The sequence below is a fragment of the Microtus oregoni genome, unplaced genomic scaffold, assembly GCF_018167655.1.
Source record: "Microtus oregoni isolate MIOR12 unplaced genomic scaffold, Mior012 000012F_ref0000307, whole genome shotgun sequence".
Classification (NCBI taxonomy): domain Eukaryota; kingdom Metazoa; phylum Chordata; class Mammalia; order Rodentia; family Cricetidae; genus Microtus; species Microtus oregoni.
The window spans coordinates 52,441,333-52,578,741 of NW_024543071.1; the positions used below are offsets into that span (position 1 = coordinate 52,441,333).

A 137,409-nucleotide genomic window follows, 5' to 3' on the forward strand; every position below is an offset into this window, starting at 1 on the left:
AGGCATCCTCTTCCAACACTCCTTCTCCTCACATGGCTTCTCTTGCTACCACCCCTACCAAGAGGAATGGGGGTTTCCTTGACCACGAACTTTTCTCTTTGGTGTCAAAATTTATCTCTACCTCTGTGACTTTCTACAGCCAGGACTGTCCCTCTCCCTCAACTTTTTAAATTGGTCTTCTTTTTACTGGCCCTAAAAGTGTTTTTACATGTGCTTACTCTAAATGAGATTTCAGGCAAAAAGTTTCCATAGATCATTGCTTTCTCCTTCATGAGGCTGAGGGATAAGAAAGGGCGCCCATTCCCTGTGTAGAAAGCAGTTGTATACAGTGACTAGGAAGGACACCCTATGGAGATGAGCTGGACAAAGACAGATAATTTAATCAAAGGTGCAGTTTTCAGGAGCTTGGGAAGTCCTCAAAGCCAAGACAGACTGCCCAACATTCAATGGAGGAAGGGGGGGAAAAAGGAAACACACACACACAAACACAAGCACACATACATGCACACACACACATACACGTGCATGCACGCGCGCGCAGACACACACTCAGAGACAGAGAGAGAGAGAGAGAGAGAGAGAGAGAGAAGTGGAAAGACAGAATGAGGAGTCTTGGCGCTAAAAATGGAGCAAGAACCGGAGGGAGATGGGAAGGGGAGCTTGGCAGAAAATAAGGGTCTTGGGTAGATGCAGTAGTCACGGAAGGCCCAGCAGACCCTGGTTTCTTGGCTGCCTCCCCCTCTTCCCGGCTGAAGCGGTGGGGGGAGCTCTCCCGAGCAGTGCGGAGGCCGCTAGGCCCCGCCCGCCGCCGCCGCAGCCGCAGCCGCCGGAGGATTCCTGTCCTAATATGGAGCTGGGATTCCCCCAGCCCCGCCCCCGCCCCCAGCCCGCCGGAGAGACTGGGGCTTGCAAGAGGGCGGGGGAACAGCTCGCCTTGGGGGCTGGCAAGCTGGAGAGGGTGCGGGGAGGCCCAAATGCAGACCCAGATCCTCACCAGGCCCTGGGTCCTTGCCTCAGTTTCCCCCACAGATGGCTAAGGTTAACTGATAAAGGAATGAAGAATCACTGCAGATCACAGAGGTGATGTTTGTGTTCCTGTGCTGCCCGGGTTATGTGGTCAAGGCCGAATTCAGCTGGTCTCTTCCCCCCAGGACCACCATTCCACTCTATCCTAGAGATTTAGACCCTCAGGCCAGGGCTTGGTGGGGAGGAGGGGATTATTTATTTGAAAGTGCTAAGGGCTTTCAGATTGAATAGACCCTAGAAAAGACCCCCAGATGTGACCTAACCCCTTCCCCAAAGCCAAGGAAAGTTTCTCATGTGACTTTGACCTTTGCCTGGCAAATAGGGGCAAATTCGCAGAAGACCCTTCCCCTCCCTATCCTTTGCCTCCTTAGAAAACTCAGTGTTGGTATCAGCCCGTCCTTGGCCTTCTACAAACTCTCTTGCCAAGGTCTTCTGACCACCCTAACCCTTGCACTATCCCTCCTCCCAATAGAATACAATAGGAATTCTGGGTCCCTGCACTCCCTGCCTGGCTCTGCACAGATCTCGCCAGCCGGCCCCCTCCGCAGCCTTCTTCTCCCCCCTCTCCTCCGCCCCCTCCCTCTCCTGTTCGACGTCACAAGATGACGTAGGAAGCCAGGGAGGGAGGAGGAGCGCCCCCCCTCCCCAGCCAGTGGCTCCCGCTGCAGCTTGCTTTAGCCCAGCCTCCCGCCTCCCGCTCCCCCCCCCCGTCTCTAAAACGAGCCCCCCACGCCTGCCAGGAGCTATATAAGGCGGATCGAGGCAGGCGAGGGGGGCAGCGCTGCCGAGCGGAGCCCAGGAGCGGAGCCTGGAGCGAGCGAGAGCCTGAGCGAAAGACCGGGAAGCAAGAAAGAAGCCTCCGGTGCATCGGGACAGGATCGCAGGTGTTCGGGAGCCGGAGCCGGAGCTCCACAGCCGGCAGTCATGTACCGATCCACCAAGGGCGCCTCCAAGGCGCGCCGCGACCAGATCAACGCCGAGATCCGGAACCTCAAGGAACTGCTGCCGTTGGCTGAAGCGGACAAGGTCCGGCTGTCCTACCTGCACATTATGAGTCTTGCCTGCATCTACACTCGCAAGGGTGTCTTCTTTGCTGGAGGTGAGCAAGCTTGGGCTACCAGAGACTATAGCTAACAGGGACCAGGGATGTAGGAGCTGAGGGAACGCGCTGAAATTGCCGCTTGTCTAGAACAGCGTAGTGGAAGACTGTGGAGAGAAGGGACTTGAGGGGACTCCAGACTTCCTACTTTTTCTCCTGAGCTCTGTCTAAACTAGCCTGACCGATGATGGTTCTAGCCAGATTTGTGGAATATGGAGAGCTAAAATAGAATGGTCTAGGTTCCCATTGCCTCAGAGGCACTTCAGGAATCCGGAGAGTGGACGGAAGGAAGCCTGGCAAGCTGCAGGAAAAGCCTGCAAAGGTGAAGTCTGGGGAGAGCAGCTTGATCTAGGATATGCTTAGAGGGTCTTTCTCCGCTCTGGGGTGCTGTCCGAGGTTCTGAAACCAGCACGCCCACCCGCCGCTGTCCGCGGTACTTAAAACGGCAGTCTTTTTCTGGGGAGTGCTGTCCGCGGTGCTGAACTCCAATCCCTTCGGGGGAGCTCTGTCCACAGTGCTGATCGCTCAGTGCTGCGGAGGTTCCCGCGGGGCTCGGAAGTCTGAGGGCTCCCTGGCTAGATAGTTTGAGCAACAGGTTTCTTGGCCAAAATCCACAAGCATAGGGTCAACAGGTGTTTTCAGAGCTAGTTCTGCTGCGAGAATTTCCTGTCTTCTCTGCAACTCAGATGATGCCCTCCTCATTTCTGTTTTGTACCCGAGTCTTACCCTGACTCACCAGATCTTTTCACCCTACAGGCACTCCTCTGGCTGGCCCCACGGGGCTTCTCTCAGCTCAAGAGCTTGAAGACATCGTGGCAGCACTACCTGGATTTCTGCTTGTGTTCACAGCTGAGGGGAAATTGCTATACCTGTCTGAAAGTGTGAGCGAGCATCTGGGCCATTCTATGGTGAGTACTGAAAGTCTTTGCATCTCGGGTTGTGGCATATGTGGGATAAAATGAGCTTTCCCTTACCAAGAAACTGAGAGTTCCTGGAGGTGTGAGGGGGTATTCTGCCCTGAGAAAAGCTATTGGTCACAGATTGGCTCTTACTGCCTTCACTAACGATCACCTCTTTTTTCATTCTTCTAGGTGGACCTGGTTGCCCAGGGTGACAGTATCTACGACATCATTGACCCTGCTGACCATCTCACTGTTCGCCAGCAGCTCACCATGCCCTCTGCTCTGGATGCTGGTACGGGCTTCTTCTCCACTCTCCAGCCCACCCCTCTGTCCCCCTGTGCCAACCGTCTACTTTTCCTCTGGTGCCCATTCTCTTAGTCACTTTTTCTTTTTGCTCACCTAGATCGTCTTTTCCGTTGCCGATTCAACACCTCCAAGTCCCTCCGGCGCCAGAGTGCAGGCAACAAACTGGTGCTTATTCGAGGTCGATTCCACGCTCACCCACCTGGAGCCTACTGGGCAGGAAACCCCGTGTTCACAGCTTTCTGTGCCCCACTGGAGCCAAGACCCCGCCCTGGCCCTGGCCCTGGCCCTGGCCCTGGTCCTGCTTCACTCTTCCTGGCCATGTTCCAGAGCCGGCATACTAAGGACCTGGCCCTACTGGACATCTCTGAAAGGTAAGCCCAGAGGTTCAAACTCCAGTAAGAAGGGAGGGCAGAAAGAAGGGCACCTTAGACTCTTGACCTTAGATTCAGGACAGGGAGGATGGGGCTTAAGTGGGCAGAGAACCTGGGAGGGAGTGAAGTGCATGCATCAAGTAAGAAAAACAGAAAGCTGACCTCACCCTTTCCACCTTCCCAGTGTCCTAATCTACCTGGGCTTTGAGCGCAGCGAACTGCTCTGTAAGTCATGGTATGGACTGCTACACCCTGAGGACCTGGCCCACGCTTCTTCTCAACACTACCGCCTGTGTGAGTGTCCTGAGAGACTGTGGATAACACAGGAAGCTGGGAGAAGGCATGGGACATAGGCCAGGAAGGGCTGTGCTCCACACTGATGTTGAGGAGACACTGAGCCCTGCAATTTTGAAGACTAGAGAGTCAATTTTGGGGTGAGAAGTCAAAGTAACATAGGACACAGCTAAGAAGCGTCGCTAAGGTCAAGGTGGGCAGCCTAGAGGTGCAGGTCAGGGTAGTAAGAGAGAAAATTCACACTTCCCTCAATCCAGTGTAGAGGTGAGAGAGGTGGGTGTGTCAGTGATGCTACTTGATGGGCTTGCTAACCCTGTATCTCTCTTTCTCCTCAGTGGCTGAAAATGGAGATATCCAGGCAGAAATGGTAGTGAGACTTCAAGCCAAGCACGGAGGCTGGGCATGGATTTACTGCATGCTGTACTCAGAAGGTCCAGAAGGCCCTCTTACTGCCAATAACTACCCTATCAGGTAAGGTGTAAGACACAGGACAGTGGAGAGGGGAGGAGGAGCTGAGATCAGCACGGAGAGAACGCAACTAAGAAAACGACTCTGATGATGGACAGCAAAGCCTTACGAGCCTCTGCTTCTTTCCTCTCCAGTGACACGGAAGCCTGGAGCCTCCGCCAGCAGCTAAACTCTGAAGACACCCAGGCTGCATATGTCCTAGGAACCCCAGCCGTCCTACCCTCATTCCCTGAGAATGTCTTCTCCCAGGAGCAGTGTTCTAACCCACTCTTTATGCCAGCTCTGGGACGCTCCAGAAGCACTACCTTCCCCAGGGCGCCTGAGCTAGGTGTGATCTCAACAGCAGAAGAGCTTCCCCAACCCTCCAAAGAGCTGGACTTCAGTTACTTGCCATTCCCTCCGAGGCCTGAGCCTTCTCTCCAAGCAGAGCTAAGCAAAGATTTGGTGTGTACTCCACCTTACACGCCCCATCAGCCAGGGGGCTGTGCTTTCCTCTTCAGTCTCCACGAACCATTCCAGACTCACCTGCCCACTCCATCCAGCTCTCTTCAAGAACAGCTGACGCCAAGCACCGTGACTTTCTCTGACCAGTTGACACCCAGCAGTGCAACCTTCCCAGACCCACTGACCAGTTCACTACAAGGACAGTTGAGCGAAACCTCAGTCAGAAGCTATGAAGACCAATTGGCTCCATGCACTTCTACCTTCCCAGACCAGCTACTTCCCAGCACTGCCACGTTCCCAGAACCTCTGGGGAGTCCCACCCATGAGCAGCTGACTCCTCCCAGCACCGCGTTCCAAGCACACCTGAACAGTCCCAGCCAAACCTTCCCAGAGCAACTGAGCCCCAACCCTACCAAGACTTACTTCACCCAGGAGGGATGCAGTTTTCTCTATGAGAAGTTGCCCCCAAGTCCTAGCAGCCCTGGTAATGGGGACTGCACACTCCTGGCCCTAGCTCAGCTCCGGGGTCCCCTCTCTGTGGATGTTCCCCTTGTGCCTGAAGGCCTGCTCACACCTGAGGCCTCTCCAGTCAAGCAAAGTTTCTTTCAGTACTCTGAGAAAGAGCAAAATGAGATAGATCGTCTCATCCAGCAGATCAGCCAATTGGCTCAGGGCATGGACAGACCCTTTTCAGCTGAGGCTGGCACCGGGGGGCTGGAGTCACTCGGAGGGTTGGAGCCCCTGAACCCCAACTTGTCCCTGTCAGGGGCTGGACCCCCTGTGCTTAGCCTGGATCTGAAGCCCTGGAAATGCCAGGAGCTGGACTTCCTGGTTGACCCTGACAATTTATTCCTGGAAGAGACGCCAGTGGAAGACATCTTCATGGATCTCTCTACTCCAGACCCCAATGGGGAATGGGGCTCAGGGGATCCTGAGACAGAGGTCCCAGGAGGGGCCCTGTCACCTTGCAACAACCTGTCCCCAGAAGACCACAGCTTCCTGGAGGACTTGGCCACCTATGAAACCGCCTTTGAGACAAGTGTCTCAACATTCCCCTACGAAGGGTTTGCTGATGAGTTGCATCAACTCCAGAGCCAAGTTCAAGACAGCTTCCATGAAGGTGAGTCCAGTCTCATGTCCAAGAGCACCTGTCCCTGTCCTTCCAGTCAGATGTTGGGCAGATTAGGTGAATCAGTCCCCACTCTCTGTTCCTCGGTTTTATTAAGTGGACAATATCATGTACCACTGAGGTGGGCAGTGAGGGCAAAGACAATGCAAATCCCTGTAAGGAGGATTAGTAGACCTGGCGGGCCAGAGGAGGTGATATGGGATAAAGTGATGGACAATCCTTAGGTAAAGCCTGAAAGTTTGTGAGGGAACTAGACTGGTCACCACCCCTATTTTATAGACAAAAATAATCAAGGCCCTAGAGTTAAGGAGCCTTTGTTTAAGCTATAGAAAAATTGATGAGAGCTAATGCTTCCTCTAAAGGAGATGGAGAGCAACAGCTGATGAAGGCTGGGGAAAGAAAGGACCGTGCCAAGCCCATAGCTCCATCCCAGTGGCCCTGTGCTGTCTAAAGCTGCAGCCACAGCTCCCTTCCGTCTGTCCGTATTGCCCCGATCTGCCGACTCTGGAGATCATTCCCTCATTTGGCAGATTCCTTTGAAGCCCAGAATGTATATCAACATTGCACACAGCCCGAGTCCTTCAAGGACCCTTTTTCCTAATAGGCTTGACTAATCTCTCTCTCTCTCTCTCTCTCTCTCTCTCTCTCTCTCTCTCTCTCTCTCCAGATGGAAGTGGAGGGGAACCAACGTTTTGAATAAGTCTGTGACTTAACGTCGTCAAGTATGGCATATTGTCATCAAGACGTGGAGCCGCTCTCCACCCCCCCGGGACTGTTGGGGGGATTCTGGGGGCCAGAGGGGGATGTATCTGATTCTCCAGGCCCTGAAGGACTTAGGGGGGAGGGGGGAGGGCAAGGGAGGGAGCAACTTTTTAAAATCAAGGGACTTCGAGCAATCCCAGTTTCCATTTCAATCTGTATTCACTCGTAGTGAGCTTCCTTGAATGGATTTCAAGCGGAGAATGGGGGAGTCTCACTTCCCCACCGCGCTGTCCCATGGGTCTGGGCCAGTTCTCCACTCCTAGAGGCCAAGCCACCTCTGGGTTTTCGTGGGGGAAAGGCATGGCCCACCAGGGGCTAGCCTGTGCCCTGAGGGGCTCTTGACACCCACGTAGAATTCTCTACAAAGCAGTAACGGGATTTCAATTCCGACGGACTCTGCCGCCCTGGCGGCCCTTCCTGTGACTTTTGCGCCCCGCGCCTGGGGTGGGGGGCGCGAAGAGACGCTACATTCCTTTCCGATGGAGGAAGGCAGATCTGCCGCCACACGTGTGCTTGCACGAGTGCGTGTACCTGGTGCAGGACTCACCCGGCCGCCAGACTGCCTGGGCTTGCCCAGGTGGCCACCTCGTGGTGCTGCGGTGACTTTGTAGCCAACTTTATAATAAAGTCCAGTTTGCCTTTTTGGTACCTCTGGTGTCCTGCACTTCTGTGAAAAGGGAAGGGTGGGGAGGAAAGAGCACAAGGAGCCCAGATGGGAGTCCTAGGGAGGGACACACGGGCTGACTCTCCTCTCAGTCCTTGGATCTCTTCATGAACTTGTTCATTTCTCCATTGACTCTCCATGCCCACACTGGGCTAGAAGACTGAGCATTTGTCCGAAGCAGAAGCTACACTGAAGACACTGGAGTCTTCTCTCTGTCCTGGGTTTTCAGTGTCCACAGTGTGATGGGGAGCAAAGGGCCTGGGGATAGACAAGAGGGCCCAGCTTGGCGTCGGTCCTGGATATGGGTTTCTGGTCTTCCGTCCTGACCTGGTAGGATACTGATTTCCTTGTGGAACCTTAGATCTTTAAATCTGAAGCTGTAGCATGCTAACCTCGCATAGGGCTTCTCAGTGAGCAAATATCTAAATCATTACAATAGAACTCCATTTCACTGATAAACCAACTAGATGATAGGCGCCTCCTCCCCACCCCAACACACACAGTTAGTGAGAGGTCAGGTGAGCAACATCTTGGCTGTTCTCTCAGCCCCAAAAGCCAGTGAATCACCACCTTAGGTCATCTCATCACAGACTCCCCAAGAAGGGCAGTGTTGGTTGGAGCAGGAGCCCAATAATCCTCTCCTTTGAACCCCTCCAATTCTGCAAAGTAGAGCAGAGTTGTAATATGTCAGTGGAGGAGAAAATGTCATAATAGGGTGTTCGACTCCAAACTCAAAGGCAAAATAGCCACAGGTATGGTTAGTGGCTGGCAAAGGAAAATTAGGAGGTAGAAAGACCCAGATTCATATCGCACTCTGACCTAAAGCTACCACCTTCTCACAGATACAGTGAGGGCAACAACAAGGACAGCAACCTAAAGACCCTGTCAGGACCGAACAAAAGTCTCTTCCAGCTCAAGAAGCACAGCAAAGACTCAAGTTGTTTTGACCTACAAGGGTGACCTGGAAATTTAGAGAGCTTCTTCTTCAAGGAAAGGACAACTCCAGGCTCTGATCTTTCCACAGAAACACAAAAGTCAGCTGGGCGCACGCCTTTAATCCCAGCACTCGGGAGGCAGAGACAGGTGGATCTCTGTGAGTTCAAGGCCAGCCTGGTCTACAAGAGCTAGTTCCAGGACAGGCTCCAAAGCTACAGAGAAACCCTGTCTCGAAAACAAAAAACAAAAACAAAACAAACAAAGAAAGAAAGAAAGAAAGAAAGACAAAAGTCCTAACCCCTTCTCATTCCAAAGCCCAGCTGCAGAGGCAGGCCCTTCAGAAAGTCCTTCCCTCACAGAAATGAAGATATTCACAGGGACCTGACACCCTTTCCCTCCTTTAATGAGTATTTGGTGGAGTCAAAAGCTGTACTATCGCTGGGCAGTGATGGCGCACGCCTTTAATCCCAGCACTTGGGAGGCAGAGGCAGTCGGATCTCTGTGAATTCGAGGTCAGCCTCGTCTACAAGAGCTAGTTCCAGGACAGGCTCCAAAGCTACAGAGAAACCCTTTCTGGAAAAAAAAAAAAAGCTGTACTATCATCCCCAAGAGGACCCTGTCTTAGTTCCCTCCTCACCACAGGGACAGTGAGGTGGCAAGATGGATAAAGGTGTTTGTGCCAAACATGATGATCTGCATTTAATCCATGATGGAAGGAGACAACTGACCCCTATAAACTGTCTTGGATTTCTAATGCACTCCAGAACACATGCAAGGCTGCGCACGCGCACACACACACACGCGCACACACACATAAACTTACATGCACACTGTACACATACTACATACACATCACACAACACTGTACACACATGCACATTACAAACACTACATATACTATTACAACTAATAACTAAAAACTTAAGAAATTAGGGTGTATTTAGGAAATGGAACAACTGGCAGCCGGTGACAATAGTGTATATTTTGTTTGTTGTATATTTCTTGTTTGTTTTGCCTCTGAGTTTTTTATTTGTTGTAACAGTCCCTGGAACTTGCTATATAGACCGGACTGGCCTTGAACTCATAAAGTTCCACCTACCTTTGCTTCCTGAGTACTGATTTGTCTTGGTTTTATTGTTGTTATTTTAAAATAAAGTTATAGACGCTTACTGTATTTACATCAGGGCCCACTTCCCAGAACCCCTTGTCTTTTGTTTGCTTGTCTGTTTTTTGAGACAGGGTTTCTCTCTTTTTTTTTTTTTTTTTTTGAATTTTCGAGACAGGGGTTTCTCCCTAGCTTTTGGTTCCTGTCCTGGAACTAGCTCTTGTAGACCACGCTGGCCTCAAACTCACAGAGATCTGCCTGCCTCTACATCCCGAGTGCTGGGATTAAAGGCGTGTGCCACCACTGCCCAGCCAGGGTTTCTCTTTTTTTTTTTTTTTTTTTTTTTTGAGACAGCATTTCATTCTTCAGCCCAGGCTAACCTGGAGTTCACTACGCAGTAGACCAAGTTGGCCTTGGACTTTTTACAAATCCCCCTGCCTCAGCCTCCCAGGTGGTAGGATTACAGATTTTAGCCATCACTCTTCTTATAACCCACCCTGAGGTTCAGCCTGACCACCCGGTCCTGAGGTGAGGAAAATAAAATAGAAGAGGCAATGTTGCCACCTGCTGGAAGGAGAAGTAGCTGCTCCTTCCCTGGCTGGTGAGGCCCCTGTGGCTGAGCATCATTACCTTAGAACAGACACACTGAACCCTCCTGGGGCGAGGAACTTCTGAATCTGAGAGTAACTGATGTTATGGGGACACAGTGCATGAGAGAAGGTGTCTTAGTGACTCTTCTAATGATGTAAGGAGACATCATGACCAAGGAAACTTATAAAATTAAGTATTTAGTTGGGGACTAGCTCAGAGTTACAAGCCATGATTATCACCGCTCAAAGAGTGGCATCAGGCAGGCAGGCAGGCATGGCGCTGGAGAAGCAGCTGAGAGTTTACATCTGATCCACAAGACAGAGGCAGAGAGAAACCTCACAGTCAAGCCCATGCCCAGTGTTAGGGTTTCTACTGCTGTGAAGAGACACCATGACCACAGCAATTTTTTATAAAGGAAAACGTTTAATTGGGTGGCATAAGCTTCAGAGACTTGGTCCATTACCGTCATGGAGGGACCATGGTGGCATGCAGGCAGGCATGGTGCTGAAGACAACTGAGAGTCCTACATCTTGACTTGCAGGCAACAGGAAGTGATCTGAAACACTGAGCGTGGCTTGAGCATATATGAGACCTCAAATCCCGACTCCACAGTGACACACTTCCTCCAACAATGCCATACCTACTCCAACAAAGCCAAATCTCCTAATAATGCCACTCCCTGAGTTTATGGAGGTCTATTACATTCAAACTACCACATTCCACTCGCCAGCCCCCATAAGCTTGTAACAATATCATAATGCAAAAATGCATTTAGTTTAACTTCAAAAGTCCTTATAGTCTGTCACAGCCTCAACAATGTTTAAACGTCCGAAGTTCAAAGTCTCTTCTGAGATTCATGCAACCTCTTAATTGTAATCTCCTTTAAAATAAAAAGATCACATACTTCCTACATGTAATGGCATATAACATACATTACCAGTCCAAAACAGAGGGAAGGAAATACTGGACCAAAAACCAGCTGGGAAAACTCCAAACTCTGCATCTCCATGTTGGGTGTCAGAACAGTCTTCAGATCTCCAATTCCTTATAACTTTGCTGACTGCAACAAACCTCTCTCTTGGGCTGGTTCCACCCCTATTACCAGCTCTCCTCGGCAGGTACCCCATGGCTCTGGCAACTCCAGTATCTTGGGATCTCCAAGGCAATTCAGGCTTCACCTTCACAGCTTCACCCAATGGCCTTCATTCAGGGACACCCCTGAATCATGCCTGGTCTCAGAGTCTTCCCTTAGACTTGGAGGCAAGTTCTATAACCCGTTTCTTAATTCCACAGCTGTGTGGCCAAAGCTGCCAGGTTCTGCTGCTCACTGGGGCTGCGATATGGTCCTCCGTTCAGTTACATCTTCACCAACTTTCTGCTTTCGATGATTTCCTCACTGCCTAAGTTTGGCTGTCCTGAAACTGGATCTGTAGTCCAGGCTGACCTTGAATTCAGAGATCTTTCAATTATACTCACCAGCTTTCTGTTTCTCTCACTCCTTAAGCCTGGCTGTCCTGGAACTCACTCTGTAGACTAGGCTGGCCTCAAACTCAGAGATCTGCCTACCTCTGCCTCTGGAGTGCTGTGATTAAAAGCATGCACCACTATACCCAACTCTAAGCTTTCATTCCTTTTCACAAGTTGGAAATTTAGTTGAGGGGGATATCGCCCTGAGGTCACTACTTCCTATATTCCTTTTCTTAATCTGTTTATCTTCTTGAACATAGGACTTAGTTCCATTCTATTTCCTGGTGCCCCTTTTCTCCTCAAATTTTACATTTTGTAATGTACTCTGCTCAGTTTGCTCCTGTTCATTATAAATCTTCATTAGAGTTACCACTAAAAACCCCGTGATGGAGTCTATATGAGGCTGTTGTGAGATTTCCTCTGCCAGCATAATTAATCTAAAACTTTTCACTTTGGTCTCAGGCAGACTCAGACAAGGGCAAAAGGCAGCCAATTTCTTCACCAAAATATCACAAGAATGATCTCTAGGCCATATATTAATATTCTGCTCCTCTGAAACCTCTTGAGCTAGACCCTCATAGTTCAAATAGCTCTTAACAGCACTGTCTTCTATGCTCCTACTGGTCTGGCCCATTAAGTAGCTCTTAAAGCATTCCAGTGCTTTCCTAAGTCAAACTCCCAAGTCCACATTATTCCAAACAAAAACATGGTCCGACCTATCAAAACAAAACCCCAGTCCCTGGTACCAACTTCTGCCATGGACCGGCTGAGTGGAGCCACTTAGACCATGGGAGAAGCAGGGTCTTGGTACTCAGGAAAGCACGAGGTCAGTGATGACAGACAGACACAACACACCAGAGAGTGGTTGGAATCTGCTGCGGATTTACTGAATCCATGTTTTCATTATATAGTATTCAAACAAGGAACAAATCAGGAGGTCATGTGTCATCAGCTGGCACAGTGTGAAAGCTTCTTTTAGTTACATCAGCGATTTCTAAGAAAAGCATAGTATCAGGGACAGGTTTTAGACATAAAGCATCCTTTGAAGAGGAACTCTTGTCCTTGGGAATGTAAACATCAGACAAGTGGTTTCATCTTATCTAAGAATAGAAAGTTCTGTTTCCTTATCGCTTTCATGCCCCCCCAAGCTCCTTTTTCTAACCCTTTCTTTATCTCCTCTAGTGACAAAATATACCTGACAGCTCTCTGCACCTGCCGAGATATACTTTTTCGTACCTTCTTATGCGGCAGACACCATGGGGGTCGGGATCTAGCATGCCTATCCATAAAATTCAAAGTATAATATAACACTCTTTGTCTATCAACATTAACCCATCTATTCCCTATTAACTCATCATACACCCCATGTATGACAAGGGTTCTGCTGTAGTCTTATACATTCCCATACTGTGCTTCCCTATCCCAGAGCTGTTCCTGAAGAGATAATCCTTGTTTTGTAGATATATAGAATATCATTATTATAAAAGAGATTGTGCAAAGCCCATATCCCACATAGCCAGCTAATCAAGAAGCCCGTCTATGCCTCAATGGCAGCCAATACCGGCCCGTCTTCCATTGACCTCCAGGAAGCCTAGTCCCATAGGACACATAGCTCCCGTCCGGCATAATGACATATGTCATATCACACAGACGACACTGGAGTTGGTGTGGCAAACTTCTATCTTAGTTAGGGTTTCTATTGCTGTGAAGAGACACCAGGACCATGGCAACTCTTATAAAGAAAAACATTTAATTGGGGCGGCAGTTAACAGTTCAGAGGTTCAGTTCATTATTATCATGGCAGGAAGCAAGGCAGCATGCATGCCGACATGGTGCTGGAGAAGGAGCTAAGAGTTCTTACATCCTGACTCACAGGCAAGCGGAAGCGGTCTGAAACACTGGGTGTGGCTTGAGCATATATGAGGCCTCAAAACCCTCTCCCACAGTGACACACTCCATCAAACAAAGTCATGCCCCTCCCTATGATCTTATAGGGGCCAGTTGCACTCAAACTACCACATCCAGTGACACACCTCCTCTAACAAGGCCACACCTCCTAATCTTTCTTTTTTTTTTTTTTTTTTTTTTGGTTTTTCGAGACAGGGTTTCTCTGTGGTTTTGGAGCCTGTCCTGGAACTAGCTCTTGTAGACCAGGCTGGTCTCGAACTCACAGAGATCCGCCTGCCTCTGCCTCCCGAGTGCTGGGATTAAAGGCGTGCGCCACCACCGCCCGGCTCTCCTAATCTTTCTTAAAGAGTCCACCAACTGGGGACTAAGCATTCGAATACATGAACCCATGAGGGCCATTATCATCAAACCACCATGGAGAGCTTAAGCTTGGGGCCAGAAAGACTGAACTCAAGGGATAGAGGATGGCTCAGTGGGTAAAGGTGCTAGCTGCCAGGCCTGAAAACCTGAGCTTGATCCCTAGGTCCCATGTGGTGGAAAGAGAGTTGATTCCAGTAAGTTATCCTCTGACCTCTGTACACACACACACACACACACACACACACACACACACGATCGGAAAGAAAGGCTAAGTTAAGCATTAGCTCGACAGTTTACTTTTTTCCTATGATAGATATTTATGATACCTGCCCAAGGCAGGAGCTGACCTCAGTTCTAAGAAAACTGAACAAAGAAGATCCCTGGGGCCAGACAGCTGTACTCAAACTGGGAACACAGCAAAAGGTAAGATAAGGCCTAAACCATAAAGTATTGTGACAGAATAACTGGGCACTAATTTACACTACTATCTTCTGTAGGAGTGACACTGAGCTAACACCTCAAAGACGAGAACAAAAAAGCAGTCCAAGCCCAAAGGAAACGTGTGTAAGGACATCAGAATAAAAAAGTGTTTGACTTGCTTAAGAACTAAAAATGAGGTTCTGGGGCTTGAGGAAAGCAAGAGAAGAGTGACTGGGGAGAAGATTGCCCAGCACATCTAGACTGTGATGAGGAATTTGGGGTTTATTCTACTAAGTGTGGTAGTGCACACCTATTCTACTGAGTGTGGTAGTGCACACCTATTCTACTGAGTGTGGCAGTGCACACCTATTGTACTGAGTGTGGTAGTGCACACCTATTCTACTGAGTGTGGTAGTGCACACCTATTGTACTGAGTGTGGTAGTGTACACCTATTGTACTGAGTGTGGTAGTGCACACCTATTGTACTGAGTGTGGTAATGCACACCTATTGTACTGAGTGTAGCAGTGCACACCTATTCTACTGAGTGTGATAGTGCACACCTATTGTACTGAGTGTGGTAGTGCACACCTATTCTACTGAGTGTGGTAGTGCACACCTCCTATTCTTCTGAGTGTGGTAGTACTCAACAGGCTGCCAGTGAAGAATCCCAAGTTTCTGGACAGCCGGGGGCACATAACAAGACCCTGTCTCAAAAATCAAAACAAGGCCGGGCGGTGGTGGCGCACGCCTTTAATCCCAGCACTCGGGAGGCAGAGGCAGGCGGATCTCTGTGAGTTCGAGACCAGCCTGGTCTACAAGAGCTAGTTCCAGGACAGGCTCCAAAACTACAGAGAAACCCTGTCTCGAAAAACCAAAAAAAAAAAAAAATCAAAACAAACCAATCCAAAAACAAACAAAACAAACACAAATGACAAAATTCCCAAACAAAAAAATAAGGGCTGGTATCCTACTTGGGGTTTCTATTGCTATAATGAAACACCATGACCAAAAGCAAGTTGGAGAGGAAAGGGTTTATTTGTCTTACACTCCGACACCATAGTCTATCACTGAAGGAAGCCAACACAGAAATTCAAACAGGGCTGGAACCTGGAGGCGGGAACTGATGCAGAGGCAATAGAGGGGTGCTGCTTACTGACTTGCTCCTCCTGGCTTGTTCAGTTTGCTTTCTTATAGAACCCAGGATCCTTACAGTCCAATTTTTTTTGGTAGAGGGCCTGAATTTGGTTTTCAGCACTCACATTAGGTGGCTCACAACCACCTGTAACTCCAGCTCCAGGGCATCATAAGCCCTCTTCTGGCCTCCATAGCCAGCACTTAATAGTCACATACAGTACTCCCCTATATACACACAAGTAAAGGTAAAAAATATAACAAACAACATCCAAGGTTGTCCTCTGACCTTCATACAGACAGTCACAAATATACACAAATTATTAGAGAAAGGTTACTGAAAAAGTCTAAATAATTGCTAAGTTAAAAGCAGAAAAAGAAGGGCTGGAGAGATGGCTCAGTGGTTAAGAGCATTGCCTACTCTTCCAAAGGTCCTGAGTTCAATTCCCAGCAACCACATGGTGGCTCACAACCATCTGTAAAGAGGTCTGGCACCCTCTTCTGGCCTTCAGGCATACAGACAGAATATTGTAAACATAATAAATAAATAAATATTAAAAAAAAGGCAGAAAAAGAAGCCTCCACATCTTTAATCCCAGCTTTTTCTTTTCACCTTTTCCTTCCCCCCCCCTCTCGTGTATGCATACATATTTGTGTACGAGTGCATGTGTGTGCTAGTGTATGTGGAGACTAGAGCTCAACACTGGGTGTTTTTTTTCACTCTCTACCTTATTTTTAAATTTTTATTTACTTGCCAGAAGGTGGTGGCACACGACTTTAATCCCAGCACTCAGGAGGCAGAGGCAAGCAGATCTCTGTGAGTTCTAGGCCAGCCTGGTCTACAAAGCAAGTTCCAGGATAGTCAGAGCTGTTACACAGAGAAATCCTATCTCAAAGAACAAAACAAAGTTATTTACTTATGTATTATATGTGTATGTTTTGTCTGCATGCACATCTGCACACCAGAAGAGGGCATCGGGTCCCATGGGACTACAGTTATAAATTGTTGTAAGCTCCATCCACTTATCTTTTAAAATGTATGAATTTTAGGGCTGGAGAGATGGCTCAGAGGTTAAGAGCACTGACTGCTCTTCCAGAGGTCCTGAGTTCAATTCCCAGCAACCACATGGTGGCTCACAACCATCTGTAACGAGACCTGGTGCCCTCTTCTGGCCTGCAGGCAGAATATAGGCAGAGCACCGCATAATAAATAATAAATGTTTTTTATAATGTATGAATTTCAATTGTATGAGTATGCACATGTGTTTGGGTACACCAGACTGCACATATGAAGTCCAGATGAGGGTATCATGTTTTCCCCTCTATCATTCTTCACTCTTCTTTTGAGGCGGGTCTCTCCTAAACCTGGGTCTCATAAACCTTCTTGTCACAGCTGGAAGCCAGCAAGCCTCAACAATCCTGCTGTCTCTGTCCCCACCCTCAGTGCTAAGGTTACAGACTGCTATATTTCCCGTTTGATTCCTAAATCATGTGGGTGCTGGAATCAGAACTCTAGTCCTACCCAGCTAGGACACCTATGAACAACATCAACGACCAGCAAGGCCTAAGGATGCGATAGCGGTACACATATTGGTGGTAACCAATGGCTCTTTAACTGGACGTAAGACCCACTCAACAAATGGGAAACAATGCTGGGGAAACTTAGCCAACTACTCAGGGGTAGTGAAGTGTCATGGTGTAGGAATAGGACTTACAACCACTGCTTTGCTAAACCAGCATAATCCCTAACAATAATGTAAGCATCCGTCCTTATACCAACAGATAAGTATAGTCCTCACCCTGAACAAGGAAACTTCCCTTTGCAACAGAGAAAAACCAATACAGAAAACACAACCAACCAAAATGTAGGGTTTGGAGCCCAGTCCCAATGGACACATCTACAAAACACGCCCCAACCTAAGGCTCAGGGAGCATTTCAGAAGAGGGGTTGAAAATATTGTCAGAGACAATAAGATCAGACAGAGGATCAGAAAGTTTACAGTAAGATTATATCTTCTAGTCACCTCAGGAGCTGTGTCCACCAAGTCTTACCAACATGATTGCCTAAACATGAGCGGAACAAGAGCGACACAACAGAAATACTGGGGTGGATGAGGGAATGCTCACAATGCCTCAGCCTTCCACAAAGACAGCTAAGGAATGCTGAGTGGGAAAACAGCCTTCTCTAGAGAAGAGCACATCGGTGAGCCAATGTCAATGGTCATCCCTGAAAACATAATACGAGTAGCATTGTACAGACTGAACAGTCTATACTTAAGGATACATATGTAGTAGGCAAGGTCTATTTATTAATCTTGTGTGACAAATTTGCTGAACTAAACGTTCAGTATCCGGCAAACAAAATGCAGTGTCCAGCATGATCCATGGCAAACGCAAATTTCACCTCGCCTGCCAACTCTGCTTCTCTTCTGAATGAACCCTTGATGTTCTGGAGAATGGGAAAAACAGGAGGCCAAGGATTTCCCAAGAATTTCTCAGGCAGGTATCTGCTGGAATTTCATTTCCAATGGAAGTCTGAGGCTATGATTCATAGCCAGTTACCCCTGACACAGAACAGCTTCAGAAGTTCGTCAGAAACTTGGGTGGCACTCAGTGATCCAGTTCTTGCTTTGTATTTATGCCGAGGCATGCAGACCTTTGAGTTTGTGGCCAGCCTGGTGTGCATAGCCAGTTCCAGGCCAGCCAAGGAATCCAGTATCAAAAACAAAACACACCCACTTAGTAAGGAGACCTGAAGGTGTCCCTGTATCTAGATATAAGCTTCCCTGTGACCTAATCTCTCCCACAGGATCCCCTCTTTAAAGAGGAAATGCCCCAAAAGATAGACTCCTAAGGAAAGACAAGTAGTGTACCCAAGCCTTAGTATCTATTCTATGGACCTCCTTAACTCTGCCTTCTCGTTCCTGAGAGAAAGAACACACTAATCTCCTTGTTTTGTAGTTCGGAGAACGGAACTTGGGGCTTCAAATAAGCAACAGTCCTACCAGGAAACTACATCCTCAACCCTGAACACAGGATTTCTCCCTGGCCTCTATCCTATCTTTATCCTGAGACAGAGTGTCTCTGTAGTCCTGGCTGTCCTGGAACTCACTCTGGAGACCAGGTTGGCCTCGAACTCAGAGACCCACCTGCCTCTGCCTCCTGAGTGCTGGGATTAAAGGCGTGCGCCACCAGAGCCTGGCAAATCCCACACTTGTAGCAGCTCAGATCCTGAATTTTATAACAGGTTCCCCAGAGGTTCATGTGCTGGAGCCTTGGTTCCCAGTGTGGTAGGTGGTGGAATCCTTTAGAAGTGGGGCCTATGCCCAGCGTGGTGGCACATGCCTTTAAACCCAGCACTCAGAGGCAGAGGCAGGTAGATCTCTGAGTTTGAGAATAGCTAGAAGTGCATAGTGAGACCCTTTCTCAAAAACAAACAAAGAACAACAAACCACAAAAAATAGGGGACTGGAGAGATGGCCGAGCAGTTAAGAGCCCTTGTTTGGTTCAGCTGCAGCATCCACACCGTGGCTCACAAGTACCCATAAGTCCAGGTGCAGGGGACCAAATACACTTCTGAAAGACACAAAGTGTCATAGTTTGAACATAATTGGCCCTCATAATTTCGTAGGCGGTGGCACTATTATGAGGTATGGCTTTGAGTGAATATGTCCTTGTTGGAGGAAGTGTGTTACTGTGGGGGCGGGCTTTGAGGTTTCCTATGCCCAGGATACCACCCATTCTCAGTCGACTTCCTGTTGCCTGCAAGATGTAGGACTTTCAGCTATAGCTACAGCACCACGTCTGCCTGCCCACTGCCATGCTCACTGCCCTGATGATAATGGACTGAATCTCTGAAACTGTATGCAAGCCACACCAATTAGTTTCCTTTAGAACAGCTGCCGTGGTCATGGTGTCTCTTCACAGCAACAGAAACCCTAAGGCATGGGCATGCACATGATGCACATACATACATGTGGGAACACACGCACATTATCAAAGAAACTGGATAAGTCTATGTTTTTAAGTGGGGACTAGTGGAAGCTGCTGAGAAAACCAACCTTCAATAACGCTGGCTTTAAGGAAGGGAGGCTCCTTCTCATAGGTGACCTTACGCATGTAACTGTTCCCACTTTACCATACTGTGGCACAGCCCAGAGAGCGATTGCCAGACACCAGCACCATGATCAGGAGCCAGAGAGATACCTTTTCTTTACAAAGTACCAAGCTTTGGTTATTCTGATATAATAACACAAAACCAACTAAGGCACTAGGCATGGTAATTTGCTTGGCTGCACCTGTGCTCACACGAGGAGAAGTATTAAGATCCCTGCTCACTTGTGGGGCAGCTCACACCTGTGAGGGTTGATAACTGTCGGTGTTCCCATCTCCGGGGTCTCAAGAGAGAAGTTGAGAGTGGATGACAAAGGATGTTTATTTAAGCGTGATCCCTTGGCACAGCACATGTATAGAAATATATAAAGTCACGAAACTATAAATCATCTTGCCATGAAGTCCCTTCCTCTCCTTGGGCTCAGCTTTCTCAGTGGGCCCCCTTCTTTGCCTCTTCTTTCAAAATCCCAGAGTATAGAAGGTTGGGTTCACTTCTTGGCAGCTTCTGCTTGCGCTGCCAAATCTGCCTCTTTCTGAGCAGCCAAAACCACGGCTCGTTCCTTCTGGAAAGCTGCCAGTTCTTCTGCATTGAGGCTACAAGTGGAGAAAGATGGTTAGTGAGTGGGGTCCTGGCACAGACCCCAGCTGCCCTGCCCTTTTTCCTCCCTGGACTTTCCAGCTTCCAAACCTCTGCTCATCTGCTTCCTCTACCTGGAGCCAGACAGTGAGGTGTCTGAGAGAACCACACACTCTACCTTCCCCGACCTTGGTTCCCATCTTAACATCCTCCTTAACCCATGGTCTCTACTATGCTGTTGGGATTTACTAGTCACACTTCACACGAGGAAGTGGCAGGCTTGTATGTAGACATTCCCCTCAAGTAGGGAATCTGACCTATGTATCTCTGTGCCTCATAAAGTAAGGACCTGAAGAAACATCAAGGCCATCTGTGCTCTGCTCTGACTCGCTGTGAGGAACAGCCGATACCAGCCTTGCTGATAATATGACACCAGCAGCAAGAGGCCCATGATGACTGTCTCTGCTCCTGTGACTGATGTGGTCTGGGCCAAATGCTCTCTCACTTGACAAATGACTTCAAGGAAATGATTCCTGAGATCATCCAAAGCCAGTTGTTGGCTCCAAGATGGAGTCTGACCGTATCCCACCCCACCTCTAGACATGGCTCCCAGCCCACAATAAGTGTAGCTTCAGCCCTTTACCTCCCATTGTTCACTGCAATCCCCCACTTTTTGGAACATTTCTTTCCTTATCCTCCTTCTGGGCTGTTTTGATAGCACCTCCCTCAAAGAATCCTCACTGACACACCAGATAAAAGCAGGCACTCTCTTCTCTGCTCTGCTGACATCCATCAATTCTCAAACCACACTGACCACATGTCAGTCTAAGTCTCTATGCATGGATCTGCCTCCACCTTAGGACTATGTATTTCTCCAGAGTGGCCGAATACTACTCCCCATTCCTGGTTATATCCAGTGTCCAGAACCATGTCTAGAACATAACACATGCTTATGAAATATATTCCAAATAAACGAGGCCATATCCTTGTTAAAATCTCAGGTCCCATCGCTTCTCGGCCTTTTGGCTAAGATCAGGTATAATACCTGTTCTTATCAGTTTAATATCTGATGCATCCTCTATCGGAGGACAATATATTAAATGGATTTTTGGAAGTAGGGGTTGGAATAGGAGCTTGCTCCGTCCACTCCACACATTGACCTGGTATTGCAGTACTTCCGGGAAAGGTGCACCCCTCGGGGAACAAGGTTGGTTCAATGATAGACAATAAAATATCTGTGTGCTCCATATGAAAAGCTTTGTGTTATTGATTTCTGTTTTGTTATTTTGCTATTCTACAATCTACCTTTTTATTTCTCTATTACTGGATAGTGAGTACAATAAAGTAAGGGTTTTTTTTGGGGAAAAAAAAAAGAATCTCAGGTTCCTTGACTTAAAAACTCTACATGTAGCAGGGTAATGGTGGAGCACGCCTTTAACCCCAGCACTACTTAGAGGTAGAGGCAGGTAGATCTCTGAGCTGTGAGTTCAAAGCCAGCCTCCTCTACAGAGTGAGTTCTTGGACAGCCAGAGCCACACAAAGAAACTCTGTCTCAAAAAAATAAACAAACAAAAAGCAAAAACAAAACCTCTACATGCATGAACATGTCATAACAAAGTCCATTATGTTTATTATATGCTATAAAATGTCTTTGAAACCTGACTATTTCACTAACGCTCCTCCCAGATTAAGAGCTTCCTGGGTGCCCTCCCCACAACACCGCTCTCAGGATACTCACTCCTTCACCACACGAATGCCCAGGGAACGGGCGGAGCCAATGATGGACCGGACAACAGAAGACAGGGGCACGTCTTGCATGGCGAAAGCGTCATCCTTAGCTTTGACACAGGCAATCTCATATATGTGCTTCACACTCACCAGGCCTGCCACCTCTCTCCCTGGGAGGGGAACAAGCAATGCTTCAGGTCTCACTGCTTTCTTTCCGGACACATCGGAATCTCAGGTGCCCACTCTGCTCCTTACCTGTCTGCCGGGCCCCCTTCTCAATCCCAGCTGCTGCCTTCAAGAAGTAGGAAACAGTGGGTTGCCCAATCTTGAGCTCAAATGTCCTGTCAGGCTTAACAGAAAAAGATATATAACAATTCCTTGTTTTTCTATTCGAGTCCAGGGAATTTATAACGTCCCTTTTCTTCTCCCATCTATTTGCTTTCCCGTGGTGCCGATAACACCACAAAAGCCAGGAAAAGCAAATCCGTAGCAAACATCTTTGCTTTTTATTCCTAGGCCAGCTCTACTCTGGAAGCCCCAATGAGGTGAAAGTCAGGAACCAAAATACGGCAGGATTAAGCCAATTCAGAGAAATTATGATCTAGTTTCACTGTGTAAATGAGAAAAGCGGAGCGTGGCAACCTGCTTAGGTTGCAACCCCGGGTAACTACTTTCAAGCGTCAGGAAGAATATCGAACAAAGAGACTCTGCACCTTTACAAAAATCTTTGTAGGCAGGGGAATGCCGTCTTTGATGTCCTTTGTCTTCTCGTTGAATTCTTTGCAGAACTGGTTGATAGAGACACCTCGCTATGAGGAAGGCATTAAAAAATAAGTTAAGTGTGGTAATTAAAGGCTCTCTATCATCCAGGAGCCTCTACCCCGTACCCCTTCGTCTTCATGTCCCTGTATTCCTATTTCTTCTACCCAGATTCAACTACAGCTTCGTCCAGGCGCTTCGTCCTCAAGGTCCCACTTAAACAGCGACTTGCTAACTGGGGAACGTCAGAGAAGGTGAGGGCAAAAGAGGCTACGTAAGTAACAAGGACATTAAGGCCTGCGGGTGTGAACAGCGGAGACACGTTTCTAAGTGAGACTTCCCCAGCTCCAGCGCACTTTCCCGCCTGTCGGCTGCCACCCTCCCGTGTCCCCAGAGCCGGGTTCCAGACACTGCACCTGCCCCAAGATGGGACCTAGTGGGGGCCCAGGCATAGCCTGGCCCGCTCGCACGATAGTCCGGATCACGCCGCCGGCCTCGGGCTTCTTGAGGGCCCGAGTGACCCGGCTCAGCTTCGACATGATGCGGGACTTTCAGTATTAGTTCGCCTTAGAGCAGCAAGAACTACGCTCAGAACGCTGCCATCTTAGGTCAGAGGTCAAGGGTCCTCACATTAGGCTGTGATAAGTGAGGCCAACAAAGAGCAGCCTTGTTTCAGTCATACCGCTCTGCAACGGAAGACGCGTTAAAGAATTTTTAAAAATCTAAATTTTGCCCTCTGAAAACAGGAAGAGAGCCTGTATGGGTTCAGAACACACATTTCCCTCAGGAATGCGCACAGGCACTACCTTAGACAGACAAAAAGAAATGCGGGACCTTGATTCTCCGCACGGCATTGTGGGTATGTAGTTTCAGCTCCTTATCCTGAGCTTCTATTAGCTGTGCTCCAGGTTGCCATCTGCCGGACCTTAGCGTTGAAATGCAGCAAGTTAATCCAAGTGGGAGTCCCTGGGGTCTTCTGTTTCCTCACGTAGTTTCATGAAAGACAGTTAGATAGCAAGTATAAAGTGGAAACAACCCGGCCGACCGCTGCTCTTTCTGGCTACGAACTTGATCCATATGAGACAGAGGGCTGAGTTTAGGTCAGGATGACCTGATTCATCCTCTGTACAAGGGACATTATAGGCGCCTTTCAGAATTATTGTGACTGCCCAATAACACATTGCCCTAGAACAATACTTGAACCAAGAGAGCAGTTACTGCTTTTTGAACAAAGGAAACAACCTCCCCAGAGCTTTTGGGACCCTCGCCTCAATCAAACCTGATTTCCCTCCAGCTTATTAGTCATACTTTATTGCTCCTCTGTACTTCATATTTTTAATTGGAAGCAGCAGATTTTATGTTACATGTTACATCACTCTGCGTCCTGCCCCTACTCTCCAGAGCTCCTTGTAATTTCTTGCTTTTTCGTGAATGACATTTGGAGCCCTCGGGGTTTGAAGCCTTTGTCATCACTCCCTCGAGCAATGGCCTTGGCAGGACTCTGACCGGCTCTCCTTGACCACACTGGGTGGAAGTGTCACCCCAACCCCTGGCATCCATATATCCAGAGTCTGGAATGTTTGGGTGGAAGTTCCATCCCAAGCCCCCTAGCCTGGGAGTTGCCTCCATCCAGATTCCACCTCTGAGAAAGCCTGCCAAAGATGACCCCTCCCCAGAGATGCTCGAGGCCACTCAAGAACACAGGGTATTTAAATCGTGTTCCAGAGAACAAATATATGGTTTTCTAGTCTTCCTTCCCCACCTCCTCTCTGGGGGGCTGGAAGGCCATCCGGGAGCATTGGCATCCATGAAACCTGGGCTCTTTCTAATTTGGTTGGATTTGGTCTGATTCGGATTATTGAGTCAGCGGAGAAGCTTATCAGGGCCCAGAAACTTTGCATACACCTGGCTGTGAAGCTCCACTAATTGTAGGTTTGATTCTCCATTATTTTCCACAATAGTACAGATCGAAAAGTTCTTCACAAGTTGACCCCCCAGTCACCAGACTGAGACGACTTGGAAGCATCTGTCTACTAAGTCAAGGTTTGAGATTCTCCAGATTCCAGCAGAATTCTCCAGCTTCTTTTTACAGTTTTTCTCCAGTGAGAAGGCCGCCTATAATGTAGCATACATTTGCAGATTCTAAGGCCGCCTGTAATGTAGCATACACCTGCAGAGCCTAAGGCCACTATTATGTAGCATACACCTGCAGATTCTAAGGCCATTATTATGTAGCATACATCTCCAGAATCTATCAGCTCACTGTGCACTACCTTTCAGGATCCTTCACTTTTTTTTCTTTTCCCATTTCCTTGTGTGTGTAATGTACATGTTTTTACATGCGTGTGGGTGCATGTATACTTGCATATGTGTGCGCATGCGTGTGGAGGGCTGAGGTTGATGTTAAGACCCTCCTCCATTGCTCTTTTGCCCTCACATTGAGGAAGGGTCTCTTACTCAACGCCAGAGGTTGCCAGGATGGTTTGTTTGTTAACCAGCTTGCTCTGGGGTTTCTCTTGGGCTAGAATTGCAGGTAGATCACCATGCCCAGCTGACATTTACCTGGGTTTGGTGAAACCCAGACTCTGGCCCTCACTCTTGTGCAGGAAACACTTGGATTGCTGGCCGCCCTCCCACACGCAATGTTTTTGAAAGTTCTCTTAGACTTGAAATTCTACACCACAAGCTTCAAATAAAGTCAGGTCCTTTGTGTAGGGACTCAGAGGTCTTTCTTTTGTCACCATCTTCTGTGCCCAGTGAAATCCCTGAGTCAGGCAGTGGTGCTGGCAGGAACAATGGCAAGACTCCCTGACAGATACCCCACCACAGGGACTGAGTGCTTGGTAGAAAAGGAGCCCAGCAGCTCCAGGTCACCTCAACTTCCCTTATATCTCCCTTCCCCCCCACACCGGTATAACTCTGCAAGCTGGAGCAAGAACAACCGGTACTCTGGGATTCTCCATGGTGCTATTCCCAAGTGGAGTGTCCATCCCCAGTGAAGCCTTGGTGAGAAAAGGTAGAGCCCATGTTGAGTGGTTTTTCTTTGTCTATCTTTTGTTGTTGTTTGTTTAACTGGTTGATTTTCAAGACAGGGTTTCACTGTGTAGCCCTGGCAGTCCTGGAAACTGGCTTTGTAGACCAGGCTGGCCTCCGTCTCAGAGATCCACCTGTTTCTGCATCCCCAGTATTAGGATTAAAGGAGTGCACCACCACACCTGACAACTTTTCTAATGAGGCATAAAAGGCATAATAAGGCTTATACCGAAGGAACCAACACATCAAAGAAAGATTCTGTCAGGTCTAGTTTCAGAAGTAATGATTGATTGGAGTTACTTCTGGGTATGGGTGATTCATGAGCATTGTACCACTGAAAAGTCCCATCAGTCAGTTTCTCTACTCCACGTCCTCTGCGGTGTATGGTAAATGGACCTATTCATGTGGGTGTGTGCATTTATCTGTGTAGGTGCTCACGTACACTGTGCATGTTAGTGTGCACATGTGCATGTTAGTGTAGAGGCCACAAGTTGATGCTGGAGGTCTTCCTTTTTTTTTTCTTTTTCGAGACAGGGTTTCTCTGTGGTTTTTGAGCCTGTCCTGGAACTAGCTCTTGTACACCAGGCTAGTCTTGAACTCACAGAGATCCGCCTGCCTCTGCCTCCCAAGTGCTGGGATTAAAGGCATGCGCCACCACCGCCCGGCGCTGGAGGTCTTCCTTGATCATGCTCCACCTCACCTATTTTTTAGACAGGATCTCTCATGAGCCTGGAGCTCATCGGTTTAGTTAGTGTGACTGGCCATTAACTTCAGGGATCTGGTTGTCCCTGTTGGACCGCAAGTTCCGGGGTTAAAGATGTAAACTTCCATACCAAGTGATTTTACACTGGTCCCCAGTTTTTACATGTGTGCCCGTCCTTCCTCAGACTCTTTAAGTTTTGGCATGTGTATGTGTGTGGTGGTATGCAAGTATATCTGCATGTTCACATGTGTGTATGTGGAAGTCACAATTTATGTGGAAGTAGCTCTCCCCTGAACCCAAAGGCTGCCGATCCAGCTAGTGGAACTCGCTCACTGTTCCAGGGATTAAATGCTGTTCACTATGCCTGCCTAGTGAACCTGAATTCTGACCTTCATGTTCACTTTACCCAGTGAGCCACCTTCCTAGCACCCATTTCAAGCTTTCTTTCTTTTTTTTGTTTTTGTTTTTGAGGACAGGGTTTTTCCATGTAACAGTCCTGGCTGTCCTGGAACTCACTTTGTAGACCAGACTGGCCTTGAAATCATAGAGACCCATCTGCTCTGCCTCCCAAGTGCTGGGATTAAAGGCATGTGCCATCACGATCTGGCCCCTTTCAATCTTTCTTACAGTTAAAGCCTATACTGACCACTTTTCTTTTTTTTTTCTTTTTTTTTTGGTTTTTCGAGACAGGGTTTCTCTGTGGCTTTGGAGCCTGTCCTGGAACTAGCTCTGTAGACCAGGCTGGTCTCGAACTCACAGAGATCCGCCTGCCTCTGCCTCCCGAGTGCTGGGATTAAAGGCGTGTGCCACCAACGCCCGGCTTACTGACCACTTTTCTATGAGAGACTCTGAGCCAGAACTATTAATCCAAACTGTTCCGGAATTCCTAATCCTTGGAAACTCAGAAATTATAAGTTTGTTGTTTTCGGATGCATGGTTCAGGGTAAATGGTTAGTCCACAATAACCAGCTGCTGTGTGACTTTCCTGAGAAGATGTGAAATTAGCATCTGATCCCAGTCTAGAGGGCACCAGCAGCATGAAGGACCAAGCTCAAGTTCATATTGATGAGTGAAATGAATTTATTGGGGGCGATTTACAGAGCTGTAGATACGTAAAGTCAGCCACATTTCCCCAACTCACCACACTTCTATTTTATGACTGTAAAGTCTTTAACAGAATTAATACAAATTGGGACTGGAGAGATGGTAGTGGCTGCTCTTCCAGATGATTGAAGTTTGATTCCCAGCACCCAGACTGTGATTCACAATCATATGTAACTACAGTTCCAGGGGATCAGATCCTCTCTTCTGGCCTTTGCAGGCGCTGGGTACACACATGAACACAGACATCCACGCAGTCAACCACCTCATGCATACACATGAACATGCACACACAGAGATCTGGGTATGATAGCACGCACTTTTTGGTTTTGCTATGTTTTTGTGTGTTTGTTTGAGACAGGGTTACTCTGTGTAGCCCTGAATGTCCTGGAACTTCATCATGTAGACCAGGCTGGCCTCAAACTCAGAGATCTCAGTTTTTTTGACTCATAGACCTGCTGTTAGACCAGGATTGATGGAGGCATAAGAGAAGACCCAGACAGCCTCTGCAGAAGCAGATTTTTCTTTTATCAGAACAGTGAAAGCGGCTTTTAGATACTTAACCCTTCATCCCAATCAAGACAAGTGCTATGAACTTAGGGACACATTACATCACTTATATGTGATCATGTAGAGACTATCACTTTTCCTAAATCTCTGGTCAGAAGCAAGGCACAGCCCCCATATGTACTACAAAAGGGAGTGGGTACCAGAGTGCACATGCCATGGAGACTGCCTTAGAACACTGTCTGATAGAGCCTTAAAGACGCTGTCAGTAAAGAGTTGATAGCCTTTGGTAATAGTCAAGGTTAAAAGGAAGTGAAGAACAAGCCGCTGGGTCTCAGGGCAAGAAGGTCCTTGACACATAGTGGTGGGAAATGTAGCAACACTGCCCCCTGTGACAACGTACAGCACGAAGATGAGCCTGCCTACCGAGCCGTGCAGCACAGCATGGATCTCTAGGCGGAGTGCAGAGAGCACCACCTCATTCTGATCTTCGCTTAGACTGCAATGTGCGAGGTGAGGTGTAAACTGATAAGGGTACTCCCAAACCAAAAAGAAGTCGGACTGGATGGTTTTGAAAAATTCCAGGCTCTCCAGCCTGCAACAACTAAGAATGACTTTGGGGGGGAAAATCAGAAAAAAAAAAAAGGGACATTTTCAATTGTGGCAAAAAGTTGATATCAAGAGTATGGTTATAAGGACTAGTAACATGGTAACACCTAAAATCCGAACACTTGGAAGGCAGAAACAGGATGATCATAAGTTCAAAGTCATCCTTGTCTTTATACTGTAATAGGCCTGGCAGAGATGAAGATATTTTAAAGAGAAACCCCTATCTCTCAGTTTGACTATCAGTTTATTAAAACAGTGGACCCAAAGAAACAGAATTTTCCCCAGGGATTTCATGCTGGGAGAAGAAAAGGGCACTACCCAGAGGGGGGATTCATCTCCCAATAAAAAATTTCAACAAGTCCCAACTCTTGAGAGCCCAGATGATGACGATGAGATGACGACTTGACAGTGGGCGGGGCCACAGCTTGATTGGAACTGCTAGCATGCACATAGCCTTGGTCCTCTATTTCAACTTCAATCTCGTTTCAGGACTCAGAAAATAGACCTCTCTCTCTCTCTCTCTCTCTCTCTCTCTCTCTCTCTCTCTCTGTGTGTGTGTGTGTGTGTGTGTGTGTGTAGGGGAGGTCACTGGTTCTCTCTGTCTCTCTCCCCAGTGTGACCAACACACTGAATAAATCTCCTTTGTCTGCTTTCTACAATTTCTTGTTTTGTTCTGATTTTTTTTTTCAAGACAGGGTTTCTCTGTGTAGCCCTAGCTGTCCTGGAACTTGCTCTATAGACCATGCTGGCCTCAAACTCACAGAGATCCGCCTGCCTCTGCCTACCGAGCGCTGGGATTAAAGAGGTGCACCACCTCTGCCTGTCTAGCTTTCTACATTTAATTGGCTTATTGAGGATGGGTGATTGACTCGTGGCACAAGTGTGAGCCACAGGCTGTGATAACTGTCAGAAAGACAAAATGAGAGACAAAGGAAACGAAAAGTAAGATAGCAAATGTTTACGGTTTATTTATTTAATTTATGTAGTGGTACTGGGGGCTTGAATTTAGGCCTCACATAGCAGGGAACTGCTTCACCACTGGGCTAGACCCCACCATTCTTCTTCACTTTCTATCGTGAGACACCCTCTCACTACATTTCCCAGGCTGCCTTGGAACATCCTCGCTATCCCAGGCAGGCACGGAACTTGCCTTTCCCCTGCTTCAGCCTCTCAAGTGAGTAGCTGGGTTGGCAGGACTGTGGCACCAGGGATGGCATAAGTGTTTATTATTTCAGTTGTTAAATTTGTTTTAAGATAGGGTCTCACTGTGCCACCTAAGTTGGCCTCGAAGTTTCGGTGACCCACTGGGCAGTTTCTGCCTCCTAAGTGCTTAGATTAAAGGTGTGTACCAAACCATGTTCAGTTTTGTTAGTTTTTTTCCTTTCTTTCTTTCTTTCTTTCTTTCTTTCTTACTTTCTTTCTTTCTTTCTTTCTTTCTTTCTGTCTGTCTGTCTTTCTGTCTTTCTTTTTTTTTTTTAGATGGAGTAATATCCTGGAACTCACTATGTGACCACGATGGCCACCGATTCACAATCCTCCAGCCTCAGATTTCCAAGAGCTAGGCTTTTGGGACTGTACCGCTGCACTATAACCATCATGGCAGGAAGGAAGCCTGGTGCCAGCCGGAGGAGGAACTTGCCTCCCGTGAAGAGACTTCATGGAGTTCTGACAAATGATCAGGTCACCTTTCAGAGCAGATCTGACCCTGCCCATTGCATCAGTGTTGGATGAGCCGCACCTGGACCAGGACCACTTAGCTGTATCTCTTGTGATATTTTGTTTATGTTTGAACAAATGAAGCTTGCCTGAAGATCAGAGTGCAGAGCTAAGCCATAGAGGCCAGGAGGTGGTGGTTTACATCTTTAATACCAGGACTCAGGAGACAGAAGTAGTCAGATCTCTGTTAGTTCAAGGCCACCCTGGGCTACATGAAATTGATCCAGTCTATTAGAGAAACAGAGCTCACACAGAGGTGATCCCAGCACTTGGGATCCCACGCCTTTAATCCCAGCATGAGGGAGGTGGAGACAGGAATGATACGGCTGGGTAGAGAGAGGAATATAAGACGGGAGGAGACAGGAGAGTAGGGCAGTCTGAGGATGCAGTCTGGAGCAGTCAGTCAGAGGGCGCCATCTGAGGACAGGATCACCCTTTTGGTCTGAGGGAGGATTTGGCAGAGGTAAAAGGTCTCTCTAGTGGCTGCACTGCTTCTCTGATCTCTCAGCTTTCACCCCCTAATATCTGACTCGGGCTTTTATTAAGAACAACTAGAACTCGTGCTACAATCTCTTGCCCTCCATTTAAACATAAACCTTACGCCAGTCCCTGGAGGATGGACTTGAGAGTTGGTGTTTCTCTCCTCAATGTTCTTCCTTCTCTACTTTTTGCTTCTCTCTCTCTCTCTCTCTCTCTCTCTCGTTCTAGACTGGGTTCCTCTGTGTAGCTCTGACTGTCCTGAAACTCACATTCTGTAGTTCAAGGCTGGCCTTGAACTCAGAGATCCACCCACCTCTGCCTCCCAAATCCTGGGGTTAAAGGCGTGTGCCACCAACACCCCGCTCTTATTAGGCTCTTTAATTGACATGTTGAGGGTGGAAGACAGAGTTTAGCTTGTTGGGACTGCCAGAGCCTAAATCCCAAAACCTCGAGTAACAGCACCTGGCTGGTGGTTTGTTATAAAGAAATTAGTAACTAATACAGTCAGGCACTGAAGTGAGTTGTTCCCAGCAACATTTGTGTTTAATCCTTCCGGTGACTTTCTGTGGGGCATCTGACGTGTTATTTACAGAAACCATTAGTACTTTCAGTGTCAAAGGAGACATAAATTATAGCATTCGTCGTCTTTTGAGCACACAGGCCAGCAAAAACTTTAAGGGTCCAGCCACTAACAGTTTCAGACTTGAGAACTCTTCTGTATTTCACAACTGCCCAGTTTTGTTGGGGAGCTACAGCGGCAGCCACATACAACTGCTGGGAGTGTGGCTTTTGTTTACACTGCCTTTGTTTGACTCTGCAAAGCTGTGTTACTGTGCCTGTGTGAAACACAGGATGAATGGCCAATAGCAAGGCAGGAGAGAGGACCAGACAGGGCTGGCAGGCAGACAGGATAAATATGAGGTGAAATCTGGGAGAAAGGGATCCGGGAAGAAGAGGAAGGAGGAGAGCTTCAGGGGCCAGCTATACAACCACTCAACTAAACAGCGAGACACAGAGTAAGAAGGAAAGAAGAAGTACACAGTAATAGAGAAAGATAAAAGTCCGAGGCCACAGATAGAAGGGATAATTTAAGATAAGAAAAACTGAGCGTTGGTGGCGCGCACGCCTTTAATCCCAGCACTCGGGAGGCAGAGGCAGGCGGATCTCTGTGAGTTCGAGACCAGCCTGGTCTACAGAGCTAGTGCCAGGACAGGCTCCAAAGCCACAGAGAAACCCTGTCTCGAAAAACCAAAAAAAAAAAAAAAAAGAAAAGAAAAGAAAAACTGGCAAGAAACAGCCAAGCCTAAGGCTGGACATCATAACTAAGAATAAGTTTCCCTGTGTGATTTATTTGGGAGATGGGTGGTGACCCCCCCAAAAAGAGCTAAACGAGTAAAAAAAGTAAAAACAACCAGCAACATTTTGGCATTCCAATGTGGGGCTAGGGTAAAAGAAAATCCAGCAACATGCAACAAATAAAAGAGCATGAGTACATGCCAACAAAAGCATTTGGGGAAGGGGGAGATGGTTCAGGAGAAAAGAGAAAAAAGCACTTGCATTTATTTCTTCAGAGGATCAGAGTTCAGTTCCCAGCACCTACACCAGGAAGCTCATAACCATCTGTAACTCCAGCTCCAGGGGATTAAAATCCTCTGGCCTCTGAGGCACCCACACTCATGTGCATATATTCACACATGCAAACACATAATTAAAAATAATAAAATATTTTTTTAAAAAGTATTATGTACAAAAACAGAGCTGGATTTGCTTTGTGTGCTGTAGTTTGCACAGGCCTGGTCTGCGATGAACTATCCTCTCTCCTCACCCCCTCCACCCCTCTTGGGAAGCAGCAGAGCTCAGCATATGTTGGCTTTTCCCAGTCATTTCAGATTTCAACTGGCTCTTCTTTCTTTCTCTATATTTTGATTTACTTATTTTATGTGCATGAGTGCCTGCCTAGATATCTGTGCACCACAAACACATCTGGTGCCTGTGAAGATCAGAAGAGGGCACTGGATCCCATGGAACTGGAGTTACAGACAGTTGTGAGCCACCATACGGGGACTGGGAACTGAACCTGGGGACTCTGCAAGAACAACAAGTGTTCTTAACCATGAGCCATCTCTCTAGCTCCTCAGCTCAGTCTTGAGCCATTCACCCTCCTCACTTCTCCTGTACTCGTGATGACCTTGCCAACCTCAAGACATTTCCCTAGAGACGTGGCACTGGGATGATCCAGAGACCACTGTCAAGAGCCTCACTGGGGTGAGCCAGAGACCCTGAGACCACCATCTAGAGCTTCGCTGCCTCCATGTTAGCGTCTACAGAGACTCTTGGCATTTTGCTGTTCTGATTGTCAAATCCACCGTAAGTCCCCATATGAGCCTACTAGCCTCTCTCAGTCTTGTCCTTCTGAGGCATATAAATCCCAAGGCTTTCCCATGTTGTAACACCCGATTTGGTGTTACACCCTTGGTACAGTTCGCGCGCCACTGTACCCTACGCAAGTCGGGCAAGGGCCTGGAGATTGAAAGAACACACAAAAAGACCAGGGTCAGCCGAATGCCAGTTTATTCAGATTTGGGGGAGTCCTTATCTACCTAACTGCTGCACAAGAATCTCCGCCCAGGCAGGTGGGAAATTACCATATTAACAATGGAGACAATGCCCTACAGCTAATCACCAGGCGGAGCAGGGAGAAGGCAGGAACAAACAGGATGCTTAGTTAGCTGACCAGAAACTGTCCTCACAAATGTGCCCCAGGAACAAGAGCAGACCTGGGCCCTACACCAAGTCACCTTGAAGAGTCCATGGTGGCCACAGCACCAAGTACATACACTGCTGCCACCCTGCCACTAGGGTCCTGATGATCATATGAGAAGTCAGGCCAGCTCTCCTCTGCTCAGTAGCCTGAGATCTATCTTTTCCAAGTCCACCCTCTGGCCTCCAGCGTAGGCTTAAGCAGAGTCCAGTGTTTCAGCTCCCCCTTGTCTCTCCCAAACACCCAGCCAGGAGTATGTGTGCATGTGCAAGTGTTCAGAGGCAGGAAGAGGGCGTCAGATCTTCTGGAGCTGCAGACGCAGGCAGATATGAGCTGTCCAATGTGGGTGCTGGGAACAGAACCACTAAGCTATCTTTCCAGACCCCTGTTTTTTCTTGAGACAGCATCTCCCTTGTAACCCTGCCTGACCTGGAACTCACTATATAGAGCAGGATGACCGTGAACTTACAGAAATCCACTTGTTGGTTTTTCAAGACAGGGTTTCTCTGTAGTTTTGGGGCCTGTCCTGAAACTAGCTCTGAGAGACCCCTGGAGTTGGGAGACTCTCACTCAAGTCTCGAAATAACATAACCCCCCAAGAACTCACGAGAGACCGTCTGTTGTGCTTTCCTGTCGCTTTAAGGGACAAGCCATGCCCACTCCCATTACCTCTGACCTGCCCGCCGCCATCTTGGGCCCTTCCTTTTCTGCTTCCTTGATGTGCGTGCTTTTTATTATAAGGAAGACCTGGAAATGTTATGGTTTTGGTCCCTTTAAGAGACAAGCCACACCCATTCCCCTCCCCATCCGCTGAGGCAAGCTGATCTTCAGCTTCCGGCCTGAGCTGGCTCTCTTTTCCATCTTCTCTCGGAGAGGCAGCTTTGCTTCTGCCTCCCTCCCCACTCTTCTGCTTCCCCCTTCTCTGTCTCTTTCTCCTCTTCTCTCTCTCTCTCTCTCTCTCTCTCCCCCCTCTCTCTCTGTCCTCCCTTCACCCTTCCTCCTCCATAACCCCCTGAATAAACATTCAACCTCACCCTGCATGTTGTGTCTATCCATGTTTCTGTCTTCTGCCCGCCCGCCATGTGTCTCCCTGCCTGGAACCAGCCATTGCCCTGGGACCAGCAGCCGTCTCTGCCTGGGGCCCACTGTCTGCTGCCACATGGCCCACCACCACTGCTCTGAGACCAGCAGCTGTCTCTGCCTGGGACTGGCTGCTCCCAGGGCCCGCTGCCTGCCACTACATGGCCTGCCGCCACTATTTGGGACCTACAGCATTTCTGCTGCCTACTGCCGCGGGGATCTTGCAGCGTTTTTTAAAAAAGAACAACACCGTCCTTGCTGTAATCACACGAGGTTTATTGACAGGAACCAGCATGCCAAGACTTATATCCCATGCAGGGGTAGAGGAGTTCGACCCTGAGTAGCTTGGAGAAGGGGTATTTAAGGGAAGAAACCACAACCCAAAGGGGGTAGGAAGGGTGTCATTGGAAGATTCCAAAAATACTAGTGATGACAAGGAGGTAACGCCCCGTTTCTCAAGATTGTTCTCAAGATTATAATCTAACTTTGTGGTCAGCCGGTTCCTGGAACAAAGTCACTGAACCGGCTAGCCTAGATTTTTTGGCTCTACTCTTTCTGCTAGGGGGTCTGGATTTATCCTGGTCTTTCAGCTCTTGTAGACCAGTCTGGCCTCGAACTTACAATGACCTGCCTATCTGTCCTCCTGAGTGCTGGGATTAAAGCATGCACCACCACTACTTGGCTTGCTGATACTTCTTGAATGCTGGAATAAAGCTGGTGATGTCTGAACCCTTCCCTTCCCACACCTGTACTGTGCTAGTGTAAGGTATTACCCAGAACCATAACCCAGAAGAGACCTTTGAGTCTTGGCCACCCCTAAGTCCTCTACTGTAGCCTGGTGTGGGGTGGTAACAACAGGGGTTCCAGTTGTTGGCTCACGCTTGTGAAAGCTGGAGCAAGCTTCCCTCCCTCTCGGCCTCCATTTCCTCGTCTGTAAACTGAGGTCTCTGTACATGAGTGCTTCTCTAGCAGACAGTGTTGGAATAGCAGATTGCCTCCATACTATAGGCCTGTAGAATTGAAACCCAGCGAGGGATTTGTGTGGCCTTCTGGGTGAGCGGCTTCTAGGAGGTTCTTGTATAACCAATGAGTACGTTTCTTTGGCTGCTGGACCTTGACAGTTGGCAAAGCAGTTGGTATTTTCACTTGTTTTTAGGTAAGGAGTTAATGGAGTGGATTAGCGAGGCGGGTTTAGGGCGTCTGGGAAGTTAGGGGAGACTGTATTTGTTTCCCTTTAGTTTGCTCAGTTTTTTAAAAAGATTTATTTATTATGTATATAGTGTTCTGCATACATGCATGCCAGAAGAGGGCACCAAATCTCATTACAGAAGGTTGCCAGCCACCATGTGGTTGCTAGGAATTGAACTCAGGACCTCTGGAAGAGCAGCCAGTGCTCTTAACCTCTGAGCCATCTCTCCAGCACCTCCCACTCATTCTTTGCGGCAGAAATCACTATTATCTCTTCTGTGCATAGGTCCTTGATCTCCTCATAAAGCACACTTCAGACTCAGGGGTTGGGGCAGAGGTGCAGCTCAGCTGGCAGAGTACTTGCCTAGCACCTAGGGAACACTGTGTTTGATCCTATACACTGAACAGACTAGGTGTGGTGGCACAGACCTATAATCCCAGCAGTGAAGAGTGGAGACAGGAGAATCCATAGGTCATCCTGAGCTTCAACCTCAAGGTTAGCCTGAATCCTGTCTCAGAACAAATGCACAAACCCACTGCTCCAGACCAAGAGATACTAAGCAGCAGAGGCCACATCTGAGCCTCCATTTTTTTTATTTATTTATTTTTTTACAAATATACAAAGTCAGAAGTTCTAGCGAAGGGCTTGTTGGCCTCTGCCTTTTTTGTTTTTTATTTTATTGAGCTCTACATTTTTCTCTGCTCCCCTCCCTGCCTCTCCCCTTCCCTTCAACCCTCTCCCATGGTCCCCATGCTCCCAATTTACTCAGGAGATCTTGTCTTTTTCTACTTCCCATGTAGATTAGATCCATGTAAGTCTCTCTTAGTGTCCTCATTGTTGTCTGAGTTCTCTGGGATTGTGGTTTGTAGGCTGCTTTTCTTTGCTTAATGTTTAAAAGCCACTTATGCCCAGCACTCGGGAGGCAGAGGCAGGCAGATCTCTGTGAGTTCGAGACCAGCCTGGTCTACAAGAGCTAGTTCCAGGACAGGCTCCAAAACCACAGAGAAACCCTGTCTCGAAAAACCAAAAAAAAAAAAAAAAGCCACTTATGAGTGAGTACATGTGATAATTGTCTTTCTGTGTCTGGGTTACCTCACCTCAATATGATGTTTGCTAGGTCCATCCATTTGCCTGCAAATTTCACGATGTCATTATTTTTTCTTCTGTATAGTACTCTATTGCGTAAATGTACATTTTCCTTATCCATTCTTCAGTCAAGGGACATTTAGGTTGTTTCCAGGTTCTGGCTATGACAAACAATGCTGCTATGAACATAGTTGAGCACATGTCCTTGTGGCACGATTGAGCATCCTTTGGATATATACCCAAAAGTGGTATTACTGGGTCTTGAGGAAGGTTGTTTCCTAATTTTCTGAGAAATCACCACTCTGACATCCAAGGGGGCTGTACCAGCTTGCATTACCACCAGCAATGCAGAAGTATTCCCTTTTCCCCACAATCTCTCCAGCATAAGTTCTTAACAGTGTTTTTGATCTTGGCATTCTTACAGGTGTTAGATAAAATCTCAAAGTTGTTTTGATTTGCATTTCTTTGGTGACTAAAGATGATGAGCTTTTCTTAAATGTCTTTCAGCCATTTTAGATTTTTCTGTTGAGAGTTCTCTTTTTAGGTCTGTACTCCATTTTTTTTTTTTTTTGGTTTTTTTGAGACAGGGTTTCACTGTGGTTTTGGAGCCTGTCCTGGAACTAGCTCTTGTAGACCAGGCTGGTCTCGAACTCACAGAGATCCGCCTGCCTCTGCCTCCCAAGTGCTGGGATTAAAGGCGTGCGCCACCACCGCCCGGCTTGTACTCCATTTTTTATTGGATTATGTGATCTTTTGGTGTCCAATTTCTTGAGTTCTTTATATATTTTGGAGATCAGCTCTCTGTCCTATGTGGGGTTGGTGAAGATCTTTTCCCATTCTGTAGGCTGTCGTTTTGTCTTGTTGACAGTGTCCTTTGTTTTACAGAAGCTTTTCAGTTTCAGGAGGTCCCATTCATTAATTGTTTCTCTCAGTGTCTGTGCTACTGGAGTTCTATTTAGGAAGTGGTCTCCTGTGGTGGCCTTTGCTTTTAATCCCTGCTCTTGGGAGGCAAAGTAATGATATCGTGAGCTGGAGGCTAGCCTGATGTATATGGCGAACTCCAGGCCAGTTGGGAGTACACAGTCAGACTCTGTCTCAAAATACAAAGCAAGGAAGCTAGAGCAATGTCTCAGTGGTTAAGAGCAATGGCTGTTCTTCCAGAGGACCCTAGTTCAATTCTCAGCACTGACATAGTGGCTCACAACCATTTGTAATTCCAGCTCTAGGGGTCTGAGCTTCTGGCTTCTGTTGGCACCAGGCATGCAAGTGGTACACAGACATGTATGAAGACAAAACACTCATATACATAAAAATAAAACAGACTGAAAAATTCTAAAACAAAACAGACAACAACAGAAATAAAGTCAGGAGCTCAAGAGTCTGGGGTGTTTGTTTGTTAGCGGCAAGTGCTTGCTAGGCTGTATAAAGCCCTAGGTCAGACCGCCTCTTGGTTTCTCTTCTGAAAGTCATTTCTGTAAATCTGTTTGCAATTATTGTACTTGCCACTCAAGGATTAAAAGACTTAATTTGCCCAAATTCAACGCAGAGAGCCAAATACAGACAGAGAGATTTCTTTTGTAAGTTTGCGGTCCGGAGGAACTGAGCGCGCAAACGAGGAAAATAGAAAGGATAGGAGCTGGTGGGAGGGGAGGCAGCTGTGTAAGTCTCCGGACACCAAGGAAGCCAGAGTCCAACGAAGGCTACAGAGAGAAAGTGATCAAGCTGAACTGGAAAACAGATATGCTCTCAAGACCACCGCAGTGGCGTTCCTCGGCCTCCGCGGGTGACGCACCTTCCTCCGCCTCCTCTAGTAGTATCCTTTTCTCAGCTCGCCCCCGGCTTCTCTCTAATGCCAAGGTTTCTCCAAATGGGAGGCTGGGTCTTGGAGTCCCCTGTCTAAGGTTGGGGAAAGGAACCTCTACTCTACTGTGAGGAGGCTTCGGTCTCGGGGAGAACCCCCGGAGATCCTGGATGGAGGGTGAAGTATCTGGAGCCTGGAATAGGGAAAGGGTCTTGTAGACCAAGTGGAGTTCCTCAACCAGTCAGGAGGGGATAGGGAGTCCTTCAGAGGGAATGGAGGGAAGGACTTCATTGGTTCCAGGGGCTGGGCTCACGAAGGGGCGCGGGCTCCCAAAAACCTCTTGGCAGCTAGGCTAAGCCGCAGGAGGCGGAGCCTCGGAGTAAGGCGGGGTCCGGGGGCGGGGTCCGGGGGCGGGGCGTGAGGCAGGGGTGGAGCTTGGAGGTTTGTGTGCTCAACCCTCCCTCCTCCGGGCCCCGCGTGTCCCCGTGACGAGGCTGCACCGAGCAGCCGCGGGCCGAGTCCATCCCGCCGCAGCAGTCCCGGGGTGAGGCAAGGGTGAGGTGGGTGGGGGCGAGCAGCGCACGAGAGCCCTGAGCGCCGCCAGGTGAGGTCGGAGAGGTGGAGGAACGGGGAGGCGGGGGCTGTGCCGGGAGTGTGCGGGGGGCGTGTTTGCGTATCTGGTGTCGGTGAGGTTTGGGGAGCGGGTCTGAGGGCTAGCGCCTGTGGCTGTTAGCTCGTGGGCGCGTCCCTGCGGTAGCAGGTCTGGGTCTGCTGCGCCCGTCTGGGCACACTGCCCGCGGTGCTAGGGGTGTGCGGGACTGTGGTGTGTGTGTGTGTGTGTGTGTGTGTGCGCGCGCGCGCGCGCGTGTTTGCGAGGGACCATCGGGTTGTGTATCTGCGTATGCGCTGGGCCGTCATTGTGCCTGTCCCGAGCGCGGGGTGCGGGCCTGCCTCAGCGCAGACCGTGCTGCCTTGGGGTTGTTAAATAGGCAGCCTGCGGGGGACCCGCTCTGCTGCAGGGGGAACCCGATTGAAGAGCGACGCCCCCACAGGCCTCTGGAGACCAGAGCGGCCTGAGGACCGCAGACAGACACCTGAGGGAGGAAAGGAAAGAGGGAGGGACGGACGGAGGGAGGGACGGAGGGAGCGAGGGAGGTGGTGCTGCGCACCCGGGAAGGATCTGGAGGCCTATCTGTAGTGCCAGACCAAGATGGGGAGACTGAGTGAGGTGGATGACAAGAGACAGGCAAGCGGATAGAGGAAGGCAGGTTGATAGGGGAGAATCGAGTGTGGGAAGAGAAAAGGCAGAAAAGGACAGTGCTGGGAGGACAGAGAGTCATTGGGAACGGACTGACCGACAGAGGCCTAGACTTGCAAAGGGGCAGAAAGATTAACATGAACACATAGAGCCAAGAACCGGTCAGAGGGTAATAACTGAGGTCTTGGGGTTAAGAGCTTAAGCCAGGAACTAAGTCTGAGAGGTAAGGTCCCTTGAGTCCTGGCTGCTTGTCTTCCAAGCATATTCCATCCAAAGTTGGTGTATTCCACTGGCCCCATCAAATATCCTGACCCTCTGATTTCGCCGTTCTTTCTTGGCCTTTCTCATCAGTCTCCCTCCTTGGTATCCCAGCAATGTCATTGTTTAGGGGAGACAGAGTAGTTATAGTAACAAGTGTTGAAGGGCCACTCTTGCCTTGGCCTTGCAGCTAGTCCGAACTTGAGAGGAGCTGGGGTGGGGCGCTGCAGAGTTCTTTTCTCCTCTCCCACTCTGCTCAGAATGGTGCTGGAAGGAAACCCTGACGTGGGATCCCCTCGAACCTTGGACCTCCAGCACCCAGGGAACAAGGGCTCTTGCATCCTCTCTTCTCCTGGTGAAGACGCACTGCCAGGCGAGGAACCCATCAAGTATGGTGAACTCATCGTCCTGGGGTGAGCCTCCCTAGTCCGGGAGTGATGGGCCTTGGGTAACCCCTTCCTTGGGTCAACCAAAACAACAACGGGTACCAGCCGCCCTCCCCAGGACTCTTGGTTCTTTGTTTCTTGTTACCTTTCCAGATGAAAGATAAAATTGACCAAACCCTTACCCATTCATAATTAATGGTCTTTTTGCTTCTCATAAAATTCCTGAGACAGCCGGGCGGTGGTGGCGCACACCTTTAATCCCAGCACTCGGGAGGCAGAGGCAGGCGGACCTCTGTGAGTTCGAGACCAGCCTGGTCTACAAGAGCTAGTTCCAGGACAGGCTCCAAAACCACAGAGAAACCCTGTCTCGAAAAACCACACACACAAAAAAAAAAAAATTCCTGAGACAATTTCTTTTTTTTTTTTAAATATTTTATTTATTTATTTATTTATTTATTTATTATGTATACAATATTCTGTCTGTGTATATGCCTGCAGGCCGGAAGAGGGCACCAGATCTCTTTACAGATGGTTGTGAGCCACCATGTGGTTGCCGGGAATTGAACTCAGGACCTTTAGAAGAGCAGGCAATGCTCTTAACCACTGAGCCATCTCTCCAGCCCCCTGAGACAATTTCTTAACTGCTTACCAGAGTTTCTAATTAGATGAGAAAGGGTCTGTACTGTGTGTAGGTGTGGAGAAAGAACTCTGGTGCTGAACAAAACTCTTTCGTCCCAATCCTACTTCTGCAAGGTGCCAAACTTTCCCCATTCTGAAGATAGGGTTGACACTAAGTCATACCCCCAAAGGTTATCTGAAGGAAGGGACTTTTGTAAAGGACATAGACCAAGTGTCTGGGAGGCAGGCGGTGCTAAACCTTTTCCTGGGCATTATTTCATTTCAATCTTTACAAAGATGCTGTGAGGAAGGAAGTGAGGAAACCGAGGCTCAGAGAGGGGAAGTGACTGGCCCAAGGGCACACAGCTGGTAAGTGGCAGGGCTGGGATTTGAACCCAGGTCTTCCTAACTGTAGATCTAGCACACTGTCAGTAAGTTGCAGCTCACTCTTGTGCTACAGATGAGAAAGTAGAGGCTATAAAAGAGGAATTTATGGGCCCTGATGGCTGGACAACCCCCAACCCCATCCTGTCCTTACCTACACTTCTCATGAAACTCTTCCCCCAGACACAGATGCTTCTTTGACCTTGTTTCTGCCCTGAAGACACAACTTGATCGGCTTCATGATGGAGAGTAACAATACAAAGCAGTGGCTGTCGTCTGGTGACTTGTATGTGCCACCTCACCTTCCTTCAAATAACAACGCTCGCTCAGTCATATCAAGAGCTTGCTATAACCATACCAAACTCTGTCAAGCATTTTACAGTGTTCATCTTGTTTGCTTCTCAGAATCTGCCTTCTGAGTAGGTCCTGACAAATGAACTCCATTTCAGAGAGGTATGTCAGGAGTGGAGGAGCCAGGATGTGTGTATGCCAGGTTCCTGTGTGTCTCAGCCTGCATCCCAATCTGTCCCCCTCTAGCCCTGCCTCTGCCCATTCAGAAGTGTTCAGAAAGGTAAAAGAGATGCTCCTCACCAGGGTGCTCACTTCTGAAAAGCAGCTGCTTTGTGTCCCGACAAAAGGAAGGGCTGTGTTTCTATCTGTGCAAGGCCAGGGATGGAGGAGACTGCAGACTCAGAGGAGGGGCCTTGTTGACAGCTCTCTGTCCTGAGCAGCTCAGGGAAGCCTCACTTAAGCTGTGTGTCAGAGCTACGGTAGAACACGTGGAAGTCACACATGGAGTCAGGTGGAGTGACACTCACCTCTAATCCCAGCACTCGGGAGGTAGAGGTAGGGAGGCCAACCTGGGTTACATGAGACCTTGTCCCCAAATTAACAAAAAGAAGAAAGAGGGAATGAAGGAGAGAAGGGGAGGAGAGAGAAAAGAAGCTGTGAGATACTGGAGGAACCTTCCATCTGGCAAGGCAGAATCTCTGGATGGGTCTAGAGAATATAGATTTTCACAGACACACTAAATTCTAATTGAGGGGCTGGAGAGATGGCTCAGCGGTTAAGAGCACTGACTGCTCTTCCAGAGGACCCGGGTTCGATTCCCAGCACCCACATGGCAGCTCACAACTGTCTGAAAATGCAGTTCCATGAGATCTGACACCTTCACACCAACGAACATAATAAAGTTAAATATATAAAAAGTTTAAATTCTAATTGATCCTTGTATTTGGCATTTTTTCCCTCTTGAGACAGGGTCTCACATAGCTCAGGCTGAACTCCATCTGTTTCCCTACGTAGCTGAAATGACCTTGAGCTCCTGATCTTCATTCTTTGAAGTTCTGAGATTCCAGGCATCCGCCACCAGAGTGCATTTATGTGGTGCTAGGAATTGAACCCAGAACATTGTATATGCTAGACAAGTCTCCACCTACTGAGCTTTATCCCCAGCCCTGTATTTGGCAACTACTTATTCCCTTCTCCAAGGTTTTCTATGACTCCCCACTACTTACAGGAAACATTCTTAGCTCGGCATTCATATTACCACACTATACTTTACCACCGGGTCTCTAAAGCCTGTCCTCACTATACAGCCTGCCAGTCTTAGGGCCTTGGCTTAGAGTCCTCTAGATTGAAGGACTTTGGCAAGTCTAGGTGGAATATGACTGCAATCTGGCTTCTTTTCTTTTTTTCCCCCCTCCTGGGCCTTGACTTGTCTAATTTATAAACTAGGAAGAAAGACACTTCTCTGGCAGGACACTTCACACATTCCATTAGGTAATGAAAAACACGAAGGACCAGGAACGGAGGCAGCAGCCATGGCAGCAGTCAAGCCAATGAGTCACCTCCTCTTTGCTTCTCATGGCCATCCCCCTGAGTAAAAGCTGGAAAGGTGTGGAAGCCAGACATAATGGAGATTGTGGAGATGACGGAGGGGTGGCATTAGAAGCTGGTTTCTTCCCTGCCTGGTCATTTGTGGTAGTTGCTTGACGAATGACCCTCTGATGCAGGTCTTTCCAGCCTTCGGGGCCCGGGGTTTGCTCCCAGAATCTCAGCCCTGGGTTCTTATCCCAGCTCCTGCCACTGGGGCTTGAGTGTGCTTGACTTGAGCCTGGGACATGGCAGGTGGTTCCTCCACTGAGGCACAAACATGACTGTGATACAACACCTCTACGATCCTAGCATCTGCTGTCACAGCTGAGGCATCCAGGGGACACTTGGCTCATTGCAGGAGGGACCCCACCGCCTGCCCCTCAGTGCAGCCATTTGCTGTTCTGGGCTCTTGTAGCTTTGGATAGTTCTAGCATTTGTTTATCACCGTAGGGTCTGCTCTGAGCTGGCAATTTCCTCCAGGTCCTCTAGAGGCTCACTCTCTTCTTTGTCTCCTCCCACTGTCCCTCCCCTCACATCCACAGGTACAATGGGTGTCTGGCAAATGGGGACAAGGGCCGCCGCCGAAGCCGCCTGGCACTGAGCCGCCGGCCACATGCCAATGGAGTGAAGCCAGATGTCATGCACCACATCTCCACACCACTCGTCTCCAAGGCAAGCTGCTTATCCCAGTGGAATGGGTGCTGTCCTGTCCTGTGTGCCCTGGGCTACCCAGGCCCAGGTCTTCAGCCTTCCTAGACCTACTGCCCATGGAGCAGGGGAGCCCACCATGTCATTCCTCACTGCCTATTGGCTCAGCAAAGAAATAGTTATGATGGGGCTGGAGAGATGATGGCTCAGTAGGGTAAGAGGGCTTGCTATGCAAGCATGAAGATTTGAGTTTGGTTCCCCAGCACTCATGAACTAAAAACACACGTGCCTGCAACCCTAACACTGTTGAGGGCAAAGACAGGAGGATTGCTAGGCTTGCTGACCATCATCCCAACTAAAAAACACAGGCTCGGGGCTGGAGAGATGGCTCAGAGGTTAAGAGCACTGCCTGCTCTTCCAAAGGTCCTGAGTTCAATTCCCAGCAACCACATGGTGGCTCACAACCATCTGTAATGTGGTCTGGTGCCCTCTTCTGGCCTGCAGACATATACACAGACAGAATATTATATAAATAATAAATATTTTTAAAAAACACAGGCTCCAGGTTCAGCGAGAGACACAAATCAGAGTGATAAGAGGACACCCAATGGCTTTTAGGGGCACATGACCTGTGCACACACGTGCATACCACAGACACACCCCAAAATGGTGCTAATAGACATCCTCTGTGGCGTGCCCACTCTTTAACAGCTTGCACAGTGTTTTCTTAACTGCCTTCCCCATTCATTGGTTGGCAATTTTACTCATTTAAAATTGTAAAATGCATTTGTGTGTATAGATGTTTTTGCCCGCGGGAGTGTCTGTGCACCATGAGCATGCAGTGCCTGCGGAGGTCAGAAGAAGGTGCTGGATACCTGGGGACTGGAGTTACAAACCCTGTGAGCTGCCATATGGGTGCTAGGAATCAAACCTGGACCCACTGCAAGAGCAGCAAGTACTCTTAATCACTGGGCCATCTCTCCAGTACCTTTCACCATTCTTTAGAGGTAGCTAAGGCTCCATGAGGGGGATGTGTTGTTCACACAATGTATTAGTCGGGGTTCCCTAGAAAAGCTGAACTCATAGAATGAAACTCTACCTACCTACCTACCTACCAACCTACCTACCTATCCATCTATGAATAAATATATGGGGTTATTTATTAAAATGGCTTACAGACTATGGTCCAGCTAGACCATAGTCCAACAATGGCTGTCCACCAATGGAAGGCCAAGAATCCAGTAGTTGTTCAGTCTACGTGGCTGGATGTCTCAGCTGTCTTCAATGTACTCTGGAATCCTGAAGAAGTAGGCTCGAATGCCATTGACGGAATGGACTTGCAGTGAGGGGAGCGAGCAGGCCAAGAGTGGGAGCTTTCTTCCTTATCCTTTACATGGGCTGCCAGCTGGTGTGGCCCAGATTAAAGGTGGCCCTTCCTGCCTGAAAAAAATCTTGACTAAAGGTTTATCTTCCCACCTCAGATATCTGGATTAGAAGTGGGTCTTCTCACTTCGATAATTTAATTAAGTAAGAATCCCTCACAGGTGTGCCCAGTTGTTTGGGTTTTAGTTAATTTCAGATATAGTCAAGTTGACAACCAAGAACAGCCATCCACATGCAATACCAAGGAGAAAACTTTGGCTTAAGGGGGTTGGCATGGAAGTTAAGTCTCTGCTGTTTCCAGCTGTGTGCCTGAGGGCCGGTTCTTGTCTCTGACCTGCAAGTCCCCACTGCAGAAATGGAGCACTAGCACATTTTTGAGATAGCTCAGGGGTTAAACCAGAGAACCAGCTAAGAGTTCCTTCTACAGAGTCTCCTCTGCACGGGGTGGAGCCGCCCCTTTCTGGGAGTGGCTACTGGGTCTTGTGCTGGCCTCTGGCTCAGACAGTTACACCTCTCCTATACCCTGGGAAGTGACTGCCTTCTCTCCACCAGGCCCTGAGTAACCGAGGCCAGCATAGCATCTCGTACACACTGTCCCGGAGCCACTCAGTCATAGTGGAGTACACACATGACAGCGACACAGACATGTTCCAGGTATGTCCCATCTCCCAGCCTCTGCTCTGCAGGTGTTCAGGGTCAGGCCATGGGCCCAGAGACCCTGGGACAGGAGGTTCTGACCACTCATTGCAGTGGATTGTCCTTCGATGGGAAGCAGGATGTGCCAGGCTGGGCCGCTGACTTTGCAGTCTGTAGCAAGTCAGCAGCCCTCAGCGTCAGGACACTTAGAGGTGATATACAGCTTTGGAATTCAGAGGACAGGGTAATTCTCATCATGCCTAGGTTCATCTCTGTGCACTTACCATTGGGTGACTTTGGACAAGAGTCATTTAACATCTCTGAGTCTTATTTTCTCATCTGTAAAATGAGGCTCATAGTAGCTTCCCCCATGGGAAGAGTAACTGAGGTCTTGTATAAAATGCCTAGGTTTTTGCTCTTGCAGAGAACTCAGGTTCAGTTCCCAGCACCCACATCAGTTGGCTTCAGTGGCCTGTAATGCAGATTCAGGGAATCGATGCCCTCTGCCCCCATAGGCTCTTGCACACATGTGCAATGAAATCATTCAGGCACACATACAAATACAAAAATTAGTGGGTGTGGTAGCTTAGACTTTAATCCTAGCACTTGGGAGGTACAGATGAGTGAATTTGAGGCCAGCTTGATCTACATAGCAAGTTCCAGGTCAGTGAAGGCTGTATCGTGAGACCCTACTTGACAGCAACAACAATCTCTTTTTTTGTTGTTTGTTTGTTTTTGTTTGTTTGGGTTTTGTTTTTGTTTTTGTTTTTTGAGACAGGGTTTCCCTGTAGTTTTTTTGGAGCCTGTCCTGGAACTAGCTCTTGTATACCAGGCTGGCCTCGAACTCAGAGATCCACCTGCCTCTGCCTCCCGAGTGCTGGAATTAAAGGCGTGCACCACCATCACCACCCGGCAACAACAACAATCTTTAAAGATGCATTCTTACTAAAGTTTAATTTGCTGTTACTATTCCAGGGTGTCACCTTTTAATGGGTCTATCAGCAGATGAGCTGGTTCTTCCTAAGTGGGGTGTTTCTCAGAGCTATGGGGCCACAGAGCAGATGCTTCTTCATGCCTCAGCTCATCAGATGTAGAGACCCTTCATACAAGGACGTAGAGTAGTTTCTTACCTGTGAGTTGCAATCCCTTTGGGGTTTCAAATCAGATAATTACATTACCATTCATAATAGAAGAATAATTACAGTTATGAAGTAGCAACAAAATAATTTTATGGTTGGGGGTATGTATTTAAAGGGTCGCAGCATTAGGAAGGTTGAGAGCCACTGTCCTAGAGAGTTGTGGTGTGCTACTCTTTGGGTCTGACGTCGTCTTTGTTTGGTGGCTGCTGAGACACTGGGTGAGAGGCCTGTGAGACCCACCTGTACATGTGTGCTTGTCCTCCTTTCCTTGTAGATTGGCCGCTCTACCGAAAACATGATTGACTTCGTGGTAACAGACACATCTCCTGGTGGAGGAGCCACAGAGGGCCCTTCCGCCCAAAGTACCATCTCCCGCTATGCCTGCCGCATCCTCTGTGACCGCCGGCCACCCTATACTGCCCGCATCTATGCTGCTGGCTTCGATGCCTCTAGCAACATTTTTCTTGGAGTGAGTGAGCCCCCAGCAGGGCTTACCCTTCCACAGAGTAAGCTGATGGGGGGAGGCTAGAGGGCCGCTGCAGCCTAGGGTGAGGGGCCGCTGCAGCCTAGGGTGAGGGGCCGCTGCACAGCCATTCTCTGCGTCACTCTCCTATGGCTTAGCAGCCCACTTCTCGAAAAAGCAAAGAGGGGTACAAAGAGGTCAGGTAGTACCCAGGACCTCTCTGGGAAACTCTAGGCCTCGAAGGTGGGGGGACAACACCTCTGGCATGCAGCTTTTTGGGAGCGTCTGGAGTTGTGAGCTTATCCTCTTGTGGTCCTAGGAGCGGGCAGCCAAATGGAGGACTCCTGATGGTCTGATGGATGGCCTGACAACCAACGGGGTCCTGGTGATGCACCCAGCAGGTGGATTCTCCGAGGACTCTGCCCCAGGTGTCTGGAGGGAGATTTCTGTCTGCGGGAATGTGTACACATTGCGGGATAGCCGCTCAGCCCAGCAGCGGGGGAAGCTGGTAGGTGGCCTCCTCCATTTCTTCCCCACCCTTCCCAGGCCCTCATAATCAGTTCATTGCCTTTCCAGGCTGGGAGATGATTGATGGTACTTCTCTCCAAGAGAGTCTGCTAGGCTTTCTTTGGTGAGCCCCAGGCTCAGTGTGTTCTTGACGCTTGTCACCTACCCATAGACAGGGCCAGAGCAAGGCCCCTAGGCATAGTTTCATACTGCTGGGGATCCAGCAGGTGATATGAACTAGAACTACACAAATGCAGTGTGTAGAGCCAAATGGCTTTGAGGCTGGGAAAATCATATCCTCTTCCAAGGGTGACACTTGGTCTGCGTATGCACAGTTTATAGCCCAGAGTGTTGGCAGCTTATACTGTGTCTGTCACATTCAGGGAGGTTTAGTGCTATTATTCTTTCCCAGCCACAAATGGTCTTTGGAATAGTTCTTAGAGTGCTGGTCCAGAAGTACCCCTCTAGTGCTATTGGGAGCTGGGAGTAAGGGATAGGAACTACAGGGCCATATAGCTATATTCCTTGACTGGACCACACAGAATTCTCCCCAGGTGTGAGTTCTAGGCCAGCCTGGGCACATAGTAAGAGCCTGTCTCAAAATCAAACCAGGGCCAGGCGATGGTAGCGCACGCCTTTAATCCCAGCACTCGGGAGGCAGAGGCAGGCGGATCTCTGTGAGTTCGAGACCAGCCTGGTCTACAGAGCTAGTGCCAGGACAGGTTCCAAAACCACAGAGAAACCCTGTCTCGAAAAACCAAAAAAAAAAAAAAAAAAAAAAAAAAAAATCAAACCAGGGACTGGAGAGATGGCCCAGCGGTAAAAGCACTGGCTGTTCTTTCATAAGACCCAGGTTTGATTCCTAGCATCCACACGGCTGCTCACGGCCATCCGTAACTCCATCACCCTCTTCTGGCATACATATGGTGCATAGTATACATGCAGACAAAACACTCATAAAATTAAACAAAACGAAAAGCAAACCACACACGTGAATGTGACGTGGACGTATACTTGTTATGTGCCCACTGTATACCAGACATCGTTCCATGTTTTTTGTCTGGGTGGCTTATTTAGTATTCACAAGGCCCACTTGAGAAATGGAATCCACTTTGAGGCCCAGGAGACCAAAACACAGAAATTAAGTTATTCTCTTAGCTGAGTAAGTGAATGGCAAGTCCAGGATTTGAACCCAGGCTCCTTCTAGAGTTCTTGCTGTGATCCATGACCCTTAGGACAGCTGCTTTGGGCTGGTAGTCAGTGTTCACCATGGGATATATTTGCTCTCTCTGCTACATCCTACTTCGGCCATTATGGGAGAGCTTTGGAAAACTTTGAAGAAAAACCTTGCTTTGGGTCAGACTTTTGGATTTGACCTGCGAAGATACCAGAGCCCAGGTCCTACTGAGAACAGGGGCTGTATGTACTTAGCGGCATCTGTCTTCCCTGTGTCAGCTGCCCTGCTGACCTAGGGTGTTCTCTCCAGGGAATGTCACTGGCCAGATAGGTGGCTTCTCTGGGGTGAGGCTGCCTGACGGCAGGGCCAGAGAGCTCTTGGGCTAAGGCCTTCTGCTGCCTCCGGCAGGTGGAAAACGAATCCAACGTCCTGCAAGATGGTTCGCTCATCGACCTCTGTGGGGCCACACTGCTGTGGCGCACTCCAGCAGGGTTGCTGAGGGCACCCACACTGAAACAACTGGAGGCCCAGCGACAGGAGGCCAACGCAGCACGGCCCCAGTGTCCTGTGGGCCTCAGCACCTTGGCCTTCCCCAGTCCAGCCCGTGGCCGCACAGCACCTGACAAGCAACAGCCCTGGGTCTACGTCCGCTGTGGTCATGTCCATGGCTACCATGGTTGGGGCTGCCGGAGGGAGCGAGGCCCTCAAGAGCGCGAGTGTCCTCTTTGCCGCCTTGTGGGACCCTATGTGCCCCTGTGGCTCGGCCAGGAGGCTGGTCTCTGCCTGGACCCTGGGCCACCCAGCCACGCTTTTGCACCCTGTGGCCATGTCTGTTCTGAGAAGACTGCCCGTTACTGGGCTCAGACGCCACTGCCGCATGGCACCCATGCTTTCCATGCGGCCTGCCCCTTTTGTGGGGCTTGGCTCACTGGTGAGCATGGTTGTGTCCGCCTAATTTTCCAGGGGCCACTGGACTAGGCTCTCCAGGGTCCTTGCTGCCATGCCTGCCTACCCACCCAGGTCCCCCCTCTCCTGCCGTTCAGAGGGAGCTCTGCATGTGGGACTGTGCCTGCTGGCAATAGCCACACCAGTTGGACACATTGGATGGGTTGTGACCCTCCCCTTAACTCTAGCCTCTAAGAGGATCCCTGAGATCTCTATCCCAGTCGTACTGATGGGGACTTTAGCACCAGCTCTGCCCCAGGCTGATGGAGGGCGCCCCATGCCCCTACCCTTCCTGGGGTATGCTACATCATGCTGCCTACACTGTGTCCCTGGGGGAGTGAAGGGGCCATGGCCCCTGACTTCCAGCTTAGTCCGGTTGTGCCCTGAACCTGCCAATCCAGTACCAGCTACTCCTTCCTCCTGCTGCTGCCCTGGGTTGCTCTATAAATTTGCTCAGCTGCCCTCACAGATCCACGTGTCCCACATGCATGCAGTATCTCCAGTCCTCTGAGTACTGAATGGGCCGGCAGTCTGAAGTCAGCATTTGCAGGCAGGGATAGCACCAAGTGGAGGTCACATGGGCAGTCAGGTTCTCCACCGGGTGGAGTTCACAGCCTAGTGACAAGTAGACTGCCTTGTTGGTGTTAGGACCAGCGAGTTCCAGGTTCTAGGGCTAGAGAACAGCACTTGATGGATTTGGGAAAGTAAAAGGCTTCATTGAGGTGGCGACACAGGAACTCGGCCTCCATGCTGGCTTGGACTTTTCCAGGCCCACAAGGTAAGGGCTCTGTACCCTCTCTGCACAGGCTCAGGGTAAGGAAGCAGGGATGGGGAAACAGATTAAGGGATGCTGGAGCGTAGGGTGTGGTCATGCTTGGTGGAGAATTCAGATCCTCATTTGTGAAAAATCAGGAGTCAGCTCCACGGCACTGGCTCTGACCCAAGGGCTAAACACTGAACAGTCACTGTGTGCCCCATCCCATCCTTACAGTCACTTAAGCAGTGTTCACGGAACCCTCGCTAGGTACCAGGACTCTGCCTCTCGAAGATTTGGTCATTTAATCCCCACGGTGATCCAGGAAGGGAGATGTCCCCACTTAGGTTGGTAGAAAGATAAAGTTACAATCTAGTTGCAAGGGATTATGGGAAGCCACACCTACCCATCAGACCATACTAAGGCTGGGCAGGACGGAGGCAAGGCAGTTTAGAGTCTGTTTAATGGAAAAGCTGAATAGGTAGATGGATATATATCCACCTGCTCAGTGTCCAGCCCCATGTGGGCCCCAGCAATGAGCAAGGGCTCCCACAAAGAGGAGGCTCTGTGGGACTGATGCCAGAAGCTGATCACCACATCCTGCTGGCCACCTGTACAAGAAGGCGTTGCCCGGAGAACTCTAGAGGGTCTGAAACCAGAGCCACATCTTGATTGGCAGACACTGCAGAGGCAGGATGGAGTTTGGAGGGCAGCCTGGGTGAGGACAGCAGCATAGAAGAGCAGGGAAAGTGCCTAACAACCAGCATCCGTAGAGAAAGAGTGATGGGACCAGGGCTGTAGGCTGGGACCTGGTGGATCCTGGTGACTGTGGAAGTCAAGTCAGCGCCAACCCCTCCCTACTCCTCCTGTTGGTGAGTCAGGTCTTCCTGTGAACCAGGGGCCGAGCTGGGGTTTCCCCCTGATCATTTAAAGGAAAGTGAACCAGGAAAATAGGTAGGTAGACTATAGAGAAATAAAAGGGGGTGGCTCTGAGTGTAGGTGTGACCTTGTTCTCAGTGCAAGATAGATGCCACAGCTTCAGGGAGGTGCAGATTCCACAAGAACCTGCACAGCTGGTTGAGGCCAGAAAGACCAGGCTTGGGCTATTGAGAGGACAAAAGGCAGCCTTCCCGCAGACGAGTGTCCCAGCTACCGTGGGATGCATGGCAGAAGGGGATGCCACAGTGTATGAGGAACATTTCAGCCCTACCCCCAAAACTCTACCCAGTTCTTGCTAATGCTCCTTTTGGGGACCGGGCAGGGGAGCATATTCTGATCTCACTTCCGGTTTTTAATCTCAGACTCTGGGAGGAAGGACGAATGAAAGGGCTTGGGGAAGAACTCAGGCTGGTGGTGGGAGCCAGCCCTTGAGCTTCAGATTCCACAACTGTCAAATGGAACGACATTCTCTAAGGCCAGGCATGGTGGCCTCTGCTTGCAATCCCAGCATTTGGTAGGGTAAGGAAGGAGGGACATTGTGTGTTTATTGCTAGCCTGAGCTACATGGCAAGATCCTGCCTCAAACAAACAAAAACAAAGAGTACTTTGTTCACCAGGGGGATGTAAACATACAGAGAAGCCATGACCCATTAATAGAATGTGCTACAATGAGAGAGAGAGAGAGAGAGAGAGAGAGAATATGAATATGTTGGGTAGGAGGAGGGAACGGTGTAGTGGGAGGTCTTAGGAAATCTAAGTTTTCCCACCTGTGCAATTGATACAACATTGATATGCTATCTCAGGGGTTTTGCAAGAATTAAATGTGATTCTATATGGCAAGCTGCTGGTAAAGGACTTCATTCAATAAGTACTCCTATCAGTTGAGATTATAAAATGGCACCATGCAGCTTGGTTGGGGGTCTTGGGTACTGGGATCCTTCACTTGCCTGAGCTACCCCTTGGTTGCTATGGACAGCTCTATCTCTCCTACCTGGTTATGGTTACACCAACTTCATCTGAGTCAGTCCACTTTATCCCTATTCTAAAACCTAAAACAATACCTAACAACAATGAAAAAAAGGCAAAAGGAGAGAAGGGGAGTTTCCTCAGGACATAAACATAATGTGCACCAATCAGAGGCAACAGCTCCTAGTGTTGTGGTGACAAGCCCCTCTTGGGCACCTTTGTGAAGGAGAAGTCGGTGCCTGTACTGGACGTCAGTTACATTGGGCTCTATACATAGGCGTGGCAAGGAGAGTGGGTTGGATTTCACTCCCAAGACACTACCTTCTACACAACCCAGGGGGCAGCACTATTCCTTGACGGTCTCCCCTCCCTCGGAGCAGGTTCACTTATTAGTCCTGAAGTAAAACTGACAGAGCTCAAATGACACACCTAAAGTCACTTTCTGAAAGGTGACAGAAGTCTGATTTGACCTCAGGCAATGTGTGTCAGCTCCCAGTCTAACCCAAGCTTTTTACAACATTTTCTTCGTCAGTCAGCAGGAACTTGCACACACTACTAGAAGTCACTCAGACATCACCCTGACTAGTAAAAGCGAACAGCATGCTTGCCTGCACCCTGGGCTGCCCCTGAGTGGCCGGAGGCTGCTTTCCTATTCTGGCCGGTGAACAGCTGCACCAAGAAAATGCCAGCTACTTGCTGGCCTTGTTTTCGCGCTAGTGAAGCGCCTGTTCCATTTTTCTGCACTCCTGGGTGGGTGGAACTACTTCTGATCTGCGGGAGCTTCCTCGCGTGTAGCCACCACTCTTTGCAACAGTTTTGCAGTCTTCCCCAAACCCAAAATCCCGAGAGGAGGGGGATCCACATTGCTATGCTCTTCTCTAAATTCCTGTTGCTAACCGCCAAACCCAGGTAGGAGGGACACTGGAGGTGAAACCCCAAAGAGAGCACGGTCCCAGCTACTTGAGGGTGGAGGCTACCGATGTATAGGAGCCCTGTGTTTGGGGACCTTGTCAGTTCCCTCGGTCTGCACCAGGCAGCAGCCACGTGGGTTACCGAGACACCAAACCACTTCCCCCATTCGCCACTCCTCTGTGCGAGCGTGGCCAAGGGGGACAAAAGGCCAAGGCCTCAGGGCCCTTCTAAGCAAGCACCACCCATAGCGGCCGGGGGGGCGGGGAGTAGGTGAGGGAGGTGCTGTCCTCGGCTCGTGTACTGGCTGGAGTCGCCGCCCATCTGATCCTAGGGGCCAGACAATTGGTCGGTGGGGGCGGGGCTTGTAAAAATCCCATGAATGGGGGGGCCGGAAGCAGGAAGTGAGTTTGCGAACGGAGCTGCTGCAGCAGGTGAGGTGCGGCGCCCTGGTTTTGGGGTCACGGTGTATCATCTTCAGGGGATCAAAGCGTGGCCGGGCTGTGCGTACAAGATCATCCTCGTTATGCCCATCCTTCAGTGCCTCTTCCAAATCTACCCCTGGTTTCGGGCCAAGAAGGGGTTCCGGGCAGTAAAGAGTTAACACCCCTTTCCGAGCCCCGTCTACTGGGTAGTTGGGGCGAGGCTGCGCGAATGGGGAACGGGGAGGGTGGAAACGCGTGCTTAGTCGGGGGCGGGGCATGGAGCTTGTGGTGTGTTGGGAATTCCTTGGGTCCCATCTGGGCTGCAAAGCTTTGGATAAGTTGCTTGTTTTCCAAGTGTCAGTGTCTATCTGGAATATGGGTTGTGACGTTGTACAGCTTCCCAGGCGTAGCAACAGAAGAAAGCAGGATAATGAAGGGCTGAAGAAAAGCGAGGAGCTTTGGGGCAGATTCTGGGAAGGAAAAGCATGCAAGAAACATTACTACTCTTTGATTTACTTGTTTTTGATAGGGTTTCATGTACCCCAGCCTGGCCTTGGATTCCAACCCAGGGCCTGGTTAGTGCTAGGCAAATGCTACCAGCTGAGTTACATTCCTGTCCTGGAGGTGGCCTCTTCTAATTTGCATACCCAGCTGTTGAGCTTGGTGACATCTTCGTAATCAGTTTTACAGAGAGGAAAGAGAAGTGCAGGAAAGTGAAGTGGCTGGCTTGGATTTTAGATTTCTTTGCTGGAGCAGATTGAAACAGGGGTGGATAGGAAGTCAGACACCTGGCCTTTGTCAGCGGTGATGGGTTGGAGGTGTTGAGGAGTTCTGGACCAAGAGGCTAGGATGCCTGAGAGGGTGGAGGTTTTACCGGGAGTGGCCTGGCTGAGAGTCTAGCAATGAGGGTTTTTCTGCCGATTCCTCCTCTGTATCATTAGGAAAAAGTCTTGTTATCTTTGAGCCTCAGTTTCCCCATCTGTAATATGAGGTAGTTGGATTCAGACTTTAAGTCTGAGAGGCCACAGGCCCAAATGAGCCCACTAAATATTTGAGTCTTTGAATTTCAGTTTATCAGGTGAAAAGCCTCCTGGGCTTTTGGGTGGAAGAAGTTAATTCATGAGAGTTCAGATGTGAAGATGGTGTGTTCTCTGAGATGGTTGTGATGTGTCCTTGCAGGGCCCATGGCAGATACCCAGTACATCCTGCCCAATGACATCGGCGTGTCTAGCTTGGACTGCCGTGAGGCCTTCCGCCTGCTGTCACCCACAGAGCGCCTCTATGCCCATCACCTGTCCAGGGCTGCTTGGTACGGAGGCCTGGCTGTGCTGCTCCAAACCTCCCCTGAAGCCCCCTACATCTATGCCCTGCTTAGCCGCCTCTTCCGTGCTCAGGACCCTGACCAACTGCGCCAACATGCCCTGGCTGAGGGCCTTACTGAAGAAGAGTACCAGGTGAGTTCTGACAGGCAAGCCTGGTTTTCTGAGGGGCTTCGAGAAGGGTGTGAAGGACTGGAACCAAGGGGCACAGATATCTCTCTCCAGCTTGACAGAGGATTAGACTAATGGTTGCACACTCAAATGCACGCCTGCCTGGAGCCTCAGACTTGTCATCTGTAGAATATGCACATGGTCTGTACATGCTATGCACATGCTATGCACATGTATTGTGATGACCTACTTAGAACAGTGCCTGGTTCAAGAGGAAGCCAAGCCAGGCGTAGTAGCACACACCATTAATCCCAGCAGTCTAGAGGCTGAGGTGGGAAGATTGTTGTGAGTTTGAGACCAGCCTAGGTACCATAGTTCTCAGCAGTCTGCAGTGATTGTACAAAGGAATTCACAGCTTATATTGAGAGGACAGAAAGGCAGCCTGGGTAGAAATCAGGAAGTTTGAGTTACTCTTCTGCATAGTGAGGAACCTGGGGAGGATGTTCTATTTGTCCCCTACTTGTTTGTAGATGTATTAGCCAAATAACACACTAATTCTTAGTGTATTACAGTGGTTCAGAAACATCCAGAACACAAAATCACATATGCTCATTGTCTCTCCAGAAGTAGCTACTGTGGCTAGTCCTTTTCCATTCCATGTCGGTGCATTGGATACTGATACTTGTATGTGCACAGTATATTTATTTAAGTTACTTTTTTAAAATGTAAATTGACAGTCCTGTGTGCATATGTGCAGGTGTGAAACATATGGAAAGTTACTCCCATGAAACAGTATCTCTCTCTCTCTTTTACAAAGATTTATTTAAGTATGTGTGTGTTGAGTTATAAGTACCCACAAAAGCAAGAGGCATTGGGTCCACCTGATACAGGTGCTGGGAACTGAACTTGGTCCGCTTTTAATTACTGAGTCATCTCTCCAGCCCCCAAACAGGGTCCATACTGAACCCAATGCTTGTTGTTATGTCTGGGCCGAGGACTATAAAGCTCCCAGGTTAGCCTGCAGACACACCCACCTTTCGAGTTCTGAGGTCACACACGTGCATGGTCATGCCTCTTTTATGTGAGTGCTGGGTGTTCAAACTCAGGTCCTCATGTTTGTACAGCAAATGCTTTTACTCACTGAACCATCCCCCCGTGTAACCTTTTACATCGTGTTCTCAGTGTTCTGTATACTTCCCTTTTTGTAGATCTCTGTGTCCTGGAGAACTTCCATGGATTATATATTAATCCATTTCTTTTTATTGGCTGTGAAGCATTTTACAGCAGTGTACACTGAAATCAGATTAGGTTTTCATTTTATTTTGCTTTTTTGATTTTTTGTTTTGTTTTGTTTTTCAAGACACGGTTTCTCTGTGTAGCCCTGGCTGTGCTGGAACTCACTCTGTAGACCAGGTTGGCCTCAAACTCACAGAAATCTACCTGTCTCCTCTCAAGTACTGAGATTAAAGGCATGTACTACTACTGCCCGACTAGTTTTTTTTTTGTTTTTTTTTGTTTTTGTTTTTGTTTTTTTCTTAATGCTGGACATTTCAGATGATTTCTTCTTTTTTCTTGCAAGCAGTGCCACAGCACTCTTCCTGTCCAGGTGTGTGAGTGGGAACTGTTTGTAGACATAGAAATGCTGGGTTGAGGGCTCAGTACTTTTATAATGATCTGATTCTGTTAAATTATCTTCTGTGTGTGGTGGTGCACACCTTTAATCTTAACACTCAGGTGGATCTCTTAGTTCAAGGCCAGCCTGATCTACATATTGAATTCTAGACCAGTCAGGGGTACATAGTGAGACAGACCTCAAATAAAATATCTTTTAAACATGTTATGAGCATATGAGACAAGACCTGGTTTTCTGTAAGGAGAAGAAAAGGATCAGATGGTTTACCTCTGAGCCAAGGTTCTTTACCTCTTTTGAACTTTGGCTAATAGTTTCCTGTCTTTGGGCTCTGATCTGCTGTGTAAACGAGCTAATCTCTGTGGGAATGCCTGTAAGTGGGAAGTACCACCCAGTGTCAGCTATTTCCAGTGGGGTTCTTTTGTCCGGAAGTAGCAGAGACTCAACAGAAAGTAGCTTAAAGAAAACACAGTCGGGCTGTGGTGATGCACACTTCATTCCAGCAGAGGCAGGTGGATCTCTAAATTCTAGGCCAGCCTGGTCTATAGAGTGAGTTCCAGAACAGCCAGGGCTACACAGAGAAACCCTGCCTCAAAATAAATAAATAAATAGCTAGCTAGCTAGCTAGCTAGCTAGATAGATAGATAAATACTAAAAAGTAAGAGAATCGTTAGTTCACAAGGGCCAGGGCTAGAAGAGGCTTCAGGTGCAGTTGGATTCAGTTGTTCGGTACCATCTTGAGATGGGATCTTCATGTCTCAGTGTTCTCTCACCATTCCGGTACTAGAACATCTAGGTGATGTTGGCCAGTTTGGCTGTTTTAGTTCAGCCTATAGCAAGAGAGGGTGATTCTCTGACCGGCCTAGCCAGCTTGCATGCCTACCCTTGGAGCTGTGGGAGGCAGGTTTCTGCTCTCACCAGGTGTTTGAGGTAGCTGGTCACTGCTGAAACCAGTTTGGCAACACAGTGGGGCGGGTGTGAAAATTGATCTGCAGCAACAGCTTGGGCCAGACTGGGGCCTCCTAGGATCAGGGTCCTGCCCTGAGATTTCCCAGCCTCCTCCATACTGGTGTGCCCTGGTGTTCTGGTCCTAGGCTGAAAGCAAAGGGAGCGGTGCTTCTCAGGGGTTTGACACTATGCCATGACTCCTCTCCCCAGGCATTCCTGGTCTATGCTGCAGGGGTCTACTCCAACATGGGCAACTATAAGTCCTTTGGTGACACCAAGTTTGTTCCTAACCTGCCTAAGGTGAGTTGGGGAGGGTGACAGGGTGGCAGTGGTGGGCCGTGGTTGGAGAATGAAAAAGGGGCCCTGGTTGGAGTCAAAGGTAACTCAAGCCATAACACTGTCAATGGGACACTGTGACCGGGGTGTCACTCAGCACCCCCAAGTGCTGCAGACACACACAAGAAGGAAAGGTACAACCCTTTGAGACTGCTGATCTGAGAGTCAGCCAAGGGCAGGTGTGTAAATGGGAACTGTTAGGTGCCCCTGGTCATCACTGGGAGTAGGTGGAGCCCATGCACTGGTGTTCCTCAGATGTGAATGCCTGTATCAGTGGTCTGCTGATGTTCAATGCAGTGTCTGACTGAGCTGGTCTGTGGTACCTGAGGCTCAGCTCTTCTCAGGGTTTGCTGCTGCTGCTGCTCCCTGGGCTATACTCTGGGGTCTTAGGTTCAAGTAGAAGGAGGTCCTGGAGGTTTGCAGGGCATGTGACCAGGCCAATGACTTCCTATTTCCTTGCAGGAAAAGTTGGAACGTGTGATCCTGGGCAGTAAGGCTGCTCAGCAGCAGCCAGAAGTTAGGGAACTCTGGCAGATCTGTGGGGAGCTTATGTTCTCCCTGGAGCCAAGACTTCGACACCTAGGGCTGGGGAATGAGGTGAGTCCCACCATCCAAGAGCCTGGTAGACTAGAGGGCATCCTTGAGGCTGCTTGGTATGTGTGGAAGGGCAGCTGACGGGAGGCGGGGTGCTCCTCTGCTCTCTAGCTGAAGCCACTTGGCACTACAGGCTTGCTTATCATCTGTAATGGGAAGAGAACTGTATGGAATGTTTCCAGAATGTTCTTCCAGGTCTGTCCTGCCAGGATGTGGGTGCACGAAGGGGGAAGGAGAAAAGAACTGGGAGAAAGGAGTCTAGGAGGGAGTGATGTGGGGACTCCAGGGTCCCTGCCTCTAGGGATTGCTCGGGCTGCTTGGGAAGAGGGTATGACAAGCCTTAGAGATGGGCCAGCTAGCGAGGATGGGTGGGGGTGGAGCTAGAGGAAAGGCTGAGTTAGGTATGGTGGCACAAACCTGTAATCCCAGCCCTCAGGAGGCTGAGGCAGGATGGTTGTGAGCAGCCAATGTGGGCTGCATGGTGAGACCCTGTGTCTCACAGGGGAAAAAACAAAAAATGTCCCAAGCTGATAATCCATTTTCCAACTCTTTCCCTGGACTTCAGTGGACAGGGTGGAGGTGCTGGGAGGGGATGCAGAGAGCCTAGCAAGGAAGCCATCAGCTGCCGTATAGGGTCCCACCTGCGCCCTCAGTAACTCCGCCCACGTGTCAGCCCACTCACCCTTTTTTCCCACCATCTCTTCTCCCACAGGGAGTCACCACCTATTTCTCTGGGAATTGTACCATGGAAGATGCTAAGCTGGCCCAGGACTTTCTGGACTCTCAGGTTTGGGAATTGGCAATTTGGGACACTAGTTTGATGGGGCTCCTTGTCCCTGCCCCTTCACCAGGGGCACCTGTTCTGGGGTCCTTGAGGTGTAAAAGACTGAAGGAACCTTTGTGTGTGAGGTAAGCCTACGCCAGTCAGGAAGACAAAGATGTTACAGGCACACCAGGATACATCCACCCCCGGCCATTCTCACACTTCCAGGATGGGGCTCCTGGGGCCTGTGTCCCTCAGCCCCTTGCCAGCTATGTTCGTTTCCCAATTCTATCGCACACAGCTAAGAAGTAGCTGAGATGACTCTGTGCCTCACAGAGTCGAGTTGGTGCTTAGTGAAAATTATCGCTCCCGGGACTGGTGAATGGCTCAGTGGGTGAAGGTGCTTGCCAGTGAGCCCAGTGACATGAGTTTGCTCCTCTGCTGTCTAGATGGTGGAAAGAGAGCACTAATTCCTGAAATTATTCTGAGACCTCCACATAAGCACTGTGGCACATGTGGAACTGTGTGTGTGTGTGTGTGTGTTTAATGAGAAAAAAAATCTGCTTGTTTTATTTCGTGTGTGTGTGTGTTTAATGAGAAAAAAAATCTGCTTGTTTTATTTCGTGTGTGTGTGTGTTTAATGAGAAAAAAAAAATCTGCTTGTTTTATTTCGTGTGTGTGTGTGTTTGTGTTTAATGAGAAAAAAATCTGCTTGTTTTATTTCGTGTGTGTGTGTATGAACATGTTGCACACCTGAATGTATGTAATGTGTGCCACCTTTATTCAGGAACCCTTGGCTATCCTGGGACTGGAGTTAGAGACGGTTATGAGCCACCATGTGGGTGCTGGGAACCAAACCTGGGTCCTCTGCAATGCAGTGCACTTGTGACTGCTGAGCCGTCTCTCAGTCCCAGTATATTATTTTAGTTAGTTTTTTGAGGCGAGCAAGGTCTCACTCTGCAGACCAGACTGGCCTTGAACACGGCCATCTGCCTGCCTCTGCCTCCTGAATGCTGGGATTAAAGGCGTGCACTACTCAGTATTCTTTTTAAGTTAGCATTAACTGTGTGAAGCACAGCATGACAGTCTTCCCTGGCCGGCCCGCCTGCCTTCTCTTGTAGGCTTGGGAAGATCCCTCAGAGAAGCCCCTACTTTGCCTCACTGTTCTCCATGGAATGGCCGCTCCTCCGTTCCCTCCAGTCTCCCTGATCTCACTATTCCTCAAACCCTCCTGTTTTTTTCCAGAACCTCAGTGCATACAACACACGGCTCTTCAAGGTGGTCGACCAGGAAGGGAAGTCCCACTATGAGGTGCGACTGGCTTCAGTACTGAACACAGGTGCGCTTGGGCTCTAATGTCTGCTGTCAGCCATCTGGGGCAGCAGCCCAGCTCCTCCAGCACAGAGTCCTGTGGTCCCAGTTGTTTCTTCATACAGCCGAAAAGTGGCTCTCGATCTTTCTGAAGTCCTATATTAATGTGAACCAGTCCTTGCAAGTGGACAAGGGACAGGGCTCTGATTGGCTCTACCTGGTCTCAAGCCCACCCCAGAGCAAGATCAGCATCTCCTCGGTCACTCAGACCGGGAGTGGCAGCAGTGGGGACCTGTTACAAAGCAAGGAGAGCGAGTATATTTAGGCCTCTGTGCGGCCCTTCGTAGCTGTTTTTTACCCATCCACATCCCCAGCCTCCAGCATCTGCTTTAGCCACATTCTCTAGCTTCTGATTCCTGCATCCCGTCACTACGTCTTCAAACAGTGTGTTGCCTACTTCCTGCTCAGAACAGCTCTAGCCCAGCCCATCTTTACCCAGGCGGCCCTTCCTCATCCTGCGGCTGGAGGTGGATGGCACACGTTGTAGGGCAGGACAGTGACCAAGGGTGGCTTTGGGGCTAAGAATGTGGATTGTGGGTAGAGCCCTGGCCTAGCATGCTCCAGGCCCTGGATTCTTTTCCAAGTACTGAAAAACTGGCCTTTTATTTTCTTCAAAGGTTTCTTCTTTTTTTTCTTTTTGAATATTTCTTTTTGTGTCTATAGTGTGTGTGCCTGTGTGTTTCTGTGCTTGAGGAGGCCAGGAGAGGGTGGTGTCAGATCCTGTGGAACTGGAGTTACAGATGATTGTGAGATGCTGATATGGATGCTGGAACTGAACCTGGGCCATCTGCAAGGGCAATATATATACTCTTGTTTGTTTGATTTGTTTTGTTTTTCAAGACGGGGTTTCTCTGTGTAGCTCTGCCTATCCTAGAACTTGCTCTGTAGACCAGGCTGGCCTTGAACTCAGATCTGCCTGCCTCTGCCTCCCCAATGCTGCGATCAAAGTCATGCACCATCACTGTCCTGCAAGAGCAATATAGACTCTTAACCCCTGAGCCATCTCTAGTCCTGTTATTATTTTTCTAGGACAGAGTCTAACTTTGTAGTTGAGGCTAGCCCGATGGGATTACACTGCTGTGCTCAGCATAACTCTTGGGGTGTGTTTGTAGGGAGTATTGGGGTTTTGTGGGGGTTTTGTTTTTTGAGGTAGGGTCTTCTGTAGTCTTTAGGGTACCCTAGACTCACTATGTACCTGAGATGACCTTGAACTCTCCCGGTGTCTACTTCCCAACTGATGGTGTTGCAGGTATGCAGTACCATACCCAGCTGTTTTGCAGCTTTGTTTCTTCTGTCTTTTTCACACTTAACATGTGTACACATGTCCTGGAATAGAAGTCAGAGGGCGATCCACAAAGGTTGATCCTGTCCTCTCACCATGTGGAGGACCTAGGGATTAAGCTCAGGTCATCAGGCTTGATGGTTGGAACCGTACCTGAGCCAGGTACTCCGGCCCTTGTGCCTTTTGAGACCAAGCCCCACTCTAGCTCAGGCTGGTCTAAACTCAATGCGATGCTCCTGTCTCCACCTCCCTAACACCAGGACTACAGATGGCTTCTTGCCTAGGTTATGCAGTGCCAGGTATCAAACCTGGGGCTTTCTGCGTGCCACGCAAGCACCCTATCAATTGAGCCGCATCCCTAGCCCCGAACATACGCATGTTTGAAGAAGAGAATTGATCCTTCTTTCTGTTGGCGGTGGGGAGACTTTGAAGTTCTTAGTGGGCCAGAGTGAAAAGCCTGCTGGGGTGTGCTATACTGGCTTTTCCCTGAGTGTTTCCTCATTCCATAGACCCTGCTCTTGACTCTGAATTGACTTCCAAGCTGAAGAGCTGTGAGTTCCAGGGGAGCCATTTCCGGGTCACCCGGGGGGACTATGCCCCCATCCTCCAGAAGGTGGTAGAACACTTGGAGAAAGCCAAGGTAGGTCTAGCTGGGGCCTGAGGGGGCTACTTCCAACCCCTCTGGGCAGCAAAGGTGGATGGTCCAAGGCCGACCAGAGCTCTCTTTACCCCTAGACATATGCGGCCAACAGCCACCAGGAGCAGATGCTGGCCCAGTATGTGGAGAGCTTCACCCAGGGCTCTATTGAGGCCCATAAGAGGGGCTCCCGCTTCTGGATCCAGGACAAAGGCCCCATTGTAGAGAGGTGAGGTGCCAGCCTTTGCTCCCCCTTCATGGCTTCTGCCAGATCTTCATCTCCCCCTTCTCTCCTGTAGTTACATTGGCTTCATTGAGAGCTACCGTGACCCCTTTGGCTCCCGAGGAGAATTTGAAGGTAACTTCTCATGGAACGAGGGTGTTGGGTGGAATTCCCTCTAGGGTTCTGTCCTTCCCTCCTAGAAGTAAACAGCAGCCCTGGGCCAGTTACTTGCAATGTCCTCGCATTGTGTAGTACAAAGTTAGCCTGTATTGTCTCACTGAGCCATCATGTGAGGCTTTTACCTTTTCTGCCTGACCTGGCAAGGCTCTAGGTAGACAGACAGACATGATTTCTTATGCTGGATTTGCCCATCTGATCTATGGGTGTCAAGTCATCAGATCTGAGCATCAAGAAGTCCTGTGTGTACTGATGTGCCCAACAGTTAAGAGTGGATGTGCCTCTTCTGCGAGGCTGATGGCGCCGTCGTCCCCAGCTGATGGCAGACTGCCTCCGTCCCCGTCCCACAGGCAGATCATTGCTGGAGGATTCAGACTGGTCTTTGCCTACTCTCTTTCTCCCCGTTCTGTATGGAGAGGCTGAACAATGAATTGCTAAAGCAAGGGATTAGCCTGGCAGGAGAGAGGGAGGCTCAGACCTGAGGTCATAGGAACATGAAGGAATTCTCACTCATGCCCGCAGCTTTCCTGCCTGGGACCTGGGACCTTGTGGTTGCCAGCAGCCAGCATAGCACTGCTGCACACAGCAGTGTGCATTGTACACGTGATGGCTGAGAAACTGGGTAGGGTGCATGGGATCCCAGGACGCTGCCAAACCGCAGCCCCACCTCCCGACAGGTTTCGTAGCCATGGTGAACAAAGCCATGAGTGCCAAGTTCGAGCGGCTGGTGGCGAGTGCTGAGCAGCTGCTGAAGGAGCTACCCTGGCCGCCTGCTTTTGAAAAGGACAAGTTCCTCACCCCTGACTTCACCTCCCTGGATGTCCTCACCTTTGCTGGCTCTGGTATCCCTGCTGGCATCAACATCCCCAACTGTGAGCTCCCTTCATGTCCTCCCAATTTAAGGAAGTCCCCATATATTCCTTCCCTTTGCCCCTCCCCTTTCTGTCAGCTCCCCTTGACCTCTGCCCTTCCCTCTCTTCCTTGTCTTCTAGATGACGACCTGAGACAGACAGAAGGCTTTAAGAATGTGTCTCTTGGGAATGTGTTGGCTGTGGCCTATGCCACGAAGCGGGAGAAACTCACGTTCTTGGAGGAAGAGGACAAGGTAGGCACTGGCTGCCTGAGGCTTCGGGCCAGACTGTACCTGGCTGTATTGAGTCTGGGAAGGCAAATGGACCAACACTGTGGTAAGGTCAGAGTCCAGCTTTGTTCCTGGCCTAGCCACTTGCCTGCCACGTGACGGTTTGTCACAGAAGAGCTTTCATTCCTTCATACCGTGGAGGCAGTTCCTCCTCCTGGGTCCTTGTGAGGTTGCGATGGGCTGCTCCATGTGTATGGGATGAATTAAGCGTGTCTTCCAGAAAGCACATTCCCCACATGGGCCTCAACCGTGCTGAGAGGCCTGCTGTGCCATGAGCCCACGGGGAAATGGTGATCCGTGGGGTCCTTGTCTCGACAGGACCTGTATATCCGCTGGAAGGGGCCGTCCTTTGATGTGCAGGTGGGGTTGCACGAGCTGTTAGGCCATGGCAGCGGCAAGCTCTTTGTGCAGGTAAGCAGGGCCAGCAGGGGCCGCTTGACCTGACCCACCATGAGTTCATTTCTGGGACAACGTGGCTCCCTTCAGTATCTGGGAAAGTCCAGGCTCGTGGTGCAGAGCGAGACAACTTTGCATGGCAGCAGAGCCCGGCCCTTCCTGGTCTCTGTCTAGGGGCCCCTGAGTCACACCTTCAAGGGGAGCTTCCCCAGCCTAGTCCAGTAGGCACTCCTGGTCAACAGCCACCAGCTGAGCTGTCTTGGAGAGCCCTCTCTACCCATTCAGTCATCTGGGATCCTGGCGCTGTTGGGGGGCAGGGTCAAACCAAGTGTTTTCTACGTAAGGAGCTGTCTCCCTGGAGTACTTCTCTTTCCCAATTGGCCACAGTGCCTGGAGCCCTTGGCTTGCACTTGAGGAACACAGAAAGACTGATAGTCTCTCCAGCAGGCTAAGGAAACTCGTGGGTTCCCAGTATGGAGCCACATAGCTAAACAAGCAGAGGAGGGTAAGGACCACAGTGAGGTCAGGGTTCTGGGTTGGGCCTGTTCCCATTGGTAGGGCTGCGTCCTTAGATGAGGGAGGGCTGGCACTGGACCTCGTAAGTCAAGAGGACTTAGAAAGCCACTGAAGGGGCAGCAGCCAAGCATGGTGTCCCATCCAGTCCTTACTCAGGCCATGTTCTTAAATACTTTTCTTCTGGTTGGGCCTCAGTGGACCCACCTGTACAATGGGGCTTCTGACACCATCACATGAACTAATGTGAAGGAAAAGAGAAAGTGAAGCGTGGCCTGGCACAGTAGGGTTTTAGCAAACGTGGATGAGTATTTGGAGGCAGAGAGGTTCTGCCGCCCCATTCCATTTGGGGACTCTTGGACTCTGAGCCTGTTTCCCACCTGTGATGACAGAGCCTTCCCCAGGAGGCGACTGTGAGGATTAAGTGTGTGATATATGAAAAACACTTGGCGTATGGTGTGTGTGTGGGGTCATGCTGGCAGCATGAGGCCATCACACATGGGGAGAAGCAGACAGGCTCTTTGGCCTACCCATCGGGGTGTCTCCTACACAGGTCTGGAGAGTCTGGGTTCACAGACAATTTCAGGTGGTCCCTCCCTTGTCCCTCCTGTTTCCCTCTGTACAGTGAAGTCAGTAGGTGGTTCCTCTAGTGCTGAGGGACCTGAGGAGGTTGTTGGCACCACAGAGCTGAGGGTCACAGGCATTAGGGTAACAATGTACTTGTGGTTCTGCCTGACTGTTCCTTTCCTTATCTTTCTGAGCCACTTAGATTCTGCCCAGGGACACCGTCCCCTAGCCCACCCCACATTCATGACCCTTCTTCTACAGGATGAGAAAGGTGCTTTCAACTTTGACCAGGATACAGTGACCAACCCAGAGACTGGGGAGCAGGTGAGGAGATCATCTATGAAGCCAGGCTGTTGGGAGGGGGGACACAGGCGGGGCCTGACTCCTGGGTCCTGGGTCCTCCTTCTAGATTCAGAGCTGGTACCGAAGTGGAGAAACATGGGATAGCAAATTCAGCACCATTGCCTCCAGCTACGAAGAGTGCCGGGCCGAGAGTGTGGGCCTCTACCTCTGCCTCAACCCCCAAGTGCTGGAGTAGGAACAGTGGGCTGGAGGGGTGGTGGCCGAGTCCCCAGACTGGGCAGCTCTGCAGGTGTTGGAGCATAGAGCTTATCGGATCATTCCTGTCCCCTCCATCCACCAGGATCTTTGGCTTTGAGGGAGCTGATGCAGAAGACGTGATCTACGTGAACTGGCTCAACATGGTTCGGGCTGGGCTGTTGGCTTTGGAGTTCTACACTCCAGAGGCGGCCAACTGGCGACAGGTGGGACTGGCGAGGAGCCACCTTCAGGATAGAGAGGGAGCCACAGTCAGGATTCTGGGTGCAGGGATGGGACAAATGCAGAGGAACTGTAACCCCAGACTCTACTGTTGGTAGGACAAGCCGCATCACTTCTGCCAGAAAAAGAGTCAGGATCCAAATTCTTGCAATCTTCTTTCTTAGCACTGGATTCGGCTACTCAGTTACAACAAGTGGTTTTGTTGTTGTTTTTTTGTTTTGTGTTTTTTAAGACAGGGTTACTCTGTGTAACCCTGGCTGTCCTGAAAGTCTCTCTGTAGAGCAGACTGGCCTTGAACTCAGAGAGCCACCTCCCTTTGCCACCACACCTGATCAACATATAGTTTGAAACTATGGTAATCATCAGTGATTTAATTTTTTTTTAATTTATTATTTGTGTGTAGAGATAGTTCTCTCCTTCCAGTGTGTGAGTCCCGGGAGTCAAACTCGAGTTCTCAGGCTTGCTTGGCATCAAGCTAGATTGCTGGCCCTTTTTATTTTTTTTTAACAAAATGAAGTAAAAACGGTTTGCGGAGGCAGTGCATGTCATCCAAGGTATACACCGTAAACCTTGTAGCTACTGGGGGAATCAGACAGGAGGTTTAACTGAACCCAGAAGTTCCTGAGACGCCTGGGCAGCATAGCAAGACCCCATCACAACAGGGAAAAGAGGGCTGGAGAGATGGCTCAGTGGTTAAGGGCACTGGCTGCTCTTCCAGAGGACCCGGGTTCAATTCCCAGCACCCACATGGCAGATAAGAATTGTCTGTAACTCCAAGGAATCCAGCATTTCCTGGACTCCACAGATACTGCACACATGTAGTACACATACATGTAAGCAAAACACCCATACATATAAAAGCAAAATGAAGCAAGTTGTTTATAAAGAGAAAAATACAAAGAAAATTATGTGTGTGCACATACATACACACATAAAAGAAAACATGTTTGGAGTCTGGACTGAGGTCTGACTCCTTACTGTGCCTTTAGCAGCTGTGTGACTTTGTTTTGTTTTTCTTTTTTGTTTTGTTTTGTTTTTCGAGACAGGGTTTCTCTGTGGCTTTGGAGCCTGTCCTGGAACTAGCTCTTTTAGACCAGGCTGGTCTCGAACTCACACAGATCCGCCTGCCTCTGCCTCCCGAGTGCTGGGATTAAAGGCGTGCGCCACCACCGCCCGGCAGCTGTGTGACTTTGAACCAGTCACTTTACCTCTCTGGGCCTCAATGTCTTGTCATGTGTAGAAGTGGGGATAACGGTGTCTACTTGGTTCCATTGTTGAGCACAAAAAAAAGATTGGGAAAGAACCAGCCAGTGGTGGTGCACACCTTTAATCCCAGCACTTGGGAGGCAGAGGCAGGTGGATCTCAGTGAGTTCGAGGCCAGCCTGGTCTACAGATGGAGCACAGCCAAAGCTACACAGAGAAACCCTGTCTTGAACAAAACAAAAACGAAGACTGGGAAAGAGAGAGTCCTCAGGGTCTTTGTAGTGAGGGGACCCCAGGACTGACTGCTGTCTGGAGCATTAAGAGCTGTGGCAGGTGGTGAGGGGGCATAGGGCACCAGGCTCTGCTCTCGCAGCCTGCCCCAGTGAACAGGCTGGGGGAAGAAAGGAAGAAGTTGAGGGGAGAGGAGTGGGCAGAAAGGTAAAGAGGGACTACATGGGCAGTGACGACTAACTGCTTTATTGAACACATTAACAAGCTTTGCATCCAGCTCCAGACAGGCTACACGTGACCTCTTTCCCTCGGCCTTGGCAGGCCCACATGCAGGCCCGGTTCGTGATCCTGAGGGTTTTGCTGGAGGCTGGCGAAGGACTTGTTACCGTCACTCCCACCACAGGCTCTGATGGGCGCCCAGATGCCCGTGTCCACCTGGACCGCAGCAAGATCCGGTCAGTGGGCAAACCTGCCTTGGAGCGGTTCCTACGGAGACTCCAGGTAAGTGAAAGTCTCACCTTGGCCACCTCCAGCCTCTTCTCCGTCCCTCCCTCCCATTCTGTCAATTCCTCTTAACCTCCTGGCCAGTCCCTTCATCTAGCAAGTCTTTCTCATGACTGAGAATAAGCCATGAGCAGTTTCTCATGGTTGTGAGAATGCAGACATGAATGCAACAGAATGTCTTCAGATCATGGCAGAGAGCTGTGTGGTGATAACACTGCTGGGTGTGATGGCGAGCAAGATTGGGAAGGGAAGGCCAGATGCTTGCAGAGGCCAGAAGAGGGCATTGATTCCCCTGGAACTGGAGTTACAAACAGTTGTGTGCGGTTGGGTTTTTTGTTTGTTTGTTTGGTTTTTCGAGACAGGGTTTCTCTGTGTAACTTTGAAGCTTGTCCTGGAATTCACTCTGTAGACCAGGCTGGTCTTGAACTTACATAGATGCGTCTGCCTCTGCCTCCTGGAGTGCTGGGATTAAAGGTGTGTGCCACCACCTCTCGGCTGCAGTTGGTTATTTTTACTCTTTGACTCTTTTGGGGACCTGCCACCCAGTTCCCAAATAAATACACAAAGGCTTATTCTTATAAATGCCTGGCCTTAGCTTGTCTTATTTTTAGCCATCTTTTTTTTCTTGAGACAGGGTTTCTCTGTAGCTTTGGAGCCTATCCTGGAACTTGCTTTTTAGACTAGGCTGGCCTTGAACTCAGAGATTGGCCTGTCTCTGCCTCCCGAGTGCTGGGACTAAAGGTGTGCGACACCACCACCCAACTAGCCAGCTTTTCTTAAATTATCCCATCTGCCTTTTGCTTTTCTCTTTATCCTATGCACATTTCTGTACCCCATGGCTTGCTGCGTAGCTGGGTGACTGACCCCTGGAGTCTTCCCCCTTCTCTTGCTCCTAGATCTCTCTTCCCAGATTCCTCCTATTTATTTTATCTGCCTGGTAGCCCCATCTATTCTTTCTCCTGCCTTGCTGTTGACCATTCAGCTTTTTATTAGGCTGTCAGGTGTTTTAGGCAAAGAATCACAGCTTCACAGAGTTAAAGAATGTAACACATCTTTGTATCATTAAACAAATGTTCCACAGCATAAACAAATGTAACACGTCTTCAAATAATATTCTACAACAGTTGTGAGCCAGCATGTGGGTTCTGGGAATTGAACCCAGGTCCTCTGGAAGAGCATCCAGTGCTCTTAACTACTGACCCATCTCTCCAGCCCCTGAGAAACCCATCTTTATGGTATGGTACTTTCTACAAGAATAGGAACATATTGAATATTTTCAGCAACTTACATTTCACGGATTGTAGAGTTATGAGTCATTGAATTAGGATCAGAGTATCTCTGTATACCCATCTGTTTCCAGGAAGGATCTAAAGAATCTTTCCATAAAGCATGGGAGTTTGGGGTGATATTGTCTTTAAAATTTTGTGTGTATGTGGGAGGCAGAGGCAGGCAGATCTCTGTGAGTTCAAAGCCAGCGTGGTCTACAGAATGAGTTGTTCCAGGACATCCAAGGCTACACAGTGAGACCTGTCTTGAAAAACAAAAACAAACAAACAAAAAATTGTGTGTGATATTGAGGAGTTGTGCATGAGCTACAGTGTGTGTATGGAGGGCAGAGATGATTTGTGAAGTTGATTCTCTTGTGCTTTTATCTAGATTTTTGGGGACCAAACTGAAGTCATCAGGCTTGTGTGACAATTGTGTTTATCTGCCGAGCTATTCCACCTGCCCTATTTGTCGATTTTAGTTTTTGTTTTCATTTTTTTTTCTTTTTTAATTTTTTGGGTCAGGGTCATAGGTGTATATCCCTGAGTGGCCTAGAACTCACTGTGTGGACCAGGCTAGCCTTGAACTCAATATGTGGACCAGGCTAGCCTTGAACTTGTGTTATCCTTCTGCTTCTGCCTCCCAAATGCTGAGATTATAGGTGTGTATCGCTATATCCAGCTGAAGCACGTGCTTGTAAAGTTAAAATTAAATTACGGACTGGAGGTAGTGTATGCGCTTAATATATGTGAGACCCTGGGTTTCATTCCTTCAGCATCAAAAATAAATTAGGATAGAAGCCACTAGATGGAAAACAATGTCTTTGGTGGGTCCTAGGGTGGGAAGGGGCATTGTTGGCAACGCTAGTGAGACTTAGGTGGGACTGGAATCTAGTTATAGCAATGGGCCGGTTATGAAGCTGGCGAGGAGAGAAAGCCGTGCTGAGAGCTTCTGGGAACTCACTGTACCGTCTTTATAACTGAAGATTTTTGCTGCAAATGGCATCCTGGCTTTCTCTGCACACACCAAACACGTACACACAAATCTTTAAAGTTTGTAAGAAATCTCAATGTGATTTAAAATGTACTCTACCAGAAGATGTGTGGAGGTTAACCACATATAGCACAGCATTTTGGATTAGAGACTTGAACATTCGGATTTTATTATCCGGTAGACTCTGCCTGCCTGAGTCACTCCTGATACTGCTGCCTCCCTTGGCACCCATGGCACTAATTCCCCAGCTCTAGCTACCCAGGTCTGGCCTGTTGGCTTGATGAACATGTCACCAAGAGGTGATCTGAGCTAAGTAGGTTTCCTTGAGGCAAGCTAGATCCAGTGGGATAAACAGGAGGGCTCATAGGAAGGATGGGTGGTAGATCTAACCGAAGAGCAGAAAGAAAACACTGAGTAGAAAGAAATATTGGGAGGCGAGACTAGAGAATTGAACTTCAGACTTGAGTCTTACTAGGCAAGTACTATAGCACTGAGCTGTATCTGAAGCTGAGAGAAGGGTTTAAAGAGAACTGAGCGGTGGCCATGAGAGTGAGGAAGTCTGACAGAACGACGCTCAGGAGCATGGGGAGACTATGAGGAGACAACGTAATGGCTTTGCTTCCACAGCCGCTGCCACGTGGCCTTAATCCCACCCACAAAGGAGGAGCCTAAGCGCTTTTAAAAGCCCCACCTCTTTTATTTTTCATTTAAATTAACTTTTGGTGTGTGTGTGTATGAGTGTGGTGTATGTGTATGTGTGTGTGTGTATGTGTGTATGAGTGTGGTGTATGTGTATGTGTGTGTGTATAAGTGTGGTGTATGTATGTATGTGTATGAGTGTGGTGTGTGTGTATGTGTATGAGTGTGGTGTATGTGTGTGTATGTGTGTGTGTGTGTGTATGTATGTGTATGAGTGCGGTGTATATGTGTGTGTGTATGAGTGTGGTGTATGTGTGGCATATACGTGGGTGTGTCCTGCTCCATTGCTCTCTGTCATGTTCCCCTGAAACAGGGTCCCTTACTGAACCTGAAGAAAGGATGGCAGCCAGAAAGACCCAGGAACGCTCCTGTCTCCCCTACCCCCAGCACTGAGATTACAGGCCCCTGTGTCATTGCTCAGCTGTTTACATGGGTGCTGGGGATTTGAACTCAGGCTTCTCATTCTTACACACTGAGCTATCTCTTCAACTTCAAAGCCCAACCTAGAAAACTAGTGTCAGAAAATCTGCCTCATTCCTGTAATCTCAATATGAAGAAAACAAGCAGGCGGTTCTTTGGTGAATTCAAGTCCGGCATGGTCTACATAGTGAGAGTCTATCTATAGAAGGGGGTGGAGGGTAGAATCTAGGATGTTTGTTTATTTGCTTTGGAGACAGTCTTATATAGCTCAGGCTGTACTCCCTATGATGCCCAGGGTGACCTTAAACTCTTGGTCTTCCTGTCTCTACCTTCCAAGTTCTGGGATTATAGGTGTCTGCTATAAACCCAGCAAGGTCATTAAGTTTTAGCACTGAAATTTTGTAGAAGACAAATCATAACACTTCCTATCCAGAGCCATGGTCCCTGGCCGAGTGTTATGGATGCAGGTGGGTGCTTGCCCTAGGCACTTAATTCCTCCTCCTTACAGGTGCTGAAGTCCACCGGGGATGTGGTTGCAGGACGGGCCCTGTATGAGGGATATGCTGCGGTCACTGATGCACCCCCAGAGTGCTTCCTCACCCTCAGGGACACAGTACTGCTGCGCAAAGAATCCCGGAAGCTTATTGTTCAGCCCAACACTCGCCTCGAAGGTAACAGATGTTGCAGTCATTGGTGAAGCTACCTGGGGTCTTTCCAGAGAACAGATGACTCACCTGGTTCAGGGACAGCTCCCTCTCCGCCACGTTCTTCCTGACGGGCCTTGGGCCCAGAATCTTGGCATTTTCCATCTCATACACGTGGACATTGGTTACCAGGCAGCAGCAAGAGGTCTCAGGGAGGCTAACAGAGTGGGAGCTTGTGGAGGACAGGCCAAGGCCTGGAGGATCTGGAAGGTTCTAGTGGGAGGTAAAGTCAGGCAGTGAGCTAGGACTGTACAGGCTAAGTAGGACCTAAGAGAATTGGAATCAACATTCAGGATGGAGATGTCCTCAGTTGTCCCCCCTTCTCAAGTGACATCTCCGTTTCTAGAATCCCTGACCCTGATTGCATGGTGCTGGTACCTTGTGTGCCCTTCTCTCTCCAGTTCACTGAGTCCACCCTACTTGATAGCCTTTGTACATGCTGTTCCCACAGCTTGGCATGATGCCCCTCAGATCTGTGCTTGTCTGGTTCTTCTTGATGGTCAGGTCCCTGTTAAAATGGCACCTTCTTGAGACATGCTGTCTCCAGCCCTTCAGCACAAAGTAACCCCCTCAGTCTCTTATCTCTCAGTCCAGGGGAGGCCATTGAGGGATGGAGCCATGGGTGGGATCCAGCCATTTCCTGAAACTGTTCAGAGCCCATTAGGAATGAGAATACTTGGCGATCTTGATCACCCAAGGAAAACATCAATGAATATTTGAAGGATACTAATAGTGCTTTGAACACTTGGATAAAGATCCTATCTATGTCTTTAGAATTTCCAGAAAAGTTCTTGGAAGGAAGTGGTGTTTAAACTAGACCTGAGGAGCAGGTTGGATCTTTCAAAGGAAGTAGTGAGTTAGAGTAAGGCCTGTGGTAGAACTTTTGCCCACTATGCTATAGGCCCTGGGTTCTACCCCCAACACTTCGGTAGTTGGTAGTGATGGTGATGGTGGTGGTGGAGGACCTGGAGGGCCCAGTTACTGGGTGAAATATTTTCACAATAGGCTGGGATTGCAGCTCACTGACAGTGTGCTCTGCACTGCCCTATAAGGCCCTAGGTTCCATCCTCAGTACTGGAAAAAAAAAAAGAACCTTTTCAAGGATTAACTCCCAAAGCCCAATGAAGTTTTCATCTGTGAACTAAAATACTCATACATAAACGTATTACATTTGCCTCAGGCCCCACAGCTAAGGGGGTACAGAGTTAGGACTTGGACTTGGGCCGTGCTAGCCTGAAGCCTGCACTCTTAGCTACTGTATACCCCAGAGCTACATGTCACATGCCACATGCCACACACCACAAAGTGCAGAGGTAAGCAGCTGGAGAGTGAGTGACAAAGGGGATGCTTGCCACCAGAATTCAGGCACATCTCACAGGTAGGATGCTCAGCAATGCTAGCATTCACTGAGCCCCCAGCTGGTGTTCCAGCATACGTAATCACCGCAACACCTTGAGGGAAGAGGTTCTGCGTTCATTCCCCACTTTACCTGTAAGGCACTGAGGCTTAGAACAGCTGGGAAAGGTGTCGTGGTCAAGACGTGAAGCAGTTGCTGGACTGTGAGTCTCAAGAGGCCAAGGACTGTATTTGTGTCATCTCATATAGCACTTAAAAATTGACTTTAGGTTTGTTTTATGTGTGCTTTGCTTGTATATATGTGCACCGTGTGTGTGCAGTGCCCCTGGAGGCCACTGGATCTCCTGGGACTGGATGGTTTTGAGTCACCCTGTGAGTTCTGGAGGCCAAGCTGAGAGCAGCCTGGGTCCTCTGCAAGAGCAACAAGGACTCTTAATCCCTGAGCTCTCTCTCTCTCTCTCCAGCCCTGATGTGGCACTATTAGCATTTTTGTTAGTGCTGTTGGGGTTTGGTGGTTTGGTTCAGTCGAGACTATTAGACTAGCTTTAAGTTTAATGATCTTCCCTCCTCAGCCCCTGAGTGCTGGGGTTATGGTGTGCACTACCATGCCAGACGACTTAAGGGAAGGAAGAAAGAAAAATAGCAGTTCACTTGAGTCTGCTGCAGTAGCTCTGCCTTCCCCGCGGGTTATTCTAATGCCTGTATTAGATAACTAACCTAACGTCGAACAGTTTGTGCCACCGAGCTCAGTCAGGACCCGCTGCCCCTATGACTCTGAAATGACGATTCTGCTTCCCTTAGTCACATCTTTTGTGCTGCTGCTTTCTCTCCATCTCCTCCCAGGCGCAGAAGTACAGCTTGTAGAGTATGAGGCCTCAGCTGCTGGTCTCATCCGCTCCTTCTGTGAGCGTTTTCCAGAAGACGGGCCTGAACTGGAGGAGGTCCTTACCCAGCTGGCCACAGCAGATGCCCGATTCTGGAGGGACCAGGTCAAGGAGACCCCAGCTGGCCAGTCTTGAGAAGATGGTGTGATCCCCTCCCCACACCCATCCAGCCAGGGCTGTCAGTGGCCCTGCATTGTGTTCTGTGATTAGGAGTCGGGGGAGGGGCAGAAGCTCGGACTCTGGTGCTACCTCAGCTGAGGGTGGTAATACTAACCCTTCCATTTATCAGCACTTTCCAGTTTACCAAGTACTTCCTCAGTTCCTTGATCTGCACTGCCATCTTTGGAGGGAGCTCCAGTTTCCCACGTGGGAAAGTGGCAGTTCTGAGAAGTGACTAGCCTAAATCCTGCAGGTGGCATGTGACAGAGCCAGGGCTCGAAGCATTCTCACCAGATCCAATGCTCTTCGTGGATTGCGTTTATAACCAGAAAAATAAATGCCGCAGACAACCATGAACTTTGCAGTGTGTTTGATTTTTCCTCTGGGGTCAGAGCCTGGGGAGGGCACACTACCGCACTTTTTCTTCCAGTCCACAGTAGGATTTTGATGTCATCTCTAAAGGAAAGCGCAAAGGCATGTGTGAGCTCCGCAGATCTCCTTTTTGACATTTTTAAAGACTTTAAAAAAATATATATTTATTGTGTACACAGTGTTCTATCTGCACACCAGAAGAGGGCATCAGATTTCATTATAGATGGTTGTGAACCTCCATGTGGTTGCTGGGAATTGAACTCAGGAACTCTGGAAGAGCAGCCAGTGCTCTTAACCGCTGAACCATCTTTCCAGCTCCTTAAGACTTATTTTTATGTGTATGTATGCATTTTCTCACTGTGTGCTGGTACGAGCACAAGCTAGAAGACGGCATTAGATCTCCTAGAACTATAGTTACAAAACTGCTAGCTGCCATGGCTGAGAAGCAAATCGGGATCCTCTGCAAGAGCAGCAAGTGTTCTTGTGCTTTAAAATATTTCAGGAGTTGGGAGCTGGAGAGATGGCTCAGAGGTTAAGAACATTGCCTGCTCTTCCAAAGGTCCTGAGTTCAATTCCCAGCAACCACATGGTGGCTCACAACCATCTGTAATGGGGTCTGGTGCCCTCTTCTAGCCTGCAGTCATACACACAGACAGAATATTGTATACAAAATAAATAAATATTTTAAAAAATATTTCAGGAGCTTAAGAACTAGAACGCATCAAGTTGAGATCCCACCCTTTAATCCTGGTGGTTTGCTTCTCAGAGTCTGAACCTCTATAGTATGACAATCAGAACATGACCCTTTTCAATTGGGTTAACTATAAAAATTGAGGCAGTTCATTTTGTTGGCCTTAACCCTCAACAAGGGCTCCTCCCCAGGCCTCAAAGCCAAGGACCCTGTTATTGATGCAGAAACCATAAATCAAAATAATACTGCAAGGGAAAATGCCGTCAAGGAAACCTGTGTTTATCTTGTTTGGTTCCAGCCGGGACAATTTCATCCCGGAACGTTTGTTTCTGTGCTTTCGGGTGTCCGGGTATTATTGGGCGTTGCGCTACGGCGGAGGTGGTTGCCACGGCGACGCCTGGAAAGATGGCTGCGACGCCTTCATCGGATTCCGACAGCGGGAGAACTGAGAGGTGAAGTCCCGGGTCCTTCCGCCTTCCTTTTCCTCAGATGAGTAAACGGTGCTTTGGTGCCGGGTCCTGGGCTCTTGCTTTCGGAAAGCGCTGGAAGTGCTGGAAGGGGCCGTTTAGAAGTCAGTTACAGAAAGTCGAAGGCCAAGAGTGTCCGTTACTGGCTGATGCTCCGGGCGCTAACTGATCCCATATTCCCTTTCTCCGTGCTCTCAATCTCAGGCATCACCTTACTCAGCTTTCTTCCTTTCCCATGGGACTTACTCTCCAACTGTGCTCTCCTTTCCCATCGCAGCAACGAAGCCAATTCGAAATGGCTGGACGCGCACTACGACCCCATGGCTAACATCCACACCTTCTCCTCCTGCTTGGGTGAGTCTCCAGACCTAGGAATGTCTAGGAGGGTGGGAGGATCAAGTAATGGTGAAGGCTTTGGGATTCTCATGCACAACCCGTTTGTGTTTTCCAGCCCTGGCAGATTTGCACGGCGATGGGGAGTACAAGGTAGGCGATCAGAAAGTTGAGTGTGGAAAACTCAGAAGTGAGATTTTCAGAGGCTCAACATACTCAGGAACCCACTAGTACTGTAAAGATGCATTTAGTTGGACTTCTTTCTTTTAATGATTTATTTATTTTTATTTTATGTGCATTTGTGTTTTTCTTGCATGTATGTGTGAGTGTGTCAGATCCCCAGGAACTGGAGTTACAGACAGTTGTGAGCTGCCATATTGGGTACTGGGGATTGATTCAGGGTCCTCTGAAAGGGCAGTCAGTCCTCTTAACTGCTGAGCCATCTCCCCAACCCCGGAATTTCTTTTTAATTTAGAAAGTGAGCATTAATTTTATAACCTGATCTGTAGAAATAAAGCAGAAAGCAAAGTGTTGTAGACTTATGATGCCAAGACATATAATTCTCTGAAAATTAATTTGGGGGCCTGGAGTGGTGGTACATGCCTTTAATCACAGCATTTGAACAATAGAGACAGTTGGATCTCTGTGAATTTGAGACTGGCCTGACAAGTTTGAGGCCAACCAGAACTACCTAGCGAGACCCTGCCTGGATAAGCAAAACAAAGTAAAACAAACAAACAAAAACCCAATCCCCATCTGAAAACAAAAATAGCAAAAAAGGTAATTTTGAGATTTTTATTTATTTATTTAGGGTTGGGAGGATACATGAAGTGTGGTGGTTGGGTTACAACTTCTGAGAGTCAGTTCTCTCCCATGTAGGTTCCAGTGACTGAACTTAGGTAATCAGGTATGGTGACAAGTATCTTTGCCACTGCAGGCCCCAATTCTTGTTTTGGGGGGATTTTTGGGCTTTTTTTTTTTGTCCTTTAAACGATTTTTTAAAGATTTACTTATTTATTATGTATACAATGTTCTTCTTGCATATGTCCCTGCAGACAGAAGTTGGCACCAGATCTTTTTTTTTTTTAAAGCTTTTGTTATTTTTTTTTTAATTTATTTATTATGTGTACAACTTCCCACACACCAGAAGAGGGCGCCAGATCTCATTACAGATGGTTGTGAGGAATCATGTGGTTGCTGGGAATTGAACTCAGGACCTCTGGAAGAGCAGTCACTGCTCTTAACCTCTGAGCCATCTCTCCAGCCCCCGGCACCAGATCTTATTATAGATGGCTGTGAGCCACCATGTGGTTGCTGGGAATTGAACTCAGGACCTCTGGAAAAGCAGTCAATGCTCTTAACCACTGAGCCATCTCTCCAGCCCCTAAAAGATTTATTTATTCTATGTATGAGTGTCCTATCAACTTTATGCCAAACGAGGGCATCAGATGCCACTATAAATGACTGTGATATACCATCTGGGTGCTGGGAATTGAATCCAGGTTCCCTGGAAGAGCAATTACTGCTCTTAACCTCTGAGCCATCGCTCCAGCCTCCCAGTTTTTATGTCTAATGGTTACTGTTTATTTTAGTTTATTATACAAAATAATGGGCTTAAAAATAAGAAATGATTCACAAAACTGGTTTAGGTTTTTTTGTTGTTGTTTTGTTTTGTTTTAAGACAATCTCAGTGTAGTACTCTTGGCTGTCTTGGAAATCACTATGTAGATCAAGTTTCAGATTGGACTCAAACTCACAGAGATCCATCCATTTGCCTTTGCCTCCCAAGTGCCAGGACTAAAGGCAGGGGCCACCATGCCCATTTTCCGTGCGTCATCTTTGAGTAGACACTATGCTAATAATCTTCCCTACGTCATCCAAGTTTTAGTATATGTGCTGCAGAGATGAGCACACAGCCTCTTAGTTTAGATACTGTGAGCTGAGCTGGAGCTGAGTGAAATGGAGGCATTTGTGAGCTGTGTTCAAAGTTGTGGGTTCAGTAGTGATGAAGGGTAAGCCGCTCATCTACCACCCCTGAATACTCACCAGGCTCAAATAATTGAAGAGTTCATTTGATCTTCTCCAGGTGTCATGGGGTAGATATTCCAATTTTGCAAGAGAGAAACCTGAGTTCAGAATGGCTAATGAGCTTTCCTAGGGAGATACCTCTTCCAAGCCCAGAGCAAAACCTTTGTGAATGTGAGGATGGACTAGGAAACACCAACAAAAAGGCTGAGCCTAAGAAGGTCCTTAAAGAAATGACCGCTGTGTTGATTGTCTGTCCCTGCAGCTGGTGGTGGGAGACCTTGGTCCAGGTGGGCAGCAGCCCCGCTTGAAGGTGTTGAAAGGCCCGACAGTGCTGACCGAAAGCCCACTGACTGCCCTGCCAGCATCTGCTGCCACCTTCCTCATGGAGCAGCATGAGCCCAGGACACCAGCCCTGGCGCTTGCTTCAGGACCGTGTGTCTACGTATATAAGAATCTTAGACCCTACTTCAAGTTCAGCCTGCCCCAGTTACCTCCAAACCCTTTGGAACAAGATCTTTGGAACCAGGCCAAAGAGGTAAGTGGCCCAGGGAACGAGAATGCAAAGATAGCAGCTATTGAATGAGGAGGACCAGACTCTCAGAAGAGTGGGCTCACAAGTGACCAATAGCGGGAGGTAGGCCATAGCCCACCTCTGGCAGCAGCAGTGAGATGTGCTCAGCCCCAAGGAATAGTTTCCAGGGAGGCACTGAGCCCGAGAACCCCTCTGCACTAGCCACATACCTTTCTACCTGTGGGGGAAGGGAAACCAAAGAAAGGACAGGCTCACTAGAGCTAGTGGGAGGTGGCCCTGGGGAGTAGGGATACCTAGGGGAGGCAACCGTAAAGAGGATGATGGGCATGAACATGATCCTGAAACTGGATTCAAACTCAAAAACTGGATTTGGGGTTCGTAGCAGGGAGTTGGAAAAAACTGGGGAGGAAGACCCGCTCTTGTCCCCAGGTATAGCAGTAGTGAGCTGGCTGAGGACATGGCTTAAGACATGGCTGCTAGAGCTCACAGGCTCTCCCTTCTTTCCATGCTAACACAGGACCAGATCGACCCCTTGACCCTGAAGGAGATGCTGGAGGGCATCCGGTGAGAGCCCACTTCCTCGCTTTTCATGCCTTCATCCCAAAATTCCCCTGTGAACCTTCACTAAAGCTGCCATTTTGGCCACTCTCATTGCAGGGAAAAGGCAGAGGTGCCTTTGTCTGTACAGTCACTCAGGTAGGAGTCGTGTGCAGGCGGGGCAAAGGGGGTGTCTGTGGCCTGGCCCCAGGGGCAGCCAGGGCATGGCATGCAGATGCTAGTTCTACATGTGTGCAGGTTTCTGCAGCTGGAGCTGAGTGAAATGGAGGCATTTGTGAACCAGCACAAGTCCAAGGTTATCAAGCGGCAGGTAATGCCCTTTCTCTTTTTATTGCCCTATAAAAGTGCTTACATTCTTAAAATTGTGTATGCTAGTGTGTGGAGGTGTGTATGTGTGTGGAGGCCAGAGGACCTTAGGTGCTGTCCCCTGGGATACCATCCGTCTCCTTGGATATAAGGTTGCTCTTGGCATAGCGCTCACCAATTAGTCTGCATCAGCCAGCCAGGAAGCCCCAGGGATCCAGCTGTCCCTGCCTCCCCTGCACTGGTATTACAGGAACATGTCACTTTGCCTGGCATCTCTTGCATGGCTTCTGGGAGTCAAACTCAGCTCCTCCTTACCAGGCAAGCATTTTCTGTATCCCCGGAACTATATCCCCAGCTCCAAACACTCTCTTCAAGAGAGAGAGTGCAACTTGAGCAGTTCTAACACAGCCAGGCCAGTGGCACTCGGCGGTTTTCCCTCCATCCGTACTCCAGGCCGAGGGTCTCAGCAGGTGCCATCTATATCTGTAGTTAACAGGGACGGCTATGAACAGCTGGGACATAATATTAATTATCAAACATTTTCTTAAAGGTGAAGGTAGTTACATTTTTGTTGCAGAATATTTAGAAAACAGAAGTATAAAGATGATTGTGCTACCTAGAGACATCCACTTACCGTTTCCGTACATTTCTTTCACACTGCTTTTCTCGCTGCTTCTCTCGAGCAGCACCTTATTTTGAGCCTTAAGCAGCCATCGAGAACTCTAATTTTAGTAGCTCACTAATCGTTTAATTGGTTATTTGTGATGTCTTTCATTTGTTTGGTTTGGTTGCTGTTTTGTTTTGTTTTGAGACAGGATTTCTCTGTGTAGTCCTGGCTATTCTGGAACTCTCTCTGTCGATCAGGTTGGTCTCAGATTCACAGAGATCGGCTGCCTCTGCCTCCTGAGCACTGGAATTAAAGGTGTGCGCCACCATGGCCAGTTTGGATCTTCTTTTAAAACATATGTTTGTTGTTTAGAGAGTTTTCTTTTGTTTTATTTTTGAGATAAGGACTTGCTAGGTAGTTCTAGCTGGCCTGGAACTGTGTAACTGGATTTGTAAGCCAAGCTCACTTGAACATGCAGCAGTCCTCTTGCCTCCGCTTCCCCAGTGCTGAAAAATTACAGGTATGAGCCACATACTCTGCTCTCAAATATGTGGCCATGTTGGTTTTGACTATATGAATAGCTGATAAGTAGTTTAGACAACACTCGTTAAGAATTTAGGTTTGGCCGGGCGGTGGTGGCGCACGCCTTTAATCCCAGCACTCGGGAGGCAGAGGCAGGCGGATCTCTGTGAGTTCGAGGCCAGCCTGGTCTACAAGAGCTAGTTCCAGGACAGGAACCAAAAGCTACGGAGAAACCCTGTCTCGAAAAATCAAAAAAAAAAAAAAAAAGAATTTAGGTTTGTTGCAAAAACACTTTTGACATTAACATTCAGACACGCCTCATGCTTGCTCCTCCTCTTTTGCCCTCTTCCTTCATGCCTCTGACTCTGGGGTGTCTGGGGACATGGTGGAGTCCTTCTGCAGACAGTCATCACCACCATGACGACCCTGAAGAAGAACCTGGCGGATGAAGATGCAGTGTCCTGTCTGGTGCTGGGCACTGAGAACAAGGAGCTCCTAGTACTTGACCCTGAGGCCTTCACCATTTTGACCAAGGTCAGTATCAGGTCTGTCCCTGGCTATGTACAAGGTCCAGGCTGCACTCTTGATCTCTCGGTTGTGGTGGTGTCCAGTCCCTGAAGGAGGGTGAGAGCATGTAGTTAGGCACAAAGAAAAAGATAGATATCCCAAGAGCTCACCACCGCTAGGTCGAGTATGAACGCTTCAGCAAGGATCCTTCTAGATGTCCTCACATGTGGCATCATTATCTAACTTGAGTCAAACATAATTTTATCCAGAGGTATATTTCTGTTCTAGTTTCATTATTGCTGCTGTGATAGACTACCCCGACAAAGAGCATCGTGGGAAGAAAGGGTTTGAATTACAGCTCCAGGTTACAGGCTATCCCTTCAGGGAGGCCAAGCAGCTGCTCACCTCACGTCCACAGTCTAGAGCAGAGAGAAAGGAATGCACCCGTGTTGTTTGCTTGCTGTGCCTAATCTTCAGCTGGCTTTCTTCACTCAAACAGTTCAGAGCCCAGACACTGAGTTGGTACACATTCAAGGGGTGCCTTGCCACCTCAGTTAACAATGAAGACAATTGCCCACAGACCAACCTGAGCTAGGTACCTCTCAACTGAACCTCCCCGCACAAGTGGGTCCAGGCTTTGCTAAGTTGATGTTAAATGCAAACAGCACAGCACCCTTAGATAAGCAGGCTTGTGTACAGCATCCAACAGTTCATTCTTTTCACGTTACTGCGTGATGTCAGTGACCTCCTGTGTCTACAAAACTGCATCAACCTTTTTGTTTCATTTTTGCCTTTTTTTTTTTTGCAGTGTAGCTCAGGGTAGCCTTGAACTTGTGATCCTCCTGCCTCCATCTCCCAAGTGTTGGTATTATGGTATATATCACCACTCCCAGCTTTCTATCAGCTCTTTTTTTAAAAAAAAAATATATTTATTTATTTATTATGTATACAATATTCTGTCTGTGTGTATGCTGCAGGCCAGAAGAGGGCACCAGATTCCATTACAGATGGTTGTGAGCCACCATGTGGTTGCTGGGAATTGAACTCAGGACCTTTGAAAGAGCAGGCAATGCTCTTAACCTCTGAGCCATCTCTCCAGCCCCACTATCAGCCCTTTTAAAGGCCCCACATAGCCATTCTCTGTGTAAATACATATATAGATATATTTATGTTGCCACTTGATTTTGGTGTCCACTTAAATGTTTTTCACTATTATTAATGCTGCTACAGTGGTCTTCCATGTTCAAACAAAGTAGGCCAACTTTATATGTCACTTAAATAGTTCTGATACTTTCCTGGAGGTGGCAGAGTTTAGCCAGATGGTATAGCTGTTCAGGAATGGGAAGTGAATGACCAATGGGAAGTGAATGAAGCGATTAGGATTTTAATCAAGAATTAACAGTTTCTTCCAACTATGGTCAGTATGTTTTGAGCCTTTTCTCTACAGATGAGCCTACCCAGCGTCCCTGTCTTCCTGGAGGTTTCCGGCCAGTTTGATGTGGAGTTCCGGCTGACTGCTGCCTGCCGAAATGGGAGCGTCTATATCCTGAGAAGGTAGCCACAGAGAGACCTGGTGGTTTCAGAGACTTGCAAGATGAACAGGAGGTTTGGGGGCTGAATTTTGGGATTGAAAAGATATGAGAATCCATAAAGGAGGTTGAATTGGTGAGAGTAGAAGTCAGGGGAGGAGGCTGGCAAAGTGAGAGCCTGGCACGATGGAGATCATCCATGAACAGTCAGAGGTGGAGGGGACAGATGCAGTCTCTTGTGTTTGTTAGCTTGTTTTATAATGTATGTGATGGACGCATGCATTGGTTTGATATTCCAGACAGCCTTTTAATTCAAGACACTGATTGCGCATCTGCTCAGCATTCAGCACTGTACAGGGTGTGGGGATATGCTGAGTGGATGCTGTAAACGGCTCCTGCCTTCCTGGGGAAGACAAAGATTAAAGATATTGCAAGTTAGATGAGTGCTTTGTAGGAGCAATGGAGGCTGAGTGGGAAGAGAAACATCACCTGTGTGGTGGCTTGAAGGGGTGTCCACCTGTGATCCCAACATTTGGAAGGCTAAGAAGGGAGACTTCCTGGATCCCAGGAATCTGCACCAACCCTGGCCAAAGAAAGAGCCCAGAAGCCAGTGGAGACTCACAGTCATTGGCTGGCCGGAAAAAAGTGGGCCACAGCCCGTGTTGAAAAGCTTTGCCCAGTAGGGTGATTTCCGGGAAAGGAAATTACAGCTGTAAATACATGTATGGAGTATTTACCTTGCCACTTGGTCTTGGTGTCCACTTAAATGGTTTTCATTATTATTAAGCTGCTACAGTGTTCTTCCATGTTCAAAGTAGACCAACTTTGTCTGTCATTGAAATAATTCTGATACTTTCCTGGCAGCGACAGAGTTTAGCCAGATGGTATAGACTTAAAGCTGTGCAGGAATTTAAGCTGTGACCAATGGGAAGTGAATGAAGAGATGAGGATTTTATAGGATTTTCATCAGGAATTAACAGTTCCTTCTGGAAAAGGAGAACTAAGGTGGAGAGACAGGAAAGCTGAAGGGGACATCGACAGTAAGTGTGCTGCCCTTTAGTGATGAGCAGTGAACTTCCCGGGTCCAATAGCACTAGGCTACTCTAAAGTAAAAGCACCACAACTCTGACGTCCCAGCTGTGACGCTTGTCACCATTGTGAGGGCAGGAAGGGACAGGGTAGGAAAACAGCTGGTGTTATCAATGGTCACACATCTACAAAGTGGTAGATGGAGAAATAATCCCATCACCTACTCAGGACCAGGGCTGCTTTCAGGTTAATCTGGGGGTGCTTAGGAGAGATGGGTCAGCCCAAGACATAGAGGCAAGGCTTCTCTAGGCAGCGATTGTGTGTTTATTCCACAGAGACTCCAAACACCCCAAATACTGCATCGAGTTGAGTGCCCAGCCTGTGGGGCTGGTCCGGGTACACAAGACCCTGGTGGTGGGCAGCACCCAGGAGAGCCTGCATGGCTTCACCCACAAGGTGTGATCTCTGGCAAGCCCCTCCCCTTCGACACCATCTGCCCTGTGAGCCCTACCCTGCTGCTCCAGCTGCCCTTTCTTTCCACTTGAGGCCCTGAGCTCCCTACAGACATACTGGCTGTTTCTTGCTAGGGTAAGAAGCTGTGGACAGTGCAGATGCCTGCAGCTATCCTGACCATGAATCTCCTGGAGCAGCGTTCCCGGGGCCTGCAAGCTGTCATGGCTGCTCTGGCCAATGGGGAAGTCCGCATTTACCGTGACAAGGCCCTGCTTAATGTCATCCATGCCCCTGTAAGCATACCTCCAGCATTGCCGCTGGCTCTTCCCTACCCCTGCTTTTATAATCTATTTAATCTTTGACAGTTTCATACATGTATGTAATTGATCTCATTCACCCACATTCCCCATTTAACTCCCTAACTCCCTCTGATACCCTTTCCTGCAACAGGTCTCTTCTGCTTTCATGGTTTTTTTGTTTTGTTTTTTGTTTTTTTAATAACCCACTGAATTAATGAGGACTGTTGGCATGTGTGTGGGGTGAGTGTATTTACTGACTTATGGCTGACTTACTGGTGGCTTACACCCCTGAAGAAAAATGATTCCCCTGCCTCCAGCAGCCATTGACTGCCAGTGGCTCCTTAGCTTGGGTGGGGCCTCATCAGCCCCCTCCCCATCTATCTAGCCCTGCTTCTTCACTGCCTCTCCTGACTCCATAGGGACAAGTCTCAGAAATAATGGTTGAACCTATCATGATGTGGACAGTTACCACATGAGGTATGACAAATTGGTTTTCCAAGTGGATGAATGGCAGAGGAACATTCTAGAGAACAGCATGTACGAAGGCTGAGGGGGGCATAAAAGCTCTTTTTTTTTTTTTTTTTTGAGATGGTCTCATTGTGTAGCGCTAGCTGACCTGGACCTCACTTTATGGACCAAGTTGGCCTCTAACTCACAGGGATCTGCCTGCCTTTGCCTCCTGAGTGCTGGCATTAAAAACCTATGCCACTATGCCCTGCTCTTTATTATTATTATTAAAATATAATTACATAATTGTCCCTTTCCCTCCAACCCATCTTCCTTGCTCCCTCTCAAAATTGTGGCCTCTTTCTTTAGCTGTTAATTGTTTTACACACACACATACACACACTTACAATCTGATCAATCCATTTTAGTATGTGTATGATTTCAGGGCTGACTACTTGGTATTGAATAACCAGTTAGGATTTTTTTTTATTAAGTTAATTTTGTGTGTATGGCTGTTTGCCTGCATGCATGTCTGCACCACGAGTGCACAGTCCCACAGAGGCCAGAAGAAGACGTAGGATCCTCTGGATCTGGAGTTACAGGCTACCATGTGGACACTGCAAATCAAACCTGGGTCCTCTGATAAAGCAGCCAGTGCTTTTAACTGCTGATCCATTTCACCAGTTCTAGGGTTCTTTATATAGATGATAGATAGATAGATAGATAGATAGATAGATAGATAGATTTTTTTTAGATATATGTATTTCCCATATGTGCATGTGCCAGGGTGAGCATCTTGGAGACCAGAGAACAAGTTTCAGGGATGAGCGCTCCTGCCCTTGTGGGCTCTGGGGATTGAACTCAGGTTGCCAGACTTGCACAGTAAGAGCGTTTACCCTCTGAATCATCTCACCAGCTCCACATGAACATCCCTTTTGGTTGTTTGTTTGTTTTTCAAGACAGGGTTTCTCTGTAGCGTTAGAGCCTCTCCTGGAACTAGCTCTTATAGACCAGGCTGGCCTCGAACTCACAGAGATTCGCCTGCCTCTGCCTCCCGAGTGCTGGGATTAAAGGCCACCACTGCCCAGCCCCACATGAACATTCTTAATGCCAAAATCTAAGTGGTTGATCACTATATAAAATCTGAAAGTAGTGTTTGGGCCTGATAGTACCGGGAGGGTAGGAGGTTAGGAGAATAAAGAGGAGAAAACTGGGTACAGTAGATTGGAGTCTGATGTGGAAGACTTTAAATATCCTGCCCAGAAGAGCAAAAGCCATTGTAAGTTTGTAATTTTGAAAGGCAGTAGAGGCCACCAAGGACACAGTGGAGACAAGAGACACAGACTAGGTGGCCCAAGAGACTGATTAGAAGGCCACCCCAAAAGAGGGCTAAGGGTGTTTAGTGTGGAACTTCAGCAGGGCCAGGGAGATGAATAACCCAAGAAATATTTCCAAGGCAACACTGCTATAGCTTTTCTTCATATCTTACCATTTTCACTTCCATCTGGGCTCTCCTCTCCAGCCCATCTTGCTTTGCTTCTCAAGGTATTTTCCCAGGTAAAATCTGGTTTGTCCACATAGGATGCAGTAACCAGCCTTTGCTTTGGCCGATACGGTCGAGAAGACAACACCCTCATCATGACTACCCGAGGTGAGGACTCAGACCTGGGAAGGGTGGGGCGCGCCTGCAGCAAAGAGGATGAGACTGGGGGGGAAGGGGTGAAAAGACGGCCGGTGGAAATCCTGCAGACATGTCCTGTGTAACGTGCATCAGCTCATCAGCAGTTGGATTTTTCTGCATAGACGCTAATCCTGGTCAAACTGCTGCCTCTGCACTTAGCCAACATCCTCAGCACCCACCATAGTGCCAAAAACATCACAGTGCTTTATAAACAGCTGCTATCTGAATGAGTGGATTAGTGATAGGAGACGTTGGAAGCCGCGGGTGCTGTCACACATACTAATAGCAGCACTTGGGAAGGTGGAGCAAGTGGTTGAGGTCATGTTTTGACACGGAGTTCGAGGCTTTCCTAAGCCACATGGGTCCCTTCTTCAGGAGAAAAGACAGACTTTAGATACTCCATTCCGTCTAGAAAGTGAGTCTCGTCAGGAAGGCATGAGTGTAATTGTTTTGGGAAGAATAAGAATGTGGGGTAGGACAGGAGAATGAATATGTTTCTTTGCCCACTTTTCAGGTGGTGGCCTGATCATTAAGATCCTGAAGCGTACAGCAGTGTTTGTAGAAGGGACAGGTGAGATGGGCCCACCACTAGCACAGACCACAAAACTCAACGTGCCCCGAAAGACCCGGCTATATGTGGATCAGACCCTGCGAGAGCGGGAAGCTGGCACTGGTAAGACTCAGGGAAGAACACAGAGAATCCCACTGGGTGCCTAGAACATGAGAGAAACCTTAGCCAACGGGAAAGGTCAGAGTATAGCCGTCAAGTAGCAAACTAACCCTCAAGGCAGAGGGTGCTGGTGGTGAGAGTCAGGGGCTCTTAGCATCCAGAGCCAGCGGTTACTTCCAGATGCAGGAATTCTCAAGAGAAAAGGAGAAATTTGCCAGGATTCTTGTTAAGTTTTCCTGCTCACTTGCTCATTCATTACCTGTGATGATACCAGGCATGCTGTGCGTCTTGAACTGGGCCATCCCCTAGCTTGGAAGCTCAGTCCATCCGGCCAACTTGATGTTGTGTGCTAGATGCTTTCTTCCAGGGGCTGCTGGAGCACAAGCAAGGGAGTGAAAAATACTGCTGGGCATGATGGTGGCATGGGGGCGGGCAGAGAGGGCGGATCTCTATGAGACTGAGGTCAGAAGAGTTACATAGTAAGACCTTGTCTCAAAACCAAACCAAACAAAACCCAGCAAAACATGTAAATGAAACAATGGATAAAGTGTCAAAAAATTCAGTAGGGAGTTAAGTTCTATCAGATGACCAGATTTAAACTCTTGAAATCTCATAATCTTGGGCTGGAGAGATAGCTCAGCAGTGAAGGCACTAGCTACTCTTCCATAGGACCCAAGTTTGAGTCCCAGCACCCATCTGGCAGCTCATAATCATCTTAAGTTCTTTTCAGTGGGTCTGATGCCCTCTTCTGGCCTCTACAGGTGCTACACTCATGTGCACATACCCACAGGTAGGCACACACAGAGACACATTAAAAATAGATAGATAGATATTGAAAATCCCAAAATGTTTTTTATATGTGCCAATAATGTCTGACTGGCAAATATGACAGAAAAAGGTCATAGCAAAGAAACCCCTGGGAAGGGGCTGGAGAGATAGCTCAGAGGTTAAGAGCACTGGTTGCTCTTCCAGAGGTCTTGAGTTCAATTCCCAGCAACCATATGGTGGCTCACAACCATCTGTAATTTGATCTGGTTCCCTCTTCTGGCCTGCAGACAGAACACTGTATAAATAATAAATAAATTAATTAAAAAGAAAAAAAAAGAAACCCCTGGAAATAAACACAATGAGAAGATGTACAGAGTCTAATAAAGAAAACTGTAAAACTGTCTTCATGATGGATGTGGAGGCACACCCTTATAATCCCAGCACTTGGAAGGTGGAAGGTGGGTATCAAGTTCGTGGTCAGCCTTGGTTACATAGTGAGACCCTGACTAAAAACCAGCATGTGGCTGTGGCTGTCTGTAGAGGGGGATTTGAAGAAGGGTCATCTGCTCCTGGCAAACGGTTAGGGGTAAGAGATGAACCAAGGGGACTTGGGGATAGTGTCCAGTGGGCAGGCAGGTATAGCAAGTGAGTCAGGGTGAGGCTGGTTTCTGTTATGTTGAACATGGTGTGGATGGCATCTCAGGTAGAGATGACCAAAGCTGAGGCAGCCTGGGCCCCCATGAGCTGCTGGGGACACATCACACAACAGTGTCTGCACATCTGGAGCTTGGCATGTGGATATGGGAGCAAGTCTAAAGCCTTAAGGAGCTGGAAACTGATGTTCTTTGGGGCAACCAGATTCAGAGCAGGCCCTGTATTATCCAGAGAACAAGATGGTGGATGAGAAGACCAAGGTCAAGACCAGCCTTGGGGGCTGGACAGAAGGAGCCTGGGGTAGGGAGGGAGATTAGGAGGAAATAGGGTATGGGCCACAGCATCCAGTGTGGCACTCCCTACCCCTGTATTCCCAGCTTCTTCAGGCCTTACCCTGCCCGCCTTCTCTGTTCTTCAGGTACTCTGAACAAGAGTGTTGTCCCCTTCACTGCTTCATTCAGCCTTTGTGTTCCCCTGCAGCCATGCACCGAACCTTCCAGACAGACCTCTACCTGCTGCGCCTGCGGGCTGCCAGAGCCTATGTACAGGCCCTGGAGTCCAGCCTGAGCCCCATGTCAACCACATCTCGGGAGCCACTCAAGCTGCACGCTGTGGTAAGCACCCAGGTGTAGGGACATTAGGGACGGGCGGGGTGAGTGGGATCCTCCTGCCATGCAGGTAAGCGCCCAGAGCCAATGCCAACCCACTACCTAGCCCTGTGCTCCTTTCTCACCTCCCCACAGATCTAGAGACTGAGGCCCTGTCCTCCTGAGAGGACTGTTCTTACCTCCTGTACTGCTCCTCAGGAGGGCTATTCAGTCTAATGTACTGTCCTCTCTATGGTTGGCTACCTAGGGGTACATACTCCCCTGTTCCATGCTGTACCTCAAACAAACTCCTGAGCTGGAGTGGGATATGAGCACAGAGTAGTTAAAATGGGAGGGAAGACTTCTGTTGGCATGGACAGCAGCCTAAGGGAATAGGACTGCCTGGTGCAGGAAGGGGCACCATGACCTGACCCTAGGTGACCAGGGCATGTACACACAGACACACACATACAGACACATATACATACACATGCAGACATAGACACACACAGACAGACACACACATATAGACATAGACACAGAGACATACACACAAGACACAATACAGACATACACATGCATACACAAGCAATCTCAAGGCCCATAGGGCCCCAGTCACTTCTCAGGGAGCCTGAGTTGTCAGAGCCTCCCAAATTCTACTTGCTCCTTTTATTTTCTTCTTCTTCCCTGTTTCTCTAAGACAGGGTTTCTCTGTGTAGCCCTGGCTGTCCTGGAACTCTGTAGACCAGGCTGGCCTTAAATTCAGAGATCTGCCTACGTCTGCTTCCCAAGTGCTGAGATAAAGGCCTGCACCACCATGCCAGCTTCAGTTGTTTACTTTCTGAAGAGAGGGGCTAGATACAGAAGAAGAAAGGGTTACAGAGCCCCTGAGAATGGGGCATTGAGCCTCCGGAATGAGCCTAGAAGGCTGTCAGGCCCTGAGGTCACTGATGGCACAGCTGCAGTGCCCAGCCAACTTTACTTCAACTCTCTAGACTCCATCAAGAGCTTCCCTGATCTGTGCCTTTGCTATCCTGTACATCTCTGGGCTTCTGTGCTCTTTAAGAAGCAGGTGGACAGAATTAAAAAAATGCTGGCTTGACAGTATTGAAGGGGAAGCAGCAGGCAAGGAATGGTATTCAGTGTGCACGGCCAATAGGTCCTAAGGGCCTCTCCATCTACTCTTTCCACAGGTTCAAGGCCTGGGCCCCACCTTTAAGCTCACACTTCACCTACAGAATACCTCAACAGCTCGGCCAGTACTGGGGCTGCAGGTCTGCTTCTTGTACAACGAGACACTCTATTCCCTGCCCCGGGCCTTCTTCAAGGTACTGGGTCTCCACGTTGACATGGGCTCCAACAGTCAGGACTGGGGCTGACAAGGTGCCCCTAGCCGTTAGGTTGAGATAAGGGAGTGGCCAGCAGACCGACCCAAGCCAGAGACCAGACTCAGCTCCTGCCTCTACTGCCTTTTTCCCAGTTAAAGAGACTCCAGGTAGCCACACAGAGGGGATAGAAAAGAGCAGAGTGAGTGCTGCCTCTGCCCTCCCCCATGCTGTTGAGGGTAGGGAGCTCCAGAACTCATGCTGCTTCCAGCTGTTCCTGCTGGAGAACAGGAGCTGCTCTGCCCTTTCTACAGAAGCAAAGGTTCAGGTTTCCCCTAGGCCCTGAGGTGTCCTCAAGTTGGGAAAAGCAATAACCAAGACTCTTGAATAGGGAGGAATTAACTCTGGCCTTGGTAGCTGTCGAGAGATCTGGGATTCACCACAGACACATGGACCTGCCATGCACTTCTCCTCCCTTCCCCTTGTTCCCTGGCTCTGGCCAGGCATGCCTGCCCAGGCTAAAGCCCAGTGGAGAGGCACAAATGCTGTGAAGGCTGCCAAACACTGGGTATACACTGGGTATGTGGGCTTTGAGGACGAGTTTATTTTTGTCTCCCAAACATAGGTTCCTATGTTGGTGCCAGGACTCAGTTACCCACTGGAGACCTTTGTGGAGAGTCTCAGTAGCAAGGGCATCTCAGACATGATCAAGGTAGGTTGCTCTTTGGTGTTTCAGAGGCAAGTGGGATCCTGGGGAAGACAGTAGGATGAGGGTGGGCAGGACTCTGGGGCTCTGGGCTGCATGGGATATGTCAGCATAGCAGAGGCTCCCAGCCTTCCCATCCTATGACAGACAGGCTGGTAGCCTATCTTTTGAGCCAGCACAGACAGATTTGGTGTTAGCAAAAAAGAGAGGTCAAGGTGTGTGCCCCCTCCACCATGTCTTCTCTGTAGGTGCTGGTGCTCCGGGAAGGCCAGAGTGCACCCCTGCTGAGTGCCCACATCAACATGCCTGTGAGTGAGGGGCTGGCAGCTGCTTGAGCCCTGGGCCAACACTCAAGCCTTCACAGAAAGGAGCCAGCCAGATCCAGTGACTTCCAGTGTCCCCCAGGCCACACCCCCACACAGCGGGGTACTGAGGCTTCAGCTTCCTGTTCCTCTCTGAAACAGTCTCTGCTCCCCACTTTTGGCCTGAGCCACAAGACAGGGGGTGCTCAGAATCAGCTCCTCCTCCCTCAGAACCCTCCTGAGTACTGTCCCACAATTCCTGCTGCCTACCACCCTCCCCAGCTCTTTAAAGAAATCTCCCCAGGTCCCAGGAAGAGAACTGAGGTGATCAAAGTGAGCAGAGGCCCAATCCTTCCTTCCACTCATCTGTTTCAGATCAAGAACACAATTGCTCAGAGCGTTGATTGGCCTGGGAATTCGGCTGAGACTGAGTCCCTGCTGCCCTTTAAGGTTTCTGCCAGCTTAGCTCGCAGGCACTTGTACTAAGCATTCCTCGTGAATGAGGGGCTCTACTTTTCTACCTTGCTGCTCAGGAGCACAGGGCTCTGTCCACAATCTGAGACTAGCCACAAAGATTGCGAGAGGAGGGGTGCAAGAGGTAGAGGGGATCCATGTGAGGAGCTGGAGGTCCCAGCCGCAGCCAGAGCTCCCACACAGCAGCTGCTCCTGACCTGAATGCTCGAGTCGAGTCCAGAGACATCGTTCCTGAAATGGAATACCAAGCTAGATAGCAGAGCTAGGGCTAGTGGCTTGAGGCGGACTATTTCAGGGACCCGGGAAGTGACCCAAGAAGCAGATGTCAACCAGTACCTGTGAGGATCCACTTAGCCCAAACGGTCCAGAGGGTGGAATGTTTTCTGTGCTGTGGCAAAAATATGCATGAGGTTCCTGGAAAAGGTGCACATTAGGGGTCTAGAATGAAGCAGAAGACTAAACAAAGGTGTATTTAGATTCCAGCAGCCCCTGGCCCTCCTCAAAGACCATTCTGAACAGTTTGAGAATCGGGCCCTGCTCCATGGAGACCAACATTTTCTCCTGTCTGACCAGGTTGAGCCTGGTGTGTGGCACACAGCTCAGGCCTGCCTCCTCAGGCTTCTTCCTCTGTCCAGTAAAAGAAGAGTTTAACTGGATCAATTCCGAACAGCTCTAACATCATCAGAGCTTGGCAGCTTCTAGGGAGGAAGGCAAAAAACGTTCCAAAAAGGCTATACTGAACTGCATGACTTTTGCTCACAGGACCAATGGCTCCAATCTGGCCAGTACTGCCCAGTGACAGCATCTGAATCCACTTGGGGCCCAGGATGACACTGCCCACCTTGACCCTTCCAGAGTACTTGGAAGTTAGGCTAAGAGACAATGGGCCTAGACCATCCTCCTTCCCATATTGCCCATCTGTAGGGGAGACCCAGCCAATCACCTTGCTTGCAGGGGGCGGGGTCCCCCAAGGATATTTTTTACTTATAAAGATTGCGGGCGTGCTCCCTGCCTCCCTTTCTGTTTTCCTGTTCTCTGCTGGAACTTTTAGTTCTGTAAGTCTATTTCCCAATTAAAGCTGTATATATTATTACAATTTTTGTCTGAGTTCATTTAAGCCACTACACCCATCCCCTACAGACAGACTGCCTGAGCACACCGCAAAGGGTTTCTTCCTGCATCAGCCAGCGGAGGCACAGCTGGAATGAGCAGAAGGACAAACTGGAGATGGAGAGATGAGAGGAGGAGGGAGTGTTGCTGTCAGTCAGAAATCCCAGCCCAGGGCTGGAGAGATGGCTCAGTGGTTAAGAGCACTGGTTGCTCTTCCAGAGGTCCTGAGTTCAATTCCCAGCAACCATATGGTGGCTCACAACCATCTGTAATGAGATCTGGTGCCCTCTTCTGGCCTGCAGACATACACACAGACAGAATGGTGTATATATAATAAATAAATAAATCTTTAAAAAAAAAAAGAAATCCCAGCCCAACCTACAGAACTTACCAGGGATGGAAGGTCTGCTCAAGAAGGTGACGGGCCCCTTGTCACAGGTATTGAGTGGGGCTGTGCTGTCACAGGGCCAGGCTGTGTATTGGGTCAGGTGACATTCCAGTCCCTTTCACCCCAGTCAAGCTGTGATGTGGACTCTCCATAGCTATTCATGATGATAGAAAGACCCTACCTTGTAGCACTGTGTCATACTGTGCATTGGCAAGAAATGTGTGGACAGAAAGGAACATGAGCATAAACAGTGCGGAATGCCCACTCCACAGGAATGAGAGTACTAGGAAATTGGGAACATTAAGAATGAGAAGAGTCTGTATCTTTTTTCATAATACCGAATTTGAAGCACACACCCATGCAATGATATGGAATAGATTTTAAAATAAAATAAATGCCCTTTCCCCGTTCCTTCCACGGGACCATCCTGTGCAACAGCCATTTTTGTCAAGTTGTTTTGTCTCTGTGGAACAGCCCTGACTGTCCTGGAACTAGTCTGTAGACCAGGCTGGCCTAGAACTCACAGATCCATCCAAGTGCTGGGATTAAAGGCGTCACCATCATTGCCTGGCTTCATTGTTTTTTATTTAGAAAAAGTTTTTTTCATTTTACATACCAACCCCAGTTCCCTCTCCCTCCCCTTCTCCCGCCCCCAACTCCCCCTTCCCATTCCCCATTTTATTAACTGTTTTAAAAATACATATATACTTTTATTTAAAAATATTTTAATTATGTGTGTGGGTTTATGTCTGTGAGTACAGGTGCCCGAGGATGCCAGATGTTTTGGATCCCCAGGAACAGGAGTTCCAGGTGGTTGTGAGCTACCAGTGTGGGTGCTGGCAGCTGAACCTGGGTCCTTAACCACTGAGCCATTTCTCTAGCCCCGACCTTATCTTTTGGCTTTTGTAATAGATGAGGCTTTAGTGCTCGAGACCCTGCTCTCCATGTTTTAGGTCATCTTTACTTCCTGTTGACATTGCTGTGTATACTGATACATGAAAGTCTTAGTAAAGTTGAGAATTAACTAAATAACCACTTTTGAACTTTTACATGCTTTCATAGAATTGGTATCTACTTTGTTTTTATTGCTTAGTTTTTTAATATACCATTGAAAATTTCCCATCCAACCTCAGTTCTTTTCTCAGGACACTTCCTTCAGACCTTGCTTCTGTGTAGACTCCTGTAAGAGCGTTCCCTTTTCCCTTATCCAGGGCTAGATCCCAATTCCTGGGCTCCATGTCTTCTTTGTTATTCTGCCCTCATTTGGTAAAACGGCCATGGGTAAATTCTTTTTAAAATCCATTCCAGTCTTTATAGCATGCACATCTGGACGTCGCTGCATTCAGCTCACGTGTAATAGTTCGGATGGTAAACAAAAGCTGGAAATAACTTTCCTATAGACAAAGCTCCTGTGTCCTTTGGCTTCTTGCTGTTTTTACTGGGTCCTGATGGTTGCTTTGTGAGGTGGTGATGGATGGGCATTTCTTCCAGGGCTGTGCTGTGCTCTCTGGGGCTCCAGGTAAGTGGTTCCTGGGAGGACTGAACTGATCCTAGTTTTCTTCTCTTCTAAACCGTTTCTTTGTTCTCTGCTCCTCTGTTCAGTCCTTGGAGTGTCCTTTCAGAGATGCATTTAATTTTTGCATGTGTGTAGCCTAATAGCATCTAATTTAAAACATAGCGAACTTATTTAATTAAACAATCTATTCCCTCTAAAGTTAGAAATGGGCTGTGGGGGGCTCAGTGATTAAGACCACTTGTAAAGGATCTGGACTCCGTTCCTGGCGCCCATGTGGTGTGACTCACAGCTGTAACTCCAGTTTCAGGGGATCTGACCACCACTTTTGGCACTAGGCACCCACATGGTACACATACGTACATGTAGGTAATCAATCATAAAAGTTTAAAATAGCAGGGCGGTGGTGGCGCATGCCTTTAATCCCAGGACTTGGGTTTTAAGTGCTGCCACTTGGGAGGCAGGGACAGGTGGATCTCTGTGAGTTTGAGGCCAGCCTGGTCTACAGACCGAGTTCCAGGACAGGCTCCAAAGTTACACAGAGAAACCCTGTCTCGGGGGTGGGGGGGGACCTACAATGAGAGACCATCGAGAGGGCTCAGTAAAGGCCCTACTGCCAAACCTGTCAATCCGAATTCAATCACAGCTCCCATGTGGTTAGAATCAACTAACTCAAGTTACCCTCTGACCTCAACACATGTGCATGGTGCGGATTGTTCCATGCACACAAAATTAAATATAAATTAAAATAAGAAATCTCGTGATATTTATATGTCCTCAGCAATATCTTAATAAGTCATGTATAATAACTAAGATATAAAATACAAAAATGAATCCACTCAAAAGACATATTTACCAGAAAGAACTTTATTGAAAATATGTAAAGCTGCCATGGTGGTGCACACCTTTAGTCCCAGCACTCAGGCGGCAGAGGCAGATAGATCTCTAAGTTGGAGATCAGCCTGGTCCTACACAGTAAGTTCTAGGTCAGCCAGAGCTACAAAGTGAGGCCCTGTCTCAAAAACTAAGAAAGTATTCATTGAGGAGATAAACCTTGTTCATGACCCGGAAAGCTGGATTTCACATAGATGTTGGTTTTCACCAAGCTGACCCACAGTTGTTGGTTCCACTGATTACTTCTGGGTGGGCTTTTATTGGTCAAATCTAAAGAGCTGGTACACTTCTCTCCCACCATGGAGGGCACAGCAGGGACTTCAGACAAGCTGTGGTGAGGATTCCAGGGAGCCTTTCATATCTCAAAAACACATGGATTAGATATTCTGCAGCATGGTGGGAAGAAGAGGACACCAGAGCTGCTACACACAACACATGTGTTTCTAATCTCTTAAAAGTAACAAAGCATGCTGAGTGGCAAGCAATGACCTCTAAATTTAGGCAAAGCCCACCAGGAGGGTAGGCTCCTGGGAACAGGGCATATGATTATCTGCAGGCGACAGCCAACATTTTCTGTGGCTTTAGCTCTATTTGTGACCCAGTCCCTATTCCTATCTTTTCTGTGGCCCCTGAGATCTAGAGCTTCTCTGGTCCAATCTGTCTTCCTTATCACCCTACCACCGCATCCCAGATACCGCCAAACTCCAGAATGGTGGCTGCAGGGGTGGGTGAGGTCTGTGGAGAGGAGCAGCTCACATCTCCTGATACAAACTGTCCTATACCCCATCCAAGGTTAGCCCGACGCCTCACCTCGCCTTTCCTAGTGCTGGGAAAGTTCTGCCTTGCTTACCCTCCCCTCTCTTTAGGAACATGTAATTTTGATTTTTAATTCTCTGCTAAGACAAGCTCCCAACCTCTGTCATGTTTCAAAACATTGTCAGGCTCTTTGGTATACAAACATCTGTCTTCTTTCCCTTTACAAATTTATATTATTTTTACTTCGCTATTATTTGGTGAGTCTAATGGCAAACAGATGCCAGGGGTACTGAAGCAGTCATGTTTAGCTGTGTACCATATTTCTATAGTACGCTGAAAGCCAGCTGTGTTGACTCACCACACCTACAATTCCCACTGATTGACGTCTGAGACAGACGGTTTGCTGTGAGTTCCAGGGAAGCCAGGGTTACACAGAAAGTTCCAGGCCAGCCTGGGATACTAAAGGTGATCCTATTTCAATAATAACAATGATAATAAATAGTAATAATATAATAGAAAATGTTCTAAAACCAAAAAAAAAGGGGAGCTGAAGAGATGGCTTAGTAGTTAAGACTATATATTTCTCTTAAAGATGACCCAAGTTTAGTTTCTAGTACCCACAACAGCCTGTAAGTCCAGCTCCAAGGGATTTAATGCCCTCTTCTGGTCTCCAAGGGCACCCACATATGCATGCCCATGCATGTACAAAAGCACACTCACGAGCACAGACACACACACAAATAAATATTAAAATCATCCTTCACAGGCTCTGGAACAGCTGGAAACTGGTTGGTTTTGCCTTCATGTTTCTCCTACTCAGTTAAGCTCTGAAAAGTAAAGCAGATTCAAAGATCTGGGTTCAAATCTAACCTCTTAGTCCAGGCATGGTGGTGAATGTTTTAATCGTAGCACTCAGCAGAAGCAAAGCCAGGCAGTGGTGGGGTACGTCTTTTAATCCCAGCATTCGGGAGGCAGAGACAGGCAGATCTCTTGATTTAGAGGCCAGCCTGGTCTACAGAGTGAGTTCCAGGACAGCCAGGGCTACACAGAGAACCCCTGTTTCCAAAAAAAAAAAAAAACAAAAAACAAAAAAACAAAACAAAAAGCAGAAAGTATAAAGCATAAGGAGGTGGATTTCTTTGAGTTTAAGACCAGCAAAGTCTACATTTCTTCCCCACAGTCTTGTCACATGGCTTAGCAGAGCTTTATGTTTCTTACAAAACAATGATCCTAACTCTGAACCCACATACAGGAAAGCTACAATAGCTCCCTGGAAATCCCTGCTGCAGAGACGTTTCTTTGGAGTGCTATCCTCTAGAGCACATTTGAATTCTCCTGGCCTGGGTCCCGCCCATTAGGGTCTCACGTCTTCTGTAGTCTCCAGGCCTGACAAGCATGGGAACTGGAAAACAGCAAGCAAAATGATGAAGTGAGGGATAGGAACCCAGTAAAGACTGGGGAGGCCAAGAACCAGCCTGGTAGAGGGGCAGACAGGCAGGTCAAGTAGACCCCTTGCCAGACCCTCCTCTGCCAAAAGGGGCCGAGTTGCAGTGTCTGAACTCTAGATATGGAAGAGGCCACACTGGGCAGGATCAAGGAGGGAGCTAGAGCTGCACACTACAGGCAGGAAGGGCTGACCTGGCCTCTTTCCTGCAGCTGGCAAGAAGCTGAAAGCAAGCTCTTCGGCTCCCTCCTCTGCTCCCCTCCTCCCTAGTCAGTTCTAGCTCTACCTGGACTCAGGAAGCCACAAGACCCACATCAGCTGGTGTCTGGAAAGTGATCCCATCTCCAGGCAAAGGGGAGGCCAGAAAAGGCCAGAACCAGACTAGGGCCCAGCGTGGACCCAGGGCTGCCTGCAGGTTGTGGCTGGTGCCCAGGTCATAGCAGTGCTGACCCCGAGCCCACTCCCATGTGGTCTGGCCCCGCAGCAGCAGCATCCCATGGAAAAGCAGTCCAGCACCACACAGCAGTGCACCTGCCACACATGTGTCCACCACAAAAGCTAAGGCGAACTGGGCCAGAGACACTTTGCCTGTGGGGAGAAAACAAAAAGGGTCTCAGATAGCAGTTGGCTGGCCTCCCCAAACCCAAATCCTGCCTTCCTCCCACCCAGGAAGTGGGTGGGACTCCATTCTGTGAGTTCAATTACTCAGTTACACCTGGGATCTATGTTACATGGAAAAGAATAGCATCTTTTACCATCTTGGCCTCAGCAGGCAGCTAGTTCCTGCTGAACTGACCACCAGAGGCCATGAAACACTGTGCTAAGTGAAAGAAGCCAGGCGCAATGGCCCGTGGTTGTGGGATGTGATCTCTGTGAGCTGTCTTGAATGGACAAATGCATGCACAGAAAGACGACTAATGACCGTCAGGCTTGAGGGCTCTAGGACGTCACCAGAGGGCTGCTGACTGTCACTGCATTTCTCCATGGAGTGAAAATAGTCTGATATTAGACAGTGGTAACGGCTGCACTGCACTAATACTAAATACAGATATTTAGAACACTAGTCTATGAAATGTACACTTCCAAATGACTAAAATGATGTCTTGTATCAGTAAAAGAGTACTTAATCTGAGGAGATGGCTCATTCAGTGAACTGCTTGCCTTGCAAGTATGAGACCCTGAAAGCAGATCCTCAGGACCCACATACAAATCTGGACGTGGTACCATATAGCTGTAATTCCAGTGATGACTGAATGGGAGGCAGAGACAGGCAGACCCGATAGTCTGTCGCCTAGCTGGTCTGGCCTCCTTGTCAAAGTTCCAGGCCAAAGAGAGACTGTCTCAAAGAGAAGGTGGAAGGTGCCCAAGGTTTTTTCTGACTTTCGCATGCGCACACACACACACGTACCCACCCCAAACCATGGCAGAAATGTTCTGCAAAAAAAAAATAGTAAGGGTAGAGAAAATGATTTCATCTATTTTCATGAAAGGGGGAGAGAACATCCTGTCCAGGAGAGACTCTTAGACAGAGTCAATGATTTGGCTATTTATGAAGAAGTCCTGTTGCCCAGCAGATGTGTGCGCAGTAGAGACCTGCCTGGAGGAAGGAGCTCCAAGAGCAGCCAGACTTGCCAGAGTGTGTGGAGGGAGACGAGAGGGTACAAAGTCTGTGGAGACCAGGTGAAAGGAAGACCAAAAAGGAGGGAAGAGATGGAAATATTGAAGTCGGAGCTGTAGGTCAAAGGCAAAGCATATCAAGATTGCAGCACTGGAAGCCCCTGAGCCTGAGGGGTCCTCTAAAAGCAAGATGAGAGCTGGGTTTTCTGGCCTCTGTAGGAGGGCATGCAGAGCAGAGCCAGGTGGGAGCAAGGAGAGGCAGGAGGCAGGAGAAAGCAGCTGCACACCTGCAAAATAAGGACAGGTTTATATAAGGTAGGAGAACCCCAAAAAAGACAATGAAGAAAACTGGGGCACAGGAAGAGGAATGGACAAAACAAGCAGAGGCCTCCAGTAAGGGGGTGGGGTGTCAACTTTCAAAAACTGTGGGTCCTTGAGCCCACCAGGGAGAGCTGAACACAGGAACATTGTTGTTCTCTGTTTTAGAGATAAAATCTCAAAAATACACAGCTCAGACTCACCTTCAGCCCTATATGTAACCCAGGCTGGCCACAAACTTTCAATGCTCCTGCCACCTGAGCTTCAAATGGAGAACAAGGTAGTGAACCTAGCCACGAACATATGGCATCATGTATATCTGGCTGCTTCAGTAGCCAGGGGAAGGAAGATGAGCTAGGATGCTTGAGAGAGTGGCAGGATAAAGACAGAAATGAAGGACCCCTGAAGACAGCAGCAGTGAAGATGGGACAGGCAAGATGAATAGGAAGGTAACAACCAAGCAGAAAGGACAGAAGGTGGAGGGCCCAGAAAGGATGGGGGGGCTGGAGAGATGGCTCAGTGGTTAAAAGCACTGACTGCTCTTCCAAAGGAACCGTATTCAATTCCCAGCACCACATGGCAGCTCACAACTGTCTATAACTCAAGGATCCAGCACCTTCACACAGACATACAAGCAGGAAAAACACATAAAAAAAAAAGAAAAAAAATTAAATAAAGCAAAAAGGGATGGCTAATGGAGATGAAACATTCTGGGTTCTAACAAGAAGTAGGTGTGCTAGCGTGTGGTGGTGCACGTCTTTAATCCCAGCACTCAGGAGGCAGAGGCAGGTGGATGTCTGTGAGTTTGAGGTCAGCCTGGTCTACACAGTGAGTTCCATGACAGGCTCCAAAGCTACAGAGAACCCTGTCTCAAAAAACAAACAAACAAACAACCAATAAACAAACAAAGTAGGTGTGGATGTGAGAGTTGGCGAAGTGAAACACAGATGGAGGCCTAGAAATGGGAGCCAAGAGTGAGCACATGCCTACAACCTCAGTACTTGGAAGCTGAGGAAGAGGATGGTGAGTTCAAAGCCAGCCTGGGCTTCATAGCAAGACTGTGTAGGGAGGGACAGAGGGAGCGCAGGCAAAGTAAGTCATCTAGGCATGAACAGGATTGCTGACAGTTTTGGTGCTTTCAGTTTCAACAGATCCCAGGACTGACAGGCCCAGAGCCCGAGTCAGTGACAGGGAACAGTGAAGTAGGCTATGATGGCTGCAGAGAAACACCTAGCCCCGGAAGACACAGAACCATGGAGAAGTATATGGAAGAGCTTGTAAAGAGACCAATGTGAGCACCTCAGTGGCTTCCAGAGACTGGAGTATCTGGGACAGAGGACTTAGGTTCATCTCCCCTAAGATAACCTTCTAGCATTCAACACCCAACGGGCTCTCATACTAGCCTTTCCTCCTCTGTAGCAAGCTCTGGGATCCTTGACTCTGCAGGAAGAATTCTGTTCTTGTCTTGGAGCCCCAATGTAAAGCACAGGGTTTTGTTTTTTGTTTTTGTTTTTCAATTTTATGAGACAGGGTTTCTCTGTAGCTTTGGAGCCATGCTGGCACTCACTCTGTAGACCAGGCTGGCCTCGAACTCCCAGAAATCTGCCTGCCTCTACCTCCCATATGCTGGGATTAAAAGTATAAGCCACCACCACTGCCTAAAGCACAGTTCTTCACACTCAGTTAGGTATGAGGCTTCCCTCTCTCCCTAAATGACACTAGGGCTGGGTCCCCAGAGCATTGCCCAAGAGAACCAGCTGGACACCCCACTTCCAATGGAAAGGGACCTTGGTCCCCAGCACAGTGCAAGGGTCTCTGGCTGCTGCAAGGTTCAGAAAGCTCCCCACCTGTGAGTAGCATGAGCCAGGGCAACAGCAGGAGCGCCACCGTGTAGACAGCTGAGTGGGCCCGCAGCAGGGCTGACAGGGCAGGGCTTAGCAGCACCGACACGTGGAGCAGGACACCAGCAGTGTGAAGCAGCAGGCACAGGAAGGGCCGGTAGTTATGGAAGCCCACGCAGCGGCCCAGTAGGCGGCAGTGGTGGTCACGACGGAGGATGCACACACGGCAGGCAGAGCAGTGCCCACTACGTGGTGGCACCTGACTTTGACACTGGTAACAGTAACTGCAGAGATGGGGGAGGGGAAGAACCACAGGTTAGTTAGTGCCCCAGACCACGCCCAACCTCAACCCCAGAGGCCATGTTGGGGAAGCAGGAACAGCCTTGCCAGGCACCATGACCTCTAGCACTGCAGGTCTGAGGAGGCATACCCACTGAAAAACAAAGTTTTCAAAGACATGGAAGTGCTTCTGCCACTAACAACTCTTTTCCTCTCTCCACTCTGGAATATTCTGACAGACAGAGGCTTCTGACCTTTGGTGGTCTGTTTCCTCCTCCCAGGAACCAGTTCAAAATTTCCCAAGTGGCTAACTCTACCACCTCGTAGCGCAAATGCCTCAATGAGGTCCCCCTTGACCACTTATTTACTTTCTTTCTCTTTTTTTTTTTTTTTTTTTTTTTTTTTTTTTTTGGTTTTTTGAGACAGGGTTTCTCTGTAGCTTTGAAGCCTGTCCTGGAACTAGCTCTTGTAGACCAGGCTGGCCTTGAACTCACAGAGATCCACCTGCCTCTGCCTCCCAAGTGCTGAGATTAAAGGTGTGCGCCACCACCATCTGGCTACTTTTATATTTTTGTTTTTACTTGCAAATGATGAGTTAGTCTTAACATATTTGCATATGTTCTGGATTTTTAGTAAAATGCGAGTTAACTAAATCGTGCTAATTAACAAATCCATCACCTAAAGATCCTGTGCTGAAAACTGACCATGTATTTAGAACTGAAACTCTGGGCTGGGGAGATGGTTCAGTAGTTAACGGCATTTGCTGCAAGGCCTGATGACCCATTCAGCCTCTAGAACCCAAATGGAAGGACAGAACTCCCAAAAGTTGGGCTGGAGAGGTGGCTCAGTGGTTAAGAGCACTGCTTGCTCTTCCAAAGGTCCTGAGTTCAATTCCCAGCAACCACATGGTGGCTCACAACCATCTGTAATAAGATCTGGTGCCCTCTTCTGGCTTGCAGACATACATGCAGACAGAATACTGAGAATACTGTATACATAATTAATAAATAAATCTTTAAAAAAAAAAAAAAGAACTCCCAAAAGTTGTCCTCTGACCTCCACACGTGCGCCGTAGCACCCACGACTGGACTTGGGCACACATCATAAATACAGACAAAAATAACAAAAACAACTGACACTTGCGCTCCTCGCCTTTTTTAGCCTGATCTATTTTTTCACATCATCTTTTACCATCACTTTTACACAATTTGCTTATTTATTGGGCTTATAATTTAGTATCTGACCCTTCCGCAACTGAAATCAACTCCAGGAGGTCGGACATCTGTTTTTACTTGAGTCTCCGGAACAGTGCCCGCTCAGCATCTAAATGAATAAGTAGCGGATGCCAGGTTCTAAAGGAATTCTTTGGCTCTAACAACCCGAATGCTAATGTCATCTGGTTTCTGACAACTCAAGTTCTGGGGCCTCTCTTGGTCCCAGCGCCCCCACTCACCTTGACCCTCCGAACCCCCTTCCGCCCGAAGACCCCCGTGCCCGACACTCACGCCCAGCCCTGGCCCAGGCCGCGGCCAGCCAGCATCACGCCCCGAATGCTAGGATCGGAGCGCAGGAAGAGTCCCACGTTGCCCAGCAGGTTAAGAAGCTGATAAGCAGCCAGCGCCAGTTGCAAGGCCCGGGCCAGGGGTCCCAGCGGAGGCGGCCCGGGCCCCAGCACCATCACATAGGCCAGCTCCAAGACCACGGCAACGGCCCACAGCGCGGTGAGCACCAGCGGCAGTTGCGTGGGCGCTCCTTCTGCGCCCCGAGCCGCCCAGGGCTCCCCCATGGTTCCGACCCACCCGCCGTCAGATCCTTGGGACCCCACCGCTTCCGTATTGGGGCGGGCTTAGCAGCGGACGGGCGTCTGCCACGACCAATGAGATATCTACAAGGGTGCGTTGCTCAGATTCGCAGGGAGGGTCCACAGACACAGAGAAGTGATTGGCTGGCCGAAACATTTCGAAATCCGGTTGGTGCTGCCGCCCAGTGTCAAAGTGAAGTGGTTGCCCAGAGTGCTGCGAGGGCCACGCCCCCTAGATTGGCTGGCTGCCACTTCGGGAGGATTGGGTTGCAGCACCCGTGGCGTCGGGGTTTCCCGGCTCAGCACATTCTCCCCACACTCCTCTACAGCCACCCCGGTATTAATAGACCTGGCTGGTCCTATCATCTGGCTCCAAGCTCGGGTGTCTCCATCATCCCAGAAAACTTCCCAAACAGCTTTACTGTGAGAGAGAATAAGGGTCTGTTTCTCGCGCGCAGTGCTGGAAGGAGGGCAGACTCAGGTCCAAAGGGCAGCTTTTAAGATGGCCTGCAGCCACCACCTGGACTGCACTTTACAGACGAGGAAACAGACAAGGTCCATGACTCGAGATCACACAGCAAGCTAACCACAGCTGAAATGCGAACCGTCTGTGAAGGCCAGTAGTCACTCAGCATCCCCCGCGGTTCCGCAATCTTCGACTCCAGAGCAAACTTTTCTCTGGTCCAGACCCAAGCTCTCTCGCCCCCTATCTGGCCCCACCCACCTCCCCCATATTTAGTACGAATCTGATCTGGGGCTGGGACCGGCCCTACTTAACCCGGCCTGAGCGTTCAAGAGCTCGCCCAGTGGAGCAGAGCAGAGCCAAGTTCCTGAGCAAGATGATGATGGTTATGCAGCCCGAGGGTCTGGGGGCCGGGGAGGGGCCCTTCTCGGGCGGAGGGGGCGGCGAGTACATGGAACAGGAAGAGGACTGGGACCGTGACTTGCTGTTGGACCCTGCCTGGGAGAAACAGCAGCGGAAAGTGAGTGCTCACCCATTTCCCAAAGGCAAAACTGAGGCTGAGAGGCCAGGCAGTTCTTCCCGGGTACCTGGGCAGTTCAAGGACAGAGCCTTCCTTTAATCTAGACTGCCACTCCCCAGTCCAGGCTCTGCTGTCCCCAGGGCTAGAAGGAAGGCTGGGAGTCCTCAGGTGGGATTTAGGATGTCAAGGAGTTTCTGGAGTCCCTAATGGCCTCTTCCCTCCCTCAACTCCTTTGAGCCCACTGCCCCGCTTCTCCCCGTGAAAGTAGGTTTTGGACAAGGTCCAAGAGATCCAGCTTGTTGGGTGGGAAGTGGAGGGGTCTCTATACACCCACCCCACTCTCCAGTTAAGTATCCCTAGACCCAATCCTGAAACATGCCAGGCACACTACCGTGTGTGGTGTAGAACCAACTCGTACTTTTTCCCATCTCTGCTATGTATTCTGCTCAGGGTGGCGTCCTCAGTGCCTCTGTAGGCTTGAAGATTAAAGAAACTGGGGTCCAGAAAACGGCAGAGATAGACAGCCTATTATATACTGTAAGGAAGAAAAATAATTCCCCCACCTGAGGGTCTTTTCCTTTGCCCCACCCCATTCTTTCCCAAGATACTCCTCCCTGCCTTAGAAACCCTGAGTCTGCTGAAAAGGCCAGAAGGTCGAGAGGAGGGGAGCCCTGGGTCCCCTTACCAGTAACTTAACCCGGGGACCCAGATGGACACTTGTGCTGAGGCAGCGCCTTTGGGGGAGCTCAAGAGGACCATGTGGGCAGCTGTTGCCCAGGCCCAGCCTTGTAGGGCACTGCCCCCTCCCTCCCTGAACTATTTTCTCTCCTAGCTCTCCAGTGGAGGGAGCAAGACACCTGGGTTCCCTAAAGAGAAAATGACCCCAGTTGGACTGAGAAAGCATTGAGGAGCTGCAGGCCAGCATGGGGAAGGCAGCTATGAGGCTGTTGGACATGCCTTTTTGTCAACTACGCCTTATTCCAGGAAAGGGCAAGGTGCTGGTGTACCCAGCGGAATTTGTAGGACCTGAGAACCCCAGAATTTAGAACCAGAGCATTTCTCTGGGTTAGATGACAGAAGTTGACTACAGGGGTGGGGAGGCTGAGATGCCTGGGGTGATCCACCCTCTACCCTGCCCCCCTCACTTCCCTGCACCTGTCTCCAAGCATGGCTGTGGTCGGCAATCCCCGGGTGATATCATCCCTGCCCCTGGTTCCAGCTGCTAATTACTCCTCAGCAACTCCCGTCCCTACCCCCAGCCATCCAGCCCTCTCCCAGATCCAAGGCTACGTGTCCCTACCATGACATCTGCCTGTCTCTTGCCTTTGTCAACCGTCCTTTCATTCCAGTTTATAGCCACCCCTATGTCTATCATCAACGTCCAATAACAACCCCATTAATTCATCAAAAAAACAGGGTTGATGCTCTGAAAACAAGTCAGCGGCCCTGTAGATGGACATGTGGGTTATGTCTTTCTCATTCCACATTGTTGAACAAGGCTGTAACATTCTTGTGGTCAAGCCAGGCGATGGTGGTGCATGCCTTTAATCCCAGCACTCGGGAGGCAGAGGCAGGTGGATCTCTGTGAGTTCGAGACCAGCCTGGTCTACAGAGCTAGTTCCAGGACAGGCTCCAAAATCACAGAGAAACCCTGTCTCGAAAAAAAAAAAAACAAAAAAAAAACCAAACATCCTTGTGGTCAGGTACCTGTCTGCTCCATCCATCCCTGCTCCTAATGCTTCTTGGTGACTGCTTCCTTGCTTATCAGTGACTCCAGGACCCAAGGTCTCCAGCTTTGGAGAGCTCCCATTCTCCCCTGATACCTGAGTCCTCTTCAGTTGACCATATTGAAAAACAATTGGCTCATAAATACTTCCTATTTTTAAGGTCTCATGTAGCCCAGGCTAGCCTTGGATTTGCCGTGTGACCAAGACTGACCTTGAACTGCTAGCCTCTGCCTCCCCTTTCTTTCCTTGTAAAAGTTTTATGAGATTTATTGATTTTATTTTATGTGTGGTGTTTGCCTGTGTGTATGTATGTGCATCATATCTATGCTTGGTGCTTGAGGAGGTCAGAATAGGGCATCAGAGTCCCTGAACCCGGAGTTATGGGTGGTAATGAACCACCAAGTGGGTGCTGGGAATCAAACCCTGGTCTTCTGCAAAAGAAACAAAACCGCAGGTGAGCAATCTATCCAGCACTTTCTCCATTTTTCCTTTTTACTTTCTTTTCTTTCTTTCATTTTTACTTGTTTGTTTGTTTGTTTTTGAAGACAGGGTTTCTCTATGTAGCCCTGGCTGTCCTGGAACTAGCTCTGTAGACCAGGTTGACCTCTAACTCAAACTCACAGAGATCTGTCTGCCTCTGTTTCCCTAGTACTGGGATTAAAGGTGTGCACCACCCCTGCTGGGCTCCTTCCCCCACTTTCTAAGTTGGGGGTTGCAGGTTTGCCCTACCACACCAGGTTTGGAGAGGTGCTAGGAGTCAAACCTGGGGCATCTTGTGTGCAAGACACTCACTCTATCCACCGAGCTACATCCCAGATGTTCTATAAATACATCTTTTTAAAAAAAAAAGTTTTACTTTAATGAATTATTTTTATTTATGTGTATGTACATGGTGCCATGGAGACCATCAGAGGGTATCAGATCCCTAGAGCTGGAATTACAGGCAGTTATAAAGGCTCCTGACATGGGTGCTGGGAATCCAATCTGGGTCCTTTGGAAGAACAACCAGTGCTCTCAATCACTGGGCCATGATCCCAAGTCCATAAATAGGTATCAAGAAGGTCTGAAATCAGAATGAAACAAAGTACACGGCCCCACACACCTCCTCACATCCACTCCCATCGCTTTCTATCCCTGTATCCATTCTCACCTCCTCATTTCCCCCTTCCATTCTGACAACCATTGTCCCTGCTCTGCAACCAGAGTGAGCTTTTAAATTTAGTTTTGGGCTACATTTGGGAGACCGAGGCAGGCAGCAGCCCTCTCTCAGATGGTCTGTTTGACATAACGAGTGTCAGGATAGCCAGAGCTGCATAGGGAGACTTGTCTCAAACATAGTAAGTTATGATGCCTCCCTCTTGCCTGAAGCTTTGCCAACTCTCTGTGGCTCTAAGGATCAAGTTCAAACTCCCTGGCTTAGCACCCAGGATCATGCATGACCTGGCCCCTGCCACCCCTCCGGTCTGTCTCTCACCACTGACACCCCAACACCTCCAGTTTCCCAGCAGTGGCCACAGTGCTGCAGCCCCGCAGAGGGAACAACTGTTTCTCCCTGGATATTTCCCCTTGTGTCTGCCCCTGCCTGACATGCCCTTGGCTGCCCTTCCTGGGCCTGCACCAGCTCCTGCTCTTCCATCACAGATTTGATGTGAGCCTCCATCAAGAAGCCCCACCCCCGCTCCACCCCAGATCCCTCTGCCTGTCTCCACTGGTACACCTCAGAGAACAACGTGACTCTGATTGACTGTGAACTCCTTCAGGGCAGGGCTACATCTTACTAAAACTCATATTTGGGACTGGGAATGTAGTTAATTGATTTATTAAGTTGATTAAGTTCTGACTTAGTTTAGCATGAGTTAATCCGCAACTTGAATCCTCAGCATCAAATAAACAGGGTATGGTAGTACATGCTTGTCTCCATGTCTGTCTTGATGGAGACAGGAGAATCAGAAGTTCATTGTCACCACTGGCTACATGGTAAGTTCAAAAATACATGAAACCCCAGAATCCATAAGACTTGGCCTCAGGTTTGCCTCCACGAACCCCCACAACCCCACCACAGCCAAGCTGCCTGACCTCCTGCCATTTGTAGACTCAGTGCATCCAGACTCTAGTTGTAGAAGCAACTGTAGGAAATATGAATACAATCTCTTGTGCTTGGGTCCCTACTAAGGCCCATTTCTACACCCCTTGTAACAGAAGCTCATCATGTTCCCTGAGCAGTGACAGCTGTCCAGTGCTTATAGCACCCTCTTCCACTCCAACTCCCGGCAGACCTGGCAACCTGGTTAAGGAGAGAATTCCAAATGGTCTCCAGGGCCACCTCTCAAGAACATCAGTTTTATGGTGGGAGAAATGCTTTTCTACCAGCTTAGTGGTTACACATGAATTTACTGATATTTTAATTATTACCTGCTGCCCCATGGCCCCACAGTTAGTGCCCCCTGGCCACTCAGGCTATGACCTGGTAGAGCTTCCAGTCTCTTGGTCCTGACTCTGCAGCAGTCAACATATATAGGTTCAAAATTAACTCTCTATCATTCTATTTATCAATAAATTCTATTTATCAATAAGACTCGGGAGTCAAACCAGCAGTGGTGGTGCACACCTTTAATCCCAGCACTGGAGGCAGAAGCAGGCAGATCTCCATGAGTTTGAGGCCAGCCTGGTCTACAAGAGCTAGATCCAAGCTGGGCGGTGGTGGCACACGCCTTTAATCCCAGCACTTGGGAGGCAGAGGCAGGCGGATCTCTGTGAGTTCGAGACCAGCCTGGTCTACAAGAGCTAGTTTCAGGACAGGCTCCAAAACCACAGAGAAATCCTGTCTCAAAAAAAAAAAAGAGCTAGTTCCAGGACAGGCTTCAAAGCTACAGGGAAACCCTGTCTTGAAAAAAATAAATACATAAAAAGACTTGGGAGTCAAAGGCTGGGGTGAAAACCTGCTAGCTCAGAGTGGTTGATTTAGCTTTTTGACTGAAGACACTGCAAGACAACTCTTCCCTTGTCCCAGAACCAAAAAGAAGTGCCATACTCAAGTCCCCACCCTTGCCTTCCTGTATGTCTTCTCTATCAAAATTGCCAGCGTGTCTATGACCAATTCCAGTCAGTCACTAGCTCCACCTCCTGATTTAAGGTTTAACTCGAATCCCTAGTTTCAGGAGTGTCAGAGTTCGATCAAAATAGCCTACAATAGATGAGAATCCCAGGATCCTGCCAGGTCAAAAGAAGGGCCAGAGACATAACCACCCTGGAAAAATACAGGAACCAAACCACGAAGAGGTCAAGGACTGGCCCCAGATCACAGAGAGGGATGTGAGCTGGGGTTGGAGCCCAGCTGTAGACTCCATCAAGAATCCAGAGCCGATGGTATCACTCAGGGACTGAAGGCCTGGTTGGTTTGCAAGTATATACACACTCCTAGGATAACCCCATTCCCAACAAACACAGCCATATCTCAATCTTCTTATCAAGGTGGAAGCTGAGGCTGGTTGTAGGGGAGGGGGTCATCAGTGCTGGGAAAGAGACCATGTGGGCTGCAGTATCTGGTCAACCAGTCGCTTGTATGAGACCCAGCGAGGATAATTAGGTGTTTAATGAATCATTCTGAAATAACAGTCGATTGTTGATCACCCATGCGATGCTTTTATGTCCAGGTTTCCCTGGCAGCTGATTCCCACCTCTCAACTAGATATGACTCCCTTGAGGAGCTCTCGGTTTAGAGACCATGTCTCTGGCCTATCTGGACCCAGGGCATGAAGTGTGTTAATGTTTTCTAATCCTATCTCCAGTGATTAAGATTAGACAAAGCTGTGTAGCAGGCTTTTTCTTTGGGTTGCCAGTTCGCAAAAATGACATGGAGACTTATTATTAATTATGAAAGCTCGGCCTTAGCTTAGACTTCTTTCTAACTAATTCTTATAACTTAAATCACACACACCCCTTTTTTTTGGTTTTTCAAGACAGGGTTTCTCTGTAACTTTGGAGCCTGTCCTGGAACTAGCTCTTGTAGACCAGGCTGGCCTCAAACTCACAGAAATCCACATGCCTCTGCCTCCTGAGTGCTGGGATTCTTTTTAATCTACATTCTTTTGCATGTTTTGGTTACCTTTATTCTGGCCTCCTCATCCTGCTTCCTCCATGTTTGACTGGCAACTCTGCCTTTCTTCCCCCAACCTTCCCCACCCTCCCCTGCCTCTCTGTCCCAGAAGTCCTGCCTAATTGGCCATTCAGCTCTTTATTAAACCAACCACAGTGACACATCCTTGGTCTAAAGAAATATTTCCCAGCAAAGCCAGAGTGCTTGCCTTACCACAGGGAGGTCCCAAGTCCAAACTGGTACCTACAGAGGCCCCACTGCCATTTCTCTTCTCTCAGCTGAAATAAAACTCCAAGAAGGAATGAAGCTGGAGAAGGATACATAGCCCCAGTTGGACCAGGGTTCACATCCAGGGCCTTGAGTTCTAGGACCTATCTTAATGGAGGAACTAGGTCTGTGTGCTCCAGACTCAGTTCTGGGCATTTCCCATTCCCAGATCTGTTCCTACTGTCCAACCTACTGTCTTCTGTCCCTAGACCTTCACAGCATGGTGCAACTCACATCTGCGCAAGGCAGGCACTCAGATTGAGAACATTGAGGAGGACTTCCGCAATGGCCTGAAGCTCATGCTGCTCCTGGAGGTCATTTCCGGTGAGGGCACGTGTCTGTGGCCAGGGAAATCTGGAGGTTTGCGGGAATGGTGGCAGCCGAGTGCTGGAGGGGAGTCATACTGGAGGAGGGAGCGCTTGGGAGCAGCATTTTCAGTGCTGAGAATCAAATCCAGGGCTTCAGTCAGGCTAGACAAACACTGTGCTCCTGAGGTATGTCCCAGGTCCCCTCCACTAACCTTTGCCCCTTACCCTCTCCTTATACTCAGGCGAGAGGTTGCCCAGGCCAGACAAGGGCAAGATGCGCTTCCACAAAATCGCCAATGTCAATAAGGCCCTGGACTTCATCGCCAGCAAAGGAGTTAAGCTTGTGTCCATTGGCGCTGAAGGTGAGAAGGGAGAGGAGGGGCCTGGGCAAGGGCTCAGAGGGAGTCAGCAGGTTTCGTCGGCAAGACCCAGTGGAGATAATTAATCCTGTCTATCAGAGGCAACTGTACCCCAATGCTAGCCCAGGACCTGGTACCTAGCAGGTGTTCAACAAATCATTCTAAAATAGCACTAGATGACTACCGAGTGCTTGTAGGCGTTTGGTAGATATCAGACTTTAGGTGTGGCACCAGGGTCAGAGGCTGAGCCAGAGAACCGTGCACTGAGGCCTCGACACAAAGGCCTGGAGTCCAACCGTGACCCCTGTCCCTGGCAGAAATTGTTGATGGGAACCTGAAGATGACCCTGGGCATGATCTGGACCATCATCCTCCGCTTTGCCATCCAGGACATCTCTGTGGAGGGTGAGTAGAGGAGGAGTCAGATGGATGGGGCCAGCTCAGACTCTTTCCCAGCTAACACTTCTGTCCCTTTGTCCTCCAGAGACCTCAGCCAAAGAAGGCTTGCTTCTCTGGTGTCAGAGGAAAACAGCGCCATATCGCAACGTCAACGTACAGAACTTCCATACCAGGTCTGTTTGACGGCATCAAGGGGACTCAGTGAGCAGCTCTGGTCCCTGGTCCATGAAGGTATAGACTGACCCCACCCCAAGCCTCAGCAATTGGAGGGTTCCAGTTCAGTTCTTGGAACAGCCTCTGAAACGAGGACTCAGGGTATAGTGAATGAATGGGGCTGAACAAGGAGGGTGGCAGACCTCTCCTGGGGCAAGGAACGTTTGTGATATCCATAGACATGTATTTCAGCCAGAGAAGACCTGGATACCCCACACACCTAGAAACTGGTCTGGCGTGAGCCTACAAACGGGAAGGGATTGCGATTGTGAGGAGCTGTGAAGAGATGGTCTAGCAATGAGAGGCAAAGGAATTTGCACTTGACTGCATGTCACAGAAAAGGGCAGTTCTGCCGGGTGCTGCTAGGTTGAGGGTAGAACACGGCCTCAGCCTGAACCCAAGCCTGACGACCCTTTCTGTCTGTTCAGCTGGAAAGATGGCCTGGCCCTCTGTGCTCTCATCCACCGCCACCGGCCAGACCTCATTGATTATGCCAAGCTGCGCAAGGTGGGCCTCTATAAGTCACAGACCTAGTTCTGCAGTCTGTGCCTTCAGCTGACCTTTCAACTTTTCCCCCTCATGCCTCCCTAGGATGACCCAATTGGAAACCTGAACACTGCTTTTGAGGTGGCAGAGAAATACCTGGATATCCCTAAGATGCTGGATGCAGAAGGTGAGCTCGGTGGATGAGAACGTATTAAATAGACACGTGACCCCATCCAACCTCCACATAGCGCCATGCTCTTCCCCCTCCAGTGATATTTTACTCCTGCCCCTTACTCTATCCCTACCCTTCTTCCATTTCAAAATCAGAGCCTCATGTAGCCCAGGCTGGCTTCAAACTCAGTATGTATCTGAGGCTAGCCCTGAACTCCTGATTTTTCTACCTCCACTATTCAAGTGCTGGAATTATAGGCATGTGTTACCGCTCCTAGCTCTTTTCACAATGTCTCATTCCTCTTTCCTCTTCTCCAGGAGCTTCCCATCACACACCCCTGCCCTCTGTCTCCCGGCTTTCCTCCATCAAATGGCTCTGCCCTCTTTCTCATACCCCAGTCTCCTGCCTATTCAGGATAATATTGGTTCCCAAGACTGGAAGCTTCTCTGGGGAACTTTCTGCCTGTGCTCCCTGAGTCCAAGCAATGTTCAGTCAATGAAGCAGCAAACATTTTCTGAGTGGCTGCTGCTTGGTATCCTAGATGTCTGTGCACCAAGGAGACTGCTTCTGGCCCCTAAGGAAATATAAGACTTAGAGAAGAGGCAGAGAGACTGAGTTACAGGCTTCTGGGAGCACCAGGCAGAGATCAGAGACCCCTCCTGAGGGCCTCAGATCTGCACCCTCATGCATGGTCTCACACCAGGCCCTGGGGTGATCATAGATCAGAGACCCCTCATGAGGGCCTCAGGATCTGCACCCTCATGCATGGTCTCACACCAGGCCCTGGGTCATAGAGGGCTTCCTGAAAGAGCTTGGGGTAGCAGGCAGCCCGTGACTAGTAATCTCCACTTTTGTCATCCTGAGGGTGTTCTTTGCATAGAGGAGAGAGTCTTGAGTTCATTCCCCACCCTGGCTTTGGTCAACATACACTTCATAAGACAAGAATTGAGGATGTTGCTAAGGTGCAACACTTGCCTATCATGAGAAAAGCCCTGAATTTGATTCCTGTGCTTCAAAACAAAACAAAAAACCATATACCTTGCTGTCTTTCCCAGACATTGTGAACACCCCAAAACCAGATGAGAAAGCCATCATGACCTATGTTTCCTGCTTCTACCATGCTTTTGCTGGGGCTGAGCAGGTAAAGGAGGGTCTCATTGCTGCCCTACTGAGGACATTGCTGCCTAGGTAGGGTCTAAGAGCCTGACCTTGGTGTTAGCCCAACATTTGGAGGTGCCAAGCCCTGTAAGTGGGAGGGAGGGCCACTGTCTCAGTGGGCCTTCAGGGAGCTCAGGTACAGAGGCCTCTGTCCAGAAAGCTCCTCCCACCTTAGAGAAGTGACCACCCCTTCTCGATTTGTACACAGGCCAAGTTGTTGAGGGAGGCTAGATTGGGGTGTCTGGGGTAGCTTGTCCTCAGCCCTCTTCTTTTCCCCCACTACAGGCAGAGACCGCTGCTAACAGGATCTGCAAGGTGTTAGCTGTGAACCAAGAAAATGAGAAACTGATGGAGGAGTATGAGAAATTAGCCAGTGAGGTATGGCTAGGGCAGAGAGCACTGTGCTCCTTACCCTGTCCCACTGAACGTCCCAACTCCTCTAACCTTAACCGCTGGCATGAGTCTGCAGAGCATCCTTCCAGGTTCTTCCTGTTCCTGCCCTTCTGTCAGCTAAAACCCCTGTTATATATTTACTGATCCTGTCCTTCCTTGACATTTAGGCATCCATATGTTCTTTTTCTATATATCTACCTATTTTGGCCCCTAGACTCAGAGACTGATTGTCCTGGAATTGGGATGTGGTTCAGTGTTAGACGGCTTGTCTAGACTATGGGAAACCCTAGATTCAGCACACACACACACACACACACACACACACACACACACACGTATCCTATTCCTTCTCTGGCCAGTGAGGACAGTTTGAAAGTCCCCCTCCACGTATCTGAGGCCTGGCCCTCTGGCCACAGTCTATGTGTAGAATGGAGATGGGTGGGTAAGGTGTGACAGTCAGCTCAGAGCTCTCTGCCTTGCTCTGGTCCTGGCAGCTACTGGAGTGGATTCGTCGCACTGTCCCATGGCTGGAGAACCGCGTAGGCGAACCCAGTATGAGTGCAATGCAGCGCAAGCTGGAGGACTTCCGGGACTATAGACGCCTGCACAAGCCTCCCCGTGTGCAGGAGAAGTGCCAGCTGGAGATCAACTTCAACACGCTGCAGACCAAGCTGCGCTTGAGCCACCGACCTGCTTTCATGCCCTCTGAGGGCAAACTGGTTTCGGTGAGCTAGTGCCCTGGGTGACCTTGGGTCCTTGATGCCTATCTGCATACTGGATGAACTGTGGTGGAGGCCACCTTTGTTTCCCACACAGGATATAGCCAATGCATGGCGGGGCCTGGAGCAGGTAGAGAAGGGCTATGAGGACTGGCTGCTTTCAGAGATCAGGCGTCTGCAGCGGCTTCAGCACCTGGCTGAGAAGTTCCAACAGAAGGCTTCCCTGCATGAAGCTTGGACCCGCGGTAGGTGTATCTCATGGAACTGGACTCTTTCCTGGGACAAAATGCACAGGACAGGGGCAGATGCTTTGCAGGGAGCCAGAGACCCCTCCCCCCTCCACACACACACGAAATTGTCTTGCTATATAGTGCTAACTAGCTTGGAACTCATTATGTAAGCCAGAGATCTACCTGCCTCTGCCTCCTGAGTGCTGGGGGTGCTGGGATTATAGACATGAGCTGCCAAACCTGGCTGGAGACCAGATTTCTCATTCTACCCTGTCTTGCTACAGTGCACTCTAGGCTCCTCTTGGGACTGGTTTTGTTACCTAAACACTTAATCTCCCTCCTCTCAGGCTCTGGTCCTCTGTAGTCTTTTTGGATTAATTTGTCACTTGGCTTTTGTATGTGGAAGTGTCCAAAGATAAGTCCCTAATCTCGACATCGCTATGTCATATTCAAGGTATATTGATGTAGAATGCTGCATAAGTCAAATACATAACTCTCCATAAATAACATCATTTATTTAGGTTTTTTTTTTTTTTCGAGACAGGGTTTCTCTGGTTTTGGAGCCTGTCCTGGAACTAGCTCTTGTAGACCAGGCTGGTCTTGAACTCATAGAGATCCGCCTGCCTCTGCCTCCCAAGTGCTGAGATTAAAGGCATGCGCCACCACCGCCCGGCCATTTATTCAGGTTTCTATCAGAGATTGCAGTCCTACAAAAGAATAAATCAGCCGGGTGATGGTGGTGCACGCCTTTAATCCCAGCACTAGGGAGGCAGAGGCAGTCAGACTGGCCTACAGCATGTGTTCCAGTATAGCCAGGGCTGTTATACAGAGAAACCCCGTTTTGAGAAACTTAAAAAAGAAAAAACAAACAAACAAACAAGAACAACAGAAAACAAAAACTACCCCCAATCTGTTCTTTTAAAATGAACAAACATTAATGATGATTGTGGAATAGTGAATAACAATAGTTTGAATAGGAGCTGGAGAGATGGCTCAGAGGTTAAGAGCACTGGCCGCTCTTCCAAAGGTCCTGAGTTCAATTCCCAGCAACCACATGGTGGCTCACAACCATCTGTAATGAGATCTGGTGCCCTCTTCTGGCGAGCAGACATCCATGCAGACAGAATGCTGTATACATAATAAATAAATAAATCTTTAAAAAAATAAAAAAAACTTAAAAAAACAATAGTTTGGATATTTTTATAAGAATTTCTGAAGTTGCCAGGTATGGTGGCACACTCATTTAATTCCAGCAACTGGGAGGCAGAGTGGGCAGATCTCTGAGTTTGAGGTCAGCCTGGTCTACAGAGTGAGATCAAGGACAACCAGGGCTATACAGAAAGAGACTGTCTCAAAAACAAGCAAAAAAAATCTTGAAATTTTTAGTTTAATGACTCTGTTGCAATCTCTGAACCTTTGTGTCTGTCACATACCAATACAGGGCCTCAAATGAAGTGTCCCTACCACTACTGTAATGAAGATGGTGGTCTTTATTTGTAAAATTATAGTAATTATTACTTTAAAAACACTTTTGCATTTATTATTTATTCATACAGTAATTATGTATTCACAAAGGCTCTGTCATCCATCAAGTATCAGGCACTGTGTCAGGCGCTGGGAAACGGTGGTGAGCAAAAGAAGCCCAGTCAAAGATTGAGGAGTTCACAGGGGCACTGAGAAGTAGTTCAAAGGCCAGGCGCGGTGGCGCACGCCTTTAATCCCAGCACTTGAGAGGCAGAGGCAGAGGCAGGCGATTTTCCGAGTTCGAGGCCAACCTGGTCAACATGGCGAGTTCTAGCAAGACCAACATAGAGAGACCCTGTCTCAGAAAAAAACAAAACAAAACAAACAAAAAAACAGAAGAGCGGGGGAGGGGTCGATATCAGGTAATTCCAAAATTGTAGCAAAGGTCATCCTGGACGGTGCTGGGATTGGCAAGCAATGCCAACGATCCGGCTGACATATTAGGGTATACTGGGAAACCTTACACCCCAGCCATGGCGGTCTCTGGGTGACAGGACCCTATTCTCTTCCCGAGCAGGCAAAGAGGAGATGCTGAACCAACACGACTACGAGTCGGCTTCGCTGCAGGAGGTACGAGCCCTGTTGAGGCGCCACGAGGCCTTTGAGAGCGACCTGGCAGCGCACCAAGACAGAGTGGAGCACATTGCTGCACTGGCCCAGGAACTCAAGTAGGCGTGACCAGAGAGCTGCCCCGCCCCCTTTCCATTGAGCCCTGCCATGAAGAAACCTACCCCGCCCCTTTTCACTGAGCCCCGCCCTATTCCTCTGTCACACCCGTACTTCTTATGCCCTTTCTGAAACACTGTCCCCAACCCCTACATTTATCCACTGACACTCCTCAGTTACAACGCGCATGGGGAAACCCCTTTATCTTAGGATATTTGCCCATCCCAGTCAGTCTTGGTCTCACTAACTACCTCCTCCAGTTCCCCTTCTCCCATAATCCTGCTTCTGAAACCTCAGGCTCCACATCCAGGGACTGGAGCTGAGGATCTTTGGTGCCAGTCTTCCTGCAATCACACACTGAGACCCCTGGAAGAGAAAGTTCCTCTCTGCCTCCCTAACCGTCACTCCTGCAACCTCACCCTGCCTTGGTTTCACTTAGGTCAGGGTCTGGCTCTATCCCTATTCCCCTTTCACCACACTAGTGAGCTGGACTACCATGAGGCAGCCTCGGTGAATAGCCGCTGCCAAGCCATTTGTGACCAGTGGGATAACTTGGGTACACTGACCCAGAAGAGGAGAGACGCACTAGAGGTGGGCAGGTGGGCCAGGGAACCGAGGGCAAGGTGATAAGGCCAGCAAGCCACGAAGGGTCTGATACATGGTCCCCCTGGGCTCTAGAGGATGGAAAAGCTCCTGGAAACCATTGACCAGCTACAGCTGGAGTTTGCTCGTCGGGCAGCACCTTTCAACAACTGGCTGGATGGGGCTATTGAGGACCTGCAGGATGTGTGGCTAGTGCACTCTGTGGAGGAGACTCAGGTGAGTGCAAGAAGTATTCTGGGAGAAGTCTGGGAGGCACTGGATGTAATGAGAAGTAAACTGGTCTCACATCCCATCAGCCATACCTTTAGGTTCCTGGATAACAGGAACAGGAAGCAGGAAAAACCCGTTATGGAGTGCTGGGCTAGCAGGCAAGATGCTTAGGTTCTTTTTGTTTGCTTTGTTTTTCAAGACAGGGTTTCTCCATAGGCTTGGAGCCTGCCCTGGAACTCACTCTATATACAAGGCTGGCCTTGAACTCATAGAGATCTGCCTGTCTCTGCCTCCCAAATGCTGGGATTAAATGCACGCATCACCACCACCTGTACCAACTACTAAACAGCTAGTTCCCTGTTCTGCCGCCTCTGTTGCTTGCAGTCAGTGAGTGTGCTGGTTGATCCTTCCTGTTCTCCCCCAGAGCCTGCTAACAGCACACGAACAGTTCAAGGCAACGTTGCCTGAGGCTGATCGAGAGCGAGGTGCCATCCTGGGCATCCAAGGAGAGATCCAGAAGATCTGCCAAACGTATGGGCTGCGGCCAAAGTCTGCCAACCCTTACATCACCCTCAGCTCACAGGACATCAACAATAAGTGGGACACGGTCAGTGCCACTGGCAACGCTGCATGGTCCTCACTTCCTCTTGCATATTTGAATCAATGAAACCTCTGGTGTCCCAAGATATGGGGTATAAAGCCCACCTCCATCCAGATCTGGGATCTGCCACAGATTCCTCCTGGCATTGGATAAGCCTCCAACACCATTTCCCTATCAGGACTGACAGACATATAGAATTCATTGGGTGCGTATCTTCCACAAGTGATACTTGTTATATCACTGGGCACCATTTTACAGATGAGAAACCTGGAGTCTATGAATATGAAGTCATTTGCCTCAGAGTTTATCCCAGTTTGCTTCATGAGAACCAGAACTGAAGTTTGAGGGCCTGAAGGTCATCTCGCCTCAGAACCATCTCCTGGCCCCCAGACTTGGTCATGATACAACCACTCTCCTTCCCAGGTCCGAAAGCTGGTACCCAGCCGTGACCAGACCCTGCAGGAGGAACTGGCACGGCAGCAGGTGAACGAGAGGCTCCGGCGACAGTTTGCAGCCCAGGCCAATGCCATAGGACCCTGGATCCAGGGAAAGGTGGAGGTAAGGGCGTGGATAGCTGGGTCAGCTCAGGGAATGGGATTGTGGGGGTTCAGAGTTCTTATCCTGCCTGGGTACCCTTACAGGAGGTAGGGCGGCTGGCAGCTGGGTTGGCCGGCTCTCTGGAGGAGCAGATGGCGGGTCTACGGCAGCAGGAACAAAACATCATCAATTACAAGAGCAACATTGACCGGCTGGAGGGTGACCACCAGCTGCTGCAGGAGAGCTTGGTTTTTGACAACAAGCACACAGTCTACAGCATGGAGGTGGGGTCTCACCCTTGGGAGAAGGGGGGGGAGGCCTGATGTATTCATAGAGGAGGGTCACCAATTCAGCCTGGCAAGCTTTTCCGATGTCCCATGGCAATATGGCTATCCAGCAATGGAAAGTGACTTGTCCAGGCTAGATGTGATGCACACCTATGATGCTATCACATGAAAGATAGAGGCACCAGGATCAGGAGTTCAAGGTCATTCTTGGCTATAGAGCAAGTTCAAAGTCATCCTGGGCTTCATGAGGCAAGCGGGGGAGGGGGGGGAGTGGGAAGAAGGGAGGAAAGGAAAGGAAAATGAAAAGAGGCTTGTTCAGAGTCATAAAGCATCCTAAAGCCCGACTACAAGATTGGCTATGGTTGATGAATATTTAATACATAATAAGCCATTAAACTTTAAGATAGAAAGGGCTGCTTAGAGTCACTTAGGGGAACTTCAAGATGGGGACAAAGGCCCAATAAAGGGGAGAACTTTTCCAATGTCACATAATGAATTAAGAATACAACCAACTAGGGGGCTGGAGAGATGGCTCAGAGGGTAAGAGCACTGACTGTTCTTCCAGAGGTCCTGAGTTCAGTTCCCAGCAACCACATGGTGGCTCACAACCATCTGTAATGAGATCTGGTGCCCTCTTCTGGCCAGCAAGCATACATACAGACAGAACACTGTATACATAATAAATAAATATTAAAAAAAAAAAAAAGAATACAACCAACTAGACAGCCAGGTGTGGTGGTGCGTGTCCAGCACTTGGGAGGCAGAGGCAGGTGGACCTCTGAGTTTGAGGCCAGCCTGATCCACATTGAGAGTTCCAGGACAGCCAGGGCTATACCGTCTCCAAACAAACAAAGTAAAACTGAAGGTAAGGATAAAGAGCTGGCCACCCACTGACTGCCTTGTCTCTTGCTCTCTAGCACATCCGTGTGGGTTGGGAGCAGCTGCTCACCTCCATTGCCCGCACCATCAATGAGGTAGAGAACCAGGTATTGACCCGAGATGCCAAGGGTCTGAGCCAGGAGCAGCTCAACGAGTTCCGGGCATCCTTCAACCATTTTGACCGGGTCAGCAGAGCCCAAGTCCTCTGAGCTAAGAGATGGGGGCTGGTGGGATTTGGAGACGGACGCTGATACCCGTTTGTCCTCTACAGAAGCGGAACGGGATGATGGAGCCTGATGACTTCCGAGCTTGCCTCATCTCCATGGGTTATGACCTGGTGAGCCCCCAAACCACTTCTACAAATACCATCAGTTCCCCTCCTTCTGCCTGGCTCTCTCTTGACATAAACCATCTCTGTTCAGCACACCCACACAAAGGCTGGTTAAACACAGAAGTAAATCAAGGTCTTAGCTTGCCCCCCCCCAAAGAAAAATGCTAAATTGTGAAATATTGGAGCTCTCAAGCAAGAGAGGAAATTGGGCAAAAGGCAGATTTCTGCCTAGCATGAAGGACTCTCTAAAGCCAAGCTGATTGTCTTGGGAAGAGGGTATGTTTTCACTGGGGTGATAACAAGCCAAGTATGGAAAGTCCCCCAGAGGGGACATGAGGGGCCCTCTTGGCTTTAGCGCTATGGACAAAGTGCCTGCCCTCTGTCTCCGAAGGGGGAAGTGGAGTTTGCTCGCATCATGACTATGGTGGATCCTAATGCAGCAGGGGTTGTGACTTTCCAAGCTTTCATTGACTTCATGACCCGAGAGACTGCCGAGACAGACACAGCTGAACAAGTTGTAGCCTCCTTCAAAATCCTGGCAGGAGACAAGGTGAATCCCATGTGGTGGAGGGACTGGTAGGCTAGGACATGACCCAAGACCTGTGGGCCCTTAATGTCTCCTCTTTTCCAGAACTACATCACCCCAGAAGAGCTGCGGCGAGAGCTCCCCGCCGAGCAGGCTGAGTACTGCATCCATCGGATGGTGCCCTACAAAGGATCTGGGGCTCCACCTGGAGCCTTGGACTACGTGGCTTTCTCCAGTGCCCTCTATGGAGAAAGTGATCTCTGACATTCTTAACAGAAAAGGAGAGAGGGCACTTCTGTGATGGCTTCCCCCGTCCCTCAGAGCAATGGCCTCAAGCTCATCCAGCACTGTGCTTCTGAATAAAGATCAGCCTGTGGGCCTCTCCCATGTCCTCTTGGTTGCTGAAGGGGAAGCTGGGCCCTGGAGCTCCTGGGTGGGACCAGCTACTCCACCTTGACCCACCAGGGATCCCTAAGACCCATCTTTTCCCCCAGAGACTAAGCAATTACAGCACACTGGGGAGCAGGGTACCTCTTTATTGCTCTTAGAGAAGATTGGTTACAAGTTTCCTGGATGTGGAAGGGAACCAAAAGTTTACAGCCTCAGACAGAGGAAAACCAAGGCAGGAAGCCAGAGCCTGCTGAGGACAAAGTCAGATTTGTGATCAGAGTATTTTCATTCTGCACCTTACCCGAGCTCGGGGTTCGTGCCCCAGCACTGGCTTCCATGAAAGCCTCCTTCACCTCAGGATCCTCTTAGCTACCACAATTCAACAAAGAGGCAGCTGAGAAACTTCAGGTGGGCATAAGAGGGAGGGAGGGAGGGAAGAAGGGGACCAGGGCCCACTGCTCACCCTGAGGTACACCAAGTGCTTGTCCCTCAGCCAGCTGTGCCTCCTGAGGGGCCTGGGCATGAGTCAGGCTAAGGAAGGGGCCACTGTGGTCAGCATCAGGTCCTGTGCCAGCAAGTCCCTCAGTTCACCACTGCCGAGCTGGCCATGGTATTCACACCACAGGCTCCAGACCCACGATACAAGTAGTAGTAACCCTGAGGGACAGTGGGACTTGGTGAGGGTGCTTAGGTAGGGTACGGCTAGAGGGTCAGAGGCCGATCAGGCAAAACTCACCTCCTCACCCCAGTTACTACCCCAGCTGTTCTTGATGGCCCAGTAAGGAGTCTTGGAGCCTAAGGAGCAACACAGAATACAAGGGGTCAGAGACCCCTAATTCTCCACATCCGCTGCACCCTTCACGTATCTGCAGTGAGTCTGTAATAGGAACTAGGAGAATAACAAAGAGCCAGAGGCCCGCCTGCCATCCTCACAGAGATCTCATGCATCTATAGGGGTTGGGGAGAGCACTTGTCCAATTGCCTCCAGAACAACCCTTCAACCTCCCACAGTCTCAGCTTTTCTGTCTACAAATGGCATGGGTGTTTCAGAACAAGGTTCCCCTCAGAAGGCCTAAGAAGCTGCTATCTAGCCCCTGACTGGGGCCTGGGATGGAGGGAAGGATAAGCCAGAGGCTGGTGGAACTCACGGTTGCCATAGCCCACCAGCAACACAGCATGGTCAATGAGCCAAGGGCTGCAGAGGGGCCGGAGAGGGCGGGCGATCCCATGGCGATAGAACTGAGAAGAAAATAGGGAGTAGAGAGCTAGCTTGAAGGAGAAGTGAGGGAGGCATAGACACAAGACAGGGCAGAAGCATAGAGGCCAGGGCCTCACCTGCATGCCAAAGGCATTGATGGCAACTGAGATGGGTCCTTTCTGGGCCAGCCAGGCTGCCATCTCTGAGAGGGGAAGGCAGTGTCAGAGGTTACCTGGGCCCAGCAACATCAACCTGGATCCACCGCCTCCACCCCTCACTCACTGTTCTCATTCTTGCTCAGCTCCACTGAATCATTGATGTAGACTTTGGCTTTCTGTGCTGAGAAGTTGCAGGCCTGAACATGGCCCTGGTAGCTGTAGTCATCCTCTGTCTCCAGCCCTCCTGGGAAAGGAGTAGACTCCTGTTTATCACTCCCTCGTGCTCTCCCAGACACAGGAGTGACAAGCTTCCCATAAGCACGAAGCCACATGTTCCTTACCTATTCCCAGGGCCCCAGTCTCTGAGGAATCTCCTCAGACTAGAGATGACATATCTAGGGATGGAAGGATGTGGGAAGGAGCTACATTAACCGGCCTGGACAGGACTCCACTCCCATGACCGCCTCCTTGCTGAGGCCTCATCCCAGGTTTTCTGGCATTTTTGCCCGTTGCTGCTTGTCCTGCCCTGACAGTCTACTGCTAATGTAGCTCAGTTACTTGTTAGGCTCCTGGACCAGTTTCTTTCTAAACTCAGTTCCTTAGCTCACCATCCTACAGCCCATGGCTGATTTAATACCCCTCCTCAGGAGAGAGAGGTGTTGCTGTCAAGTTTAGCAGCACAGTAAAAACACAGACTTCCAGGAAGCAAAAACACCCAAGATTCAAAGGGTCTTTGTCATGCATCAGAATCTCACATTTAGCTGGGTGTTGGTGGCACTCGCCTTTAATCCCAGCACTTAGGAGGCTGTGGCAGGCGGATCTCAGTGAGTTACAGGCCAACCAGGACTGTTACAGAGAAACCCTGTCTCAACCACTCCCCTGCAAAAAGACTCTTACACCTATACATCTATTTTCTCATTTGGTATTGGAGACAATCATACAAAGTGGACATCTATCCTATTTCACAGCTGAATAACTGAGGCTGACAAAACCGGCTTGCTGTAGACCATCAGCCAAAAAGGGCCAACATAAAGACCAGAACCCAGCTCTGTGTGACTCCCACACCCATCTCCCCCTCTCTTGCAAAGAGTTGGCACCTGCTGCCCCTTCTGACCAAAATAATGCATACCCAAATTCTTTATGGCTGTGTAGGCATTGGAGGGCAATCCACCCAAGCAGGCCTTGTCCATCTTGTCACAATCCAAGAGCTCTAGGAGACAGAAGTCTGGTTCCAAGGGGTCCTCTGGAGAGGCTGGTCTGAATGTGAGGGGGCTAGAGCAGGATGCTCACCCTGCTCTGACAGGGAGAGCAGAGTCCCCCGGTTCAGGAACCACTGGCCCTCCACATTGCCTGTGACAGAGAAGGCCCAGCACGAGCCACACATGCCCTGCAAGACAACGGCGCGGTCAAGGCTCTACCTTTCATCAGGGCCCCATGCCGTCCGCTTTCTCACCCCACTTCTGGGACTCCAACCTGGTCCTTCACTTTGGTGACAGCCCCTTTCTTCCTCCAGTCCCATTCGGGCGGGGCGCGAGCATTTATGGACTTGGCTGGCCTCATCTTCTTGCGAGAACCATTTCGTAAAAGGGGATTCAGGTAGATGGTGTAGAACTCCTCCTCTGTGGGCAGAAGGGGCAGGGCAGACAGGACTGAATATTTTACGCCGGCTCAGATGAGGAGTTTCAGGAGCCGGCCTAATTTCCTCCAAGTTCTGTGACGGCTCTGGTTATCATCCCCACCTGTGAGGTCGCTGAACTTGGTGATCCCATACTGAGCTGTGCCACGGTCCAGGGCCTGTATCTTCTGTACTCGTACCATGTTTCTGGTAAAGACAGTCAAGCGCCACTGGGCTTCTGAGGGACCAAAACGGAGAGGCCTGAACCCAACCACATCATAAAAGGAGAGGTAAGAGGGGCGAGCAAGCAAAGTCTTCCCCAGGTGAGAGGAACTCTGGGTTGAACTTGAAAGTTTTGAATGTGTCAGAATGGGGGGCGGGATCAAAGGACAACCCTGGTGTCATCCCTCAGGGTCTTTTACCTTCTTTTCGCAGATGGTCTCTTACTGACTGAGAACTTAATCAAGTTGGCTAGGCTAGCAGGCCATGAGTCTGTTTCTGCCACCAATTGCACTGCTGTCTCGGCCACCATGTTGGGCTTCTTTGGTGGGATCTGGGGGCTGAACTCATGTCTTAAACTTTCAAGGCAAGGGCTTTATTAACCGAGTGATTGCCTTAGTCCCTGAAGCTGTTTGTTAGGGCAGATCCCTGGGCCAGGTGGAATAAGACATGGGGGAAGCAGACATCAAGGTGAAAAAGTGAGAGGCATGGCCAACTTTGGGGACCTGAACTTGAGCAATGGCTTCTTGACTAGAACAGCAGTAACCAAAATGAAGCCTAAGGGTGTCACCCAGGAGAGGTCACGGGAAGGGCCGAGATGACTGAAGGAATCCAACAGAGAAAATCTGGTCTCCCAGATTTACCCCATCCTGCCTGGAGTGATGGAAACCTGAGGTTTCTGGCCAGGATGAGAAGATGGAAGGAGGAGACAGTCTACATGTCCTTGACAAGTCAGCTGCCTAGAAAGCTGGGGAAGAACTCAGTGATTGGGGGGTCCTTGAGAGACACAAGGTTGAGTCCTTTCCTTCCTCAATATTAAGGTGCCATGATAGGAGAAGGCCCAAGTCTGATTGTTACCGGTCCAGACAAGGCTAGGTCCTACCTTCCTTTGTTTCGTAAGTCCGGTTATAGGTAGCCATGAAGTCCTTGAAGACTGTAGCCATCTTTACAGAAAAGTCCTGGGAAGGCAAAAGGGTATTTGTTTACAAGTTCAGCCTGACCCCAGGACACTAGGGGACGGTTGGCTCTCCCAGGTATGGGCTCCTCACCTGGGGCAATGGGTCCTTGTTCAGCATTGGAAGGAATGAACTGAAAGTCTCATTTCCATACTCTGGAATGGGTTGGAACAGAGGTGCAATCAAGGCTGTATTCTGAGGCAAGTATGGTCTGGGCTATCCCAATCTCCTTGAGCTATACCAGACCTGGAACCTTCTCATTCACTGGGCCACAGTCTCTCCTCAGCAGCACGTGTTTTCCTAGCTCATCCAGGACTTGAAAGCTGCAGAGCTGGAGGAAGAGAAGGGATAATCTGGAGACAGACTGGAACAAGATCCTGGCAAGAGCAGCTAGAAGCTCCTCAAAGGAGGACCACATAGAAGGCAATCACACCCTGCACCCAGCGCCCAAATACCAACCCTCTCAGTGCATTTTGTTTTGTTTGTTTGTTTGTTTTTATTTTCGAGACAAGGTTTCTCTGTAGCTTTTGGTTCCTGTCCTGGAATTAGCTCTTGTAGACCAGGCTGGCCTCGAACTCACAGAGATCCGCCTGCCTCTGCCTCCCGAGTGCTGGGATTAAAGGCGTGCGCCACCACCGCCCGGCTCTCAATGCATTTTGATCTCTACTAGTAACTCAGGATGGGTTAACCTCTGCCTCTTCACAGGTCCCATTGTTCCAATTGCTTGCTGGCCTAGGGCCAACAATAGCTGGGACCCCATCACTCACCAAGGTTTTATTGGTCACAGGGAGCAGGCACACCAGAGGATCATCGCAAGGTGGCTCCTCCATTGTGGCTTCCAGGGAGAACAGAGAGCCCCGACCCACCTGGACGGAGGAGAAGGCGAGGCTGGCACGGCCACCCCCTACTCTGGTCCTCTTAGGTGCCTGCAGCTCACCTGTGCTTCTCTACTCAGCCTACACAGGTCCTTTCCTCCACCGTCCAGGACAACATCCAAAATTTAAGCCAAATTCCACCTTGCATTATTCCTGGACCCAGGCCCCGCACCCGTTCCCCACGCTTCTCACCCGGCGGACGCGCCCGCGAACAGTCCCCAGCACAGCCCTCATCCCGGCAGCACGACCGTAATTGTACATATCCAGCGCGAAGCGGGCGGGCGCCAGCAGCTCCGGGTACGACAGATCCCAGGCCTGCTCGTCGTCTGCCCGGGGTTTGGCGGAGACCGGGACCGGGGCCACGGTCCGGAGCAGGGCCAGCAGCAGTAGCAGTTGCAGCAGTGGCGCCATGACGGGAGCGAAGCTGCTGGCCAGGACTCAGCGACCCACAGACGCGCAAATCAACCGACCCCGGGGGGGATCCCGCGGTCAGAGGCCACAGAGTGCCTCCCCACGGCCCAGGACAGCGCCGGGGTGACCAATGGGCACCGACTCCTGGCGCCTGCGCGCTCGCTTATTTACGCGGGGCACGTGGAGCACCGGGGGGGGGGGGGGAGGAGAGAAGGGGAGGGGAGGAGAAGAAGGGGAGGGGAGAGGGGAGGAGGGGGAGGGGAAGAAAGGGGAGGGAGGGGGAGGGAGCGAAGGAGGAAGAATAGAAGCCTGAAAATAAAACTAGGACTCACCACTTATTCCATCGTTATCTTAAGCAATGAAAGCCAGATCCCTTTAATCACAGCAGACCTGTGAAGTAGGTGTCCGTTTCACAAGTAAAGAAAGAGAAGTTTACAGATGGCTCTGACAAGAATTGAACTTGAACCAGAGACTGGCTTAGCGACTTGATCTCTCCTTTGAGGCCCCTGTTGTCATTCCCGACTTGGTCAGTAGTCTCACCAGTTCTGGGACCGGAGGATGTAGCTCAGTTGATAGAGTGCTTGTCCGGCATGCACTAAGTCCCTGGGTTCCATCCCCAGCACGGAATAAACCTAGCTAGCACGGTAAGGCACATCTGTAATTCCTACATTCAGGAGGAAGAGATAAAAATCTGAAGTGCAGGGCTAGAGAGATGGCTCAGAGGTTAAGAGCACTGACTGCTCTTCCAGAGGTCCTGAGTTCAATTCCCAGCAACCACATGGTGACTCACAACCATCTGTACTGAGATCTGGCGCCCTCCTCTGGCGTGCGGGCATACATCGAGGCAAAATGTTGTATACATAATAAATAAATAAATCTTAAAAAAAATCTGAAGTGCAAGGTCATTCTTGGATACTAGTGAATAGGAGCCTACGTGGGTCTACGTGGGTCTGAGGCCCAACCTCCCACCACCATGCGTCTGGCTGTTATGAGGCAACCGTACAAGCAATCAACAAAGCAGTGAGCATAGGGTTGGGATCGTGCCTTAAGCACTGTGTTCCAGGGCTGCCAAGGGTAGGGGGGTGGGAGACTCCAAGTGTAAAAATGCATATGGGAATAAACAAAAGGACCACAACCCAAGATGCATGCTATGGAAGCCTCGGGTGCACTTGAGGAGGGATTGGAAAACAGGGCTTTTATAACCAAAAGCAAATTCCCATAAATTGCTCATATACAAAAATCTGCTGATCTTGGAGCAGGGAGGCAGACACGTCTTTAATCCCAGCACTTAGGAGGCTGAGGCAGGTGGGTCTCTGTGAGTTCGAGGCCAGCCTGGTTTACAGAGAAAGTTCCAGGGCAGCCAGGTCCACACAGAAATCCGGTCTCAATCCCACCCCACCCCCACCCCCGCCGAGAGTAAGAATAAAAAAATAAAAAGTGTAGCCTTGGTTGCTTTCCAGAGACAGAGGGTAAGTCCCTGTTGCTGAAGACACCACACACTTCAGAAACAGGGCCCAGAGGCCCCTTGAAAGCCTCCTTCCTGAGGACCAGCTTTCATGGATACCGGGAGGCTTCCAGGGAAGGAAGGAGGGAGGCAACCAACAGTCCTATGACGCCTATGCACCGCATCAACAAGAAGCATGGCATGATAACCTTAAGATGCAGGAGTGCCACGTATGCCTTGGTGGTAACCAAAGGCTCTCTAAGTAGTCTTAGGGCCCACTGAACAAGAGGGAAACCATGCCTGGGGCTGGAAACTTAGCGAACTCCTCAGGGCTAGAGCAGTCATGGGTCTTAGAGAAGACCCTACACCACTTCACTAAACCAACATAATCCCTAATAACAATCTAAATAGTTGTTCTTTTTTATTTTTGTTTGTTTTGTTTTTCTAGCCTGGAACTAGCTCTTATAGATCAGGCTAGCCTCGAACTCACAGAGATCTGCCTGTCTCTGCCTCCCGAGTGCTGGGATTAAAGGTGTGCGCCACCACCGCCTGACTAAATATTTGTTCTTTTTTTTTTAAATATTTATTTATTTATTATGTATACAATACTCTGTTGGCGTGTATGCCTGAAGGCCAGAGGTGGGCACCAGACCTCATTACAGATGGTTGTGAGCCACCATGTGGTTGCTGGGAATTGAACTCAGGACCTTTGGAAGAGCAGGCAACGCTCTTAACCGCTGAGCCATCTCTCCAGCCCCTAAATATTTGTTCTTATACCCACAGTTAAGTGTAGCCCTCAGCTCTCATCAAGGAAACTTCCCTTTGCAACAGAGACTAATATAGAAAGTCATGTCCAATCAAAATGTAAAGTTGTGTAAAGATGTATCCCCAATACGTTTACAAATAAATATCCCCAATACAGTTACAAAACACCAGGGAACATTTTGGAAGAGGGGGGGGTGAAAATATCGTAAGAGCCAGAGGATCGGAGAATTTTTGGTGAGATTGTGTCATCTAGTAACCTCAGAAACTATACCCACTGAGTCTCACCAACATGACTCCCTAAACAGGAGCAGAACAAGGACAATACTAACAGACACATTAAAGTGAATGGGCGTGGGGCAGGGGACTGGGGAGAGGGAGAGAAGAGGAGCCCACAAGGCCTCAGACCTACACAAAGAACTACAGGCAACTAAGGAACGTTGAGAGTCTTCTCCAGGGAAGAGCATAGCAACTGGCTGTCTAATACCAAACTGTCAAACACACCTATAAATAATGTTACTCAGCCGGGAGTGGTGGTTAGTCCCAGCACTTGGGAGGCAGAGGCAGGTGGTTTGTTCTCTGTGAGCCAACCTGGCCTATATAGCCAGTTTCAGGAGAGGCAGAACTGTATAACAGAGAGACCCTGTCTCAAAAATAAACAACAAAACAAACAAAAAACAACAATACAGACTAAGCAAGTTATATTTAGGAATATTTATGTATATGCATATATAAATGTAATAATAATTAGTTATAAAGGATGAGTTTAAAAGAAAGAAGTGGTCCATGGGAGGGTTTGGAGAGAGGAAGGGAAATGGAGAAATGTAATTATATTATAATCTCAAAAATAAAGGAAATAAAAAGTAAGTACAATAAAGGTTTCATTATGGCATCTTCAAAAAAGTGTAGAAAGCTAGGTTTGATAGTGCACACCTTTGATCCCAGCACTCAGGAGGCAGAGGCAAGTGGATCTCTTTAAGTCTGAGGCCAGCATGGCCTACAGAGTGAGTTCTAGGACAGCCAGGGCAACATTGTGAGACACTGTCAAAAAGAAAGAGAAAGAGAGACACAGAGAGAGAGAGAGACAGAGGAAAAAAAATACTGTTATTTTACAGAACTGGAAAGCTTTTAAACACCCAAAATGTGAAAAATCGGGGCTAGGCAGTAGCTCAGTTGGTAAAGTGTTGCTGGGGGATAGCTCAGTTGGTAAAGTGTTGCTGGGGGACAGCTTAGTTGCTAAAGTGTTGCTGGGGGATAGCTCAGTTGGTAAAGTGTTGCTGGGGGATAGCTTAGTTGGTGTTATCATGGAAATATGAAGACCTAAGTTTGATCTCCAGCTTTTGTCTCAAAAGCTAAGCATGGGCTGGTGGGACAGAGATAGGTGGATCACTGGCACACACACACACACACACACACACACACACACACACACACGAGTGTGCACTGTGCTCATGGAGGCCAAAGAACATTTTGTGGGAGCTAGTTCTCTCTTTCCGCCCATGTAGGGCATCAGCTTTAACTCCCCAATCGTCTCACCATGCCACAAAGCAGAAATTTCATGGATAGTTTGTTTTTTGTTGTTGTTAGCGTCTTTGTTTTTTTTTTTTTTTTTTAAGACAAGGTCTTGCCGGGCGGTGGTGGCGCACGCCTTTAATCCCAGCACTCGGGAGGCAGAGGCAGGCGGATCTCTGTGAGTTCGAGACCAGCCTGGTCTACAAGAGCTAGTTCCAGGACAGGCTCCAAAACCACAGAGAAACCCTGTCTCGAAAAACCAAAAAAAAAAAAAAAAAAAAAAAGACAAGGTCTTGCCTTGCCCTCCAGACTGACCTCAGATTCATTACATAACCCAAACTGGTACTGAACTTGTGGCAATCCTCCTGCCTCATCTTCATGAGTGCTCTGATTACAGGTGTGTGCCACCACAACTGATTGACAAACGAGATATTTTTTTACCTCCTAGATAGTAAAGTTTTCAAAACTAAAAATTTTTAAAAATTTACCTTAAGGTTGGGCATGGTGTGTAAGCCTTTCATTCCAGTACTTGGGAAGCAGAGGCAGGAGGACTGCCATGAGTTGGAAGCCAGCCTGTAACAAGTTCTAGGCCACCCAGAGTCCTGCCTTAAAGATTACACTTTCCCCCTCTAGGAATTAGAGACTTGCACATGTTAAATACATGCATATGATTTTCAGAGCATTCTGTTTGGCTGAATTTGTCCAGTAACAATGAACTAATTAAATAAAATATACACACAGAAGAATACTATATAGCTGTCAAAAGCATGAAGCAGTGGGTTATGGAGAGAGTCCTAGGCAAGCCTGGGCCCCACAGTAAAGGAAAATGAAGCAGCTATATTATATACAGGATACATTCTTATTTATGTGTCAGTGTATATACCCATATATATATATATAGAGAGAGAGAGAGAACCTGAATACATATATTGACTATATATATATTTTATCATTTACTTAAGAAGTGAAATGTGACCTTCAAATGTAACTCCTATACTGCCTGAAAGATTTTGTTGGGTATATATAGCTGTGAAGAACAAAGGGAATTGGATTTCAACATGAGAGACTAAAGAAAAAGTACATCAGAACGGGTATGAGTGTCTTCTTTTCCTAACCCCTCAGATAAAAAAGTCTGTTTGTGCTGTGCTGTGGACTTTGCTCTGGAGCCCTGTCTGCAGCCTGGAAGCTGGGTCCTCCAGGCTGCAATAATGGAATGTGAGCAACTACATCCTATGCCTGTCGTCCTTCCTTCCCTTCCCTGGAACTGAGTGTAAAGCAAGCAAACAAACAAAACCAAAAAACAAAAGAAGAATGAAGCAACATACAGATTATAAATTTAACAGCTTATGGATGCTCAACAAATACGTGCTAAACAACAAATATGATAACAATTGTTATCTACAACGAAGAAAATTGAGGATTGGCGGTAGGAAAGAAACTTACTTTTTGTCTTTATTATTGTTGTTGTTGTTGTTGTTGTTGTTGTTGTTGAGGTTGTTGTTTGAGACAGGTTTTCTCTGTGTACCAATCTTGGCTGTCCTGGAACATGCTCTGATAGATCAGGCTGGCCTCAAACTTCCTAAGATTTGCCTGCCTCTGCCTCTCAAGTGCTGGGATTAAAAGCGTGCACTATCACTGCCTGACTAAATTTTATTATTTTTAATTATATATGTATGTCTGTGTGAGTGGCTGTGTCTGTGAGCATATGTGTAGGTGCCAGATGATGCCAGGGATATCAGATGCTGCCTGATATGGATGCTGGAAGAGAACTTCAGTACTCTGGAAGAGCAGTGCTTGTTCTTAACCACTAGACGGTCTCTCCAGCCCCAGAAACTTACTTTTCAGTACACACTTTGATATACAAGTGCTTTTATTAACAGATAAAAATTTAATTAAGAATATTTTAAGCTGGGTGGTGGTGGCGCATGCCCTTAATTCCAGCACTTGGGAGGCAGTGGCAGGCAGATCTCTGTGAGTTCAAGGTCAGTCTGGTCTATCTACATAGTGAGTTCCAGGACTGGCTCCATAACTCTTGAGAAATCCTGTCTTGAAAAACAAAACAAAAAGAATGTTTTAAGTGGGCAGTTGTGGTGCACTCCTTTAATACCAGCATTTGGGAGGCAGAGGCAATTGCATCTCTGAGTTCGATGCCAGGTGGTCTATAGAGTAAGTTCCAGCCAGAGATACACATAGAGAAATCCTGTCTCAAAAAAAAGGAAAAAAATTAACTTAAAAAAAAAAAGAAAAGGGGGCTGGAGAGATGGCTCAGAGGTTAAGAGCATTGCCTGCTCTTCCAAAGGTTCTGAGTTCAATTCCCAGCAACCACATGGTGGCTCACAACCATCTGTAATGAGGTCTGGTGCCCTCTTCTGGCCTGCAGGCATACACACAGACAGAATATTGTATACATAATAAATAAATAAATAAATAATAAAAATAAAAAAAGGAAAAATGTTTCAACCCTGCCAACAATATGCAAGCACCAGAAGTGACAACTGAGACTTAACTCCTCATTTGACAAGTACAAAGAAGTTAGGCAACTTGCCTTAATCCATACAGTCAGGATTTACATACATCTGTTAATTTCAGAGCTATAGTGCTTAAGTATTATGTGTAGAATATTATTTTAAGATGTGCTACATCTGTTTATGCTCTGGAACATTTGTGTAATGATGTAAAGATGTGTTGCTTTTGTTTATGCTGCATTTGTTTAACTCTGTGAAACTGTAATTCTTTTTCTGTCTAAAATACCTGATGGTCTAATAAAGAGTTGAACGGCCAACAGCGAGGCAGGAGAAAGGATAGGCAGGTTGGCGGGCAGAGAGGATAAATTGGGAGCAATCTGGGAAGAAAAAGAAGGTGCAACATAGAACAAAGGAGGAAGACACCGGGGGCCAACCTCTCAGCCACCCAGCCAGCCATGGAGTAAGACTGAAAGTAATATATACAGAAGTAAGAAGAGGAAAAAGCCCAGAGGCAAAAGGTAGTATGGATAATTGAAGTTAAGAAAAACTGGCAAAAAAAAATTGGCAAGAAACAAGTAAAGCTAAGGCCGGGCATTCATAAGTAAGAATAAGACTCTGTGTGTGATTTATTTGGGAGCCGGGTGGTGGGCCCCCAAAGAGCCAAGAGCCAAAAGAAAAAAAGAAAACTACAATAGTATTATGCTATTGAGCCTAAACAAAAGCTCTAATCAACTGGTTTAATATAGCAAGATAGTGACGCTAAACTGGATTGTTTTAAAGATCACGACTGGCTCTGTCTGACTCTCTCTGTTATAATGATCCCCAAGGGACCATCTGATGAAGGACTTTGGTTGTATCACAGCACAGCTGGCGTACATGGAACACCAGGTTTGAGGGAATCCTTTTATCTAGAATGCTAAGATAAAGAATCTCAGTCCCTTGTAGAAATATCCTCGGTTGTTATAAAGCCATTGAGAGGTCATGTGAGTGTGTGGATGTTTGGGGGTGAGGAAGGGATTTGAGGACACTTGGCCCTCTTAGCGGGCAATGGGAGTATTCCCAGGAGCTATTAAAGCCCGGCTGTTGCTCCTTGTGAACATGGACGATTGGTGGAAGGCTTTCTGGGCCCTGATCAGATTGCGAACCCTCCGCTGCTGCTGGAGCCAGTAGAGCATCTCCACTTTGTCCTGTTTCATTTTCTCTAGATAGCGACGCCCCTTAAAGGTCACTGGCTCCCCAAAGACTAACTCTATCTTTTCCAGCAAGGAAATCAAAGAAGATTCCATTAGATTCAGCTTTCTTTGGATATGGCTACGGCACCGATTCTCCTCCAGGAGTCGACTCAGCAACAAATCAGGCTTTTGAAAGAACCGGTTGGGGTCAGAGGCTTGCCGTTCAAACCACTCCAGTCTCCCTAGCAACAACTCCCTCATCTGAATGGGCTTCAGGACCTGCTCCCAGGCCCTGATCAGTGCTGGTAGCTGCTGCAGGCGCGCATTGGAACTGTACTTAATGACCATGTCCAGCCGGCTCTGGTCAGGGACTTCCAACATGACCCACAATCGTTCTAGACGCTGCTGCAGGCTTAGGATGTGGGTTTTCCCAAATCCTGAGCTGTCCTCTATCACTGAACTCCAATTCCATTCTCCTGGCACAAATTCTGGCTCTTTATCATCCAGCAGGGGAGGAGGGTGCTGAATCTCCACGGACTCTTTGGCAGGGACCGGCATCTCCACAGACGCCTCTTCATCATACAGCTGGAAGACGGCATGGAGGAAATCCGTCTCCTGAGTGGTGAGGTACTTTAAGTAGTCTTCCGCAGATACAGAGGTTTTCCACCAGTTCATCCATACACCCCTGTTTGGCCGCTTGTCCCAGCTTTTGCGCTTTGGGAATAACGTGAGAGAAGGTACCTTCTCCAGGGACAACAGCTGAGTGCTTGTTCTCTTGGAGAAAAACCCGACCAGATTATGGTTGATGACTGGGCTATGCTTATCTTGGTATATGAAAGTTGAGGACAGGTAGGTAGACCAATCTTTATCTGCTGAGGGCTCGATCTGAGGTCCTTCATCAAAAGAGAAGTGACTAGTGGAGACTCGGCTCATCAATTCTTTGTAGACCTCTTTGGTGCTATTGCCAACAAGACGGTCAGCATCCATTTCTTTGATGGCTTTGCAGTCCAGTTCCCCAGTCAGGTGATTGTATAGGACTCCAGCCCCCTCCACGTGGAAAGTGTCAGAAAAGCATCTGTCTGAGAGCTGCACAGTAGCCACTTGGACTACCACCTGATCGTGTAGCTTCAAAGTCATGGTCACTGGTTGTGGGTGAAGTGGAGTGATTCTTGGGAGGTGGAGATCCCACTGTCCAGAGGCTTCTTCTTCCTGTAGGCTCTTCAGCATTTTCTGCAAGTCCTC

The 137,409-nt window shown here is 48.9% G+C and overlaps 9 protein-coding genes and 1 non-coding gene across 15 annotated transcripts in view; 6 read left to right on the forward strand and 4 right to left on the reverse strand.

Moving 5' to 3' along the window:
• Window positions 1-1,783: 1,783 nt before the first annotated feature.
• Npas4 (neuronal PAS domain protein 4) lies at window positions 1,784-6,841 on the forward strand. Its single transcript, XM_041661872.1, has 8 exons — window positions 1,784-2,125; window positions 2,882-3,033; window positions 3,217-3,319; window positions 3,431-3,704; window positions 3,889-3,998; window positions 4,334-4,469; window positions 4,601-6,030; window positions 6,707-6,841. The coding sequence occupies exons 1-8, from the start codon at window positions 1,951-1,953 to the stop codon at window positions 6,733-6,735; spliced, it is 2,409 nt and encodes an 802-aa protein (XP_041517806.1). The 5' UTR covers window positions 1,784-1,950; the 3' UTR covers window positions 6,736-6,841.
• Window positions 6,842-19,802: 12,961 nt separating this feature from the next.
• Window positions 19,803-23,185, reverse strand: Mrpl11 (mitochondrial ribosomal protein L11). The gene is made up of 5 exons (XM_041661653.1): window positions 22,979-23,185; window positions 22,517-22,612; window positions 22,059-22,152; window positions 21,814-21,973; window positions 19,803-20,092 (listed from the first exon to the last, which is right to left on the reverse strand). Exons 1-5 carry the CDS (start codon window positions 23,099-23,101, stop codon window positions 19,987-19,989), a joined length of 579 nt encoding a protein of 192 aa, XP_041517587.1. The 5' UTR covers window positions 23,102-23,185; the 3' UTR covers window positions 19,803-19,986.
• Window positions 21,082-21,272, forward strand: LOC121454812. The gene has a single exon (XR_005975332.1). It is a non-coding gene; the product is annotated as a U2 spliceosomal RNA (small nuclear RNA).
• Window positions 23,186-39,102: 15,917 nt separating the features above from the next.
• Peli3 (pellino E3 ubiquitin protein ligase family member 3) lies at window positions 39,103-51,049 on the forward strand. Of its 2 annotated transcripts, none has more exons than XM_041661284.1 (7): window positions 39,103-39,232; window positions 40,405-40,557; window positions 43,953-44,082; window positions 45,994-46,095; window positions 47,491-47,685; window positions 47,999-48,187; window positions 49,772-51,049. In XM_041661284.1, exons 2-7 carry the CDS (start codon window positions 40,406-40,408, stop codon window positions 50,339-50,341), a joined length of 1,338 nt encoding a protein of 445 aa, XP_041517218.1. In that variant the 5' UTR covers window positions 39,103-39,232; window position 40,405; the 3' UTR covers window positions 50,342-51,049. The 2 variants fall into 2 exon arrangements, with proteins under 2 accessions (XP_041517218.1, XP_041517219.1); XM_041661285.1 differs by lacking the exon at window positions 39,103-39,232 and adding an exon at window positions 41,716-41,985 and having other exon boundaries at window positions 40,425-40,557.
• A 3,184-nt stretch (window positions 51,050-54,233) lies between these two features.
• Window positions 54,234-75,866, forward strand: Dpp3 (dipeptidyl peptidase 3). Its single transcript, XM_041661283.1, has 18 exons — window positions 54,234-54,310; window positions 55,481-55,755; window positions 58,520-58,609; window positions 59,108-59,242; window positions 59,952-60,026; window positions 61,248-61,341; window positions 63,165-63,295; window positions 63,391-63,521; window positions 63,592-63,650; window positions 64,370-64,564; window positions 64,685-64,797; window positions 65,152-65,244; window positions 66,571-66,633; window positions 66,719-66,843; window positions 66,953-67,073; window positions 68,846-69,025; window positions 72,915-73,077; window positions 75,310-75,866. Exons 1-18 carry the CDS (start codon window positions 54,259-54,261, stop codon window positions 75,483-75,485), a joined length of 2,271 nt encoding a protein of 756 aa, XP_041517217.1. The 5' UTR covers window positions 54,234-54,258; the 3' UTR covers window positions 75,486-75,866.
• Window positions 75,867-76,962: 1,096 nt separating this feature from the next.
• Bbs1 (Bardet-Biedl syndrome 1) lies at window positions 76,963-94,404 on the forward strand. 3 transcript variants are annotated; one of them, XM_041662142.1, is made up of 17 exons: window positions 76,963-77,024; window positions 77,317-77,393; window positions 77,491-77,525; window positions 79,663-79,935; window positions 80,450-80,496; window positions 80,590-80,628; window positions 80,728-80,800; window positions 82,328-82,459; window positions 83,880-83,986; window positions 85,326-85,446; window positions 85,578-85,736; window positions 87,771-87,840; window positions 88,385-88,543; window positions 90,443-90,576; window positions 91,743-91,877; window positions 92,500-92,586; window positions 92,829-94,404. In XM_041662142.1, the coding sequence occupies exons 1-17, from the start codon at window positions 76,978-76,980 to the stop codon at window positions 92,913-92,915; spliced, it is 1,782 nt and encodes a 593-aa protein (XP_041518076.1). In that variant the 5' UTR covers window positions 76,963-76,977; the 3' UTR covers window positions 92,916-94,404. The 3 variants fall into 3 exon arrangements, with proteins under 3 accessions (XP_041518076.1, XP_041518075.1, XP_041518077.1); XM_041662141.1 differs by having other exon boundaries at window positions 76,963-77,393; XM_041662143.1 differs by lacking the exon at window positions 91,743-91,877 and having other exon boundaries at window positions 76,963-77,393.
• A 4,728-nt stretch (window positions 94,405-99,132) lies between these two features.
• On the reverse strand, window positions 99,133-105,343 carry Zdhhc24 (zinc finger DHHC-type containing 24). Of its 3 annotated transcripts, XM_041661987.1 has the most exons (4): window positions 105,022-105,343; window positions 103,244-103,521; window positions 99,748-100,049; window positions 99,133-99,419 (listed from the first exon to the last, which is right to left on the reverse strand). In XM_041661987.1, exons 1-3 carry the CDS (start codon window positions 105,300-105,302, stop codon window positions 99,754-99,756), a joined length of 855 nt encoding a protein of 284 aa, XP_041517921.1. In that variant the 5' UTR covers window positions 105,303-105,343; the 3' UTR covers window positions 99,133-99,419; window positions 99,748-99,753. The 3 variants fall into 3 exon arrangements, with proteins under 3 accessions (XP_041517921.1, XP_041517920.1, XP_041517919.1); XM_041661986.1 differs by having other exon boundaries at window positions 99,133-100,049; XM_041661985.1 differs by lacking the exons at window positions 99,133-99,419; window positions 99,748-100,049 and adding an exon at window positions 100,968-101,365.
• An 801-nt stretch (window positions 105,344-106,144) lies between these two features.
• Actn3 (actinin alpha 3) lies at window positions 106,145-123,370 on the forward strand. The gene is made up of 21 exons (XM_041661385.1): window positions 106,145-106,300; window positions 112,600-112,714; window positions 112,941-113,060; window positions 113,375-113,461; window positions 113,541-113,628; window positions 114,097-114,175; window positions 114,260-114,341; window positions 115,382-115,467; window positions 115,770-115,862; window positions 116,372-116,602; window positions 116,694-116,841; window positions 118,868-119,018; window positions 119,499-119,607; window positions 119,695-119,835; window positions 120,254-120,436; window positions 120,854-120,988; window positions 121,072-121,251; window positions 122,172-122,318; window positions 122,405-122,470; window positions 122,856-123,014; window positions 123,096-123,370. Exons 1-21 carry the CDS (start codon window positions 106,157-106,159, stop codon window positions 123,252-123,254), a joined length of 2,703 nt encoding a protein of 900 aa, XP_041517319.1. The 5' UTR covers window positions 106,145-106,156; the 3' UTR covers window positions 123,255-123,370.
• Window positions 123,371-123,512: 142 nt separating this feature from the next.
• Ctsf (cathepsin F) lies at window positions 123,513-128,950 on the reverse strand. The gene is made up of 14 exons (XM_041661511.1): window positions 128,594-128,950; window positions 128,294-128,392; window positions 127,773-127,857; window positions 127,620-127,681; window positions 127,454-127,529; window positions 126,476-126,589; window positions 126,210-126,355; window positions 126,027-126,123; window positions 125,866-125,946; window positions 124,861-124,980; window positions 124,716-124,780; window positions 124,529-124,619; window positions 124,117-124,175; window positions 123,513-124,037 (listed from the first exon to the last, which is right to left on the reverse strand). Exons 1-14 carry the CDS (start codon window positions 128,810-128,812, stop codon window positions 123,963-123,965), a joined length of 1,389 nt encoding a protein of 462 aa, XP_041517445.1. The 5' UTR covers window positions 128,813-128,950; the 3' UTR covers window positions 123,513-123,962.
• A 7,082-nt stretch (window positions 128,951-136,032) lies between these two features.
• Window positions 136,033-137,409, reverse strand: part of Ccdc87 (coiled-coil domain containing 87) — a 2,654-nt gene continuing 1,277 nt past the window's right edge. The window contains exon 1 of the mRNA XM_041662193.1: window positions 136,033-137,409. This exon is cut by the window's right edge and continues 1,277 nt beyond it. Coding sequence (XP_041518127.1) covers window positions 136,033-137,409 — 1,377 coding nt within the window.

Excerpts from the sequence above, each read along its gene's own strand:
- Npas4 (XM_041661872.1), top strand. The coding sequence starts at position 1,951 with ATGTACCGATCCACCAAGGGCGCCTCCAAGGCGCGCCGCGACCAGATC. Across the intron at positions 3,705-3,888 it reads CTACTGGACATCTCTGAAAG|TGTCCTAATCTACCTGGGCT; the intron begins GTAAGCCCAGAG and ends CCACCTTCCCAG. Across the intron at positions 3,999-4,333 it reads TTCTCAACACTACCGCCTGT|TGGCTGAAAATGGAGATATC; the intron begins GTGAGTGTCCTG and ends CTTTCTCCTCAG.
- Mrpl11 (XM_041661653.1), bottom strand. The coding sequence starts at position 23,101 with ATGTCGAAGCTGAGCCGGGTCACTCGGGCCCTCAAGAAGCCCGAGGCC. Across the intron at positions 22,153-22,516 it reads CTACAAAGATTTTTGTAAAG|CCTGACAGGACATTTGAGCT; the intron begins GTGCAGAGTCTC and ends TTTTCTGTTAAG. Across the intron at positions 20,093-21,813 it reads GGCATTCGTGTGGTGAAGGA|CCTCAATGCAGAAGAACTGG; the intron begins GTGAGTATCCTG and ends CTCCACTTGTAG.
- Peli3 (XM_041661284.1), top strand. The coding sequence starts at position 40,406 with ATGGTGCTGGAAGGAAACCCTGACGTGGGATCCCCTCGAACCTTGGAC. Across the intron at positions 44,083-45,993 it reads CCACACCACTCGTCTCCAAG|GCCCTGAGTAACCGAGGCCA; the intron begins GCAAGCTGCTTA and ends TCTCTCCACCAG. Across the intron at positions 47,686-47,998 it reads CTAGCAACATTTTTCTTGGA|GAGCGGGCAGCCAAATGGAG; the intron begins GTGAGTGAGCCC and ends TTGTGGTCCTAG.
- Dpp3 (XM_041661283.1), top strand. The coding sequence starts at position 54,259 with ATGGGGGGGCCGGAAGCAGGAAGTGAGTTTGCGAACGGAGCTGCTGCA. Across the intron at positions 64,565-64,684 it reads TGGCATCAACATCCCCAACT|ATGACGACCTGAGACAGACA; the intron begins GTGAGCTCCCTT and ends CTTGTCTTCTAG. Across the intron at positions 67,074-68,845 it reads AGGCGGCCAACTGGCGACAG|GCCCACATGCAGGCCCGGTT; the intron begins GTGGGACTGGCG and ends CGGCCTTGGCAG.
- Bbs1 (XM_041662141.1), top strand. The coding sequence starts at position 77,189 with ATGCTCCGGGCGCTAACTGATCCCATATTCCCTTTCTCCGTGCTCTCA. Across the intron at positions 85,737-87,770 it reads TTAATGTCATCCATGCCCCT|GATGCAGTAACCAGCCTTTG; the intron begins GTAAGCATACCT and ends TTGTCCACATAG. Across the intron at positions 87,841-88,384 it reads CCTCATCATGACTACCCGAG|GTGGTGGCCTGATCATTAAG; the intron begins GTGAGGACTCAG and ends CCCACTTTTCAG.
- Zdhhc24 (XM_041661985.1), bottom strand. The coding sequence starts at position 105,302 with ATGGGGGAGCCCTGGGCGGCTCGGGGCGCAGAAGGAGCGCCCACGCAA. Across the intron at positions 103,522-105,021 it reads GGCCTGGGCCAGGGCTGGGC|TTACTGTTACCAGTGTCAAA; the intron begins GTGAGTGTCGGG and ends CCATCTCTGCAG. Across the intron at positions 101,366-103,243 it reads CTGGCTCATGCTACTCACAG|GTGTGCAGCTGCTTTCTCCT; the intron begins GTGGGGAGCTTT and ends CTTATTTTGCAG.
- Actn3 (XM_041661385.1), top strand. The coding sequence starts at position 106,157 with ATGATGATGGTTATGCAGCCCGAGGGTCTGGGGGCCGGGGAGGGGCCC. Across the intron at positions 106,301-112,599 it reads GGGAGAAACAGCAGCGGAAA|ACCTTCACAGCATGGTGCAA; the intron begins GTGAGTGCTCAC and ends TTCTGTCCCTAG. Across the intron at positions 115,468-115,769 it reads CTTTTGCTGGGGCTGAGCAG|GCAGAGACCGCTGCTAACAG; the intron begins GTAAAGGAGGGT and ends CCCCCACTACAG.
- Ctsf (XM_041661511.1), bottom strand. The coding sequence starts at position 128,812 with ATGGCGCCACTGCTGCAACTGCTACTGCTGCTGGCCCTGCTCCGGACC. Across the intron at positions 127,858-128,293 it reads CTGTGACCAATAAAACCTTG|CTCTGCAGCTTTCAAGTCCT; the intron begins GTGAGTGATGGG and ends CTCTTCCTCCAG. Across the intron at positions 127,682-127,772 it reads AGTGAATGAGAAGGTTCCAG|AGTATGGAAATGAGACTTTC; the intron begins GTCTGGTATAGC and ends AACCCATTCCAG.